The 111,253-nt window shown below is 28.7% G+C and overlaps 1 protein-coding gene across 1 annotated transcript; it reads right to left on the bottom strand.

Moving 5' to 3' along the window:
* Positions 1-17,240: 17,240 nt before the first annotated feature.
* Positions 17,241-86,887, bottom strand: Tob (Transducer of ERBB2). Its single transcript, XM_065507496.1, has 5 exons — positions 86,308-86,887; positions 21,872-22,588; positions 21,307-21,483; positions 20,878-21,233; positions 17,241-18,381 (listed from the first exon to the last, which is right to left on the bottom strand). Exons 2-5 carry the CDS (start codon positions 22,022-22,024, stop codon positions 17,430-17,432), a joined length of 1,638 nt encoding a protein of 545 aa, XP_065363568.1. The 5' UTR covers positions 22,025-22,588; positions 86,308-86,887; the 3' UTR covers positions 17,241-17,429.
* Positions 86,888-111,253: the final 24,366 nt, after the last annotated feature.

Here is a 111,253-nt window from a genome sequence, read left to right as displayed (position 1 = left end):
AAGCTAGTAGTGTTGCCAATACGCTTTGAATGATTTTGTTTTGAATTTTGGAGGTTATTTCTGACAGTTACTTGTTTGTGTTTTAAAAACAATTTATTGTTTTCTTATCTGAATTTATTGTTAAACATTGCAAATATTTAAAGTGTCCTGCACATTATAATATGATTTATTTTGTTATTGTATGTATATGAGTATAATTTTATAATTTTTTGTTTTTTTTTATACATTTAGATAAAACTGTTATAAAATTCTTTTTTGTTTTGTTTTTCTGTAATGTTGGTTTTAAATATTAAGCTTCTTTCTTCAGCATTATTATATAGTATTTGTAGTTATTAATAGTTTCTTTTGTTTTCCTCTAAATACTTCTATATGTATTTTGGTTTTTAAAGATTCGAATTTCTGTTTTCTTGCACTTTTTACAATTAAAAATCTAAATTACAATTACATTGAGATTTTGTTATAAAAAAATGTTTGGTAAAAAAGTTTTTTTTACGATTTTCTTTTTATTTTTTTTAAGTTTTTTTTTGTTTTGTTTTAATGTAATGTTATATAAATGTTAAAAAATGTTTTAAGCCAATGTTTTATTTGTTTATAAAAATAATTTTTTTATCGTGTGTTTTTTTTTCTGATTTGTTTTTAATAATAAGTAGAAAAACATTTATCATAAGTATGAAAAATTCGTTATTAAAAGTTATTAAAATAAATACTTTTGTTTTTTAATTTTTTTTTGTTTTATTTTAAATAGTTTATAGTTTAAGCATTTTTTAAGGTATAAATTTACAATATTTTTTTTTATTACTTTATTTGCTTTTTACCTTTTCTAATTTTTAGTTTTTTGTTATATTTTTTGCTCTAATTTAAATATTTATTGAAATTTTGTACAAAAATAAACATTTAATATTAATTTGATTTGTGTTTTGTTTTGTTTAAATACATTAAAGTAATTTTTTGTTTTGTTAAAATCACACTGAGAATAAATGAAAAATTTTTGTTGAATTTAAAGTGTAAAAATTAAGTCGAAAAAAGTTTAACTGTTTGGTTTTTGGTGTATAAGAACAGTTCACAGTTTAGTTTTAGATGTCATTGTAAGTTATAGTTTAAAAAAGACTAAACTTAACGATATAGTTTAGAACTTAAATAAAATGATTTTGAAAGGTATATTTACTCAAGAGGAATAATTTAGAGTATAAGTTCCAGCTTTGAGATTCACATAAAAAAATTCATAAAATTTATTTGTTTTGCTTTCTTGCCGCTATTTAAGGGGACTAAAAGGAAAGAGAATCGGCTCCGGGCCATATTAATATTCAGATATATAAAATATCTAAACATTTGACTACTCTATAGTACTTACAGATCTCAATTCGAAAATCTTGAGATTTTCAAATTGAAGTAAAAATCCACAAACATAATTTAAGGAAATTAATCTCCAATTTTTATATTTTCACTTAATTTAAATTACAACTTATAATAACTTATGTCGTAAGTGTGAACTGTCCTAATGTTTTCAACGCTATATAAATTCTTATATTTGTTTATCGAGTTTTTTGTAATTTAAGTATAATTTATGTATATATATATTTTGTCTATGTCACTTCAGTTTAATATTTTTCTATATATATGTATTTATAATTTTTAATTATGTTTTTTTTTGGTTATTTTCTATTTAATGTGTTTTTTTTTAATACCGTATATTTTCTTTTATTTTAAAATTGTTTTATTCAAGTACTATTTATAGTCTGTATTTACAATTAACAGTGTTTATTGATTTAAAATAATTTAGAATGATTTAATATTTTGTTAAATTTCAAAAGATATTAAACTTATTTATAAAATAAAAAATGGAATATAAAATTGTTATTACGGTTTGAAATTATGACGCGTCATGACGTTTACGTTAGGTAACAGTGCAAACTATGGAAAATTATTCAGTCATATCCCAATAAACACAAAATCCGTGAAAATTCAAGCACTTGACATTTTGTTGGAATTTAGATATTTTATTTGTAAATAAATAAGAACATGTGAGTAGGAGAAACTTGAAGAACTAACATTATTAAATGCTACCGGGCAAAGCCGGGGCGGTCAGTTAGTATTATATAAATATTTAAAATATGAGAATATGGGAAACTGAGAACAGGAATAACCCTGATTATAAAACTTCTAAAATACTGATCATATTTATATACAGCCTGAGAAATCAAAAGGGGAAGTTTTCAAAATATTGAAGGTATAGGACAAGTCACTGTGCCATTGATTTATTTTATTATTCATAATTAAATTTTCAAAATCAAATTAAATATTTCTTCTTAACAATTCCATTAAACCATTTAGCACTAAATTATTCGAAGTTTTAATTCTCTAATACTCCAAATGCATTGTATTCTTCTTTATAGAATTCATTCCTTATTAAATCATTCAAGTTTTCTTTAATTCAAATACATTACAAAGTAGGTAAAAGAATTTAATGAAAAAAAATTTTTTTTGGTGAAAAAAAAATTCGGGTTTAAAAAATATTTTTCCCGATTTTGACCCATTGTAGGTCCAACTTACTGTGGTCTTATATACATCGTTGCAATGGACTTTGAAATATCACCAGGTGAGGGCGGCATATCAACCGAAAATTTATAAAGCGAAAGGTTTCCAAAATAGTGGTTTAAAGGTACAATCGTATAGGGTGATGGTGATAATATTGAACAGTCGCTTGCGATCTCTGCGAATCATAATCGAACGCTCTCCTCTTTATCTGGTAAACGTAATGCTATATGAACAGTCCTAAGAAATAAATGTATACCCACGAAAGCTATTAACATAATTAAATGCCATGATCTAAGTCAGACACAATGGAAACAATAGTGAAGCATTTACCTCAAATGCTGGTGTGAAACTTTACTGCCTTTACTCTCCTGAAAAACATGTGAAATTCATGTTCCCATGAAATATCAGTTTCCCTCGAAGGGAAAATTGTTATCGTGATATTTTCCTGAACTTTTCATTCACAATAGTTGATTTTGTTCGCAACAGCTGTTCATTGTTTACAAAATTTCATCTAAAAATTTCACAATATGGGGAATTTTTTCATGTGAACAAAATTTATGAACGAAAAATGGGAAAAGGGAACACATTTCATGTGAAATATTGATTCGCGATAGAGGTGAATATAATGGTTGAGATTATCCAAAAAAGGAGAGGAATAGTTTTGAATCCGCACAATCATTAAGAGGATTTCGATTTCGCGGACGACATAAGTCTACTCTCCCACAAACACGGCGATATGCAAAGCAATTTGAATTATCTTACAGTTCTCTCCAAAGATCAATTTCAAATTCTCTCAAATTGAATTAATTAATTAATTCGAAGCTCTGCATATACCAAAATCTGTGAATAGGAGTAAACGAGAACAAAAATAGCCCTAATTATAAAACGTCTAAACTGCTGATCCACTTTTTATACAGTCCGACAAAAGTATATCCTTTCAAAATATTGAATATAAGGGACAAATCACTGTGTGCCAGATTACCTTATAACTTTTGTTTTAATTATAATGGTATCGTAATCTATATCGGTTTAAAAATGTTTAAGGTATTACAAGTTATGTTATTATATCATGAAAGTTTTAACAAATTCTAACTCTTTAACATTATTTAAAGGTAACACCTTTGAATATAGGTTATTTTCAAAAGGAATAGTATGAAATAACCGACGTCACAAAGTAGTTGCAACCTCCAGGGGAAGGAGTTGGAATTTTAAAAAATATTACAACCAATATTTTTACTGATGGAAAAAGATTATAAAAAAGGTTAAAAGGGCGTGTATCCTAATATCAGAAAGCATAAAATTTCTTAAACTGATTTCTGATGGTGTCTAAAATTCAGTCCGTCTGTCTGAGAATTTACCATCTGATACTGAGTATTTTCAGAAAAATCATTCTATAAATGGATTAGTTACAACCATAAACACGTAAGAGAAGCTATATAGTTACGGTTATGTCGAAATAGAAAGGAACGAGATTTTTGGAAATATGTTTGCCTATATCTAGTCTACTAGTTTTAGACATAAACAAGATATATATCAAATAAAAGGTATTTCAAATGCATTTCCAGCGACTTATACCACTAGAAATGTATATCGATAATGCGACGATTTCGAGAATAACTTTTTTAATCCGAATATACTTTTCAATATGATTTTAAATCCATTGACTGTGACAACCATCCTTACCTAACCCAGAAAACTGAAACATTCCACAAAAATATGTTCGTTTTACCTTTTCTAAAGAAGTCAGAAACTGGCAGAGCTCTATAGTCGACATTCTAAGAAATTCTAAACCTAAGTGGACCAACACTCAGGAGACTATTTAATGTATAAACTGGACATACAGAACCGAAGTCTCATCTGGTTCGCGTACCTAACGAGAATTAGAGACGAAAACTTACATATGGTTACTATATCAAACTTGGAATACATTTGGAATACAAGAACGACCGACATTCTAGAAGATTCTGAACCTAAATATATCAAAACTTAGTATTAACTGGACATACCGAGCTGAAGTCTCATCCGGCTCAAATGGGTATATCTAACGATAAAATATTAGAATTAGAGACGAACACTTTCATATGGATACTATGTTAAACTTGGAATACCTTAGGAACACATATAGGAAATCACTGAGGAACTATATCGAAGGGACTATGTTTGCAACCCAGCCGACTCCTAATTCTATTTCCTAAGAGCTAGCCTATCTAGAACTTTGACATTAACTTCAAATGTGATAAATTGTAGATAAGTCATGTTGTTTTGGTTGCATATAATTGATAATGCTTATAATAGATGCCTATCGAGTAATTTCAAATAGGAAATTGTCCATTATAGTTATTATATCTAATCTTATTATCGCTGGACAGTTTGTAGATGATTGGAAAGAAAATATTTAGGTCTACTGAGTAGTTAAATACGAAAATGTTAGAATTTTATACATTGAAATTTGGATAGACACCAGAGAGCTTCAAGGTCATTGAAAACTTCTGTTATTTGCTCTTAAACAAGATCTTTATTATAGGTTCTAGAAATCGGAGAGTGAGTTATTTGAAACTCGGATAGACATTCGAGAGGTCCAAGGTCTTTAAAAACTTCTGTTATTTGCTCTTAAATTAGATCTTTGTTATGGGTTTTCGAAAAATCTTGCCTAAATGGACACTCGGAGATGCAGTTATACTGTTTCTGGTGGCGCCTCCCATTATCAGATATGTCTCGAGACAAGTTGTAAGAACTAACACTCTCATGTCTGGCATGTCTTTGTTGGTGGTCTATTATATTAGAAAATTACTTTACGGATCCCAGTTAAGGACAAAGTTGGGCTCAAGCTGGCTGTTTATATAGGTGATTCCCCATATATATTCGGTTTCAATACGAATACCAAGAATCATCTTTGGTATATTTAAACTAGAGTTTCCAAAAAACCGAAGAATTTCAAAACCAAGGTTTAGGTTTTAAAAATATGAAAAACCGATCGGTTTTGGAAGAATTTATTAAATATTAAGATTATTCGATACATGAGATATTTGAAAATAACTAAACCAAAGTTTTTTTTTTTAAATTTTGCATTATTTTTAATTTAAAATTAAAGAAATAAACAGTCATAACTCAATTTGAAGTTTAATTGTAGGTAATCAATATTTTTAAATAGCTTAGTGCTGTTACCAAGGATTTTTAAAATCTTCGCTAATATTTCTGAAATTTAACAAAATTTCATTAATTTTTTTTTTATATTTTCTTTGATTTTGAAAAATAAAATAGTTTTAAGCGGCAATTAAAATTTTGCTTTTGTTGGAAATAAAAAGAATTTATTAGGTTTTTTGTTTTTGCTTTGTTTCAAACAATTTCAAATTTATTTTACAACAACAAAAATTTTATTAAATATTTTTTTTTATTTTCAATTTTTTAAATTTTATATTACACACACATATACATATAAAATGTAAAAAGTAAAAAAGAATTATTAATATATTTTCTATTATAAATATTTTTCTTGTTTGTTTTTTTCAATTTAATACCGATTATAGTTTTTGGTTTTTAGATTTTTAGTTTTAAAAAAAGTCCAATTTTAAAAAGTATGAGAATTGTATTTCATTTTGTTTTAAAGTTAATTTTGTTGTAGTTAACAGTGTATATAATTTTGTTTATAGATTTAGTTTTTTTTTTGTATCGAATATATTTTAATTATAATTATAATAAATTTTTTAAGTATAAATATTATTGTATCCATTGATATGCAAGTATGTTTTTTTTTCTTTCTTTTACTAATATTATTTGTTTTTTATTTCTAAGTAAAAAAGTATGAAATTATAAATTTCAAAACCATAAATTTTTTTTCAATATTTTTATTTTCAGTAATTTCTAAGTAAAAAAAATTATACAGACTAATAATAAAAACTCATGTCATGAAAGTAAATAATATTATTTAATAATCAGACTACTGTTTTGTAAATGTTTTGTTTTTTTATATTTTCAATAATTTATTTTTAATTCTTAAATTATTTACACCCAAAATTTATACAAAAAACTTAAAATTTTTAAATTATTTTGTAAAAAAATGTTTAATATGTTTATGTGTTTTTAGTTTTTATTTATTGTTTATAAAAATATAAATTCTAATATACAATATATTTATTTATATATATATATATTATATATTTTATGTTTTTTTGGTTAAAAATATATAATTTTTTTCAAATTGCTTATCAGGTTTGTTGGAAGTTTAATATACAATTTTTTTTATATATATTTTTTTTTATTAAATTTTTCTTTAGATAACTGGACTATTTATTTTAGCTTTAATAATATATCTTGTCTATTTTAATTTCCAACAGTATTTTGAAATATTTTTAAAGTTTTTGTTTTTCTTATTTTTTTTAACATAATTTATATTATTGTATGATTAGTTTTCTTCTTGTTTTCAAAACTACAAATTAATGAAGTATAAAAGTACAAAAATCTTTTGTTTTTTTTTAATTAATTAATAATTACTACATGATTTGTTTTTTTCTGCTTTAATAGTTATATAAATATATGTATATTTAAACGATTTTTGTTTTCGAAAGGTACATAAACTTTTTTTTAAAAGGGAGGGGAAATGTTTACTTCGGGATTTTCTAAAAGAAGTTAAAATTATTAAGAAATTCTTTAAAATGTAGAGAATTTTATTAATATTGTTAGGTTTTTACCTTTTAAAATGGTGGTTTATTAACCCGGATTCTCTTAATTGCAAATAAAAGCGATCAGTAGTTTAAAAATAAACTCTTTAATTATTTAAAGTAACCCAACAATTTAAATAGTCACTCTCTTTTAATTACACACACTTTGTAATTTACAAGAATACGATGATAATACAGTTTATGTTAACTGTAACAGCGCTTACGATATACTGAATGAATCAACTAGCTGTACTATTTATGTACACAGCGCCATCTTCTAGAAGTCTCATGAATAATCAAACGGAAAAAACTCGAATGTTCTATTTAAAAGCTGTTTTTTCATAGTTAAAGTTGTCATACTTATAAACAATGTTAATAACAGCGTGTTATCAACATACGATATACTGACTACTCTGTATCTCGCCGTTACTATTTATATACACAGTTTCTTCTTCTAGTTGTTTCATCAATTATCTAAGGGACAAAACTAGAAAGTTAAATTTCCACAATGATCACCTAGAGATTTTAACAGCTTTAACAGTTAATGTTGTCATACTTATAAACAATGTTAATAACAGTGTGTTATCAACATTGTTGATAAGTAGAACTGTTTATAAACATGATGAATGTTGCAAGCAGCCGTTACAGGCCATTTAATTCATATTGATAATGAAATTTCGTAACAATACCCTATAGAATTGCTGGGGGGTTACTTCCTAATTCGATTCGAAAGGAAACCTTTCAAATTACAATGTATTTAGCACACATTTTCGAATATTTTCGTTTTCGGATTGATTTACGCAGCTTTCAACGTATGAAAATGGTACACGCCCACTTTAAATGCCTTGTTAGACCTACTACACCCACATAAATTTAAAACTTTCTTTTAATCTTTTAAAACTTAGTAAATATTTAACTTTTAGTAAACATTTTATAGCCCCTTTACCCCCTTTTTTATTGACTTACTTAAATAAAAATTAATTAATAAAATTATTGAATTTTTTTGTTTTTGTTTTTCTATAATATATAAAAAACTTTTTTTGGTTTTGTTTTAAATTTAAGTATTTTGCATGCAGTATTTAAAGTTTCTTTTGTTTTAATTTATATGTATGTATATATTGTATTATTTTTAAGAATATTTACGATATTTTTTTTTCTTTTAACAATAGCACATTTGATTCATTTCTATTTAGATTTTTATTACTATAATTAAATCTAAATCTAATTTAAATATTATTAAATTAAAAATGAAACAGCTTATAGGAAAACAAAAACAATAAATACATAATAATAAAACAAACAAATTACTATAGAATATTTGAAGTAAAAAAGTTGAATGGTGGGTGGGTAGTTATTTAACTGCACTAAGTTTTCAATGTTATTTGTTTGTGTGGACAGCTTGAACAGTAGAAACTCGATAAAGTGTATATTAAGAGCCAATCATTAAGTGTTACAAATAGTCTAGAATACGTATTAGAAATAGTTAAATTATACACAGAATATAAATAAAAAAAAATATGAAAAAAAAATTTATAGGATTCAAAATAATGTTTTTTCAAAAAGATTACTTTGACTGCCAGTTCCTCGATAAAAGAAGAAGTAAGTGGAAAATTAAATGAAAATTACTTATACCATTATTTTTTTTTAAGGATGTGTTGCTTTTTTCTGTCCTTGATAAATTCTTTATCAAATTAAAGCCAGTTCCTCGATGTTAAAAGAAGAAAGGACTTAAACAATTTTATGAAAAATAAAGATGAACTTAGTGGAAAAGTGTAATTTATACCATTATTTTTTTTTTAAAAAATGTTGAATTTTTTCTGCCCTTGCTTACAAAAGTCATATTTTTCGCACTTTAAAGGATACCTATTGCAAACGCCTTTCCAATGCTATAAAATCATTACTGGAAATACATAAATATTTTTTGAGATAATCTAAATTCAAATATTTTGCTTTATTTATTATTTTTTCCAATTAATTTTGAAAATACATTTAATTAAATAACAAAATAGTCCACATTTGAGCTTTTTCGAAAAAAGGCAGAAACAGGCAACATTTTTTGCCATGAAAAGAAAACGTCGAACAGGTTTCATAAACTGTTTAAAACACACATTACTTTCGACAAGGGGAAAGTTCATTTTATGTAATTTAATCTTGATTCTTTAGAATTGATTATTGATTTAACAGTCTACGGGTTTTGTCCATTATATTGATTATATTATCAGCCCAATTATGAATAAAAAATTCCGCGGGAGTTTTTTCCCATTGAATTTGCATAGGAAAAATGAGAAAAGGGAGAAAATTCCGGGGGAATTTTTATTCATAATTGGGCTGTATATCTAATAATAATATATTAAGTTATTAAACAGATCTTAATGAAGGTGAAAAGTTTATAGGTGATACCGAAGAAACCTTTCGAAAATGTTAGAGTTTTATACATTGTAATTCCAAAAAACTTCAGAATGCTCCAAGGTTTTTAACACTTCAGTTATTTGCTCTTGCATAAATATCTGTTTAACCAAAGAATAATATTGTAAACAAACCGATTAAGATCCAAAATGATAATTGTACATTTTCGGCAATAAACTAGTTATAAATTCAGCGGTAAAGATTTAAAATCTTTATTGTTTTGAGTTAATTTAATTTTTTTTTTATTTTTTTACCCTGTGAAAGTTTAAACTAATTTTAAAATTACATTTGCCTTTGAATCTCAAAGTATTAAAATTCTACAAATACTATTTTAATGGGTTACTCATATTGTAGCAATATAATGCGTAAATATTTGAACTCTCGGAGAAATACTTTTTAAGACGAGTTAGAAAAACCACAACTTTTATTTCTGGTATATGATAATTTTATTTGTGTGACAGTCTATTATACTAAATATGACTCTAGGGATCCATAGTGATGGAAACAGTTCGGCTCAAGCTGGCTGTTTCTGTCGGTGACTGCCATATGTCAAAACGAACACTATGAATCATCTCTACCATTTCTGGTAGTTGTTTAATTACAGCTTTATCACCTCTGGAGACACGCTTCGAAGAATGATGATCACAAGCTGAAGTTTGACTTAAGCAAGTGATTTCGTATTAGAAATATCGAGTGGTACCGGGTAGTTATTATCGCAAAGCCGATATAAGTTCGCTGCAATGAGACGAAAGCTATAGTCATGATAAAATTTTAGGTACCTGAACCTGTTTTCGATCCATTTTTTATGGCAGGATATATCCACTTATGACAATGGCTTCCACCTTCCGGAGAGTGATATCCAAATAGTCACCGACGGATCAGGATAAGGTCGTAGTCTGGTTGTTTTTAAACTACTAGACTACATCCATATAATTCAAACCGAAGTAATGGCTATAAAAAATTCTGAATTATCAAATCGGGATATCCACATATTTACTGATAGCGAAGCGGACATTAAATACTTAGAAAGTGTGTACACGTCATAGAAAATAGTAAAAGAATGCCGGATGTCTCTAGAGGAGACACCAATGAAGGTAGTAATAGGGCAGATGCTCTTGCTAAAGCTGGCGCCAGGAATTAATTCAGACGTGATATTGTTATTCCTCTTCTGAGAGGAATAATTTAATCGTGATAATTCAAATTCTTTTAAATGCCAAGGAAATTTGGGAAAGAGAATCCATTTGAGAACTCAAGAGATCAGAAGAATCTCACATAATATGGGTATGATGACAATACAATTTGCGACAAATCTTTCTAGAAACCATCTAAGGAACCTAATATTAGTCAGGACACTGGCATAAATGATAAAGCTGCAATGACAAGGAAGAGGAGGAGGCTACTGAACATCTGCTATTTAACTTCCCTGCATTTGAGTTGTGAGTAAAATCAAAGTTTCAATTACCCTTTGTTCATATATATCGTGATAATGAAAAGATTTATGCCTCTGGAGTATGGCCAATATACTGCTTACAATGCGGCCGTTACTGCCAGTTTAAACACTGACGATCAATCGATAGAGGTTACTCAATTGAGCTAAGAGGAGAAATACTGATTCAGAGGACATCCACTATGATCCTATGATACCTAATCCTATACAATAATCGCAGAAATTCGCAGAATCTTCAGACATTCTGATAATATTAGGCCCTAATATATTTAATGAGAAACACACTTTATAACGTTTGACTTAAAAATGGAATGACGTTTTGAGGTCGATCGCTAAAAACATTAGACTTACTTTCAAAAGTTCTTGCCACATCTAACGGTTCAGTGGAAATTCCTGCTAAGCCAGAGGCATTTCATTTGAATAGTTTCCATTCATTGTTGATTTAATTCATAATAAAAATCATTCAAACTTGGAATGGTTCAATTTATTTTAATTCAAATTGAATGAAAATATTCAAACTCCATGTTAGATTTGCTTGCAGATAAGAACGATTTTGGCGAAACAAATAAAATCTTCAAAACGCTGTGTTCAACAGATTTATTTATCTTTTCCATCTCAAGTTTTATGGAATAAAAGTTTTTCCAGCTAACCAGCCGAATCGACATCAAAGCCAAATATCCATGGCGCTAAGGTAATGCTCTGTATTTTGTGGGAGCAAAAGCGTCCTATCTATTATAAGCTACACTGTTCCCAGTGCACCGAATGCAACTGATTCGTTTGAAGCGAGCATTGACCGAAAAACGTCCAAAATATAAGGCCAGAAATGAAACTGTAATATTCCATCGTGACAACACTCGGCCACATGTTGCAATACCGGTTAAAAAATATTTATAATAAAGTGGTTGGGACCTTTCCCCGTCGGACTACAATTTGTTTCGATCAATGCAAAACGCTATCTCTGGGATACGATTCACTTTAGAACAGAGTATCCGATATCGGCCTCAAAGTATGAGCAGTTTTATTGGCTTGTAATCCATATGCTGCCAGAAAGATGGAAGAAGGCCACAGTTAAAAATGGCCAATACTTTGAATAAATTTATACTGTACAAATGTTTCAAAATAAAAGCTAAAAATTTTAAAACATCCCGCATTTTTAAGTCATACACACAATTATACCAGAGAGTAACATAAAAAAGCTATATATTTCAGTTTACGCGTTTTAAATTATTATTTAATTTGAAAACAATCAATTAAAGCCCATAATTATGGAAAAAGAACTAAAATCGAAATGAAATAAAAAACTCATAAATAATTATAAATTGTTTTTATTGCAAAAATATAACAGTGAAAAGAAAATTTTGCATGATTTTTTTCTTTATTTGATTTTTTTTGTTGTTTTTTTTTGCTTTAATTTTATTTAAATATAAAAAAATAAACATTTGTTTTTCATTCTGCAATTCATTATTGATATAAGCATGTATAAAAAGTATAAAAATGTTCTACATAAAAAATGATTTTTTAATAATAATTAAAAAAATATTTAACAAATACAAAAATAATAATAATAATAATAATAATAGTAGTAATATTGTAATATAATAAACACAATTAATAAAAAAATCAATAAAAATTATTTTAAAATAAATGTGTGGTGTAAAAATTAGCATAAAAATTACAAAACTTTTAAAGTAAAAAAAGAAAATCATAATAATAATAATTATTAACAAAAAAACAATTGTAATTAAATACAAAAGAGCTTGTGTTACTATTTATTAATCGCATTTAGTTATTTAACTATTTATGTATGTAAAAAAAAATTAATAATAAAAAAAATAAAATTTGACTAATTGTTTCAAGTATTTAACAAAGAGATATGAACGAATTTTAACTATAGATAAGTAGTATGTAAATATTTAATAATAATTAATAATAATAAAAAAATTGTTTATTTATTTAGGGTTTGTTTTTTCATTTAAATTGTTTTAATAAAAAAATTCTACTAAAAAGCTAAATGGGGGGGAGATATAGATATATAACATCAATATAATATAAAAAATATTTAACAAGAGAAATAAAAGTAACAGTAAAAAAATATATGTTTATTTTATATATATAATTATTATTTATAGGATCGATTATATATAAAGGTATTTACTTAGGTAAGTATATATATGATGTATGTATAAAAAAAGAAAACCTTAATTCATTCATTCATTTAAATAGATTTTTGTTTAGAGATAATAATAAAATTACAATTACAAAGTAATCTGTTTAACGGGTTTTTTTTTGTTAATTTAACATAGATTTTTAATAAAAAAAAACTTAACAACAAAATTATTTTAAATTAGTTAGATTTTATAATTAGTTCGTTAAATTAGTTAAGGGGATTTTAGCTAAATAAAAAATATGGCGCTTAATATATTTGTATAAAGAATACCAGTCAAATTGAGAAGAACTGATGTTAAGTTAACCTCCATGTTTGACATTTTATTTTAATTATTAATTATAATAATGCGCTCTTAATTTTAGCCTTAAAGCAGGCAACATTTTAAAAAGTTCTAGTTTACATAAAATTAAAACGAAAGTTTAGCTAAACTTTTACAGAAAAACTCTTAACTTAGTTTAATGTTAAGCAGTTGAACTCTCAGTTTAAACTTGTTAAAATAGTATAAATTGAGAGTTAAAGTGTGAAAGAGAGAGATCTGAGAACTGAAGTTTCGTTAAACCACTTTTAGCCAACTAACACTTAGAGTTTAAACTGTAGTTAGTCTAGGGTTACACCTATCAATTTGTATTGCTAAACACAGGTCGGCAGAACAGCACACCGATTGCTTTAGGTGGAGAAAACGTAAAATTGCTTCGTCAGAAATACAAAGTTTTCAACGCGAGAAGCTGTAGGCGTATTTTGCTTTTATTTTGCGTTGAAGGATTTTTTACACTAATTTCTTTGTTGTTTTGTATGCATTAACCACATCGACTAATAGAAAAAAATTGACATTAAAGACAACAGATATGACAGCTTATTGCGTGGCAATAATTGTTTAATCAATCATTGGATTTCTATATATGACAATTGAGGTCTACACATCGCAAATTTTATGGATGCAATCAAATTTGACAATTGCGACAATAAATATTGATACGTAGAGACCTAGGTTTAAGTAGTTTTATATCTACTGAAATCTAAGACGTTTTCTTTACTAAAAATATATGTTTTGTATAATTTGAAGTATTATTTTAACTAGTAGTTGTGTTAGGAAAGAACATCCTTTGATTTGACCCAATTAGATTTATGGAGTTTTCCAAAGTCGCAAGTCTATCTATTAAGCCACAATCTAGCGATGCCCTCAAAGTTAATAAAACCCAGGACATAACTCTAATTCGGCTGAGTATTGTTGACAAAGTCGTTGTAAGTTAGACCTCTCGGATAAGTGCCACTGTACGGATGGATGTTGAGCAAACGATTTTGCACAATCCTAAATAAATCGTGTCACACAATTCCATTCCAATCGAAATTGAAATTTAATATCTAAACTCCGATATTTTGCTTGGGTATGAAACCAATTTCCAAATGGAATTAATATTTTTCTGACTTTTATTTTATTGTAAATCAAGAAAATTTTAAGTCTTTTGGGAATTAACAAAATCAAACGGAGTCTGAAGCAGCTAATCGATCGCCACTATGTATAACTAAAAAATTTAAACCATTCCGAATAAAGTGTGTAATAGGCCGGTATAATTTAGTATATTTTTCTTTCTTTAAAATGATTTTCAAAACTATTGATGCATGTAAACCTATTTGTCATTGTGTTCATATAAAAAACTGTATTCATTCACAATAACACTCATTCATGCACAATAATAATAATAATCAATCACATCCCATCTCGAATTTTATTGTGATTTTATCGCAATAAATTTTTAAATCTTTTGGAAAATAACAAAATCAAACATAGTCTGTAGAAGCTAAAACCAATCGATCGGAATTATAACTACGAACTTGAAACCAAAATATGTGATAGGCCAGTATAATTTAGTATGTTTTTCTTACTTTGAAATGATTTTCAAACTATTGATACATGTAAACTTTTTTGCCATTATGTTCATATAAAAAAACAGTATTCATTCACAATAACAATGATAATAATTCAAATCACATCCCATCTCGAATTTTAACGTTATTTTAACCCAATAAATTTTTAAATCTTTTGGGATTTAACAACATCAAACGGAGTCTGAAGAAGCTAAAACAAATTCCATCGGAATTATAACTACGAAATTTAAGCTATTACGAATAAAATATGTGATAGGTCGATATAATTTAGTATATTTTTCTTTCTTTGAAGTGATTTTCAAAACTATTGATGCATGTAAACCTATTTATCATTGTGTTCATATTAAAAAAAATGTATTCGATTCCATCTTGGAATTTTATAGTGTTTTTATCCCAATAAATTTTTCAATATTTTGGAAATTAACGAAGCCAAAGTCTGAATAAGCTAAAACAAAATCCATCGGAATTATAACTACGAAATTAAAACCATTCCGAATACAACGTGTGATAGGCCAGTATAATTTAGTATATTTTTCTTTCTTTGAAATGATTTTCAAACTATTGATGCATGTTAACCCATTTGTCATTGTGTTCATATAAAAAAAATCTGTAATCATTGACAATAACACTTATTAATGCACAATAATTCTAATAAAATACAATTTAACATCTTAAATTGACATCTTTTTCAATAATCAGCGATAAATTGACTAAAATTGATGAACAGTTTTTTAACTATTTATCGAATACTAGCTGGATCGCGTGTTCAAATTTGTTAGATATTATTTTGAGCATTTTATAGTAACTTTTTTTTCCATGTTCCTAAACTCTAACTTAAGTTGACCTTTATATAATCTGAAGAAGATTGTTGTGTAAGATTAATGTAAACTTTTCCCTAGTTTTGAAAGCTTTTTTTTCACAAAAGTTGTAATTTAAAATAAAGAACGCTTTAACAAAAAAAAATTGAATTAAGATTTCTTTTGTGGTTAGGCTGTTTCTATTTGGATCATAAGTTTAATGGATTATTTTGATAGGTATTGAATTGTCCCATATTTGAAAGTTGTATAGATCTTAGTTAGGAATTTTTTAAAAAAAATATTGAAAATAGTTATTCATTGTACCATTATACCAAATAGCGAATAGATGACTCAAACGATTTAATAACCTTTAAAGATTCTTTTAGATTGTAAGAGCTATTCTCTAAATATAATCTTAAAGAAAATGTCGCTTAAAATTCAGACTAATAAATAATAAAAAATAAAACTAATTAGCAAATTTTAATTTTAAAAATTTTGAAAACAAATTTCCAATAATTATATTAATTTTTGGGTAAGTTTTCCTTCGCACTATAATACAATAAATAAGCTATAGTTTTGGGCCTATAAAGGTTTAACTACCGTTTAACCCTGAGAGAGGATTTTGCATCGTTAAACATCCCATAAAGATTCCCCCTCTTTTAAAGCTTTAAAATATTTACTCTTTGAGAAGAGAGAAACTTAAACTTCGGTTAAACTCTATTTAAACTAGAACTTTTTAAATTTGCTCCTTCGAGGGTAATTGTGTTATGTAGTATGTATGTTTTTGTTGTTGTTAATGTTAGTATATTTTTAGTTTAGTTTAGATTATATTTCGGTTTTGTTTGTTTTTATTTCTTTTTAATATTTTGGTTTTTCGCCATTTTAATATTAAATAGTATTTAAAATGTGTATAAAAAATTAACAGTGAAAAAATATATACTTTTTGTTTTGTTTGGTTTGTTTTTTTTGTTTTTCTTGTATGACTTGTTTTCATTCTACTAATATTAATGATCTAAAAAGAAAATTACAACTAGTTACAAAATAAAAAAAATTTATGTATAAACGTAAAAATAAAAAAGAGTTATTCAAATATTTTGTAATAATGATTTGCACATCTTATACAAAGTTTTTAAATTAAGTCCTTGTTTAAACTAAGGTGTTTATCTTTTTCTTAATTTGTTTTAAATTTTAAGCGTTTAAAAAAATATATATGTATTGTATATTTATATTAAATGTACTTTAGTTTTTTTCTTTTGTTTTTAATTACTTGTAATTAATTATTATTAATAACTTTTTGTTTTGTTGTAAATTACATATACATATTATATTCTTTAGGTTTTTAGTTTTTGTATTATAGACTCTATTTGAGAGATATTTGGTTTAAAATAATTAATTACTTTTTACTTTTTTTTGTTTGTAGATCGTGAATTTTCAGTGTCATTTTTAATTTGAATTATTAATATTATTATTTTATGTTTTTTTGTTGTTTTGGTTTAAAGGACTCTTTGTTTTTGTGAGTGTAAAAGTGATTTTTAATTGGCAACTAATAATTGCTGATAGGAGCCAGTGTTATTGGAATAGAATGAATTGAGACCATCAATCAATTTCGAGTTGGATGCAGCAGCTGTAGCAGCATTGTTAGCTGAATCTTGAGAATTATTGCTATTAGCTGTGGAGGAAGAAGCAGCAGCTGCAACGGTAGCTGCTGCTACAGCAGCCACAGCATTAGCGGCACTTTGTCTTTCACTATTTGCAGCATTATTGGCAGCTGTGTTGGCGGCATTAGCAGCAGCAGCCGAGCCTGTTGAAGGTACAGGACTAACTCCGCCATTGCTGATGTCCGAGCCATTAACAGTGCCATTGGTCACAGTGACCGTTATATTGGCATTATTATTATTGTTGCCCGCATTCTCCTTGCCATTAACACTAGTATTACTTATATTTTCATTTGAATTTTTCATATTACCAGTAGCTGATGAGCCCACAGCAATTTGATGCTGTTGTTGCTGCTGCTGTTGACCATTCATGGCAATGGGAGATTGTGGTTGCGGCTGCTGATGTGGCATATGTTGATTGCCACCACCCATGCCATAGAAACCATGTGGTTCCAGATAGTTGTTAAATTTACCATGACCCACCCCATTATTACCATGACCATACAAACCATTGTTGTCAGCATGAAAATGTGTATCGAACAAATTGCGATGATGATTGTTGAACTGTGGATACATGCCCATAGCCATGTTGGGAAAATAGAAGGGATCTCCATTCGCTCCAGTGCCATTCTGTCCCAAACCCAGTGAGAGGGGATTTGGCGACAAAGATCGAGCTGGTGAGACGGGGCCGATGGGTCCAAAGTGATTACCAGGCTGTCCACTGCCACCATTGGGCGAGTGACCGTGTCCGTGATGAATTTGTTGCTGCTGCATGGCACGTTGTTTTATGTAGTTGGAGAATTCAGTGGGGGACATGCGATATGAAGTGCTGTTAGGAGGAGAAAAAAAAAATTTAATTTTAAGAAAAGATTAATAAAATTTTTGGAAAAATCTATTTCTTTTCTTTTATTTTAAAAATATGTATTATATGTAGTTAAAGATTAATAATTTTTAGAACCTGATGTAAAATTAGTAGTGCAAGAACGAGTATAATCCTAAGCTCTTCCTATTATTTAATAACATTTTTTAATAACTTGTGATATACCCTCCACTACTAGAACCCTTTCTGTGGAATAATATTGTGCTACAAAATTCTCTTAACAATTCCATAAAACCATTCAGCACGAATAAATACGTTGTCTTAATTCCTTAGTACTCCAAACCTATTGAATTCATTCCTTTAAGAATTCATTCATTATAGAACTAATTCCTTATTGAATTATTCAAGTTTTCATTAATTTAAATTCAATACATAATATCATTAAACGATGAATGGATTTATGGAATGAATGGCTGACATTCTTTAATTCCAGATCGATTTGAATGATTCTTTTAATACCTAACATTCAGAAAGTCTGAGAAACAATAAAAGTCCTTAACCCGTTTTTGGAACTTGTTTCATTCAGATAATTTCGAACAAAAACCAATGTTGAAAGAACTAGTTCTAGTAGCGTTTGAAGAAGTGATGTTTTATTTCATTGAAGTATCTGCATAACTAGTTCCGAGGATTCAATTGAAAATCATTGCTTAAAGAACTATTAGAGGTAATAAGTGTATGACTAAAATGCGGGATTTACAATAGATGGCTAATCTTTTGAACTCGGTTTTTGTTTTTAATAACTTATATGTAATTTTGAAAGGTAATATCTGTCATTTATTCTCACAAAGCTATTGAACATTATCAAAAATGTCGAACTTTCTGCCAACAAAGCGTCATATGCAGGAAGTTTTGCTTTACTTCTTTAATTTGAAACAAGTAAGAGAGCTATATTCGGATGTGCCGAATCTTATATACCCTTCACCAAATTATACTACAAAATACAAATTTTTAGGTAAACAAAATTTATTTTTTTCCAGTTGTTTTTTTTTAATTTTTTGGAAAAAAAAATTTCGAATTGTTTTTTTTTTCAATTTTAAAAAATATTTTTTTTTGTTTTTTTCATCATTTATTTTAAATAATTAGCAAAAAAAAATTTTAGTGGAAAAAAAATTCGGGTTAAAAAATATTTTTTACGATTTCGACCCATTGTAGGTACAACTTACTATGGTCGGTTCAACTTACTATGGTCTTCCCGAAGGTGAAGGGTATAAAAAGTCGCGCTGAAGCACACCGATTGCTCACCAAAGCTTATGGTTTCAACGTACGAGAGATGGTTTGTGCGGTTCAGAAGTGGGGTAGACAAAGATCGTCTAGGCCTGACATAAAAGTTTGAAGACCAAGAATTGGAGGCAATACTCCATGAAGATTGTTGTGAAAGTCAACAAGAGTTTGCAAAATCATTGAGAGCTACTCAATTTCAAAACGGTTGCGAGAGCAGGATTCATCCAAAAGCGTGGAATTGGGTACCATACGAATTGAAGCTGAGAGACCCTGAAAGACGATTTTGTATGTCTGTAATGCAGCTTGAATGCTATAAAAGAAAGCCAGTTTTGCATCGAATCATTACTTGCCATGAAAAATGGATCCATTACTATAACCCGAAGCGTAAGAGATCGTATGTGAAGTCCGACCAACCAGCCGAATCGACACCAAAGCCAAATATCCAAGGCGCTAAGATAATTATCTGTATTTTGTGGGAGCAGAAGTGTATTATTTATTATGAGTTGCTGAAATCTGACTGTACCGAACCCAAATGATTCATTGGAAGCAAGCATTGGTCGAAAAACTCCCAGAATATGAGGCCAGACATGAAACCGTATTTTCCATCATGACAACGCTCGGGCACATGTTGGAAAACCTGTTAAAAAGTAATTAGAAAGAAGTGGTTGGGAGGTTTTGCCTCACCCGCTTTATAGTCCACACTACTATTTGCTTCGATCGATGCAGAACGCTCTATCTATTCTACGCTTCACACACCCAATAAAAATTAGAATGCGAAATGACAAATTTTACTAGAACCGAAAAAACGTATTATTTTTATTCGACCATTTATTTGGATGATTCTTTCAATACCGACAATTCAGAAAGTATTTCTGACAGATTTTAGTGTTTTTAAGTCTATGCGTTATTGAGAGCTTCACAAAGTTAAGTTTTATGTTGGTTAAAAAATTGAGGTTGTCGCGGGCTTATACCTCAGATATATATGGGCCGATATTCTCATGTTATTTGATATCTCATGTAGGTCCTTAGATAATCTAGGATCTTTGGAAAACCTATTTCAACCAGACATATAGAAAAATCGACATCTGTTCAAGTTTTATCGGTTTTCCTACGTCCACATATAAATTTCATTTCTTTAAAATTTGTGTTTTTTTTATTCAAATTTCCTCTGTAAATCCCAATTTTTTTTTTCCAATACACAATAATAAATAAAAATCTACTTACTTATTAGTTCTTTTGGAGTTGGTTTTCAATTTGGTCGAACCAAATTTCGTTTGAGCAAAGGTGGCCGTGGTGAAGGTCAATGGCGCTTGCGAGCGCTGCAAAAACGTACCGCCAGTTAGCACAGCCGCTGCCACCGGATTAGGGCTACCCTTATAGGTAGGTGAATTCGAGGAAGCCGACAGTGGCGATGAGCCAGCCAGGGGCGAAGTCTTAGGACTTAAACTCAAATTATTCATGCTGGTGTTAACGGCATCGATGGGACGAAAGCACTGAGCCTCGGGATTAAATGTTTTGTTAACCTCACCATCGGCGGAGGAGTTATCTTCTTGATTGTCGCTATTCTCAGAATAGAGAATCTGGAAACAAAAATATAATATTAAAAACAGACATTCTATTGTATTTGGAAATGTGAGAGTTTTTAGTACATACCTTAACGCAGCCCTTTTCCCCAATGCGATAGGACACCTCACCGGGATCCACCCAAACAGATAGTTCATTTGGAAGATTTTCTAAAATATCTGAGATGGGAACACCACTCTCGCGTGCGGCACGCTCTAAAACGGAATCAATGGGATCGCCTGTTTTAAGGCAACGAAATGCAGAGCCCTGTAGTAAATTAGGAAGATAAATTAATAACAAGAAATTTTAATAAATCGTTAAATTTAACTATATATCACGAATTTAAGTTGCCTTTATAAAGATTGGCAGCCGTATTTATACAAAATATCACCATTTAATCGGAATTCAAACATTTGGTAACCACAATGAAATAATTCTGTTGATGAAACTAAACTCCTTGATTAACAATAATATTTAATAACACAATCCATATAATTGCTATGTTTGGAACATAATTATTTGTTGTGACCACTAATTTTAATATCATTGAAAGTTTGAACCAAATTTCTTAGTTGTTCTTACACAATTTTGGTACAGGCAACAAAAATTCGTAATTTTGTTGTGGAAAAAAATGTATGTTTCTTTTTAGACTTACCTTAAAGGGCTTTTCAGGATACCAATGTCCTTGGAATTTATCTCTCCATGCTTTTTCCAACTCTTCACCGAATATATTGACACGCCTCCTGGGCAGTTTATTGTACAAATATGAAATGACGAAATTTAATGCAACTTGTATTTCAATATGCATTTTTGTTGTGGTTTTGTCGTTGTTGCTGTTGTTGTTAATAAAATAATTATCACTCACTATCAAATGATGCTGAAGTATTTAGTTGTCGCAATTGATTTCTGTTCTAATTACATTAAATTCTCTATTAAAGATAGAGGGAGGGAGGGAGGGAGATTGGTGTAAGTTTAGTTTAGTGATGTAAAAATATTTATATTATTTTTAATATGACTGAATGACTGACTGACTGACTGCCGGTCTATCTGTTTGACAGTGTGACTATACAATTTATAAGCGTAGTATGTTGTAATAGTTTCGTAGATTTCTGATGTATTTTTTTCTTAAAATTTTTGTAAAATTCTGCTTGAATTTTTAAAATTTATTTTCTTTTTCTTGCAGTTGTTGTTGTTGTATGTAGTTTTGATGTTGATGTTTTATATTCTTTCTTTGGCAACGTTTTGTCTTTTCTGTTTCTGTTTTCTAGATTCTACTTGTGAGATGTTGATTTGGAATATTTTCTGCTTTTTTTGTTTTGTTTTGTGGGATAAAATATTATATTTTATACGTAGTTGTTGTATAATTAGTGATCTGTAAAGATAAAGACGAGAAAGCAAAATAACATTAGTTTCAAATTAAAATTTAAAATAATTTTTTTTATAAATGTCATAGTTCAAATTGTCTATAAGGATTTTTTATTTTGTATAGTTATGTTTTTATGAAATTTATGGCATTCGAATCCCGAGCCAAGAAATATTTGATTTAGTTTAATACAAAAACTTAATTTAGTTTAATACAGAAATATAAAATATCACAGAAACATTAATAACCCTTTGAATTCCTAAAATCGGTTGTTTTGTTAGTTGGAAAGAAACTTAAATCTATTCAAAATTATAGGAATTGAACTTCCAAAATTCAGTTAGACCAGGAAATATGTGTCCCAACAGGTCAAAGAGATAAAAGAACCTATGATTGATAAAATACAAAATTAATACTATACAAAATTTCGTCTAACAAAAATATACTCGTACTAATATTTTTGTTAATAATTCCCAAACAGTTTATGTGAATTTTAATATAAGATATATAACGAAAACATGAACAAAGCAAGCATGAATCGAAGGCCCCATCTAGTTATACTTTGCTCTCGGGTAACAAGAGCCCAATCATTTATCTCGTCGGATTGTTCTCATTAGCTAGTCATAGCCAATAAGTTGTAGTTAGCCGATGAAAGCTGAATAATTTATCTCCTCGGATTGCATCCATAAGCTATATTTACCAGCAATTAGTCGTAAGTCGACCGAGAACCGAAGCATCTGATTGTACTCTTTTGCTAGTCACAGCCAATAAGTTGTAGTTAGCCGACGGTAGCGGAAGAATTGATTTCCTCAGATCGCATCCATAGCTATATTTATCTATAATTGGTCGAGAGCGAAGCATTTATCTCGACGGATTGTATTAATTAGCTAGCCTTAGCTTATAGAGCCAACAAATTCATCTCCCCGGATAGCATCCTTTGCATTTATGTACCCATAATTAGTCTTAAGCCGACCGAGAGCGCAAGCGTTTATCTCGTCGAATCTTCTATTAGAAGCTTCGTTCATTGACAATTATATCCCTAAGATACAAAACAGCTCTGTGTTAAAAAAATCAAAGCCCAAAAATTTGAATAAACTTTGGAGGACTCAACTAAATATTTCTGGGTTTCATGTGCGAATAACTTGTGTATATACTTCGATTTAACGCTTAAATCAATCAATCAGAGCTTTAAATTTCAGGATATTTAGAAGTTGTAGGAAATAATTTTGGTGAAAAATATGCTTCATGTGTTATTGTCAACTAAACAGATTGAAAAACCGAGTCAATCGAGTTCTATTTCTCGTATCTAAGATATTTATGGATTGATTTTGTTGATATTCAATATCAAAGTTCTCCAACGTATGTTTAATACAAGATTTAGAACCGTGTGATATCTGGAGATTATGGAAATTTAATTTTAACCAATATATGGATAAATGAACATCAATATATCAACTTACATAGGGATCCAATCCCTCAATATCTTTTTTAGGTATGTAAAATTTTGATGCTTTAAATAGGGCTCAATATTTTGTTTGCGTCTGTTCAATAAGCTAAGCTTTTTTACACTAAAAATTTTCTTTAAATTAAATTTGTATCTAAGATAGCGCAATGTCTTATCACTTTCCTGGCCAAAATTGAACAGAGAATAAAACCAATCGGCTTAGAAACGGCTAATAGCCGAATAATTTTGTGGAAAAAATCTCTTTGGTTTCTGAACTAGTTCTACGAATATTATTAGGCTATGTAAAGTTTCCCTAGAACTTGTTCCGAAGATTACAATTTTGAACAAAAATCATGGATAAAAAAACGGTTTCAGAATCTTTATAATAATGGTAATAAAGCCGGCAATTTCACTCAAAACTCATAAGTTTTAATCTCAAACAAGAACGAGTACTGGCTATAAGTATACATTATATAATTAGTTGTGGAACTATTAAATTTATTTCCGAATAAATTCAGGAATCGATTATATAATCAAAGAAACAAATAAATTGTGTAAAATTGTTCTCGAAACGGACAAAAAACTTTGTTGAAAGAACTACTTCTAGAGTGGTTCTAAGGAAAGGAAAGTCAAAAATTTCAAGCAAAAACTTTTTGAAACTGAATTCTTTTTTTAACGACACTGTGAACAAGAGTAATAGAATCAAAGAAACAAAAAAATATACGCAAATAGTTCTCGAAATAAAATTATGAATTTGGCTTTGGTGTCGATTCGGCACGTTGGCCGGGCTTCACATACGATCTCTTACGTTTCGGGTTATCGTAATGTATCCATCTTTCATCGCAAGTATTGATTCGGTGCAAAAACTTATTTTTATATACTATAATGTTCAATAACTAAGTGATAATAAATGACAGATATGTTCCATTCAATATTACATACAAGTTATTAAAAACAAAAACCTCGTTCAAAAGATACGCCATTCCGGATTTTTAAGTCGTACACCCAATAATTTTATACATATATTAGTTTGTCATTCCGTTAGTAATTTCCACAATATAATTTTCCGACCACAATATAATGAATCCTTATAGATAGCGGAGGCGATTAAGCCATGTCCGTCTGTCTGTCTGTCTGTCTGTTGAAATCAATTTTCTGAAAACCAAATTTTCGGGATCCAAATCTTCAATAATTCTGTCAGATATGCTTTCGAGAAGTTTACTATTTAAAATCAGCAAAAAAAAAATTTAAAAAACCAAAAAAATTTTTTTTTTAATTAAAAAATAAATAAATTTAAAAAAAAATTAAAAAAAACTCTTTTGAAAAAAAATTTAAAATTTGTATTTTGAAGTATAATTTGGTGAAGGGTATATAAGATTCGGCACAGCCGAATATAGCTCTCTTACTTGTTTTTTTTTAATTTTATATATTTGGTATGTGAGAAAGGAATAGTAGATCAGTAGTCGCATTCATAGTGGTTGAACATGATCGTTTATCTACATTTCAAATGAAATTCATAAAAGTTATCAAATAAGAAATAAAAATCACAATCAATAGCTGGTCAGATTACAACAATGAAATAAAGTACATAACATGTTATTATAATCCATGTTTCATGTTCTCTTAATGCCGACCACTGCAGTAGATTTAAAATGTTGTAACAGCTGAAAGGAATATGTATCTACTATGAAACAAATTTGTATATTTCTTGTGCCTTGGAAACTTTGCTTGACATTTAAAGCATTTAAAATTGAAAAATAAAACTGATTTCAAATCCAAATAACTAGATTTAACAGTTATACTAGCGACTTTTCAAACCACGTAGGAGATATTTTGTCACGAACTTTTAGAGTCAAACACTCAATAAATTTCGAATTAAAATTTCTCAATCATTAGTTTTTCGACCTAGAATTCAAATTGTTTACTATAGAATTTCACATTTCTCTGAAAATCTATTTCTTTATAAAGTAAACAAATATTTACAAAATTTATATTATAGATTTCAAGTGTTTTTTTTAAAACGATTTATGGCATATTGTAAATTAATTAGTTTTGCAAAAAAAAAAATAAAAAAATGGCACAAAAATTCAATTTGAAACCTATATACACATAAACACACCTTTGGAAAAACTCTTACACTGACACACATATTTACTTAAACAAACATATTGACAGCAGCAGCACACGTTTTAAAATCAATTTACAAAACTTCCGCACGATCGAACACTAAATGTTGACTATAAAAGTTGGTAGGTAGCAAATAGTGTTTTGTAATAATTTTTGTTTACAACAACAATAACAAATTTTTGTTGGAAGCAATAACAACTACAAAAATTAACAAAGTTTTAGAACATGTCCAACAAATACCTAAACAACAACAAAAATAAAAATAACATCAAAATAGACATGACCAGGCAGGCATTTGAAAATGTTCAAACGTTTTTTTGTATATTTTTTTTTTGGTTAAACAATTTTCACTTTTCATGATTTCATTTCAATTCAATTTAATTTCAATTTCATTTAAACAAATAAAAGTAAAAAAGAATGATAAAAATACCATATTTTTTCTTGCCAAAAACACTTACATATTGTATGATGTAATATGGTAAAATGTTGGCTGAATTTTAAATACAAAACTAGAAAATCAAAGAAAGACAACAAAATTAGAAAAAAAACAAAACATTCACTTTCTTATGATTTGTTTGTTTGTTGTTTTGAAATAAAAACCTTAAAAAGAAACATTAACAATTATGTATTATAAATAACTAAATATTTAGCTAAACAATAAAACGTTGTTTAATTTTATTAAGAAATTTTTGGCATTGAACTCTGTCTGCATTTGATTTCATAAAACCAGAACTATTTTTTCATTTTGCATTTAAATTTATTTAAATAAATTTCGAATTTTTTTGCTGCATTTGGTTTAAAATCTATAGATTATATTGGCGCGCTTTTAAAATTAAAATAAAAATAGACATGAAATTTAAATTTTCCTACAATGTTGGCCACTCACCACTGTTCTTTGTTTATGAAACAGATCGTTGCCAGATTGTATACTTAAATGTAAGAATATTCATATATCAGATTGTGTAAAGGGAAATTTTGAAATTTTTGATAATAATAAATTTCACTCGGGAGTTAACGATTCGAGGACGGGTCAATAAGTCCGTGACTTTTTGAGTTTTAACTGAAATGTCAACACTGCATCTGTCAGTTGACTCCTGTCAAAATTTGAACAAGCTGTGTCATATAGTTTATGGTTGATAGCCAGACTTGAGAAGAAAATGTAAAAAAATTGATTTCGGAAAAAACCATCTCTCAAACCAAGGCTAAGCTTGATAAATACAATGGGAACTCTGCACCATCAATTTAAATGGTCGTACAAGCATGGAAGATGCCAAAAGTTCTGGATGCCCAGTTAAGTTCTCTACACCTGAAACAATTGAAACAATTCACGATATGATGTTGGCCGATCGTAGATTGATAGTCCGAGAGACTCAGTGGTTTCAATTTTGAATGATCACTTGGTTATGAGAAAGCTTTCCGCATGATGGTTGCCGCATTTCCTCACAATCGACCACAAACGCAATCGTGTGACAACTTCGCAGTAATGTTTCGTAACCGCGCACGAAACTTGGATCCAACACACCAGAGACCAAACAGCAGTCAAAACAGTGGGTTTCAGGGGGTGAATCGGAACCAAAGAAGGCCAAGGTGGGTTTGTCTGCCAATAAAGTCATGGCGACCGTTTTTTGGGATGACATCCTTCAAAAGGGTAAAACAATCAATGGCGAAATGAGGATTTTATAAAAAATCGACCACATCTGGCCATGAAAATACATTTTTTTTCACCAGGACAATGCAAGAGTGCACACATGTGCAGTTTGCATGGCAAAAATTCATGAATTAGGCTAAGAATTGCTCAATAATAAGCCGTATTCCCCGGAGTGACTATTTCTGGTTTCCCAAAGAAGCAATGGCACAAACAAATACCCATTTTGATGACAAATCTCATTTATTGAAAGGGATACAAAAATGTGACAAAGTGTAAGAGTTCAAAGGAGACTATGTTGAAACTCAAACCTTTCAAGAGATTGAAAGTTAAATATCTTTCAATTTGAAAATTTTTATTTTGACTTCATTCAGAATATATATGTTTAGATTAACATTTCAAAAACCCCAAGAGGACTATTATTACCGAGAATTTTAGTAGTTTCAATAACAAAATTCTTGAATGTATATCTGCTATATTGATATGGGTGCTTCAGATATCTGGGTCATTCGGAAATTTAAATTAAACAAACATCCGCTCATCGTTATATAAACTATAAGGATCCATAATATAATTATAAATTATATACATACATACATACATAGTTATATTCTTTCACAAATTTTAATTATAAATGATAGATGAATTTGAACATTAAATAATTCTGATTATTTTCTGAAGAACCAAAAGATAATGAATACACTAATTACAGTTTAAAATTAACTGGCATCTCTATGTTATATATTAAATGTGAGTCAGACATTTAGTAAATCAAGTGTCAAATGCATTTGCTGCAATTCTTTTACTCTGTTAACAACAAAAATAAATTAAAAATGAAATAATTAAAGCAATTTTTGTATTGTATAAATAAATAGGAATCTGCATATATATTTATGTATAAACGAGTATAAGTAAAATATTTATGGCATATTTGTGTCATAAATCACATGCTTATATATTTTTTTTCGTATTTTTATTATTATTTATAGTTTTTGTATGTCAAGTTTGAGAATTTATAAACTTAAAAAAATTAATGTAATTATTTTGATATGTCAAAATTAATTGTAAATGGCAGACTAATGATCCAAGGAAAATGTCAAATGTTTTGCTTCTTTCATGGAAAATGTACTTCTCATATTATCAAAAATAAGTACCAGAGATTCAAAATGTACCTTTGAATTTCAATAATTCAACAGTTTTTGTCTTAAAGTTTTCCCTATAGGATACCATGAGCCATATTTTAACTATCTGAGATATGACTTTGGTACACATATTTTAAAGACAAGTTTTCTTCTTAAAGTTACAGTATTATTTCTGTACCGATAAAACAGATTTATTATGATTTGTTGGCAATAGAATGATTCGACTATATCCATAGATTTTTCGCCTAACTATAAAAAGTCAGTCAGGATTTTTGTTATCCCAACTAAAATATTTCAGTTAAAACAGAAAAATTCGGCAATTTAGATCGATTATCAATTGATTCGGTTATAATAACCTAAACGGTAAATTGAAATTATAATTTCTTAAATGAACTATTAAGGTGATTAATATTATTAAAACTTCTAAGGATATTCAGATTTGGATAAAATTGTGACAATAATAGTGGTTAAAGTTTGTTCGTATCCCTTTTTATACCCTACACCACCATAGTGGGGAGGGTATAATGAGTTTGTGCAGATGTTTGTAACGCCCAAAAATATTAGTCTAACACCCACCTTAAAGTATAGAATCACTTTCGGAGTCGATTAAACGATGTCCGTCCGTCCGTCCGTCTAGTCGGCTGGCTGGCTGGCTGTCCATGTAAACCTTGTGCGCAGAGTACAGGTCGCAATTTTGAAGATATTTCGATAAAATTTGGTACATATCATTTTTTCGGCTCAAGGACCAACCCTATTGAAACTGGCTGAAATCGGTCCATTATTTCACCTAGCCCCCATACAAATGTCCCTCCGAAATTGGACTTTATCGGTCATAAATGTTTAATTTATATATGTATCTCCACAAATTCCGCTCCAAATAAGTTTTATATACACAAAATTCATGTCACCAAATTTTGTTACGATCGGTCCATAATTAGTCATAGCTCCCATATAGACCCGCTTCCGAAAATCACTTTAACGTGCATAATTCGCTTAAACATTTTGGTATACACACAAAATTCAACATAGTTAACTTTAATATAGACATAAATCACACTACCTAATTTCATGGTGATCGGTCCATAATTGGTCATAGCCCCCATATAGGCCCACTTCCGAAAATCACTCAAAAATATAAATTATTGAAATTTTAAAAGAAAAATGTTTTTGCTCTTTTACTTAGTGTAGGGTATTATATGTTCGGGCTTGACCGACCATACTTCCTTACTTGTTTTTTTTTTAAAACACTTACCTTGAAGCTAGCACTAACTATATATCTTAATATAGAACTAAAATTAAGTGTTAGAAAAAATAATGTGAATATTTTTATTCATTTTAAAACAGTATTTTGCTCTAATGACTTAACTGATTCCAATTTACATATTTTTTTTTAGCCATTTGACACTTAGGTGTCGTTTATAATACAAAAATGCATAAAAAAGCATAAGGCAATAGTCACTTTAGTGTCGACACTAATCTCCGATTATACTTAATTTAAACTTTAGAAAGTATTTTAAGCCATTCGACACGTATGTGTCCTTGGATAATTAAATATAAGTCCATTGGTTACTTTACATATCTCTGGTAATCAAGCTTCATGTCAATTGTCCCTTTTCAAAAGTAATCTTCTGACTGTACCCAGAAATTCCGCGTTGACTACCAGAGAAGACAATGCATGCCTTTTATGTAGTGTTTTTCACAGAGGGAAGTTAATTGGTTACTTTATATATCCCAGGTAATGTAGCGTGACATCAATTGACACTTTAGTGTCTTTAAGTCATCTATGGTTTGGTCACTTAGAACTTGTTTCTACTACCTTTGGGATGTAGTTATTTTAGCCACCAATAGAAGTAGTCTATTGGAGAGTCAATTACCACTAAGTGTCTTTTTGAAATGCGGAGGTTGGTCTCGGTAATATATCTGGGGTGGATTGACTTCTCTGTTGGTAATGATAGGTAAAGTTACTAGTTTGAGACTCTTAGCCAGCACTGCTAGGTAATCAGTTTAACCCTCTAACCGGCAATGCTGCCTTTAGGCGGGGTATGTTAAATGTATGTAATGCTGCTTTATTTACTTATTTCTCCCGTTATAACGGTAAATATGTGTAAAGAGACAAACAATTTACTTATTGTGATAAATATGAACGTGTACTTGTCTTTTGTTTTTTTTTTATTCCAACGTATTTTTTTTTTATTCAAACAATAATCTGGCATATTTTTTTACCTCAAAATAAAATTGGCCGGTTAGAGGGTTAAACTTGTTTTATATTTAGGAAGTAACTACTTATCAATATAAGTAATCCATTGCAGAGCCATTTCATCAGTAGTTAACTATCGCATAGTTAGATATAACTTAGTCTTCCTTTGCAATCTGCAACAAGGTATCATTATGTAGGCCTAAGATTTGAATTTTCGGTCATTTGTGCAGTAAAGTGTTGTGAATCCAAAAAACAGTTTGACAGCTGACAGTTCATAGTTAGTGAAAAAAAGGAACTACAAGAGACAAAAACGCGTTTTAATTGCTAAACAATAATGAAAGATGAACGATCACAGTTCGAAAATTTTCTACAAAACTGTGAAGAAAGTAATTAGAAAATTCATCAAGATAGGATTAATAGGTGATGCTAAACACACTGGTCGTCCAAAAACAAGCCGTTCGTGTACTATGTACAAATAGAGTCATTTGAATGGAATATTGAAGATTAACAAGTGGATGCTGATTTTTCGAGAAAAATCAAGGCTTAGGATAATTTTTTGACTTTGATGGATTTGGTTATCGACAATATTGTAGTATTTGGGTTTCGGAGAACCTACATGTGATTGTCAAAAACCAAATGCATCTACAACTGTTTGATGCCTATTTTGGGATGGAGTTACCATTGGACCATACTACTTCGAAAATGAGGCTGGTCAAGTAGTGACTGGTGCTCGATATCGCGACAATTCTTTCTAATATTAATGTGGTCGACATGTGGTTTCAACAAGACATTAAAACAATTTAATTACAACATGAGACATTTTCTGGTTGTGTACTCTGCCGTTTCGGTGATCGAATGATTTAACAGTTACTCCATGAAGACTGTTGTAAAATTCAACAAGAGCTTGAAAAATCATTGGGAGATACTCAAGCAGCAATTTCAAAACGTTTGAGAGAAGCGGGATTCATCCAAAAGCAGGGAAATTGGGTATCATACGAATTGAAGCCAAAAGACCTTGAAAGACTTGCACTGAATCATTACTTGCGATGAAAACTGAAACCATTACGATAAGCCGAAGTGGTTGGGTCCGAAGAAGTGGTTGGGTTCGGTCTATAAGGGGGTCTCCCCCGACTTATATTTGTTTCGATCGATGTAGAACGTTCTGTGGGATTTGCTTCACTTCAGAACAGAGTATCCGAAATTGGCTTGATTCATTCTTGGCCTCAAAAGATGAGCAGTTCTTTGGGTTCGGCATTCATATGTTGCCAGAATGATGGGAAACGATCATAGCTAACAATGGCCAATAGTTTGAATAGATTTACATTGTACAAATGTTTAAAAATAAAAGCTAAACATTTTAAAAAAATACGGCATTTTTAAGTCATACAGCAATAGATTTTGTTTTCTAGAACATATTTTTTAAAATTAAATATTTTATGGACATAAACACTTTTTTAGAGCAAATTTCCGGTTTCCCAGTTAATAAATCTTGGGTATACTTGCTATGATTAATCAATATTACTTATACGCTTCCATGGTTCATGGGAAAAATACCACTGTATCTGAGAAAAAATTTGTTAAAATGAATTCTTCACAATTTTTGTAAGAATTTGGTTCGAGTAATTTTCTGTTTATATTTTAATGAGTTACTTTAATAAATATGATTATAAAATAATTAAACTTATTTTATAATTTTTCCTTAAATGTTACTTGATATTAGCCTTGTGTCCCACATTGAAATTAACTTTAAAGACTGTTTGCCTATGAAACGAATTACTGAGGTTCGGGTACCATTCCCAGAACTGCTGGGAATTTCATAAGCTTGTATATATAATATAAATATGTAAGTTTCTTTAAATGCATTTCTATGTAAATGTAAGCACAACACAAATGCACTGTCAGCTGTTCTAGTTTATTCAATGTTTTTGGCTTTTGTTTTATTAGTTCTTTTCTTTCTTTTTTTTTGTTTTTGTTACAGTTCTTTTCTTTTTCTTCCTCTGCTTATTTTTCTTGCTCATTGTAAAAGTTATTAGCACTATTTAGTTGTGCTTTTTGTTTTTGTTGTTGCTCAGCCATTGTTATTGTTTTTTGTTGTTGTTGTTGCTGCATTATTATAACATTTTGTTGTCTTCTATAAATGAGTGTATGTATGTAGTACGAGTATGTGTGTTGTTTGTTTTCTTTTTTTTTGTTGTTGTTGTCAGTGGTCGCTGTTGCTGCTGTGTTTTAAAGGTTACCCCTTTTTTAACCTTGAATATAGTATGATCCAATTTGTAGCCATATTTATGCTGATTTAGGTATAAAAAAAGAACTAAAACAATTACTAAAGAGAACAAATACATTATATACAGTTTAATTATTGTCGTATTAGGTAAATGTAAGCCATAGAAATAACATGCTGATACATATGTTTATAACACGTGTGTGGCTTGTAGTTTTTAATTGTCGTTTAGGAAACGAAAATGTTGTGTTGGGGTTTTTTAAATTAAGCTTAATTTTGCCAATATGTAACTTAGGAAATAATGTAGTGTAAAGTTTTTTTTACTTTTGTTAATCAGTTTAAATGGGAAAAATTAATTAAAAAAAACAAAATGGCGTATAAATAATTTCTTTCAGAATTCAAAATTTTTCAAATTATCTTAAGGATTTAAAATTTTGAATAAGTAAGGAGCTAAAAAAACTTGGAATTTGTATAAAGAAGTCAAAATGTTGGCACAATTCATTTTATATTCAATAACTTATTTATCGTTTGCATAATTTTTCTATTGAGCCAAATGATTTTCTTTTGCAAACGTTCCCACTGTGTCACCTGACAGGAAAATCCTTGAACATTAATTGAAATTCTTTTCAAATGTACAATATGTACTATGTGTCATTGTGTTGAAAGGTGCTTATTTATTTAATAATACTATTAAATGTTTTAGATGATTTTGTAAACAAATACAAAAGACTTTAAAGTAATATTGAAAAACTGACATGTCAAAAATAATAAATTTTTAAATATTTTCAACATTTCTAAATAAATAAATATTTAAAAACATAGTAGTTTTCAATATGCCATTCATTATTTAGTTAAATATATATGTATGTGTTACTAATTGTTCTTATAAAATCGGAAACAAAGACAAAACAAATCATGCATGATAAAAATATATAAAAATAAACTGAAAGAAAAAAAAAACACAATTTATGCAAAAATATTTTGGCAGCAATTTAAATGTTCCTTTTTTTAATGCCAAAAATGAAAAAAAGAACAATAAAAATGATTTGAAATAATGACATTTAAGAGTAATTGAAACTTGTATACAAAAATAAAGAAAATATTTAAGATAAAAGTCACATGATTTTGAAAGAATAGCTAAAATAGAAATATTCTATGAAATTTTAGTTTTCCTTTAAATAACGATTTTTTTAAACATTATTTTATAATGATTAAGAGTTTAAAATCTCTTTAGTTTTAGTATAGTAGTAAAAATATCAATTTAGTGCAGAAAGTCTATAAAAATGGGGGAAAAAGGCAGGGAAACAAAACAACTTTAACTATTTAACTACTGCAATATATTGAGCTATATACACACTTTTATATAAACTGTTCGTTCTACTTCCTGTTGTTGTTAGTTTTTTGGTTGGGGAGTGTGTCAAAGTTTGTATGAACGAATGTATGTGTGAGTATTTCTGTTTAGTTTTGACATTTTAGTTTAGTAGTTGTGTTAATAACAGGGGTGGAAAAGTAGCTATGAGATATTTGTGTATCTTTACATATCCATCGTTTTTTAAATGATGTGAAACAAGTTTTTTTTAAACAAAAGTATTTAATTAAGGCCTCTGCTGAAAATATCCCATTTTTAAAATTTTTTTAACTTAACGAAACTTTATTTTAGGAAAAGGGTTTACTTGAAAATATATATTTTCATATTTGCTTTACTTAGAGTTTCAAATTAAAAAGAAATTTAAAATTTTTGGAAGTTTAAAAAAACTTAACGAAACTTTATCTGACAAACCAAAAACTTTTAAAAGAAGATTTTTTTCTATTCGTTAAGTACTATTAAGACTATGATTAAAACTGCCAAAATATTTTATTTTGGAGTATTTAGAAAACTTAACGAAACTTTATTTTTTAAACCGGACTGACTAGAAATAATTTTTTTTCATATTTGTTTAACTTAGATAACATAGTTGCTAATTCTAAAGAAATTTAAAATTTTTGGAACTTGAGAAAACTTAACGAAACTTTATCTGACAAACCAAAAGCATTTAAATGCAAATTTTACCATATTCGTTTAATGTAATTATGGTTATAACTAAAATTGGAAAAATTTCTTATTTTGAACAATTTAAAAAACTTAACGAAACTTTACTTTTTTAATCTGACTTACTAGAAATAAAAGTTGATCATATTTGTTTAAAATAATGTACATGGTTTCTAATTCTAAAGAAATTTAAAATTTTTGGAACTTTGAAAAACTTAACGAAACTTTATCTGACCAACCAAAAGCGTTTAAATTGAAATTTTGCCATATTCGTTTAGTGCAATTAAGGCTATAACCAAAATTGGAAACATTTTTTATTTTGGACAATTTAAAGAACTTAACGAAACTTTATCTTTCAAAACAAAAACACTAAAATTAAAATTTTAACATAAATTTCTTATTTTGGACAATTTAAAAAAACTTAACGAAAGTTTATTTTTTTAACCTGACTTACTATAAATAAAATTTTTCTATATTTGTTTAACATAGATAATATAGGTTCTAATTTTTAAGAAATTTAAAATTTTTGGAATTTTAAAAAACTTAACGAAACTTTATCTCACCAACCAAAAGCATTTAAACCGAAATTTTGTCATATTCGTTTGGTGTAATTACAGCTATAACTAAAACTGGAAAATTTTTTTATTTAGAACAATTTTAAAAACTTAACGAAACTTTATATTTCAAACCAAAAACATTTGAAGTAAAATTTTGATATATTTGTATATTGTAATTAATGTTCTAACCATAACCGGAAAAACTTCTTATTTTGGACCATTTAAAAAACTTAACGGGTCTTTATCTGACAAACCAATAGCATTTAGATGAAAATTTTGCAATATTCGTTTACTTTAATTCAGGCTTTAACAAAAACTGCAAAAGTTTCTTATTTTGAACAATTTAAAAAAACTTAACGAAACTTTATTTTTTGAACTGCACTCACTAAAAATATAATGGGTTCATAATTATTTAACTAAGCTATTGTTGTTTCCAATTAAGGAGAAATTTAACATTTTTGAAAATTTAAAAGAACTTAACGAAACACTATCTTCTTAACTAAAAGCTCTTAATCGGAGATTTGGTCATATTCGTTAAGTATGATTGAAACCATAACTAAAACAGGGATAATATCTTATTTTAGACAATTAAAAAACTTAAAGAAACTTTATTTTTCTAATTGAATTTGCCACAAAAAAAAATTCTTTGTAGATATTTAACTTAGATACAACTTTTCGGATTATAAAGAAAAATCGTATTTTTATGCTTTTAAAAAACTTAACGAAACTTTATCTTCTTAACTAAGAGTATTTAATCGAGTTTTTTGTCATATTCATTAAGTATGATTGAAACAATAACTAAAATAGGTAAAATATATTATTTTGGACTGAAAACTAATATTTATTTTAAGCCAAATGTATTAAAATTTCTAATATCTTACATATTTGCTAAATTTATTTATCACTATTTTTAATTCTAAAGGAATTTCCTAATTTCCTTTTTGTAATTTTTGTTATTTACATTCGCTACCAAAAACGGTTTAATAAAAGTACCATAGTATTAGATTTCCCATCCTTGGTTTATGTACTGTAAGTATGTACTACATGATGTTGTTAGTGTTTGGTTTTTGTTGTTATTACTTTTGTTACAAAAACAAAAATACTTGATATACAACAATTTTATTAAGCTTCAAAGTTTCAATGATTGTCATCATTTCTAGTTGTTGGCAATTTCCGTTATTGTTTTTCATCTTATTGATGTTGTTGTTGTTGTTATTCCTTCGCTCCTCCATCTTTGTTTTTCGCTATTGTTTATGTTTTTTTTTTCTTCTTTATTTTGCTAGTATGTACTTGCTTTCAAGCAATTGAATATGATTCGAGTGACTATGATTGCCATTAAAACAGTGGGGTGAAAAGGGAAAAAGTTCTATATAAAAATAAATCTTTCATAAAAAGAAAGTTGAAATAATCTTTAAGAGTAAAAAACCTCTGCTGTTATATATGTATTTAAGAATGTGTATTCCCCTTCCCATAGTGCATTTAACTGTTTATTTTTTTTCGTTTGTCTAGTTAAATGTCATGGTGAAAAGATAATAAGATAAAAACATTCCAAATCAAGCTACATAACTTAACAGCCAGCCAGCCAACCACCCCATTATCAACACAATGCCAAACGAGAATTCTCGGAATATAGCAGCAGCATCTTCAAACTTAAGAATATCATAAATGACATATAACAGTACTTTATTTTTGTTGTTGTTTCCACAATACCCGACATAAACACGGTTGACAACCTTTTCAATTACACTTAAAGCTTAACAAACGCTAACACATTTATTGTCAGTGCTGGAAATATATACATACAGACACACTTACTTTCACATGTATAGCTTACATACATACAATAATTTTCTAACTAACCGTTGTTAACCAGTTAACCACCCCCTTTTTATGCCGCTTATTAAACCATCCGTCTAACCGGAGCAGATAAAAAGTAAATAGAAGTTTTGCCTTGTTTTGGGTTAACAGTGGTAAAAAGACTTTGGAATTAGAAAGTTTGACGGCAAGAATAATAAAGGGTCTTCCTAATAGGGACTTCCGAACTTTGGCACTTGAAAGCGGTCGATTAGGCCAATTTCTGGATGAATGGGTACGTCAACAAACAAAATTGTCGAATTTGGGACGATACTAACCCACAAGAGATCCATGAGGGTCCAATGCATCCCAAAAAAGTCAATGTTTGGTGTGAATTTTGGGCTGGCGACGTCATGCGACCATATTTCTTTGAGAACGCAGTTGGCCAGGACATCAAAGTCAATGGCGAGCGCCAGACCAACTTATTTTGGCCTGAATTAATGACGGCGCTACGTCCCACACAGCTCATGTCATTCTGCACGAGCGATTAAGGGCATGGTCCAAGATTGTTAGACTTTTTGTTGTGGGGGTTTTCTTAAGTCGCAGGTCTATGCGAAAAAGCCACAAAGCCCAGCGGCTCTCAAAGCCAACATAGCCCATGCCATCGGTCAAATTCAGCCAGAGTCATGTAAAATTTAAAATTTCGGATAAGCGCTACCCAGCGAAGCCAGAACAAGTTGTTTAATTTATTTCATTCTAAAAAATGTTCTGCTTGGACTTGGTCGACCTTGTTACACTGCACAATGGGGCAGAATCAAGATGTTGTGGAAATAAATCTGCCATTTCTAACTGGCTGATCCCATTGACATGAAATTTCATCTATTCATAACAGAGCTATTCCAGTTTATATTTTGACGATGAACCATACAGTAGAACACTCATTAGCTGCACTGTATGGTCTCGAAATAGGGCACCTCAGACATGATAGATGGTGGTGATTTGAAACGAAAGGCAAAGATCGCCCAGACCAGCCAAAAACTTTGAAGACATGAAGATTGTTGTCAAACTCAACCAGAGCTTGCAAAAGCATTGGCAACTCAAGCAGCAATTTCAAAATGTTTGCGAACAGCAGGATTCATTCAAAAGCAGGGAAATTGGGTACCATATGAATTGAAGCCGACAGACCTTGAAAGACGATTTTGCATGTCCGAAATGAAGTTTGACGCTATAAAAAGAAAATCATTTTAGCACCAAATCATTAATTGCAATGGAAAATGGATCTATTTCGATAACCCGGAGCGTAAGAGATCGTATGTAAAGCCCGGCCAACCAGCCGAATCGACACCAAAGCCAAATATTCATGGCGCTCATGTAATTCTCTGTATTTGGTGAGAGCAAAAGGGTTCTATCTATTATGAGCTGCTGAAATCTGACCAGATTATCACAAAGAACCTGTACCAAACTGAATGGTTCGAAGAGAGCATTAGCGGAAAAACTCCCAGAATATGCGTCCAGACATAAAACCGTAATATTCCATCATGACAACCGATCGTGTATTCTCTCGTTTTGGTGATCAGAATTGTATTCCAAAGATCGTGTGATTGGCTCGTGTGGCAGCAAATCTCAGTATAACTATATTTTTCGTGTAGCCATCACAAAAGTCTTCCTGATTAATACAAATTTATCTTTAACAGCCTGTATCTACTTACTATTTATTATGTATCACTATCTTTGTTTTCATCTCTACAGATAATAAAACAAATAGAATTTATGATACTTATTTTATCAACGCCAGAGCTGTAGGAAAATAAAAACTGAAGAAAAAACAACATCTTAATAAATACAATGAGCAAATAATAGGGTTGCACCAACCAACCAACCAACCTACCATCCAACAAAGCCATCAAACCAGCCAACCAAACTAAATAAACCAAACTTAAACTGGTGGGATTTCATTTAGTTTCATTTAACATTGACATGAATATAGAAATGAAAAAATACTCATTGTATAGAAACAATATTTAGAAAAAGGAAATGAAAAAAACAAAAAAAAAGACAAGATTTTTCCTGGTTATTTCTATTTTTATACATAAAAGCAAAGGAAGGGGGTTGTAAGCTATTTATGTTTATGTAGCTAGTAGAAGGGGAAGGTGGAACAAAAAAAGTATATAATCGTAATCTGCCTTCTGGGTACCATGATAATTTGATAAGAATTTTTATTTGGTTACTTTTACTTCCCCAAACCTCCCCACCCCCTCTAACCATAGAACACTGTGATGGAGAGTACTAAAAATAAATTGTGTTGAAAAAGAAATTAAGTGGTTTCATCATCATCATCATAGTCGTCAGTCATCATCAAACAATGATAATGCTAATAATGATATCCATCCACTCAAACCGTTACTTGGCTGAAATTAGGTCAAGGGTATTTTAAGAAGACATCTGGTGATAGAGGTGTGAGCTTGCTCATTGATTGATACATTTAGCTGGGTTTTATTTTAATTCATTAAAATGGATTAACATATTATTGATAAGAATTTTTTATTAGACTTTGAATTGAAAATTTGTTCTTATTACTATGTGTTTTGTTGGTTCATATATTTATTTGGTGGTAAGAGTAATTGAATTTGTTCGTTTGAACAGATTTAGGTTGCTGCTGAAAAGTAAAGTAATCTTTGTTTTATTACCCAAAGTTTGATATTTAACGAAGTAGAAATCAGATTGAAAATTTTGTTTGTTTAAATTGATTTTTTCTGTTTTCCTTAAGTCTGTTACTTATTAAAAATAAAACAATTTTGTGTCAAATAATGCAAATGTTATGATGGAGACATTTGCATTTAAGCTAAATGAAATAAAAGGATAAAAAATACTCTAATGGAAAAAGAACTTTATTAAAAAAAAGTATGTTCTATGGGAACTTTCGTGAAACTTCTTGTAAAATTTCTATAAAAACTATTAATTTAGGAAAAAAAATTACCATGTAAGAAAAACAATTAAATAAAAAAGAATTTTTTATAAATGTTTCGTTAAATTTTTTTAAAAAAATAATAGTTATAAAAAGTACTTTTTTTGCAAAAGTAATTTTTGTTAAAAAGTTCTATTTGGAAAAAAGTACTTTTATATCGTACTAAGTAATTGGAAAAATATTTTGTTCCATAAAGATGAATTACAAATTTTGCAAATTTTCTATAAAAATCATTAATATTAGAAAAAAGTACCATTATAAAAAGGACTTATTAAAAAGTCCCTTTGGTTATAGAATCTGTTAAAATCTCTTTAAAAATAGCAACTCTATTGTAACTAAAAAAATCTAATTCATTTTGAATTATATTTTCTACGAAAAATTTTGGGTGTATGACTTAAAAATTCTGGATTTACAATAGATGGCGTATCTTTTGAACGCGGTTATTGTTTTTAATAACTTATATGTCATTTTTAAGGGTACATATCTGTCATTTATTCTCACTTAGTTATTGAACATTTTAGTGTAAATAACTTTTTTTGCTTCGAAAATGTCGAATTTTGTAGCAACAAAGTGTCATATGCGGGAAGTTTTGCTGTATTTCTTTAATTTGAATAAAACGTGCCACGGAAACACACCGATTGCTCATTGGTTTCAATGTACGAGAGATGGTTTGTGCGATTCAGAAGTGGTGATTTTGACACAGAAGACAAATATCGTCTAGGCCAGCCAAAAAAGGTTAAAGTCTAATAATTGGAGGCATTACTTCTTGAAGCTTGTTGTCAAACTCAACAAGACTTTGCAAAATCATTGGGAGCTACTCAAGCAGCAATTTCAAAACGTTTGCGGGCATGCTGCAGAATACTGCTGCAGCAGTATTCATCCAAAAGCAGGGAAATTGGGTAGCATACGAATTGAAGCCGAGAGACCTTGAAAGACGATTTTGTTTGTCTGAAATGCTGCTTTAAAGCTATAAAAGAAAATCATTTTAGCACCGAATCATTGCAATGGAAAATGGATCCATTTCGATAACCCGAAGCGTAAGCGATCGTATGTGAAGCCCGGCCGACCAGCTGAATCGACACCAAAGCCAAATAATTATGGCGCTCAAGTAATTCTCTGTATTTGGTGGGAGCAAAAGGGTCCTTTCTATTAGGAGCTGCTGACAAGACTATCACAGGAAACCTGTACGAAATGCAACTAATTGGTTTGAAGCGAGCATTGGCGGAAAAAACGCCCAGAATATGGGGCCAGACATGAAACCGTAATATTACATCATGACAACGCTCGTTGCAATACCTCTTAAAAACTATTGAGAATAAAGAGCTTGAAGGGTTTTACCTCACCCGCTTTATAGTCCAGACCTTGCCCTGTCCGACTAATATTTGTTTCGATCGATACATAACGCTCTCTCTGATGTACGCTTCACTTTGGAACAGATTTTAAGATATTGGCTAGATTCGTTCAAGGCCTCAAAAGATGAGCAGTTCTTTTGACTCTAAATCCATATGTTGTCAGATGGGAAAAGGTCATAGCTAACAATGGTCAGTATTTTGAATTGTACAAAAGTTTCAAAATAAAAACTGAAAATTTGAAAAAATCCCGAATTTTAAGTGTTTCTTTATTGCTTCTTGAGCAATAAAGAAATAATTAGAAAATCTTCCATCAAACAGTCCTGATTTGCAACATAATGTACATATTTTTTATATCCAAAACTACAGTAACACTGCGTTTACATGATAATTTTTACAACGTTGCTTTTGCAACGTCTCTTTTTGTTTGTTGGCGAGCGGTGTAGAGAAGCTTGGGGGGTAAACAAATAGGCTCGATTTGTGTTTTTCGTGTCTTTTTTCAGATTTCTCTTTATACTAATTTCATTTCTTCTTGTTCCGTTTTATTCTTTTCCTCATTTTGAAGTTTAATAAAGAAGATTAACCGATTAAACAATAAAAATCAACCCTGGCTGCAAAAAAAGACATGAAACCAAAATTCATCGTATAAACGCAACATGATTTTGGAAGCAACTTCAAAAGGGAATTAAGAAAAAACGACGTTGTGAAAATCATGGTGTAAACCTAGCCTAAGAGTTATTCAAGTACAAAGAATTTCAAATTAAATGATTGTATATTTCCGCATATGCCATTAGATCAATGTAGAATCTGTCTTTAGAGAAATAAGCTCAAGATATAACTGCAATGTGAGATCTCACAGATCGGCATAAAGAAGAGATTTCTTGAATCTTCCATCATCCGGGTTTGATTTGCTAAGTGGTAGCTTTTTTATTTCCAGATCATTGAAATAAATGGCGGATTATATGATTTTCGATCTCTGAAGAAACTGGGAGCGGACAAAGTGCTTTAAAATTTAAATTTAAACACAGGCAAAATGGGAACATTAATCCTGCACAGTATTTTGAAAACAATAAAGTCATTTTCGATGAGTTCTTCAGTTGCAGTTACAAAAATTCTATTGGATTATTTTAAAGAAATAACAGAATAATAAAGAAAAATTTGCATTTAAAAAATATTTAAAAATTTCATCAAAAAAACACTGGCCCACTGAAAACTTTTTAATGAAAATTTATAGTATTAACATGTGCTAAAAATACATACATAATAAAATAGATATTTTGCAATGAAAAAACAAAAAAAAACTTTCTGTGTACAATGTATGTAGTTTTCTATTCCTATTCTAGTTCATTATGAAAGACGAAGGTTAAATATACAATTTGCCAGCCAAAGTGTCTGGGTATTACATAAATTCTTACGACTTTTTCCATTCATTGCGAGAAATAAAGAAAGAATGACAAAATAAAAAAAACAACTAAACAAATGTAGTAAATTTGTTTTTATTTCATTATTGAATTTTTCTGTACTTTTCTATATTTGTGGTTTTTATTTTATATACGTTATTTATATACATATACTACTTGTATTTATTTAAATGGCAATTGTTTTCAGTTTGAAATTAACCTTTAAAATAAGGAAAAAAGTATTATATGGAGTAAATATGAAAATAGTTGGAATTAGTAAAAGAAAATAATTAATTTGATTTACTTAATTCAAACTAAAAGAGAACATGTTCAAGAAACCGCTAAAATAAGGCATTACCTATATTTCTATCCACTGGTAATGTATGTGGTGGTGCATTGGTTAAACTAAGCAATTCTTTGTGTTGCCGTGATATCCTTATGTGGAAAATTTATTCAAAGTATTGGCCATTGCACAGTGGTTTAGAAACTTTATTTTTTGGAAATAATTCGGTATCATGGGAAATATTGGAGATATTGCTCGGGTCTCAATTTTTTTTTTTAAATCGCCAAAAATCCATTTATGATCCGAATGAGCTGAAATTTTGAATATAAATAGTCCTTGAAGATCTATAAAATACGCTTACAAGTGTAGGTTATCTCTATTAGTTGAAGAGATATTCAGGTTTATTGATTTATTTTTTTAATTTTGCTCGATCTTTTTATGGTTTTTTTAGATATGGTGGGCCTACGGAGGGTCGAAATTTATTTTTAAAATATCAGCTATATTGGCGATAAAATTCTAAATTAAATAAAATTAGAGTTAAACGCATCCAAAGTTGGAACTTGTAAAAAGGGCCGTATTTTTTAAGTTTTTTCCCAAAAAAGCCAATATATTTTTTCTTTTGTAGAAAAAAAATTTCTTAGGGACTATATAGAATTTTTATATGATCAGGAGAGGTGACTTAATGCAAAAGCGTGTAAAGAAATTTTGGCTCACTTAAGCGGACATACCACACCCAGTCCTATCCAAACTTGGCCCATTTTAAAAAAAAATTTCGGTTTGAGTAAAAAATTCTAAAAAGGCAAAGCTCCGATCTACGAAAAAGCTCCATATTTGTATAACCCCCATATGTTTCTTAAATACCTACTAAGTATTTTTATTATCACACGGTAAATAACGTCATAGTAGTGTTTATTGTAGATCTTCTCAAGGACTTTTTATAATCAAAATTTCAGCTCATTCGGATCAAAAATGGATTTTTGACGATTTTTTTAAAAAATTTGAGACCCGAGGTAACCAACTTTGAGGGGCTACGTACTTGCCCCCATTATCGCTAGGAAGCTGAACAAACGAAAATCAACTCGAAAACACCTCAGCTCAAACCATGTGAGCAATATCTCCAATAGTTCCCATGATACCGAATTATTTCCAAAAAAAAAAGTTTCTAAACCACTGAGCATTGTTAGCTATGACCTTTTCCCATCTTTCTGGAAACACATGGATTCCAAGCCAAAAAAACTGCTCATCTTTTGAGTTTAAGAACGAATCAAGCCAATATCGGATACTCTGTTCCAAAGTGTAGCGTATCCTAGAGAGAGCGATCTGCATCGACAAATAAGAGTCGGAAGGGGCACGGTCTGGACTATAAAGAGGGTGAGACAAAACTTCACAACCACTTCATTCTAAATACTTTTTAACAGGTATTGCATAATGTGGCCGAGCGTTGTCATGATGGAATATTACAGTTACATGACTGGCCGCATATTCTAATCGTTATTGCGGCCAATGCTACCTTCAAAGTCCCCATCCATACTATGAAAGGGGAAAGAGGAATGGAAAGGGGTACTCTGTTTCATGTACATGAAGTTTTTTTTATTCGTTCTGTACAGAAATGTCAAAAACTGAAAAGCAAAAACTTCGCTGTGTGGACACGAATGCAGTTTCAAAGGAGAATTTCAAAATGTTTTGCAGCAAATATTTCACAGTGTGGACCGGGACAAACGAATCAGTGGTATTCGGTACAGGTTCCCTATGATGGTCTGACTAGATTTCAGCACCTCACAATAGATATGACCCTTTTGTTCCCACCAAATACAGAGCATTGCCTAAGCGCCATGAATATTAGGCTTTGGAGTCGATACGGCTGATTGGCCGGGCTTGATATACGATCAATTACATTTTGTGTTATCGTAATGGATCCATTTTCCATCGCAAGTAATGATTCAGTGCAAAAATGATTTTATTTTATAGCGTTCAAACATTATTTCGGACATGTAAAATCGTCTTTCAAGGTATCTCGGCTTCAATTTGTATGGTACCCCATTTCTCTGATTTTGGATAAATGCTGCTGTTCGCAAACGTTTTGAAATTGCTGCTCGAGTAGATCTTAATGATTTTGCAAGCACTTGTTGAGTTTGACAACACTCATCATGGAATAATGCCTTTAATTCTAGGTCTTCCAACTTTTTTGGGTGATCTGGGCGATCTTTGTCTTCCTTGTCAAAATCACCACTTCTGATATGCACAGACCATCTTTCGCAAGTTGAAACCGAAGCTTTGGTGAGGAATCGGTGTACTTCAGCTGTACTTTTTTCGAATTAAAGAAGTAAAGCAAAACTTCCCGCATATAACGCTTTGTTGGTACTAAATTTAACATTTTCGAAGCAAAAAAAAACTTTGTTCAAAATTACATATTTGTTATTAAAAACAATGATCGTTTGCGTTTAAAAGATACACCATTTGTTGTAAATCCCTGATTTTCAAGTCATATACCCAATAATTGTAAAAATTCATAGGAATGTTAAAGAACTCTTGATATTTCACTATACATTCCAAATGATTAGGTAATAGTAATGTAGAAAGTATCAAGAGAATGCTGTGTATGACAGTCCTTATTCAATATTCCACTCAAAATTATGTTGAATAAATTATTTTGAACTATCCACTGGTAATGTATGTAGTGGTCTATTGGTTCAACTTAATGTGGATCAATGTATTTGAAAACGTTTTACCAGAAGTGTTTGATAAAATAAGATTGAAATTACAAAGAATTTTTCATAAATATTGGTATTTCACTATACCTGCGAAATGATTGGCGAATAGTAATGCAGAAAGTGACTTGTGCCTTTGACATTCTCTAATTAAATGTTCCATTCAAACCAATTTTTTAATAAATTAAGTGTTTCGCGATTTTGTCATTGCAGAACTAGTTCTGCTAACAGCTGGTAACTTATGCAAGCATATAGAAAGAGCTTAGTTCTAGTTCTAGTAATTATAATAGTGTCATTTGAGGTTTAATTAAATTAAAGTAAATTTTCCACATGTGTTTTTTTACTATCTAAATTTTTTAATAAATTAAGTGTTTCGCGATTTCGTCATTGCTAAACTAGTTCCGCTAGCAGCTGGGAACTTATGCAATAGTTTAGTTCTAGTTCTAGTAAATAATAATAGTGCCATTTGAGGTTTAATTAAATTAAAGTAAATTTTCCACATGTGTTTTTTCTATCTAAATTAGCGTCTATACATTTTGATGCAATAAGATGAATTCTTTTTTGTTTTTTTTTTTGTCTATTTCATTTAATTTTGTTAAACAAATAGAACGAACAACTACTGTCTGTTGAGTTACACTACATGAAAATTTCTCCTCGAATTGTTTATTTTGTACAATATATAGTAGAGGAAATTTATTTACGAAAGCAAAAAAAAAAATAACATCAACAAAATGTAATTTCTAATTGAACATTGTTGTTCAATAATACAGGGGGAAAATATTTGAATTCATTAGCAGATCTACTCCCCCATCTCCAATAAAACAACTGCACTATCAAGCACCTGCCTTTAGCGCGCATTTAAGTACATGTATAGTGTAGTGTAGTCTAGTGTAGTGCAGTGCAGTGTATTCAAAAGTCTGTTAAGTAAATTAAAGATAAACAATACATGAATGAATGAATAAATGACAGACCAGAAAAAAAAACAAACTAAAAACTAATGATAGATAAAAACAACCGACCGCAATAAAAACTATTAGCGTTAGCAGCAGATACCTCAGCATCTGCATCATCATTGACAACATCGTTTGTTGTTGTATCTAAATATCAGTACAAGTAAATAGTAACAATAAAAAGCAATCGACAACAATTGTTAGCAATTGTTATGCACTTTTCGTTTTATATTTATTCTATTTTGAAAATAGTTTGTGTGATAAACAGAAATTCACAGCACAGCGGCTCATATACTAAGGGACACTTATTTTGTGGAACAGTTTTGTATGATCATGGTGATTTTTACTTCTTTAAATTGAAAAAAAGTGCCGCTGAAGCAAACAGATTGCTCACCAAAGCTTATGGTGAATGTGTTTCAGAAGTGTTGATTTTGATACGGAAGACAAATATCGCCCAGGTTAGCCAAAAAAGTTTGAAGACCAAGAATTGGAGGCATTACTCCATGAAGATTGTTGTAAAACACAACGAGAGCTTGCAAAATCATTGGGAGCTACTCAAGCAGCAATTTCAAAACGTTTGCGAGCAGCAGGATTCATCCAAAAGCTGGAAAACTGGGTGCCATACGAATTGAAGCCGAGAGACCTTGAAATGTCCGTAATGATTTTTGAACGTTATAAAAGAAAATCAGTTTTGCACCGAATCATTACTAGCGATGAATATTGGATCTATGACGATAACCCGAAGTGTAAGAGATCGTATGTGAAGGCCGGCCAACCAAGCGAATTGACACCAAAGTCGAATATCCATAGCGCTAAGGTAATTCTCTGTATTTGGTGGGATCAAAAGGGTTCTTTCTGCCCAGAGCTGCTGAATTCTGCCCAGAGCATCACAGGGACACAACTGATTCGTTTAAAGTGAGGGTTGGCTGAAAAACGCCCAGAATATGCGGTCAGACATGAAATTGTAATATTTCATCATGACAATACTCGGCCACATGTTGCCATACCTGTTAAAATGTATTTAGAATGATGTGGTTGGGAAATTTTGTCTCTATCATCCAGATCTTCCCCGTCCGACTACTTTTTGTTTAGATCGATGCTGAACGCTCTCTCGGGGATAGATACGTTCACTATGGAATGGAGTATCCAATATTGGCATGATTCGGTCTTGGCCTCAAAATAAGTTTTGCTTCAACCGCTTTATAGTCCAGATCGAAGCAGAACGCTTTCTCTGAGATACGCTTCACTTTGGAGCAGAGTACCCGATATTGCCTTGATTCGTTATTAGCCTCAAAAGTTGATATGTTCTCCTGGCTCGGAATCAAAATGTTGCCAGAAAGATGGGAAAAGGTCATAGCTAACAATGGCAAAATACTTTGAATAAATGTCTAACATACAAATGTTTTAAATTAAAAGTTAAAATTTTTAAAAATCCCGCATTTTTAAGTCATACACCCAAGAGAAGATCCTTCGAAATCGTTTATTGTCCTAGAAAATGTCGATGCTGTGCGGGAATTGCTATGAGAAGATCAAAATGTGACTTATTTTTGGAATACTTCCTTTCCCATTTGATAGTCAATCCAAAAAGACATCCATATTTCATGAATTAATAGATATGAGTCCGAAGCTAAAAATGAGTCGACTGTGTGGATCATAAAAGATGAGCCAAATCAAAACAAACCTTTTTACTAGATCATCATATGATTTGTCTTGGAATTGGGACATGATTGGATACCATATAGTTTGATTAGAAAAATACTCATCCTACACAGAGAAAACAGATTCGTGATAGCAACCGAATTTGTTGCCAATCGAATGATTCGGTTGCATACATAGAATTTTTCGGTTCTATCAACAGAAAGTCAGTTGATAAAGAAGAATTTCGGTTGAAGCAACCAATCTTTTGTTACCCCTTTTAAAATTTTGTAGCCACAACTGTAAAATTCGGTTACTAATATAGAATCATTCGATTGGCAACAAATTCGGTTGCTATCACGAATCTGTTTTCTCTGTGTAAGCAATTATTAAAGACCTTCATCGAGAAGCTTCAAAATATGTAGACAAACAAACCATGAATTAATAGATCTTTCAGGACTAGTAAAATCAAAATTACTCTTTTACATGATCATGTGACTTATTTTGATTCTACTTTCAACCATTCGACATTTATTCGCGTGAAATTCCAAAGATCTCGATCCCGACTCTTCCAAACACATCGACGAAACATGAATTAATGCATTAAGTCTGATACTAAACAGCAATTTATAAAATTGTCCTGTCACATCCATGAACAATGGTGCTAAAAAAACAATTTATTCTCTTTAATTTGGTAATCGTGCAATATCTCGCTGCTTTTACGTGATCGTCATGAGACTTATCTTAAAGATGAACATTAATTCCACTCTCATATATTAGATATTCCATAACCATTATTTGTGCGACCAAATAATTTATTCGCATTAATTTGATGATGATGAAATTCTGAAGGATATCAATTCATGTACATAATTCAGAAACAAAGGAATTGTGGATTGTATGGATCAAATTTGATAACACTTTTACATGATCGCCATAGGAGTTATCTTGTAGATGATCATAAATTCCGCTACCAAGCAATGGAAATTCCATGAAAATTTGGGAGACAAAACAATCGTTTTGTTTATTTGTGAAAATAAACCCAACAAAATTTGTTTATGCTTTAACATGATCGTCATCAAGACTTATCTTGATGATGAGCATTAATTCCACCTTCAATCATTCCATTAACAAGTTTATTTCCATTAATTTGATAATCGTGAAAGAGCTTGATCTCGGAACTTCAAAAGTTGTCGAGAATTCATGAATTCAGCTCTATGGATCTTTAAATACGATCTAAATCCAGTAAAAAATTATCAAGAACGAATCTATTTAAAGCAAATGCTGGTCTATTTCACAACATGCAATTAGATGCAGGTAAAATGGTACATTACCAAGTACTTCAAAAAGTCGCCAAAAAAAAGTATCATTCTTAGCTATAACGATTGCATCAATTAAAAATTAAATGAATTGGAAATTCCAATAGGAACAGGACTCTTATATATATATATATATGGGCCGACCATGAAATTTTTGAAGAATTCATTTCCGAGTCGCTCATGTTGACGATTTGTAGTGGCAGCAAGATCACCCAAAATCAAAAAAAATTGGGTGATCTTGCTGCCACTGCGTTCAATTCCTCTTGGAACCACATGTCGTTCAGATCGACTATCAACGCAGAATCGCAAAATGGCAGTGAGAACTGCTCCAAGAAGTCTTTAAAGAAGTAAGAAAAAACAATCCCCAAACAGGGATAATTTTCAGCCACATCAATGCATGATCTCGCAGGTCGGCTCAAACAATTAACTTTTTCTGGACTTAAAACTGATGAACATATGGTTCCAATAGGAATTGCACCCATATCTGAGCCGACAATAGACTTTATGAAGGATACATTTCAGAGTCACTCATATTGTCTTTGTTGGTGATTTTTAAATCAAGAGAAACTCTGAAAGCTCTCAAAGAGAATATTCGAAAAGAGTGCGAAAGGTTATAAAAAGAAGTCTAAATGGTTGTTGTTGTTGTTGTACCAGCATGAAGAATTTTACAATAATCAATATGGTTGTTCTGGGAGATCTGCATGTTGTTCAAGTCCAAGAAATTGAGCTACTTCAACACGATGATTCCATAAATCCATAGGACTGAGTGAAGTAGGGTTGGCTGAACAGTTAAATATGTGGAAGGTGTCATGAGGACCCTAACCACATGCTGGGCATAAGTAAAGGACGGCACGGTCTATGTGGGACCAAAAGACATTAAGTCTGTTGCTCCATCCTGATCTAAGTTGTGGCAGAACGACTCTTGTTCCATGCGGCAGAATCTTCTAGGCGATCTCCATTCGCACAACAGTTTTACGTACCGGAATGTCCCGAAGATTTTCGGCCAAGGGCCGTCAACCCAGCAACAACAACTTTACAAAGTCTAAATGGTTATGAATAATGGCGATGACTAAAAAGTACACTTTTTGACTTTGCCGTTTTATAAATAACACGGTTTTCGACTTCTGGTGATTTTTTTCAAGGTTTGTATCTCTAAAAGAAAAATCGGATCTTTTACGAATTTTGTTTTGATAACCAGTGGTCGGTTTTAGAGAGCATCGTAGTAGATCGGCTCTACGAAGTCCAGATTGTGATTGACTCTGCGAAGAGATGTCTTTTAAGTGGGTTCGGTTACATTTGTAGTAGTTTTAGGATCTATTTTGCATGGAATTTTCGGATCATTTACTAATGGTATTTCCAAGTCATCTCCATCTCATGGTGCATCCATCATGGTCCTAAGAATTTTCGATTGGGTCCTAATTGGATTCAATATGACTAAAATGGTTTTAAAACGGCTTCATAAAGGATGACTTTATAGTCACAGCTTGATTTTGATGGGTCACTTGAGGCCCAAAGTTTCATGTGAAGTATCTTGTTTTCTTTATGAAGATGCCAATTCAATGCCAGCATAATCGGATTGATCTTAAAATCATTGAGATGACATTTGAGAGCAAACGTAGACCACCCTGCTATCAGTTTATGTCTCAGTTGTAATCAGATTTTTATTTTTAATTTGATAATTTTTATGAACTTGGTTAAAATTCGTTTACAGTTAAATAACTGATCTAGTTCGTTCCCTGATGGCTATGACTGTCAATCACTTTACATTAGCAGTTAAATTTTAAGCTTTCTATGAAAAACAGCTTTTTTATAGAAGCTTTGTGAGAAATGTTCTGTTGGAAACTTTTCGTTAATTTTTTCATCGAAAACTTTTTGAGTAATTTTTTGTGTTCCTAAATTTATGACCAGAACTATGTATTAAATGCATTCAAATATAAGTAAATGTGTTTGAATGCAAGTGTATTTTTCAATAAGTACATGCATGCTCATTTATTCCGTTCTCATTTAATTTGGGGAATAAATGAAATATTCTACAAACGCAAATGCCAACTCTAGTTTGCTGCTGTAGTAAATGTCATTTCTAATATTTATTGAGGGAGAAAATTAAATAGGGAAATTCATTATAAATATACTGGGGTTCATAAAATCATCATCATGTACATAAAAATAAATATTAAGAGACATATATAGCTATAGGTACTAACTGGCAAGTGCATCTAGGAATAAATATAAGGGTAGAGATTTATTATTATTTTTATATCACTTACTGTATTATTGTGTTTATAAATATTTTGATTGTGACTAACTTAAATGACATTTTAATTTAGTTTTGTTTGTTTTTTTTTTCTTCTTTTTTTTATATGTCGTAATTAGTTTAATAAGTAAATTCCCTCTTTATAGATTTATGTGCATTTTATTTTTAAATTAATTTTTTTTTTTATTAAATGTTTCATAAATGGGGTTATTTCCCGTTTTATTAGTTTAAGATAATAAATAAGTTGTTAATGTTTTTAGATTAAACTAAAAGATGGGAATTCCCTTAGCGTTTAAGGAAATTGAAATATTAGGGGTTAATAAATCAATTAAGATTTAAATGAAAATTTTGTTTAATTGAAATTTTCAAGGCATTTGAAACCAATAAAGTTTTAAATGTTGATTTTGGTTAATTTAAATTTAAAGGTAGTTTAAACTTAGGTTGGCTAGAAAATTAACAGTGAGAGGTTTAATTGTGGTTAACCTAAAACATTTGCAAGGTTTAGGTTAAACAATAATTTAGTAATCTTAAGCAATTCTAAATAAAATAGCAGCAAGAGAGAGAGAGGAAAAAATCTTAAAAATACAGATACATTTCATTCGATTAACTGTTTAACTGTTTATTGATTATGAAAATTACAGTTTTAAACTTTCTTTAAACCAAAAATGTAAATAATATACCAGAGTTTAAACTCTGGTTTTATAAAACGTTTAGGTTAAAGCACAGTTTATATATTAAAATTGTTAACTCATACAGATTTTTGCTGAAGTTTAACACTCAGTTTGGGTTAAGCTGGTTTAACTCTCTAAGAAAATTCAGGTTTAAAGTTTAAATTAAAATTTTGCCTATAAATATATTCTGCTTAGTTTTTTTTGATATAAACTTTCACGATTACTTTACATACCACGTGTTTTCAAATTATATTTCTTCAGAATTTGTTATTTTAGAATTTACCTAAAAAGAAAAGGAAAGATACAAATATTTTAGTATTTAGAAATTCAAATGTAGGTATATCTATCTATATATATATATAAATGAAATGGTCCATGTATGTAATGGCATCACGTGAAAACGGCTGGATCGATTTGGCTGATTTTTTTTTGTTTGTTTCGAAAATTTCAGGAGATGGTAAAACTCGGAAAATTTTTTTTAGTCCAGTTAATAAAAAAGCTCCCTAAAGTATGCAGTACAAATTTATATATTTTATTTGCAAATAAATAAGAACAGGCAGGAGTATGTGGGTTGGAAAAACTTGAAGAACTAACATTAGTAAATGCTACCGGGCGAAGCCGGGGCGGTCAACTAGTAATGTTATAAATATTAATATAAACATATTGTAAGTGTAAAAACTAATATAAAATTAGTTATTGCAGTATATTTTTTAAAATAATTTTAAAAATTCGCTTACTTGAAAAAGGTATTAAATCTACTACATTTTTAAAATATTAGCAAAAATTTAAAAAGTTTTTGTTTTTAGTTTATCTGAGTCTATGGTAGACATTTGTGACACACATTTCATAAATTTGTTCATATAAAAATAGTAGCAAATCTACTACTTTTTTAAATAATGGTAAAAACTGCAGAATTCTTATATTTTTAGTTTTTATAAGACAATTGTTGCAATTTATGGCAGAAAATTTTAGAAATTCCCTTATTTGAAAAAGGTATTAAATCTACTACTTTTTTTAATTATGACCAAAACTGCAGAATTCTGATATTTTTTGTGTATTTAAGACTGTTGTTATAAATTACTGATGTAATTTTAAAAGTTCCTCTTTTCTCAAAAAGGTAGTTAATCTACTACATATTAAAAATATTAGCAAAAATTAAAACATTGTATATTTACAATTTATCTAAGCCAATTGTAATTATTTGTGACAAAAAAGTATAAATTTTTTACCTATAAAAAAAGTAGCAAATCTACTACTTTTTCAAATTATGGAAAATTTTAATATTTTTAGTTTATATAACACAATTGTTGCAATTTATGGTTGCAATTTTAAAAATTCCCTTTCATGAAAAAGGTATTAAATCTACTACACTTTAAAAATATTAGCAAATATTTAAAAAGTTTATGTTTTTAGTTTATCTGAGTCTATGGTAGACATTAGTTACAAATATTTTATAAATTAGTTCATTTAAAAATAGTAGCAAATCTACTACTTTTTTAAATAATTGCAAAAGCTTCTGAATTCTGATATTTTTTAGTTTTTATAAGACAATTGTTGCAATTTATGGCAAAAATTTTTAGAAATTCCCTTATTTGAAAAAGGTATTAAATCTACTACTTTATTTATTTATGACCAAAACTGCAGAATTCTGATATTTTTTGTGTATTTAAGACTATTTTTACAAATTACTGATGTAATCTTAAAAGTTCCACTTTTCTAAAAAGTGTAGTTTATCTACTACTTTTTGAAAATATTAGAAAAAATTAAAATATTGTATATTTACAATTTATCTAAGCCAATTGCAATAATTTGTGACATAAAATTTATAAATTTTTACTTATAAAAAAGTAGCAAATCTACTACTTTTTTGAATTATGGAAAAACTGCAAAATGTTGATATTTTTTATTTAAATATTTATGTCTATTTCTTAAATATAATTTAAATAAGGCCTTAAATAAAGTAGTATACTACTTTTTTATATAAATTTTTTTTTTAAATATTTTAAAAACTGTATAATTTTGATATTTTTAGTTTATTTAAAACTCTTGTTGCAATAAATTGCTATAATTTTATTAGTTTTCTTAAACAGAAAAGGTAGTTTATCTACTACTTTTTGCTAATATTAGCAAACATTTAAAAAGACTACAGTTATTTGTGACAACAATTTAAATGTTTTTTTATATAAAAAAGTACCAAATCTACTACTTTTTTAAAATGTTGGAAAAACTGAAGAATTTAAAAACTGTGTATCTCTAGTTTATTTATGCCTATTGCAGTTATTTTTGACAACAATTTCAAACTTTTATTCATACAAAAAAAGTATCAAATCTACTACTTTTTTTAAAATGTGGGAAAAATTGCAGAATTTTACTTTTTAAGTTAATTTAAAGACTTTTGTTACAAATTATTGATAACATTTCCAAAGTTTCCTTATTTGTAAAAGGTAATAAATCTACTACATTTTTAAAATATTAGCAAAAATTTAAAAATTTTATGTTTCTAATTTCAGTGAGCTTATTTCAGTTAATTGTGCAAAAAATTAAAAAAAAAAATTTTAAAAAGTATCAAATCTACTACTTTTTTATTGTACAATGTAAAAATTGTATGTTTCTAATTTATGCGAGCCAATTTCAGTTAAATGTGCTAAAAATTAAAAAAAAAATTGTTCATATAAAAAAGTATCAAATCTGCTACTTTTTTTAACTGTGGGAAAAGTATCAAATCTGCTACTTTTTTAAATGTGGGAAAAATTACACAATTTTGATATTTTTAGTTTGTTTAAGATTATTTTTAAAATTTTTTTGTATATAATTTCAAATTTTAAGTTATTCGAAAACAGTAGTAAATCTACTACTTTCTTAAAATATTAGTAAAAATTCTAAAATAATAGATTTTAAATTTAAATAGGCTTACATTACAACAGAGGTATCAAACTATTTTTGCTCCCACATAAATCCCAGCTTATATACAAAACTATTATTTTTAAATTTTCCAAAATATTATTTGAAAACTTTAACTCAATAATGGAACTCAGGCTTTCTATTATTGCTGTTAATGTTCACTGTGTTGTTTGTATAAAACCCAAATTTGTTATAAATTGTTTCTTATCATAAATATTTCTAGCAAACCCCCTCTTAATAAATTTGATGATTAATATGTCCAACAATTTTTGTTTTTATTTTCATATATATGAAATTATTTATGTCAAATCATGGAATTTCATGATGTTGCATTTAATTTATTATTATTTAACTATATTAGCTTTATGGGCGACACATTTGTTTTAAGCCAAATGAAAGAAGAATAAATATAAAATGTTTATTTGCATTTATTTCATTTCATTTGTACTTTATACGCATTAAAATGTTTTTAAGAAAATCTTTTGGATTACATAAATAGATTATTTTAAAATTAAAATTATTTAAAACAAAACGACCACCTACACATTTTGCATTATTGCTTTTTTTTATCTTTTTTTCGATTTTGGATTTTAAAGAACATTTAAAAATAATAAAACAAATATTTGGGGTAGAGTATGATTGTAAAGAAAAGTGTATGTAGGTATGTGTGTTTATATATAAAACGCCTACTTTTTGTTGAAAAATTTGAAATATACTTGGTTAGAAATAAACAAATAATGTTATTGTTAAAGAGAAGGTAGAATTATTTGGGGTACTTTACTCAAAATTACTGTTTAGTACTAAGGTTTGGTACTAATATTTTGTACTGATATTTGGTACTAATGTTTAGTTTAATTTGGTACTAAATATTAGTAAAATTTATTGATTTAATTTTAAATTAAACAATTTTGAATGTATACTGTTTAATAATGAACTATAGCGTATTCGAGCCTAATACATTTCAAGGAATTTTTTATTTTAGGCTAGTTTTTGTTTTAAGTGCAAAAAAATTTGATGCTTGACAAATTTATGCCACCACCACAACCTTGAACTTAAACTTGAAAATCTAAATACAAAATCAATTAAAAGTAAATAAAAATTTCCACATCAACAATGAATAAATAAATAAATTTTACACATGATGTGTTTAAAGAAGAAAGATAGCCAGAAAAAAAACTCATAAATAAACATTATCTAAAAGCAAATAAATTTTGTAAAATTCAAATAAAAAAAAATGTAACGTTTAATTTATTAAGAGTTTAAGCAAATAATTTCGTTAATTTTCACATCAAATTCTGTTTCAATTCAACAAAACTAATGTTTAAGTATATAAAACTGCAAATATAAATAAACTCAAAAGCCCACTCACACTCAATTGAAATATAATTTACACATTTCGTTAAACATACAAAAATAAATAAAGACGAATAACCAAAAAAATATTATTTATTTTCAATAAAGTGTATTGAAATGTACAGCAACAACAATAATATAGTTTAATTTAAACAACTTGTCATATGATTTATATATTATTTTGTGGTATTTTCCTTTCAGATTTCATTTGATTTTTATTTTGAAATGTTTTTGTTTGCTAATACATACGTACTACATACATATTTATTATACAAATAATGTTTTAGAAAATTGAAAAAAATAGTTTTGAAATTAATTAATGATTTGTGTGGGGGCAAGAAATAGTTTAATACCTTTGTTGTGATATAAGAAATATGCTGCTTATTTAAATTTGAAATATAAAATTTTTTTAAATTTTTTACTATGTAATATAAAAAAGTAGTAGATTTACTACTTTTTTAAAAATAAAGAAATTCATATAAATTTTTCCTCAAACAACAGCAATAGCCATTTATGCAATAGAAATATGAAAATATTGGAATTTGTTAACATTTTAAAAAAGTAGTAGATTTGCTAACTTTTTTTTATTAAAAAAACTTATAAAACTATATCAATAAATTCCATTCAAATTGGAGATAAACCAAAAATATAAAAATTTTACAATTTCGCTAATATTTAAAAAAGTAGTATTTTCACTACTATTTTTAAAAATAAAAAAATCTTATATTTTTTCCTTAAACATTAGCACATACTGTAAATATACGGGAAATACAAGAAATTTTAACATTTTAAAAAAGTAGTAGATATCCTCCTTTTTTTAAATAAGAAAACCTTGTGAAATTGTAATCATAAATTGCTAAAATAATCTTAAATAAACTAAAAATATCAAAGTTGTGCAGAGTTTTCAACATTTTTAAAAAGTAGTAGATTTGATACTTTTTTGCTATGAACTTTTTTTTTGAAATTTTTAGCACACATAACTGATATAGGCTTAGATAAACCAGAAACATAAAATTTTTACATTTTCACAAACTTTCTAAAAATGTAGTAGATTTACTACCTTTTTCAAATAAGTGATCTTTTGAAATTATATCAATAATTTGTAACAATAGTCTTAAATAAACTAATAACATTAAAATTTTGTAGTTTTTTCACTATATTAAAAAAGTAGTAGATTTCCTACTTTTTTTGTAAGAACAAATTTATATAATTTTTAACACAAATAACTGTAATGGTCTCAGATAAACAAGAAATAAACAATTTTTAAATTTAGATAATATTTTAAAATAGTAGTATATTTACTACCTTTTTCAAATAACGGAACTTTGGAAATTTTTATCAATTATTTGTAATAATGGTCTATAAATAAACTAAAAATATCAAAATTGTGCAGCTTTTCCCACATTTAAAAAAAGTAGTAGATATGCTACTATCTTCATATAAACAAATTTTTTAAATTTTTAGCACAAAAAACTGTAATACGACCATAAAAAATAAAAAATAACATTTCTTAAATTTATGCCAATATTTTAAAAATGTTGTAGATTTACTACCTTTTTCAAATAAGGAAACTTAAAATTATATCAATTATTTGTGACAATAATGTCAATTAAAAGTAAAAGTTATAAAATTGTGCAGTTTTTCTCACATTTTAAAAAAAGTAGTGGATCTGCTACTTTTTTTATATGAAAAATATATGAAATTTTCAGCCTAGAAATATTCATTTATTAAATTTTTGCTAATATTTTGAAAATGTAGTAGATTTACTACCTTTTGTAAATAAAGAAACTTTTGAAATTATACAAATTATTTGTAACAATAGTCTTAAATAAATTATAAATATCAAAATTATGCAGTTTTTTCGTTATTTTAAAAAAGTAGTAGATATGCTACTTTTTTAGAATGAATAAATATTTAGCACAAATAATTGTAATAGGCTCTGATATACTACAAATATAGTCGTTTGAAGATTTGCTAATATTTTAAAAAAGTAGTAGATTTACTACCTTTTTTTTGATATTGGAACTTAAATAAATATAGAAATTTATTGCAATAAAAATATAAAAATTCAAAATATTTGCCACATTTTTAAAAAGTAGTAGATTTACGTTATTTTCTAGGAATGGAAAAATTAGACTTAAAGCTGTTTCCTATTCAAGCTTTAAGTAGATTACTGTACGCTACTTATTTAAACACCACTGTGTTAAACATACAAAGTATTTGAATATAATTTGTTTTAAAAGTTTTTCTATTTAAGTCTTTTAATTGTTGCAAAATGAGCACAAAGAAATGAAAACATAAAGTATTTCTATTTCAATTAATTTTGATTTTTAACCCTGGCATTTAAATTAAAAATAATTGAAACAAAAAAGCATAATAAAAATAATAAAGATACATAATTTTAAATACATAATAGCAAAGGTAGAACTAATATGTATTTAGATGGATGGGCGGTAACATTTGCATAAATACATGAACATATCTAGCTATAAAATATGTTTGAGTACTTTTAGTATTAAATATTTACAAATGTAGCTATGAATTAGTTGTGCCTTGTTTTATTTGTATTAAATATTTAACGCTAATTTTAATTTTAACGCATCTCTCTCAACCATTTGCGCAAATAATCACCAGCAATATATTTGTTCATTTGTTTTGTTTATTTGTATTTATATTTAAATATTTTTAAATTTATTAATAAAACAGACAGACAGTATTTTAATTTAAATATTTCTTTATATTTGTTACCCTAAAATATTTTCATATTTAATAATATTTTATCGGACTTATTTTTTTGCTACACCTCACCAAGAAAAATTATCACAACATTTGAGTTTTTTATTTTAAAACATATTTCAAATAATCACAAATTGCGGACAGAGGGGGTGATCTTTGTTCAATGTTTTAGCGTTTGTCTTGTAAAATTTGTTTATGATTTATTTTTGTAAATTTGTGTATATGTTTATTTTGTACATTTTACAAATAAGAGATAATTTTCCTTTGCGCTCTGAATGATTTAGATAGTGAAAATATTTTGTTCATTAATTTTGTCATTTGATTTGTGTTTCTTGATTTATGTTTTCATCTGCAGCAGCCAGTTATTTACGTGTAAATATTAGTTTTTATTATTTTTGCATTTTAATTAATTTTGACAAATTTTTAATTAGTTAAGACAACATAAGGTTTGTGCTTTATTTTTTTATTTTCTTTCATCGAACAAAATATGTTGACATTTTTGAAAATTGTGTAATTTGCTAGCAAATGCAATGTAATGAATCACAGAAATTATTGTAGTTTGTACTATTAACATAATTTGGAAGACATTTTAAAATATATTTGAAAGTAATATATAAATTTTCAAGTTTTTTTTCCTAAAATGAAATTTTTTTGTTAATTTTTGAAAAAAGTAGTAGATTTACTACTTTTTAAAAATAATGAAATTCATATAATTTGTTTCTCAAACAACAGCAATAGCCATAGTAGTAGATTTGCTACTTTATGTTTTGCTCAAATATCTACAATAATTTTAAATAAACTTAAAATATAAAAATGCTGCAGTTTCTCCACCATTTTAAAAAAGTAGTAGATTTACTACTATTTTTATATATAAAAAAATTTTATATTTCTTCCTTAAACAAAAGCACTAGCTGCAAAAATATACTGGAAATACAAACATTTTGCAATTTTGTTAACATTTTAAAAAAGTAGTAGATTTACTACCTTTCAAAATAAGAAAACTTATGATAATATACACATAAATTGCTACAATAATCTTAAATAAAATTAAAATATCAAATTTTTCCAACATTTTAAAAAAGTAGTAGATTTGCTAAATACCTACAATAATTTTAAATAAACTTAAAATATCAAAATATCATTTTAAAAAAGTAGTAGATTTTTAAAAAAACTTTTAAAAAAATACAAAATTTATATCACAAAAGACAGCAACAAGATTAAATTTTTTAACATTTTCAAAAAGTAATAGATACCTTTCCTGTTTAAGAAAACTAAAAAAATTATATCAATAATATTAAACAGCAGTCTGAATTAAACTAAAACTAGCACAATACAGTACTTTTTCTATTATTTTAAAAGAGTAGTAGATTTGCTACTATTTTCAAATAAGAATAAATTTATAATTTTTCTTCACAAATTTCTGCAATATGCTTAGATAAATAAGAAATACACATATTTTTATAATTTTTGCAATTAGTTATAAAAAGTAGTAGATTTACTACCTTTTCTCAATAAGTAAACTTATAAAATTATAGGAATTTATTGTAAGAATAGACTTAAATAATCCAGATATATAAAAATTTTGTCATTTCCCAACATTTTAAAAAAGTAGTAGATTTGCTACTTTTTTTAAGAAAGGGAAACAATTTTGCAATTTTTTGAAACATTTCAAAAAAGTAGTAATAAAATAAAATTTTTGTCACAAATAATTGCAATAGGCTTAATAAATGGGAAATTTAATATTTTTTTAATTTTTATTAATATTTTCAAAAGGTAGTAGATTCACTACAATTTTTAAATAAGGAACTTTATAAAATTTTAGCAATACATTGAAAAAAAATTAATAAATAATCCAGATATATAAAAATGTTACAGTTTTTCAACATTTTTAAAAAGTATTAGTAGATTTACTACCTTTTTTTAAGAAAGGGAAGTTATAAAATTATAGCCGTTAATTGCTAGAATAGACTTTAAGAAACTATAAATGTAAAAATTTGTCAATTTTTTTAACATTCCAAAAAAGTAGTAGATTTGCTACTTTTTTATAAGAAAAAATTTATAAAATTTTTGTAACAAATAGGCTTAGATATAGTTGAATCATATTTTTTTTTAATTTTTATTAATATTTTCAAAAAGTAGTAGATTTACTACCTTTTCTAAATAAGGAACTTTATAAAATTTTAGCAATAAATTGTAAAAAAAGACTTAATTAATCCAGAAATATAAAAATTAGGCAGTTTTTTGTCATTATTTTCGAAAAAGTAGTAGATTTACTACCTTTTCTAAGAATGGAAACTTATACAATTATAGCCATAAATTCCAAGAAAAGACTTAAATAAACATTTTTTAATTTAATTTTTTCAAAAAGTAGTAGGTTTACTACTTTTTCTAAATATGGAACTTTATAAAATTTTACCAATAAATTGAAAGAAAAGTCATAAATAATCCTGAAATATAAAAATTTTGCAGTTTTCCAATATTTTCTAAAAGTAGTAGTAGATTTACTACCTTTTCTAAGAAAGGAAAGTTAACAAATTACAGTCATTGATTGCAAGAAAAGACTTAATTAAATAAATTAAAAATGTAAATATATTTTAACATTTTTAAAAAGTACCTTATTTTTATAATTTTCAGTAGTAAAAGTAGGAGATTTACTACCTTTTTTTAAGAAAGGAAACTTATAAAATTATAGCCATAAATTGCAAACTAAAAACGTAAATATATTGTAACATTTTAAGAAAGTAGTAGATTTGCTACCTTTTTTGTAAATAAACCAATTTAAGAACTTTTAGTTAAAAATTAAAGCATATTCTTTGAAAATATGTCAAATATTGCTAAATATTTCTTTGTTTCCTTGGTGGTATTAAAAATATTTTTAGATATAAAGACTTTGGGGAATATTCATGTTTATATATTTATAATTTCCTTGTAGATTATCAGAGTAATAAAGAAATTTTCTATTTAATACTAAACAAATTAAAATTCTTTTAATAATCTAGGGATTTCTTAGTGTCTAGGGTATATTTCTTAAATATTTAAGTTTGCAGCTAAAACTTAAAACTGTCATATAGATTTTTTTGTTGGAATATAGAAAACTTATTTTATATACAAACTTTTGCATACCATATTAACATAAATAAATATTTGATTTTTTTTTTTAGCAGAACAAAATTCTTAATGTAAAATTATCATTGTTACCCAAAGCTCTAGGATAATGGTCTCCAGATTTTTTTTGCTAAATATGAAAACGTATTTGTTTGCTTTGAAAAAAAAAATTAAATCATTTATAATGAGTTATACTAGGTTTGAGTAGGAAAAAAGTGGGTTTCTATATTGGCACGCGACCAAAAACTTTGCATACATGTAGTTGTTTAAGTTTAAGTATATATAACTTGGCTTATATACTGCAATATATAACTTTAATTCTATATACAGATACATATGTATATATATATATTTGCAGTGACCTATTTATGTGAAAAATCATAGTTGTATTTGCTGGCATATATAGGTAAATAGGAAACTCCTTTATATATATGCAAAAAAATAAAAAAAAACTATATTCCACTTCATATTTATAGCATGTATACAAATATTTATCGATATTTTGTTATTTATAGATATGTACATGTGAATGAATGTTAATATTAGGTATATAATAGAAAAACTAGAACAACTCCACCTCTAATTTTTACAAAATAAATGAAACTAAAAACAAAACATTATAAAAGCAAATTAACATGATTATCATACACTTACTAGCCATTCAATTTAATAAATAAATAAATTATTATGTGAGAATTGAGTTGCACACTCAAAAATTACGTGTATGTCAGTCAGTTCAACCATCAACAACAAGAACGAACACCCAGCAATGTCAAATGTATACAAATAAACAAACAGAAAATAAAGAATGACAGAAAACAAAACATAATGAAAAGAAAACAGCTAAACAAGTGGCAACTCCCTATAGAATACATAAAAGTCACACGCAATGTCAGCTGTTTTATTAATAAACCATAAAATATATTATTAATACCTACCTACCGACAGCCATACAAAACTATGTGTATAATAAACTAAATTATATTAGAAAGAAATAAAAAGAAAAAAAACTAAAGATGAAAAGTGCCAAAGAACATAAAATTAAATATGTGCAAGTGAAATGTAAAGTGGCATCGTACAAGGTGTTATTAATGTGTTACCAGTTTGGAACATAAATTCCTGAGACAAGTCCCCTAAATTAAGCAAAAAGCAGCCAAAATGCCAGAAGTCCTATTGAGTTTTCAAAGAATTTCGGCCAGCCATCATCACGTAAATGGCGTAAACATATGACAACAACATTGTCCATAAAATAACACCAAAAATTAAATTAGGTTACGAACCACATTTTGAGTATGCGAAAAGCACAACACAAACAACAAGGATTATTACGACGAGTGAGCATTTCGTGTATTTGGGGGTGTTTCTATATTTCTACTTTTGCCATTGTTGTTATTATTTTTACTACATATACTCGCCTTTACCTACTCTTTCTTTAAAGTATATTTTTATTTCTCTTTTATTTTATTGTTTGTTTTTATTTTTATCCATTTCTAAGCGCATTTGTATAACAAAAAAAAAAGAAAAAAGAAATACAAAAATTCCTTTACACAATTTATGTGTATTTTTAAAAAATTTTTTGTACAACCACAACAAAAATAAATGTCAATGCAGTCAGTGAATTACAGTGGGTGGCAGTAAATAGGCCACAGATATTTAGTATTGAAAAAATATGGTTCAATATCATGTAACAATTAAAAATGTAATAAATATGAAATTTCAAGACTACTGATCTGATTAAAATTTTGCAGAAACGTGTAATAACCTTGATAGAATAATGATTGAGCTACAGGATGTCAAACATTATAAATTTGAGCTATGATTTCCAATATTTTCATTTCAAAATCTTCCAAAACCCACACAAAATAATTCAATTTGAAAAAATTTTTGTTTAAAATCTGTATTATCCCATCTCGTCATTTTCGAAACTAATTTCATCTACAAAATCAGAATTGTCAGATTTGATTAGTCATCAATATAAGTTTCGCTTTACTTCTTTAATTTGAAAAAAGTGTCGCTGAAGTACACCGATTGCCCACAGAAGCTTTTGGTGAATGTGTTGATTTTGACACGGAAGACAAAGATCGAGGCATTACTCCATGAAGATTGTTGTCAAACTCAACAAGAGCTTCCAAAATCTTTGGGAGGAACTTAAACAGCAATTTAAAAATGTCAGCGAGCAGCAGCATTCATCCAAAAGCTCGGAAATTTGGTAACATGCGAATTGAAGTCGAGAGACCTTGAAATACGATCTTACATGTCCGAAATGATGCTTGAACGCTATAAAAGAAAATCATTTTTGCAACAAATCATTGCATGCGATTAAAAATGAATCCGTTATGATAACCGGAAGAGTAAGATATTGTATGTGAAGCTCGGCCAACCTGCCGAAGCGACATCAAAGCCAAATATCCATGGGGCTAAGGTAATTCTCTGTATTTGTTGGGAGCATAAGTGCCCTATCTAGTATGACCTATTGAAAAATGACCAGACCAAGGAATCTATACCGAACGCAACTGATTCGTTGGAAGCGGCCATTGGCCGAAAAACGACCAGACATGAAACCGTAATATTCCATCATGACCCGATTTACAGTCCAAATCGTGCAGAGTGCTCTCTCTGGGATACGCTTCACTATGGAACAGAGTATCCAATGTTGGCTTGATTCGCTCTTGGCCTTAAAAGATGAGAGATGGATATAGGACTTAAGATAGAGTTGGGAACAGTGGTCTTCATAGATGAGATACTCGGATATCATGTAGACTTCCCGACGAATGCTGTATCTTCTAGGCTTTGATCTTGACGATCTTGAAAACCTCAGAAACAAAGTGACAATTTATGTAAACAGTCATGACTTTGAGTAGCCTGGCCAGGGAAATAGAGGTGAAATAATGCTTTCATTTATGATGTACCAACCAACCCTGGGAGAACAGAACGGACTATTAAGTGTAAAAGTTACCAGATTGCAGTTAGGGTTAGAAAGAGGTAGTTCGAGGAACTTTGTGGTGGTGATTAAAAGTTACAGCTCAATAAGTGCTAGAATTAGCAAAATCGATATTAACAAACAAGGGGCCCTTATATTTTGGCGGCATTTGTCAAATCTGTTGTTTGTTATTCAACTTTTGCCAGCACTTACAAATGATTCCAAAGCAATTTGAACCCAATAGTTGCCGAAAACTAATTCTTGGACGAATGGCTATGTTGACATGCAAAATTGCCGGAAATAGGTTGTGAAAACCCACACGAGATTCCACAGGTTAAAATGCATCCATAAAATGTTCCTGCTTGGTGTGGATTTTGGTCGGCGGTATCATTGGTTAGTACTTTTTCGCATATAATGTTACTTAGAGCATCATCGTCAACGACAAGTACTACAGATCAATTATCACCAATTTCTGTTGGTTCAAATTGAACGATATTGATTTGAATGGCATGTGGTTCACATAGCGACCAATGGACATTCACCATAAACGATTAAAGAAATAAGATTTAGTGTTAAAATGTCGATATTTTTTTTTTATAAATTGGAATAAGAAAGCAATTCCATTTGCTACCAGACTAAAATAAGATCAAATTCACTATTGAAATTCAATTTTAATAATTTTTAAAATGATATTCTATGAAATTATGCCAAACAATTAGAATTTTATCAACAACTGTTTAAAAAACGTTGCAGAAATAAGTTCTCGCATACATTAAGATTAGGATGGATTAAGAAAGTTTCAACAAATTGCATGAAATGTTTAAATTTTATAGAAAATCGGAACATATTGGTAATTAACACAAACTTCAAAAGTTTTTACATATTAAAATTGGCCAACTTTGTTTTCATGTAGATCTTACTGCTTGATTATTATGAAAAGTTAAGGAGTTTTTACTTTAAACTAAATTATTTTATCTACACCATTTCCAATTGTATTTCAGAAGTTTCTAATTGTATTTCAGAAATTTCCAATTGAATTTCAGAAATTTCTAATTATATTTCAGAAAATTCCAATTCAATTTCAGAAATTTCCATTTATATTTCAGAAATTTCCATTTATATTTCAGAAATTTCCAATTATATTTCAGAAATTTCCAATTATATTTCAGAATTTTCTAATTATATTTCAGAATATTCCAATTATATTTCAGAACTTTCTAATTGTATTTCAGAATTTTCTAATTGTATTTCAGAATTTTCCAATTGTATTTCTGAAATTTCCATTTGTATTTCAGAATTTTTAATTTATATTTAAAATGTTTCTAATTGTATTTCAGAATTTTCCAATTGTATTTCAGAATTTTCTATTTGTATTTCAGAAATATCCATTGGTATTGCTATTAGAATTTTCTGAAATACAAATGGATATTTCTGAAATACAATTGGAAAATTCTGAAATACAATTGGAAACTTTTTAAGTATAAAATAAAAATTCTGAAATACAAATGGAAATTTCTGAAATACAATTGGAAAATTCTGAAATACAATTGGAAATTTCTGAAATACAATTAGAAATTTCTGAAATATAAATGGAAATTTCTGAAATATAATTAGAAAATTCTGAAATATAATTAGAAATTTCTGAAATATAATTGGAAATTTCTGAAATATAAATGGAAATTTCTGAAATATAAATGGAAATTTCTGAAATTGAATTGGAATTTTCTGAAATATAATTAGAAATTTCTGAAATTCAATTGGAAATTTCTGAAATACAATTAGAAACTTCTGAAATACAATTGGAAATGGTGTAGATTAAAAAATTATATCAATGACCCACTTAATTTTTCAGCAACCCTCGTATGACCTTTACTTGTATAATTAAGTAATACAATATGAAAATCCAATACATATAAATAATATTAAAAAAAGCAATCTCCCAGCATTAAACTTTAATAAAGCAATTTATTTTTCACGCACTGTATACTATATACACACAGCGAAAATAAAACATTTGAAGATGTTTTTGTTGTTGCTGCTGCTGCTGCTGCTGCTACGGTTATTTTTGTATTTTCATTTATATGTAAAATATTTATGTACTGTGGATGAATGTATGTATAGTGTATGGGTTAGTATGTTAGTGGAGTAAGTTGAGTGTAAAAGTAGGATAAATGCATTCCAAATTTACAATGAATTTTTACTCACTCATCATACATAGTACATACTACATACAGCTCACTTACATACATACAGATTGGTTATTGGTGGCGTATGCGCAATAAAATCCCATAAATTTACACTCACTTTTACTCACATTTACTTTAGTAACTCATAAAACTCTAACTAAAATACACATGTTGTTGTTGTTATTGTTGTTCATTATTATGTTATTATAATTCCTTTGGCAACCAACAAACAAACAAACATACTCTCACTCTCAGCTAAAGAAATTCAAGAAGAACAAGAGCATAACAAATGTATGTATGTACATTCATTTTCACTTTCTTTTTGGGAGAGTTTTATGCTGTTGTCGTGTGTGTGTCTGAGCTTTAACAGTGTTTTACTAAAATTGCATTACTTAATGTTAAGGATTTTCTTGATGCTGTTAAGTTACTTTAACATTTAGTTGTTAGTTATTACTAGGGAAATGTTACTTTGTTTATGAACGAATTCCCTTTTTTTGTATGAATGTCAGTCAGCCAGCGTGTGAGTGAGTGTGTTTTAACAGAACTTTATAAAGTTGTCCCAGATTTTATTGATTTTCTAGACGTTGATTCTGTTGATTTTTTGTTGCCTTATTTCTTTTGATAATAAATAATACTGCTTTTATATGCCATAAACGTAATAAATTTTTTAACTCCCACACTAAAAAAAAGTCAGCAAATAACAAACAATAATAATAAGATGCAGCTGCAGCTGCAGCAGCAGAAGGAGAATATTTAATATTGTAGATTTAAATTTAAATGTCAAAACTATAAATGAATTGGTACTCTGCTGTTTTATTGTGAGAATGTGTATAAATGTTTGAGTATGCATTTAATGACGAAAGAGTTTTTAATTCATATATTTATGTAAATTGAAATTTGTGTTCTTTGTAGAGCAAGAGTCTGGGTTGTGGCACAGTGGGAGTTAAGGCAAAATAAAGGAGTCTCCTCTGAACTATGAGTTCAATTAAACGAAATTATAGCGAAGTACCAAAATTGTTCAATAATTGAAATTGTTCATAGTGGATGCTAAAATTTAGAGTAGGGCTTGTAACTTCTACTACTAACAAAATAGCTTTCAATAAACAAATTTCATTTACTTTATATTTTTAATATTTTTTAGTGAAGATGTTTTACATGGCTGTCTTAGAAAAACGTTGAGCTCAGATATTAAATGATTAACATGTCTTTAAAATGTCAAAATCGTATATTAGCAATCCAAAGAAACAATCTGAAATTAAATAAAAAAAATCTAAATTTCCTGCAAATTCGCCAATTCAATCAAAAATAAATTTGAATTTTTTGAAATTTTATTTAAAAAAGATTTTAATATTTTTTTGAAATATTCAGATTTGTTAGCATTTAAACCCACTGTGCCTTTAATTACCCTAAAAAGCAGGTGTTTTTTTAAATGCAGTGGTGGTTGTGGTTATTTTTTCATTTTTTTTTATATTAATGTGTGTTCTAGTTTTGTTATTTGATTGTATAAAGTTATAAAAACATTTTCAAAACTTTTCAACCAAAATCCTTATTTTGTATTTTTGTTTAAAATTAGTTTGTTTATATAGTAAGTATCAAAAAAAAAAAAAACAAAAAACACACATCCATCCACTCAAATAATCATATCCTTTTAGCTCTCATTTTCTCTTTTATAGTACTATTTCTCATGTTTGTATTTGTATTAGTGAGCACATATTTAGTATTAAAGTTTAGTCGTTCGTTTTTAACCTTTTTCAATGTTGTTCATTGACGTAAGAGCGCCAGCTCCTCATTATGAACCACACAGCAACATACATACCTACATGAGGATATGGAGGGCTTCATTAAATAAAAGAAAACACAGACTTTTTTAGTAGGCCTAAACCTCAATACAGGCATACATACATCCATATAAATACCATTATGCATGTGTAAATCTAGCTATTTTGGTTTTTTTCTGTCTTCTTTTTGGTTTTTTGCAATCTACGTAATTGTTTGCTTTATCTAGAAAAAGAAATAACTACAATAATAGTTATAATAATAGTTTTTTTAAGGGGTTCTGAAAATTGTGTCTATCCTTTGCACGCTATATATAAGAGATATTTTCAATTTGGAAATAAACATTTTGTAGCCTGGCTTTCGATTTATAGATTTTTAAATCAAGCAAATAAATATATTACCTTAGTTCGAATTTTTGAACTTAATTTTACAACTAATATCTTAGATTTGATTTTCCAATTTAACAACCAATATCTTAGATTTGAAATCCTAAAATTTAAGATTTTAGAATTTTTTAACTTAATTTTGCAACTTTGAAATTCATAAAGTTGCCATTAATATCTTAATATCCCAGATTTTATTTTTACAGAATTTTGTAAAATATTCAAATTTTCGAAAATCCTAATTTGTTTATGAAAAGTTATTAAAATAAATATTTAATGTATATATTATTGATTGTTTTACATATAGATTACAAATAAAGCATTTTTAATAACTTGCGAATCTTCGAAATTAATTTCGAATTTTTGAAAATCTTAAAATTTTTAGAATTTTGAGCTCTTCAATTGTAAAATATTAAAAAAAACTTAGTTTCTGTCTTCTAGAATAAAATTTGTATGGGATTTTGTTAAATTCGAAATTAATTTCGAATTTTCGAAAATCTAAAATTTTTATGAATTTTCTGCTTTTCAACTTAAAATATTGTAATAAAACTTAGTTTCTGCCTTCTAAAATAAAATTTGTATGTATTGGATTTTGAATTTTCGAACATTTTTTTAATTTTTAATAACTTGCGATTCTTCGAATCATAATTAGGAATTTTCGAAAATCTAAAAATTTTATGAATTTTCTGCTTTTCAACTTAAAAGTTTTTGCTATCTATAAACCATTTTCAATAACTTGCGAATCTTCGAAATTAATTTGGAATTTTTGAAAATCTTAAAATTTTTAGAATTTTGAGCTCTTCAATTGTAAAATATTAAAAAAAACTTAGTTTCTGTACAAATAAAATTTGTATGGGATTTTCGAATTTTCGAACTTTTTTATTAAATTTTTAAAAACTTCGAAATTAATTTCGAAGATCTAAAAATTTTCTGCTTTTCAACTTAAAACATGTAAAATATTGATATAAAACTTAGTTTTTGCCTTCTAAAATAAAATTTGTATGTATTGGATTTCGAATTTTCGAACCTTTAATAACTTGCGATTCTTCGAATAATAATTTGGAATTTTCGAAAATCTAAAAATTTTATGAATTTTCTGCTTTTCAACTTAAAAGTTCTTGCTATCTATAAACCATTTTCAATAACTTGCGAATCTTCGAAATTAATTTTGAATTTTCGAAAATCTTGAAATTTTTAGAATTTCGAGCTTTTCAATTGTAAAATTTAAAAAAAACTTCTAAAATAAAATTTGTATAGAATTTTCGAATTTTCGAACTTATTTTTAAATTTTTAATAACTTCGAAATTAATTTCGAATATTCGAAGATCTAAAAATTTTCTGCTTTTCAACTTAAAACATGTAAAATATTGATATAAAACTTAGTTTTTGCCTTCTAAAATAAAATTTATATGGGATTTTCGAATTTCAAACTTTTTTTTTAAATTTTTAATAACTTTTTCGAAAATCTAAAAATTTTATGAATTTTCTGCTTTTCAACTTAAAACATGTAAAATATTGTAATAAAACTTAGTTTTTGCCTTCTAAAATAAAATTTGTATGTATTGGATTTCGAATTTTCGAACCTTTTTTTAATTTTTAATAACTTGCGATTCTTCGAATCTTAATTTGGAATTTTCATAAAAATTTTATGAATTTTCTGCTTTTCAACTTAAAAGATCTTGCTGTCTAAAATAAAATTTGTTTTGGAATTCGAATTTTCGAACATTGTTTTTAATTTAAAATTGTAATTTTTGTAAAAATAAAAATTCTAAAATATCGAATTAAACAATTTTAGCTATTTTTCAAAATTTCAAAATTGAATTTTTATTAAACATGGAATTTTCGATTTTATTTATAGTTAAATTTTAAATATTATAAAATTCGAACTCTTTTAATAATGGAATTATTACCTTATAAAGCCTTGAAATAATTTGTAATTTATTTATTTCGGAATTTTTAGCTTCAATAATCAAAAATTTTACAGAATTTAATAAATTTTCAAAAGTCAAAAAATAGTTCGAATTTTCGAAATTCCTATAATTCTATAAATTTTTAATAATTTAAGCAAATAAATTCGGAAATATTAATTAATAAAGGGTTTTAAGCTCGAAACTAGAATTTTCGAACATAATTTCTAATTTTCGAAAATCTTTTCTGTTAATTTTTGATTATTGAATCCAAAAATTCCGAAATAAAGAAGTCGAAAATGATTTCAAGGCATTTTAATGTTGTATAACAAAGTAATTTTTATAGAAGTAGTAGCTAAAGCAAACATTTTTTAAAATTAAAAAGGAATTTTAGCTGAAAATTTTTCGAATTTCGAACTTAATTTAAAATTTTTAAAATGTTTGAAATAAATTCCAAAATAAACAAGTTCAAAATGTAATTTTAGCTAAAAATTACTAATTGGGGTATTCGAAAATTCGAACATAATTTCTAATTTTCGAAAATTGAAATCTAAAATTCCAAAGTTAAGGCTTTTAAAGGTAATAATTGCCTTGTTAAAGGAGTACTCCAAAATAAAGAAGTTAAAAAATGGAATTTTAGCTTAAAAATATTTTTTCAAAAGATTTCGAAATTTTGAAATTAAGAAAATTCTAATAATTTTTAATAATTTAAGCAAAAAATTAGGAGATATCGATTTATGAAATATTAAGCTCAAATTCTAAACATTTTTAATTATTTAAGCAAAAAGTATAGAATTAAAAAAATAATTTCATGGCTTTTTAAACTCAAAATTTCATTTTTATTACATTTCAAGGCTTTTTAAGAACAAAATGCCACTCCTTAAGCAGTGAGCAGAAATTTTAGCTCGAAATTATTTTCGAACTTAATTTCAAATTTTTGAATTGAAGCCAAAAATTTCAAACTAAAGAAGAGTTTTTAAGGTAATAATTGCAGTCCTTAAGCAGTGAGCAGGAATTTTAGCTCGAAATTATTTTTTTGGGGAGTTCGAATTTTCGAAATTAATTTCTAATTTATTTGAATTGAAGCCAAAAATTCCAAACTAAAGTAGTCTTTCAAGACTTTTTAAGGTAATAATTGCAGTGTTAAAGGAGTTCGAATTTTGAGTTTTAATAATTCTAAACATTTTTAATTAATGAAGCAAATAATATAGAATTTCAAATCAAAATTGCATTTTTTTAGGATTTTGAATTTTTGGAATTCCTAAAATTATATGGAATTTCGGAAATTTATAAAATTGTGTAGATTTTTATTAATGAATTATATTAACGAATTTTCAAAAATTATATCTACAAACATATACCTAAAAATAATTAGTTTAAACTAAAATAATATGTTAGAACATTATGACAGTGCGACCTAATAGCAAACCGTTTGAATACCCTAAATTTATATTTCACCATATCAATTTCCGATAATTAAATTTTGCAATTTTAATTCATTTGTCATGTTTATTATTACGATAAGACCCACTGTTTGTTTGTAATTCGAAATTAGAATGTAGGGAACTACCCTATTGTGAATCGCATTATATTTAAGGCACATTTAAGCACATGATTCTAATTATTTAACCTTATTGAAGTACTACACTTTCAGTGAATAACAACACGATTTCAATTAAATAAAATTCGAACATTTTCATTAAAAATTGTTGTATAAATCCAGAAAAAATGTTGGGCGAAGAAACTTCCACACATTATTACTCTAAACAAGACGATATTAACATCGTATTATCTTCAATAACTCATCGTCGCGAAATATGTCAACGGGACTTCCTAGGCCGTTCTCTTCTACACATGGCCATATTATACGAGAATCAATTAGCTATACTAATATATCAATATTTCCTGGAGGAGCAATGTGATTGTGTAAATACTGATGAAAATTTAGTCGAAAACTTCAAAAAACTATTTAAAATTTACGATTATGACGGCGACACTGTGCTACATAAAGCAGTCAAGTATAATTTGGTACAATTCGTAAAAGTGATTTTAAAGTTTTATGAAAAATTCCACCTGAATGTGGCGGACTATGAAAAACTGGGTTCTGGTGATAACATTTTGCATTTGGCAATTAGAGGAAATCTTTTGGAAATGACAAAAGCAATTATTGAAATGAAACCATCACTGTTGCAGGTAACAAATTATGGCGGTGAATTGCCACAGGATGTGCCAGATCAAACATTGGAAATGCGTATGTTGTTTTTGAAAATAATGAAGCGAGATAAGAAGTTGGAAGACTACGAAATGAAAAAAAAATTAAATATGTTACATATTAAAAAACAAATAAAATAAATAAAATTTTTGATTTTTTTCTTAAGATGAAATTAGCGGGCTTCTGAGAACAGTAGCGGATTCAGGGACCCAACATTTTTTAATATAAAAATGTATAAATAAATTCTTATTTGTTTTTAAGAAATAATTAAGCAACATTTTTATTATTAAAATATTAGAAATTCTTTTATTATTGAGATAAATTAAACGGAAAAAAAATAAAATTTTAATTCCTTGTAAGCTCAAATATTGAATTTTAGTATAATTTCATGATAAAGCTACAAAAATTACAAATTTTATGGAGCTAGAATTTTCGAAATTTATTTCGAATTTTCAAAATTATAAAATTAAATTAATTTTGAATTATTCGAATAGACTAATCGAAAATAATAAATAAAATTAAAATTTCATTTCGAATTTTCAATTAATTTAAAATTTTGAAGCAATTAATTTTCGAATATATAAAAATTTTGTGTATTTTTTTTTCAAAAATCCTGAATTTCTAAAATATTTAATTTTTATATTATTGCATAAATTGAATTTTCGAACTCTATTTCGAATTTTTAAATAATTAAAATAAATTTTAGAAAATACTAAAATTCTGTATATTTTTATTATTATTATTTCATGATTTCTTAAGCTGAATAATATAAATTTTTGGGACGTAGAATTTTCAAAATTTATTTCGAATTTTCAAAAAATTATGAAATTAAATTAGATTTTAATTATTGAAGCAATAAATTTTCGAAAATAAACTGCAGATTTTTATTATTGAAATAAACAAATTTAAAATAATGATAAAAAAATATAATTCCATGGTTTAAAATTTAGGAAGTTAGAATTTTCTAATTTCAAAAGTCCAAAAATAGTTCGAATTTTCGAAATTCCTATAATTCTATAAATTTTTAATAATTTAAGCAACAAATTCGGAAATATTAATTAATAATGGGTTTTAAGATCGAAACTAGAATTTTCGAACATAATTTCTAATTTTCGAAAATCTTTTCTGTTAATTTTTGGTTATTGAAGCCAAAAATTCCGAAATAAAGAAGTTGAAAATGATGTCAAGGCATTTTAATGTTCTATAAAAATTTAATTTTTATAGAAGTAGTAGCTAAAGCAAACACTTTTTAAAATGTAAAAGGAATTTTAGCTGAAAATTAAGTTTTTTAGAGTTCGAATTTCCGAACTTAATTTCAAATTTTTGAAAATGTTTGAAAAAAATTCCAAAATAAAATCATAAACAATGACTTCAAAAAATATAATTGCTTAGAAAAATAGCAATATATGCCAATAAACAACTATGTTTTCAAGACTATGGAAAAGGTGGTTAGTAAAGTGACCACCCAACCGCAAACAGCTAAAGGCATTTATTTACTTAGTTCAAAACTACAATATAAACATTCTCTATCTTCGCATTATAATGTCATTCAAATATTAGAGTAATTTTGTTGGCCTCTTCACTAATATTTCAGTTGAATCATTATATTGCCACCACCTTAGTTAGATAATAAAACCAAACTAAACAAACTAAACAATTTAGTTTTTCTTATTTATTTTTGGGAGTAGTTTTATCTAAACATTTTACTACAACAAATAATGAGATATGTACCTGTATGTTTTATTTGATTGTTGATATTGTTCATAAACTAATATTTTTATAGCATTTATGTACTTCTAAAGGGCCTCCAAAAGATATAAAAAATAATTTGAACGTAATTGTGAAAACAAACATTTAAACAACAATTTGATATAAACGACTACACATTTACGTTTATTTAAACATTTATTTTCCTCAATTTAATTTCAGATATTTTTTACATATTCACGTTAGTGAGTGACTGATTGGATGAGTAAGTGAGTGAGTGTAGGTTTAAGTACATACTTTTTGCTTTACGTATTTAAGTTCTTTTTGTGAATATCATTTTTGTTATACTATTTTCCATATACATATTTATATTATTTTTAGTTTCTAAGTAGTTTAACATTAGTTTTTCTATTTTTCTATTTTTGTGTTTTTGTCATTAGTATTTGAAATGCAGATATCATTCATAATATATTTTGTTGTTTTTCAGCTAAGGTTGAAGGCTAAATGCGTTAATACTTTGGTATACCTAGAGTATTAGCTAGTAGTTCTTTTTCTGCTGTGTCTAAAGTCGATTTGACAAAATGTGGTTGAGTATTATTTATGATAAATTACCCACCAAATGATTTTTATACTCATATGTTTAACAAAAATGACTAAGAGTTGTCAAACGACCATACCTTAATTTTTCTACAATATTGTTCTATATAAAAAGGGTGCTATTAGAAACAATAGCCAATAAATTGGTCTAGAATAAAAAAGTCAAAAATTTCCATTCTCTTTATACCAAAAATGTTTCATCATTAGAGCAAAACATTGTCTCTTGATCTCTTTATGCCGACCACTGAATTAAACTGTAAAAGAACTCAACAAAAACCTTGGTAATTACTTGTTATAACTGATTAAAAAAAAACATTACTTAGAACTAGTCTAATAATGACTTATTTATCTGATATATACGAACTTAATTACTAGAAATTTTCATTGACCTGAATAGAAATAAACTAATCGAAAATAATGAACAATTTATAAATTTAAGGCTCAAAATTTAAGAAGTTCGAATTTTCGAAAACCCTGAATTTCTAAAATATTTAATTTTAATCGAAAATAATGAACAATTTATAAATTTATGGCTCAAAATTTAACAAGTTCGAATTTTCGAAAACCCTGAATTTCTAAAATATTTAATTTTTCTATTATTTTATGAATTCTTATGCAGTAAAATACAAATTTTAGGAAATTAGAATTTTCAAATTTTCAAATAATTATGAAATTAAATTATTTTTTAATTATTACTTACTTTTTGAAAATACAAAAAATTCTGTAGATTTTTATTATTGAATTTATTCAAAATTTAGGGAGTTTGAATTTTCGAAAATCCTGAAATTCTAAAATTTTGAATTTTTCTATTATTTCGTGAATACTTAAGCAGAAAAATAAAAATTGTAGGGAATTAGAATTTTCGAAATTAATTTCGAATTTTCAAAAAATTAAAAATTTTTTGAAATTAAATTATTTTTTAATTATTGAAGTAATAAATTTTCGAAAATATGTTGTAGATTTTAATTATTGAAATAATCTAATTTAAAATAACGAACAAATATAATTTCATGTATCAAAATTTAGGGAGTTCGAATTTTCGAAAATTCTAAAATTCGGTAATATTGAATTTTTGTATTATTTTATGAATTCTTATGCAGAAAAATACAAATTTTAGGGAATTAGAATTTTCGAAATTAATTTCGAATTTTCAAAAAATTATGAAATGAAATTATTTTTTAATTATTGAAGTAATAAATTTTCGAAAATATGTTGTAGATTTTAATTATTGAAATAAACTAATTTAAAATAAAGAAAAAAATATAATTTCATGTATCAAAATTTTGGGAGTTCGAATTTTCGAAAATTCTAAAATTCGGAAATATTGAATTTTTGTATTATTTTATGAATTCTTATGCAGAAAAATACAAATTTTAGGGAATTGGAATTTTCGAAATTAATTTCGAATTTTCAAAAAATTATGAAATCAAATTATTTTTTAATTATTGAAGTTATAAATTTTCGAAAATATGCTGTCGATTTTAATTATAGAAATAAACTAATTTAAAATAAAGAAAAAAATATAATTTCATGTATCAAAATTTAGGGAGTTCGAATTTTCGAAAATTCGGAAATATTGAATTTTTGTATTATTTTATGAATTCTTATGCAGAAAAATACAAATTTTAGGGAATTAGAATTTTCGAAATTAATTTCGAATTTTCAAAAAGTTATGAAATGAAATTATTTTTTAATTATTGAAGTAATAACTTTTCGAAAATATGTTGTAGATTTTAATTATAGAAATAAACTAATTTAAAATAAAGAAAAAAATATAATTTCATATATCAAAATTTAGGGAGTTCGAATTCTTAAGCTGAAAAATACGAATTTTGGGAACTAGAATTTTCGAACTTTATTTAGAATTTTCAAAAATTATAAAATTAAATTAATTTTGAATTATAAAAAAAAAAATTCATAAAATTCAAAAATTATTATATTTTTACAATTTTCTAAACAAAAATTTTTTAAAAAATTTTAAAAACTTAGAGATTCAGATTAACAAATGAATTAACTAAAAGAACAATTTTTATGAATTGAACTGATTTTTTTAAAACATTTAAATACTTTAACGAATAATTCTACATGACATACAAAAAATCAATATAATTCTCATTTAGTTAACGGTATATTACGGATAAGTAATTCTGTTTTTGCCCAAAATGCCATCATTTAAACCCTTTTATTATTCATATTATATCGTACCCTAGTAAAACTATTTTTATAATAAATTATTTTTATAGCTCAATCATAAGTCGTCTATAATCTTTTACTATCTAACTATCTCCCTGTTTTTTAGCTTTCAATGACAAATCGTTTTAACTAATTTTAATGATAATAAAACTGACATGACAATTACATTAGTTAAATATACACTTTAAATATGAAAATGAAGATTCAATGCAATAGTTAAATAAAATTAAATATTATTACTGTTTTTTTCAGTTTATTGTATTGTGTTTTGTTTTAGTAATTTGATATTATCGTTGTTGCACTATAATGTAAATAGAAAAATTATGAAACATTATTTAAATTAATGTAATTGTTTCATTTGTTTACTATAGAAAAATAGAAAAACAATTTATTCGAAAATAAAAACGTCAATTGGAAGTTTTAATGGATAAACAAATGTATATTTCGTCTTAGTAAATGATAACTTCTTCTTATTATCGCCACTGCAGATATATAAATAAGCTGAAAACTGAAAATATAAGACCGTTTTCCGATTTTTAATACAATTTATGACTTAAAAGTAAGGGATTTAGAATAAATGGCGTATCTTTTGAACGCAGTTTCTGTTTTAAATAACTTTTATGATATTTTGAAGGATACATAGCTGTCATTTATTCTCACTTAGTTATTGAACATAATAGTGTAAACAACAACGTTTTTTTTTTGCTTTGAAAGTGTGGAATTTTCTATCAACGTCATATGCGGGAAGTTTTGCTTTACTTCTTTAATTTGAAAAAAGTGCCACTGAAGCACTTCGATTGCTCATCAAAGCTTATGGTGAAGGTGTTCCATCAGTTTCAACATTTGAGAGTTAGTTTGTTCAGTTCATAAGTTGTGATTTTGTTACGGAAGACAAATATTTCCCAGGCTTGCCAAAAAAAGTTTGAAAACCAAGAATTGGAGGCATTAGTTGTTTTCAAACTCAATAAGATTTTGCAAACTCATTGTAGCAATTCCAAAACGTTTACGAGCAGCAGAATTCAGCTAAAAGAAGAGAAATTGGGTACAATACGAATTGAAGCTGAAAGACTTGAACGCTATCATGAAAAATGGATGCATTACGAAATCGCCAACCGTAAGCGATCGTATGTAAAGCCCGTCCAACCAGCCGAATCGACAACAAAGCCAAATATCCACGGTGCTAAGGTAATTCTCAGTATTTGGTGGGTGCAGGGAACCTGTATTGAACGCAACTGATTCGTTTAAAGCGAGCATTGACCGAAAAATGCCCAGAATATGCGGCAAGACAAGAAAACGTAATATTCCATTATGACTACGTTCGGCCACATGTTGCAATAACTGTTAAAAAGTATTTAGAATGAAGTGGTTGGCAAGTTCTGCCTCACCCGTCTTATAGTCCAGACATTGTCCAGCCCGACTACTATTTGTTTCGATCGATGTAGAACGCTCTCTCTGGGATACGCATCACTTCAGAGCAGAGTATCCGATATTGGCTTGATTCGTGCTTGGTTTTAAAAGATGAGCAGTTCTTTTGCCTCGGAATCCATATGTTGACAGAAAGATGTTAGCTATGACCAATACTTTGCAAAAATTTATGTTGTACAAATGTTTCAAAATAAAATCTAAAAATTTAAAAAAAACCCTGCCCCACTGTGCATATTTTATTAAATTCATCTTTGTATATTTGAGCTGACTTCTGATAGTCTAATGAGAGCCAATTTCAAAAAGAAATTTCAATTATTCAAATGTGAAATGCAAGCAAACGCCAAACGACTAACTCTTTAGCTTCATTCAAAGACTTTTAATTGAATAGAATTCATTCTTTATTGAATTAATTCATAAATGAATTAAGAATAATATTCATTAAACCTTTTAACTCAAGTCTAATCCAAATTGAAATAATAGCTCTGTTCAATAACTAAAAGTTGTTACTAGTTAGTAACAATTGTTACTGGAAACGCATTCATTAACTCAAAAAACTTGCAAGTAGAGAAAAAATCAAGAGCGTATAAATTTTAGAGAGTGTTCTCTCGTTGCAAACTATTACAAGTTCTATTTGGAACTCGTAATAGTTAGCAGCTTATATTTAAAATGTTTTGTATTATTGTTTATTTATTTACAATTTTATTTTTGTGGTGAAAAAATGTCAAAAAAAGAATTATCAATAAAATTGAATAAAATGTGAGTATTTATACATTTTAAAGGGAATAAAATAAGAAAATTGTGTGTATAAAACAATTGTTACTGATAAAACGTGCATTTACTTTTTACTATTATTGAGAATTTAAGAGAGTAATTTTGTAAATTTTGATTTTATTCTCTCGTAGGAAATATTTACTGGGAAAGTAAATGAAAGCTTTTAATTACATATTTACAAAATGAATTGAATCAAATATTCTAAAGTCTATTTGTAAGAGATTTGAATTTAAGAAAATTTAAATTATTCTATAAATATTGTTAACCTTCGTAAGATATTTATGTCAAATTTGAAATATTGGGAACAAAAATATCACTTTTCCATATGGATAAAATTTGACCCGAAGATCGTTAACGTCAGACCTTATGAAGGTTAAGCTATTTTGTAACGAATTTGAATTAAAGAAAATTTTAGATTTAATAAGGAGTTAATTCTGTAAGGAATGAATTCATTACATTTGAAGTTCTTAGGAATTAAGTCTATGAATTAATTCGTAATGAATTCTTTAATGTAATGGTTTAATATGATTTTGAAAATTTAATTATTTGAAAATATTGGAAATTATTATTGAAAATGTAACCAATTTTTGTTTAACCTTGTAAATTTTATTTACAAAATTATTTCAAAATATTTTGAATTCATAAATCAATGAAATCTATTAAATTCAATTACGATCAAAAATTGCTCAATGTATTTAAAAACAAGAACTAATAGACCAACTTCATGAGCCCATAAAAAAATTCGAATCAACTTTACAAAATCCTTGAGGGATTTTGTTTATTACTTAGTGCTCTTTTATTTCGAGTAGGAATCATTGAGGCTTCAGAATACATATACACCGAAATTTGTCATAGATATCATAACTTTTGTTTTAAAATCACAAATTACACTAGTTTACAAATCAAACATTTTTGTTTGCTCATGGAATGAAACTTATATTTTTGAGAATAGCTAAGGACGCTAGTCAAAATTTTGAGATATATGGGTTTTTATTTTTCACCTGTCCTGAGTTTAGGATAAGATTTGAATACTTATTTGTAAATTACTAAAATGAAAGATTCAATAAAGAAAAAAATACTGAAAAAAAACATGTCCTGAGTACACAGAAAAAATTATATTTCAATTCAAACATTTATCCCATATTGAACTGGTTTCAATTATTTCATAATTAAATCAAGTATTCATTGAATTTTGAGTTTTGAATTTGATTATTTTGCCAATTGAATATACAATTTTCGTTATTGGTTGAATTTCAAATACAAAAATTATTGAATAGATAATTTTCGTAATTGAAACACAAAAAATAACAAAAATGTGTTTTCAATTACGAAAATTATCTATTCAATAATTTTTGTATTTGAAATTCAACCAATAACGAAAATTGTATATCTTTCTGAGGCTAAATTAAAAGAAGGGATATTTGTGGGTCCTCAAATAAGAAAAATTTTGGGTGATACCAAATTTGAGTGTCTATTAAACTTGTTGTTCAAGAATTTTTGGGGAATAAGAAAGTCAAAATTACAGAGATATTGTTGCGAATTTATTACAGAATTTTGAACTGATTGGTGTAAATATGTCCCTCCAAATTAAATTTTTACATTCTCATGTGGATTTTTCCCCTGAAAACCTCGGACACATGAGTGACGAACATAGAGAGCGTTTCCATCAAGATTTGAAGTTTTTCGAGAGGAATTATCAAGGTTTTTGGGATCAGCATATGCTAGGAGACTACTGTGCTGAGTGTAGTGAGGGAGACAAATGAAAATAATTATAAAAAAAGTACTAAAACACTTCACTTCTAATTTTTTTGCCCTAATTTAATGTACATTTTTATATGTTTCGTTTTTATTAAATATCTCAAAAGTTTGACGTTCAGGATTTTTTTTTTATATATTTTTTCCGAAGTTAGACGACCTAATTACACAAATCCCCATATGTTTCAATTCATGAGCAAAAACCTTGTAAACTAGTGTTATCAGTCAGTTACTCAGTAGCGAATGAAAAGAAAGTAGAACAAATTTGTGTGAAAACCATTCAAAGAAAATTTTAAATTCCAACCAACTTTAGAAAATCCTTATTTGTCCACTAGTATTATTTTATTGTATTTTGTATCACAACTAGGGTTTTTATCCCGGCAATTCCCGGTACAAATTTCACGGGAATTTTTCCAATTTTTCACTACCCGATTCCCGGGATTTTTTGTCGGGAATCCCGGGAATTAAAAACTGACGAAAATACATGGAAAACAAGTTAGAACTCTATTTTTTTTAACAAAAAAACAGTGAAAAGTTTTTTACAGTTTTTTGCTGATATCTCGGCAATAATAGACCGCTTATTTATTTTGGGTTTTTCTTATGAAAATTTAAAAAGCGAATTCATTATTTATAGAATTTATTTCATATTGAATCATTCTAATTTCTTCTTCAAATCCATAACAAAATAGCTTCAAAAATTTATTAAATTATTAAATTGTTCTTCAATTCAGATCTATTACAAAAAGGCTTAAGACAATTTTTTCGATTAATTTTATAAATGATTTGATTTAACAAAAATTGAATCATTAATAGTTTGAATAAATTCTGTTATTATAACTTTAAAATTAATTCAGTTTAAACAAAGGCTTTGGAATGAATCTAAAAAATTAAATATTAGGAATGGATTTATGGAATGAAAGGCTGATATTCTTTAATTAAGATTTTAGTGAATTAGGCACAAATTTTATTAATTAATTCGAAGCTCTGATATTTACTAAGTTTTCATATGAAATTTGGCTATAATATTTCTAATTTACAATATTATCATATATTTTTTTTGGAATAGCCGCGTACCCGGGAATGTAGAAAAAAAATTCCCGATTCCCGGGAATCAAAAAAGGTCGGGAAATTAAAAACCCTAATCACAACTAGAAATTTCAATTACAGTTCCTTTGTAATTATATATTTTATAGTTTAAAATCAAAAATTAACAGTAGGTTCTATCATGGAAATATATCTGAATCCTCCTAACTGCTGATCCGATTGATAAATTATGTATGAACGGCTTTAAGAAATTAAATTTCTGATTAAAAGGTGTCAAAGTCTGTACAGAAGATACAGATATTCCTGTTTATTTCCCCAAGTTATCTCTAATAGTTTAAAAGATATTTAAGTTTAATTTTTTTTTGAATTATCGTTTTTTATCTTGACTTTATTTTGTTTTTCTCAAATATCCGAATATTTTATTAAAATTATTCTCTTAATTCTAATAAATTCCAAAACAATACGTAATTACTAGTCGTGGAAAATAATCAAAATCAAAATTTTAAAATGAGATTGAAAAATGGAGCATATTTTTTTTTTAATATTTCTCAGAGTTTTTAAAAAAATTTGCAATATTTTTACATATTTCATAAGAACTGGCTTCAAAAATTACCAATAAGAAATTTTTACTTCAGGCAATGTTCGAAAATATTGAATTTTTTTTTTAAAAATTCTAAGAAATTTTTACTTCAGGCAATTTTCGAAAATATTGAATTTTTTTTTTTTAAATTCTAAGTTTATCTTAAAAAAAATGTAAAATCTAGTTTTGAATTTTACTTCTAAATTATAATTGTGACCCGCCCGCAGGAGCTTAGATTTGCTAAAACTAGTCAAAATTTCAATAGCATTTTATTCAACTGCATAAAAATTACACTAAAATAAATTTTTTTGAAAATATTTTTTCAATTACAAACATAACAATTTTTTAAATTTTTAAACACTTTTTTTATGAACTTTTTATTTGAAAGACTTTAAAAAACTGATCCCCTTATTTTGTAAAATACTTTACCTAAATTTGAAAATATTTAAAAAAAAAATTTTAAAACCAAAAATTTCTGGCAGTAAAATGAGTTATTAAAATATTTCTTAAACAAACAAGATTTTCATTACTCAAAATATTTAATTGGTAAGAAACCAAGAAACCAAAACTTTATTAAATGTTAGCCAGCTTATTAAGTGTAAGGTTATCAGGTTCGATTCCTGAACCAGTTAAATTATGCATACATATTCACTGCACTGATCACTAAATATTTGAAAATGTTAATTCAGTCTTAAGAACTTTAAGTTGTAGACACTTTTAATTGTTTAACTTGTATTTTATTTTATTTATTTAAATTGTTTTCTTTTTTCATTAAAACCCTAAATGAGTTCACACTTGTTCTAAATTTAAAAACGTTTTTTTTTTGTTTTGTCAAGCACTTATTGTATTTTATTTTATTATTTATTTGTTTATTTTTCTTTTATTTGTTATTATTATTGTTTTTAATTTAATTAACTGGCTACAATAAATGTTTAAGTTTTTTTTTTCATTATACAACCAGATTTTGTTCTGTATTTTTTTTTTTTTTGTAAATAAATATTGAAATTTTTTCCGTGTTTTGATGGCAACTGACAGTTATTTACTGTAGACTTTTGAGAGATAAAAAACGAAAAATGTTAAATAAATATTGGAACAAGAAATTACACAAGCACTTTAGTAAAATGTAAATTATGTAATTATTTAATTAGAGTAGAATCTTTTTTTTTCGAAATATTTTTTATTATACATTAAAATTGTTGAAACTTTAAAAAAGAGATTTATAAGGGGTATATAAAAGTGATTGATTTTTATGGTTAAATAAATTGGAATCAGTTTTATAGGGTTAATAAACCAATTTTGGAATTAATATTAATTTTTAATATTTCTTTTATGATTTATAATAATTTGATTTTACGTAATTGTTTATTCTCACTTAATTTTACACTAACGCACACTAAAACACACTCATACACACACACTTAACAGAAATTTAAAAATTTAAATAGAAAAACATTAAAGAAATTAAATAAAATATTCTTTTAAACACAAACCTTTTTTATTATATTTTGCTTTCTTTGGTTGCTTTACGTTTGGTTTTTTTGTAGTTTTTCTACATGTGGGACCTCAAGACGTATGAGTGATTTCTTGTTGTTTAAAGGAATTTTTGTTTTATTTTGTTTTTCTTGTTGTTTTATTGCAGTTGTTGTTGGTTGTTATGTATGACACTTTCTGTTGTTGTTATTTTATTATTATCAATTTTTCTGTTATACTAAACACCAGTTAATAACGTTTCCAACAACGTTATTTTTGTTGTTATTATTCAAAAAAAAACTAAATTATATTTGTTTTACATTTTTTAGATTTTCTTATAAAAAAAAAATAAAAGAATTGATTTTATTTTTGTTTCAGGTATAAAAAAGAATTATAAACTCGAACAGCTGACTTTTGTATTTATATCTATTTTTGTTAGAATTTCAATGCTTTAAAAATTTAAGCTTTTTTCTTTTGCTTCTTTGACACTACTAAACAATACAAAAATTTTTGTGTGTGTTTTTTTTTATTATTTTACTCCTCTTCACCGTAAATTCACATGTGATGATGAGCAACGTACCACGACAACTGTTAACTACGACAGACGACAGCAGAATACTATGCCAGAGTAGAGCAATTGCTAAGTAGAGCAACTACGACGACTACGACTACAACGACGAAGACTACAAACAGACACAACTAACACACTTTCATACTCTTACACATACACACACAACATTTTAATGATTGTTTTGCTCACACCAACAACAAACAGCTTTTTTTCCATTTAAATTTTTTCATTTCACTGCTAAACTCGTGAATGGTAAATGATTTGTTGTCGTTGTTGTTGCTGTTTTTCTTTCTTTTTGTTTATTTTTTTTTGTTGAGTGTAAGTGCACGAGTAAAAAAAACTATATATATGTAAATAAAAATAACAACAAACATTGAGAAAAAAATAGAAGAAGAATTAAACTCTCAATGATGGCCCACTGGCAAAAACACAACGGCAACTACAGTGACGAAGGCAAACAATAATAACAACAACAACAACAACAAAACGTTAGCAATACTGTTATTTAGTCAAATACTAAATGTTACAACAAACATACGGACACACAAATACACTTGAGAAAAAAGAAAAATACGTTGTTGTTATACTCTTCTACACACAGTTCTTCAAAATAATGAGTATTTACAAATGTTGGAAATTAAGGGAGAGAGCGAGAGAAGAAGAAGAAGAGTTAATGGCAGAAAGAAAAACAAAATGTGCGCGCAGAAAGAATATCACTAGTAAACAGTGTGGCCATTTTGTGTAAATTTTCCACCGTTACTTTCGAGTGTTGTTACATTTCGAAATATTTATCAATGTGGGCCGAATGGTGACTATTTGTAAAACATTCAAGATATAAAGGAACAAGTTTAAGTTCAAAAATCAAACTTTTCGACTTTGTTTGTGAATAAATAGTCTTCTAAAAGTAGTTTTACATGAAAAATAAAACATTCAAGATAGAAAATGAGGAAATCAGAAAGGACATTGTATTTTCTTTTAATTTTTTTGTGTATATTATATGGTCTTTCGGAATCCTTTATTTACATTTCTGAATTCTGGAAATATCTCAAATGTTAAGCGAAAAAAATGAGTATTAAATTATTGGAAAAAATTTAAAAAAAACTGAGGGTTTTCGAGGTACTGGAAATTGAAGAATATTTTTTTTTTGGTGAGAAATTCCAAGAAAATTTAGAGAGATGTACAAATTTACAGGTTTGCCAACTTATCAGTGTAATGTATCAGTGTAATGTTTCAAAAAATAAACTTTTTGTTACTACCTAAGGTACTTTAAGTTGTTGAGCAGAATTAATATAGAACAAGTGGGTTTGAGGTTCACTTAAGAATGTCATTGATACTATCTGACTCCTAAACTCGCTATAGCAAAGGCAAGCTTGAGGAGATTGCGCTTTAATCATTCGTGAATTAAATTCACAATAACAGCTTGGGATGGGTTTAATATAGACAGGTCTATTCTAGCTTCCATTGTCCACAAACGAAAATAAAATGTATTAAAATTATTAGACAAATTTAAAAAAATTTAAGAAGATATTTCGTTAATATGATTTTTTTTTGTAGAGAAATTTCAAGCAGAATTTAGAAATATGCATAAATTTAATGTTTTGCTAAACCGAAAAAAAGTCACACACAAAATTTCACATCACTCACAAAACTTCTGACAGAACAAAAACTGAAAGTCAGAATGCATTTCTACCTTCGAGAAAAATGTTAACAAATCTGTAACTAAAGTCACCGTTAAATTTAAAAAAAAAACTATAATTACTTTTTGAGATAATTGATGTTTTTAATGCATGCCTTGAAGCGCTGTTGCGGGTTCCTGCCCGATTCTATCTAGTTGATAGGTAATTAATATATAGCGTATCTTTTGAACGCCGTTTTTGTTTTGAATAACTTATATGTAATTTTGAAGGGTACATATCTGTCATTTATTCTAACTTTGTTATTGAATATTATAGTGTAAACAACAAAGTTTTTTTTTTCTTCGAAAATGTCGAATTGTGTATCGACGATTCGTCATATGCGGGAAGTTTTGCTTTACTCTTTAATTTGAAAAAAAGTGGCGCTGAAGTACACCGATTGCTCACCGAAGCTTACAGTGAATGTGTTTCGTCGGTTTCAACGAAATAGTGATTTTGACTCAGAAGACAAAGGTCGCCCAGGACAGTCAAACAAGTTTGAAGACCAAGAATTGGAGGAATTACTCGAGGAAGATTGTTGTCAAACTCCACAAGAGCTTGCAAAATCAATGGGAGCTAAACAATCATCAATTTTAAAACGTTTGCGAGCAGTAGGATTTATCCAAAAGCAGGGAAATTGGGTAATATACGAATTGAGACCGAAAAACCTTGAAAGACGATTTTGCATAACCGAAATGATGCTTGAATGCTATAAAAGAAATGATGAACATGGATCCACTACGATAATTCGAAGGGTAAGAGATCGTATGTGAAGACCGGCCAACCAGCCCAATCGACACCAAAGTCAAATATCCATGGTGTTAAGGTAATGGTCTGTATTTGGTGGGAGCAAAGAAGACCCATCTATTATGAGCTGCTGAAATCTGACCAGACAAGGAACCTGTACCGAACGCAACATATTCGTTTGAAGCGAGTATTTTCAGAAAAATGTCCAGAATATGAAGCCAGACATGAAACCGTTATATGCCGTCATGACAACGCTCGGCTATATGTTGCAATACCTGTTAAAAAAGTATTTGGAATGAAGTGGTTGGGACGTTTTGCCTCCCAACCACAATGCACAACGCTCTCTCTGGGATACGCTTCGGAGTAGCCGATATTGGCCTAATTCGTTCTTGATCTCCAAGGATGAGCAGTTCTTTTGGCTCGGAATCCATATGTTGTTTAAAAGATGGGAAAAGGACATAGCTAACAATGGCCAATAATTTTAATAAATTTATATAAATGCATCAAAAAAAAACGCAATTTTAAGTCATACACCCAATAGAAAAAGTGTATTTGATGATTACTTGAGAATGTTGATTAATACTATCTAACTCCCAACCTCGATATAGCAAAGGCAAGAGAACTTTGAGGTCCTTTCCAATCATTATAAGATTTAATGGATGTTTTTTAGGACTTGTACACTTATAATTGCGTGCACACTTTACACTTTTTTGCAATGACGCATTGGACTTAAATCGATCTCCTGGCTATTGGATAAACATTGAACTCTGTCATTTAACTTGACGCAATAGAACATGGGATTAGTGACGATCTGGACAAGCTGCAGAATTGTTTAAGAGAGTTTCATCAACATGAAATTTCGAGTATCAATGTGGGTTGTCTCGTCATCCTAGGGTTGCTTTGAGGTCTTTCTTATGGTTTAAAGTGTAGTTTAGTGCTCTTCCGGCTGAGTTATTAGGCATAAAACAGTCTAAAGATGGAAATACGTAAGGAATATTCGAATCTACCGATCGTCGGGACATTATTCAATCTATTTCGCGAATAACTGTGGAACTTGGTCACCAATGTGTATCTGGCAACTGTAATACGGCATTATTGACTAGGATAGGAACTCTAATATCTGATGAAATCCAGATCTGTTTTAGAGACTACATGGTTATCGGTGAGAGTATTGCGGCCTAAATAGAACTTTCAGCGTTTAATCAATATCGAATAAAGCTGAATATTTTACAATTTTAATAAAGTATGTGTGAACTTTTGTTGTGCAGCAACAGTTTAGTTCTTCAAAGGTTCTGAAAAATATATTAAACTTAACTACAATACAATATTACTTATCCATTAAAGATCATCCTATAGTGCATGAGACTACTATGCTGGATATCTAAAACGCATGAGCTCTCATAGATCTTTTACATGTTTCCTTTGCTCTTAATTTGTATAGGTTGTTCAAAAATCTTTTTCCGGAATGAAATGGATATGATACTACTCTACCGATGGTTCTAAGATGGTCAGTAGTGTAGGATCTGGTATCTTCTGTGATTAACTGGGATTAAAGTTCTCAATAAATCATCTAGATAAAGCTAGTATCTTCAAGGCCGAGATATTAGCAATCAGGGAGTCATGATAAATTTTATGATATTCGGACACCTGAATATCATAGGTTGTATCTAGTATCTTTTCATTCATTGATCTTTTTTTCATTGATCTACTTGATTGCTTGTAAGCAGCGAGCTACCGACCATCAAACATGTTTAAACATTTAGGTATTAGTAAAAGTGTTATTTACCGTCTCGATGTGAGTTCTCTCGAATAGAGCTGAGAAGTTCTTATTCCTTTAAAAGTTAAAGTATGATAGTTATATGATCAACTGTGGCGTAGGATCTGGTGTCTTCCTCGGTAAAAGTTCTCAATACAATTTCCAATAAAGCTTGTGGCTTTCCTGCCATGATTATTAAGTTAACTATGCTGTTTATTCTTTTAGGCGGGTGAACAATTCCGTTCTCCAAACCATTTTCAATATCGAGATATAACTCGCCTTGTATGGTTATGTACAATAATACAATTTTTTATTTACTAAAAAAAATTTACTTAAAGTAATCCCTGGCAACACTAATGTAAACAAGATATTTAATTTTTATTTGATTTTCCCAGCAACAACAACTACATAATAATACAACAACAGCTACCATATGACAAAAAGAGAGTATCTAACTCAAACAAATATTGACAATGTACGTACGTAGATACATGTGTAGTACCAGTACTTTAGGCCAAACATCAAATGACTGTCGCCGTAATAGCATCTAGAGACTCGTGAACAAAAATCAACAACAATAAAAAAGAAGAAGACAAATAAAAACAACAACAACGTCAATAAGAAACAAATTTACGTTTTTGTTATTTTATTGTACACCAACAACAACAAAACATGTGATGTTGTTTTATTATGGCTCTCACAGAGTAATGTTTAATGAGTACGTATAATTTACAAATGTTAGGGATTTAGTACTGAACTCATGAAAATATCTCTGGCTAAGCACAAAAGTATTAGTAAAATGTGATATATATTTTGTATACAGTTATTTTATTTTAATAATTTGTTTTTCTCTTCCCTCTCTGTGTTATTGTTGTCAATTTAGTGGAAAATTGTCATTTAAATTTTGTTATTTTGTTTTATTTCTATTATTTTGTTGTTGTTATTTATAAGTTTTTTTTTTTAACTATACACTTGTGTTTGTGTGTTTAGTCAAGGGTTAGTTCTTAATTGGGGGAGGTATGTTTGCTTTGTTTGTTTATTTTAATAATATATATATTTTTTTTCTTTTGCCATGGATCGATAATTTTATAAATTCTTTAAATAATAGATAAGCCAACCAAGAATAACTATGTTCATATGTACAATGCATGTATGTAGTAATTTGTTAAATGGCTTTGGTTTTATCATTGAACTAACGTTTGCGGTAATGATAATGATATTGACCTAGACCCACACTTTGTGGTTTAGTGATCGTTTGCGAAAGCCGGCTTGAGGGATAAGTAAAAAGTGGGCGGAAAATATTTAAAACATTCATGATTTTTCGATGGTTATTTATAAATTATTGATTAAACTTTTGATATGGTTTTTTTAAATGTAGGTTATTTTGATAATACAAGTTTAAACTGAATATAATCAGTTGGAAAATAGACACTCAGTTAAGTTTGAATTTCAAAATGTTAATTTTTGTCATAATTTGGTGGAAACTTTTCAATTATCGTAATTCTGCTAGTTGTAAAAATTCTTAAATTCAATATTTTATACAAAACTAGAAGAAGATCTGTCACTTTAACATGTAGTTGTTATTGGTGGTTGTAAATTGTCACCATTAATATACTCTTTGTCAGGTCTCAAATCGGTTCTTAATGAACTTGTTCAGTGTTGATCATTTTAATTCTGGTTCTATAAAGATCTCGAAAAACTTAAATTTTTTAACTTGAATATTATGTGATGTGTAATTTTTACAATTAAAATTTTTGACCTTGACTTAATTTTGATCATTTCAAATAACGTCTGTAGTTGTAAATTAAACTCTTTGTAATATATTTGGTGGAAATTTACTATTCAAGACAACCTAGTAACAGCAAATTGCATATTTTATTAAATTGTGACAATAATAATGGTACGGTTTGTATTAACTATATTTGTGATAAATATGATCCTGACACCAGCATTTAAACCGCGTCAAAGTGATTCTTGGAAGAGTTCCTTAACTTTTATGAAAGTGGGCGTGATAAAAATTAAATATTTTTTGAAAGTGCTCTAAATACATTTTTAGTATAAATTGAGTATCAATTTACAAGTTCTTTTACATTTTTCCACGCCCACTTTGTAAAATTTCAAAAGTGGACGTAATAAAAATTTAAAAATTTATAGTTTTTAAGCATAAGCTGGTTATAAATACGATTTTAGTTTTGAGTAAAGATTTAATCGAATTTTTAATATTTTTAAAAAAATTTGTTTTAAATTTTTCAAGAATTGTTTTTGCTCCAAAATTTTTTTTATATTTCTGTAATAATGAAATGGTTCTTAATTTATTTTAAACACAAATTGATTTATAATTTTTTTATGATTTATGAAAATTTTAGCCAAAAAAAAATTTTAAATTTATATTTTTTTTAACCTAATTTGCTTTCAATTACGTTATTCATTCGGTTTCAGCTATGATTTGTTTTTACATCGATTATACTATAAAATGTCCCTTTACAGAATAAAAAATCACAACTTTGATATTTGACCCATGTCATAGTTTTTTAAAATATGTCAGGCTTTCTAGTCATACAAATTTTGAAAATTAAAAAAATTAATTACCATTCATACAAAATAATTCCACAACTTTGATATTTGTGCCACAATTTAAAATGAAAAAAATATAAATTTCCCTCCATAGAAAATATTCCACTACTTTGACCAACAATTTAAATGATAGACAGTTTGTTTTGTTCAGAATAAGCCAGGATGTAGCCTTGATTGAAATCCTGGCTTATTCTGAACAAAACAAACTGTCTATCATTCAAATTGTTGGTCAAAGTAGTGGAATATTTTCTATGAAGGGAAATTTATATTTTTTTCATATAAATTAATTGTCGCTAAAGTTTTGAAACAATTTAAATTTCCATTCATAAAAAATGTACCATAACTTTGATATATGACCTGAAATGTATATGAATGATAGCCTATTTTATTTATACCAAATCAGGTTTTCTATTAATATATTTAATTATTACACATTTCAAACATTATTTTCAAAATAATTTTCGCAAAAGTTAAAAAAAAAATTTTCCCTCATAGAAAAATTACCACAATTTTAACACTTGACTACCCAATTGAAATGAAAGGTCACATAATATATTTAGAATAGGCTAGTGTTTCCAAAACTGTATTAATATTTTACTCATTTCAAATTAAATTTTCAAACTAATTGCCGTTAAAGTTCAACAAGTTTGGTATACAATATTAGAATTTCTCTTCATAGAAAATGTATCACAACTTTGACGTTTAACCAGCAATTAATGATGGCTTATTTTATTGGGTGTATGACTTAAAAATGCGAGATTTATTTTGACTATAAGGAGGGTTAGGTAAAACTTCCCAACCACTTCATTCTAAATAGTTTTTAACAATTATTGCATAATGTGGCCGAGCGTTGTCATGACGGAATATTACGGTTTCATATCTGGCCGCATATTCTAGGTGTTTTTCGGTTAATGCTCGCTTTAAAGGAATCAGTTGCGTTGATGGTCTGGTCAGATTTCAACAGCTCATAATGGATAGGACCCAAATATAGAGCATTGCCTTGCCGCCATGGATATTTGGCTTTGGTGTCGATTAGGCTGGGTGGCCGGGCTTCACATTCTATCTCTTACACTTCGGGTTTTTGTAATGGATCCATTTTTCATTCATTATTTTCGTTTTTAGCGTTCAAGCATTATTTCGGACATGAAAAATAGTACCCAATTTCCCTGCTTTGGATGAATCCCGCTGCTTGCAAGCATTTTAAAATGGCTGCTTGAGTAGGTCTCAATAATTATGCAAGCTCTTGTTGAATTTTACAACAATATTAATGGAGTAATGCCTTCAATGCCGTGGTCTTCAAATTTGTTTGGCTGAACTGGGCGATATTTATCTTCCGTGAACCGCACAAACCATCTCTCGCAGCTTGAAACCGATGGAAAACATTCACCATAAGCTTTGTTGAGCAATCGTTGTGCTTCAGCGGCACTTGTTTTCAAATTAAAGAAATAAAGCAAAACTTCCCGCATATGGCGCTTTGTTGGCAGAAAATTCGACGAAAAAAAAAAACTATGTTGTTTACCCTATAATATTCAATTACTAAGTCAGAATAAATGACAGATATGTACCCTTCCAAATGTCATATAAATTATTAAAAACAAAAATTGCTTTCAAATGATACTCCATCTATTGTAAATCCCGCATTTTTACGGCATTCACCCTATAATTGCCACCAAAGTTGCACAAGTTTGGGAAAAAATATATGAAAATCTCCCTTCATACAAAAAATATCAAAACTTTGTCATTTCACCATTACAATTAAAGTGTATTTTATTCAGAATAAGTCAGGCTTTTAACAGTTTATTCATATTTTCAAATTAATTGCCGCAAAAAGGAAAGCTGACGGCACCTGGGCTCGCAGCACGGAGGAAAAGGCTAAAATATTTGCCGATCACTTAAGTACAGTCTTTCAACCAAACTCGCCAACTACTGTTTTTGAACTTGTAGAGCCACCTGTGTCAACATTATCTAATGATGACATATTAGATATAAGCCCAGAAGACATTAACGAAGTAATCAAGGATAATATAATATTAAAAAAATCACCTGGAAATGATTCTGTTACACCTACTATGATTAAAAACCTACCGAGTGTGGCAATAATTGTGCTGTCTACAATATTTAATGCGATCTTTAAACATGGAGTTTTTCCGACAAATTGGAAAACTTCTCAGATAATAATGATACCAAAGCCAGGTAAGGACTTGACCGTACCATCCTCCTATAGACCAATAAGCTTGCTTCCTTGCTTATCGAAACTGTTCGAAAAAGTGTTCCAAAAGAAAATCATACCATTATTACATGAGAAAAATATAATCCCAGTTCATCAATTTGGTTTCCGGGAACGCCACGGAACAATAGAACAAGTTAATCGTATAACCGGAGAGATAAGAAAATCCTTTGAATTAAAGAAATATTGTTCAGCTATATTTTTGGATGTCGCTCAAGCCTTCGACAAAGTATGGCACAAAGGACTGGTATATAAAATAAAATGTTTGCTGCCACCATCTACTCATAAACTATTGGAATCTTATCTATCGGACCGTATATTTACAGTTAAGTACAATGATTACGTGACAAGAGAATATAGGATTGGAGCAGGAGTACCACAAGGAAGTGTTCTTGGACCTACCCTCTATTTGATTTACACCTCTGATTTGCCTACGAGCGATGAATTGACTATTTCTACATTTGCTGATGACACCGCAATTATTAGCTCGCATGAAAACCCATATATAGCATCTAGTGTACTAGATGGCTACTTAAGATGTGTTGAAACATGGTTAAACAAATGGAGAATACGTGTAAATGAGTTAAAAAGCAAACATGTTACGTTCACACTGAGGAGGGGATGCTGTCCACCTGTCACACTTAACAATGTTAATATACCTCAGTCCGATTATGTTACATACCTTGGTATTCACTTAGATAGAAGACTTACATGGCGCCGTCATATAGAAACCAAGAGACTTCACATGAAGTTAAAAGCATCTAGCCTTCACTGGTTAATAAGTGACCAATCAAAGTTAAGCCTGGACTATAAAGTCACCCTGTATAAAATCATTTTAAAACCAATTTGGACATATGGAATCCAATTGTGGGGAACGGCCAGTAATTCCAGTATTGAGCTTATACAGAGGGCCCAGTCGAAAATTCTTAGGACCATGACGGGTGCACCATGGTACATAAGAAATGAAAACATCCACAGGGACTTGGAAGTGCCACTAGTGAAGGATGAGTTTAAGAAAGTCCGCGATAAATATATACTGAAACTGCAATCACACCCAAATCCGCTTGCTCGGCTTCTCGCACAGAGCCAAACCAGATCAAGGCTTTGTAGAGGAGATCTACCACCCCGCTAAGATGTGGTCCATCCATCAAACAATGCTCTCTTTAGAGAGCAATTAGTTTTAATTTTAGTTATAAGATTTAATCACTTATTGTTAGGCCTAATGATATAGGCAGATTCAATAAATAAATAAAAAGTTAAAAAAAAAAAAAAAAATTGCCGCAAAAATAAAACAAGTTTGAAAAATAATTGGTCGATTTTTATGGTATCCTATCATTTCATATTGTCATAATTTCCCTTCATAAAAAAAATATACATTTGACCATAGATTTATGTAAAAAACCTTATTTTATTAAAATAGATTTAGGATTGCTAAAAGTTTATTCAAATTTTACACATTTTGAAAAAAAATTTCAATTAGAAGATTTTAAAACAAAAATTAAGTTTATTCATACATTATACAATATGGATAGCCTTTTTATAACCTTTTTAAAATTTGGAATCATTTTAGAAATGAGAGTCTTGGAATTCGTTAAATCTAAGGTATCTTCTAGAGCCAAAACATCTAATTAGACTTAAAAATGCGGTAATTACCATAGATGGCGTATCTTTGGAACTCGGTTTTTGCTTTTGATAGCTTATATGTCATTTTGGAGGCTACATATCTGTCATTTATTTTCACTTAGTTATTGAAAATTACAGTGTAAACAACAAAGTTTTTTTGCTTCGAAAATTTCGAATTTTGTGCAAACAAAGCGGGAAGTTTTACTTTACTTCTTTAATTTGAAAAAATGTCGCTGAAGCACACCGATTCCTCATCAAAGTTTATGGTGAGTGTGTTCCATCGGTGTCAACGTGCGTGAGATAGTACGTGCGGTTCAGAAGTGGTGATTTTGATATGGAAGACAAAGATTGCTCAGGAATGCCAAAAAGTTTGAAGACCAAGAATTGGATGCATTACTGCATGAAAAGAGCTTGGAAAATCATTGGGAGCTACACAAACACAACTTTCAAAATGTTTGCGAGCAGCAGGATTCATCCAAAAATCAAAACCAGAAAGACGATTTTGAATGTTCGAAATGATGCTTGAAAGCTATAAAAGAAAATCAGGTTTGAACCGAATCATTACTTACGAGAAAAATGGATCCATTACGATAACCCGAAGTGTAAGAGATCGTACTTGAAGCCCGGCCAATCAGCCGAGTAGACACCAAAACCAAATATCCAAGGCGTTAAGGCAATTTTCTGTATTTTGTGGGAGCAAAAGTGTCTTATCTATTATGAGCTGCTAAAATCTGGCCAGGCCATCACAACTGATTCATTTTAAGCGACCATAGCCAAAAAAACGCCCAAAATAGGCGGCCAAACATGAAACCGTAATATTCAATCATGACAATGCTCGGCTATATTATGAAATACCTGTTAAAAACTATTTAGAATGAAGTGGTTGGGAAGTTTTGCCTCATCCGTCCGAAGGATCTTTCTGGGATACGCTTCACTTCGGAACAGAGTATCCAATATTGGCTGGTTTCGTTTTTTTTTTTTGGCTCGGAATCCACATGTTGCCAGAAAGATGGGAAAAGATAGCTAGTAATGGCCATTACTTTGAATAAATTTATATTCTACAAATGTTTCAAAATAAAAAATCTCTTTTTTTTTAATTTTTAAGTCATACATACACCCAATATTTGAAAACAAATTATTATAAACATTGTAGATAATTGAAATTTTATTTTTTTTTTTTTTAAATAATTAATAAAAATAAAAGTTTTCTTCCCAAAACTATAAGCATTAAGGCTACGAATACAAACATATTTGCAATTTTTTACTTATTTGTTAAACTTTGCTTATTTTTTAAAAACATTTACTAATATTTACTAACAAATAAATTGTTGACTGTGGCTTTTGCCGTTTTACTTTGCTTACGAAATATTTTCAATTTTTATCATTTGGTTTTTAAACACGTTCTTTGTATATTTTTATATAATGTGAAAAACAAAACTAAATAATATAATACTTAATATACTATTAACTGAATTCTTTTTTAATTAACTTAATATGCCTACTTTAAGAATTTCCCTTTTCTCTTTATACGCCTGGTTTCTGGTTGGTGATAAATTTCTCACTTGTTTGTTTGTTTTTGTTTCTTTTATCACACGTACAACTTGAAGTTGTGTACTTTTTGTTTTCAGTATAAAAATTACACTCTCTTTGGTTTTGTTTTTGTTTTATTTCATATGTATGTATTTTTTTTTTTGTTGTTAAAGAATTATTTTCAAATTTTAAAATATTTTTTACCCGTAACAGTTTCAACCGTAATTCAATGTGTGTGAAGTTTTCAAAGGCGTACAAGTAACTGACTTTTAAAGCTGAAAAATTTTGCCAAAAATGGCAAAACAGCAAAAACAATATCTTCTTATACATAGCAATCTCACTTTAAGCTAAAAAAGCATTAAAATCATCACATCATGTAGTTGATAGTTGTTGTTGCTCTTCTATAGCTTAAAACAGCAGCAGCATACAATCTGGTAGCAATAGTAGTCGTCATTGCTGGCAAATATACAAAAATATTCAAACTAAAATGTATGTCGTCGTTGCATTGTTGTTATTGCTGCTGTCGAACACTACTAACACATTGTTTTTGTTAAAAAAAAAATATAATTTTTATCCTTAAAGCACACAGCCGTAAAACGAAATTCTATAGAAAATGGTCAACACAAAAAACAAAACAAGAAAAAAGCTTTTCTCTACTCGTAAAAGCTCTGTTTTTTTAAGTTGTAGCAAGAGTAAGCTGTGAGTGTTTGTTGGCTGTGTTCTATAAAAATGAAAATGCATTTGTTGTTGCTGTTGTTTGGCTTTAAAAATAGCACAGTAAAAACAACACAGCACATGAAAATCATAACAACAAAAACAACAAAATTCTACACACCATTACACAAAAACTTATTATCCTTGTTCGGCTTCTACTGCGAGTACGAAAACGACATCGACAACAACGACGACGACGACGAGTATGAGCCACATTTTTGTTTTTTGTGTCTGTGGCTCAATGTGTTAGTAGCACAAGTGGTTTTACGCTACGTCTATTGTTGTTGTCGTTGTTATTATTATTGCTGTTGCTGCTATTGCTATTGAATACACTTGCACTATTTGTTTAACACACGTACAAACACACTATCACCCAGCAGAGAGTGAGAGTGTTTTAGTTTTACAACAAACTACAATATATTTTTACCATTTTCTACTTTATTTTGTTGGTATGAGAGCCAACGAGTGAGTGTTGGAGTGTTGGCAGCTTAAATCGAGAGAGCATTATCACTGCTAAAAAGTTAAAATGTCAAATAGTGCTTATTATGCTCTCCTGCTTTTACTCTCTGTGCCTCTTTTAATTTCTCTATTTCGTGTATTTTTATTATACATATATCACTGTGAGTGTTAATCTTTTGTTATTTTGTGTTGAAAGTTTATATTTATGGTGTGGGTGGGTTGTAAAGTCTCAATCTGTGTAGGTTTGTTTTCAAACAGAATACGTATGTTTTTTCTTTCTTTTTTCTTAAATAAGAGGGTAGTTTCAAAAAGTATGCTTCACTTTATAAGTAGTCTCATTTAATCCTGATATTTATTCAGGTTTTTAGTACATTGTTGGACAGTACTTTGTTGGAGGACATGTTCGATTCAGATTTGTAAGATCTAAAGGTGCTCTCCAACAAGAGAGCCTTCATGGGCAATTGGCACTCATATTAGCGGGGTGGTAGAACTGCTCTACGGAGCCATGATCGGGTTTGATGGAGTTTGGATGATTTTGTTGTTTTACAATATATTTCTCACGGACTTCCTTAAACTCTTCCTTTACCAATGGCACTTCCAAGTTCCTGTGGATGTTTTTATTTCTTAGTTGACTATTTCTTTAATTCAAAAGATTTTCTAATCTCTCCAGTTAAACGATTGACCAAATCGGTGTACTGGAATAATGTTTCCATCATTCAAAAAAGATCTGATGTTGCAACTCTCTTCTGAGTCTTGTCTTTTCGAGAAGAAGTCTTTCAATATAAAATAAAATAAAATCATATTCAGCAAATCTAGGGAATCCGATGGATATATTAATGAAAAGTAGAAGGATTTGCAATAATACAACAGTCTGACTTTCTAGATTAACAACCAGATACCAGACATACATTTCGACTACGACCAATATTTAGAATCATGAATCATAAAACGAAATAACAGAATTTGGGATGGATCATGTACTTAACAGCAATGATATTATTTGGGGGGTTATATGATAGTCAAATATATGAATGGGTTCGAAATTTATTTCATGGCTAAAGTAATTCTAAATTTAATGGCTCATTAAATGGTTTAAGCAGAAAACTCAACCTGACAAGATAGTAAACAGCGTATAAATTGTTAGTTGAAAACTAACAAATAACATAAATAAGTCTCCTATACCAGCACTGGTCTTGAAGCAGTGTTCTTCGACGCTAGCTCGTCCATTAGCTAACCTTTTCAGCACTTATACCGTGCGGGCAAATTTCCAGTATGTTGGAAGGTTGCTAATGTAACGCCAATTCCTAAAAAGGGAGAGGCTAACAACCCTGAAAATTATCGCCCAATAGCAATTTGTTCTGCACTTTCCAAAGTTATGGAGAGTATGGTTAACTACCATCTTGTGAAATATTTAGAGTCCAACAATTTACTCAGCGACCGGCAGTATGGCTTTCGTAGAGGACGCTCTACGGGAGACTTGCCAGCCTTCCTATCGGAAAAATGGTGTCGTTCTATACACCGTTTTGACGAAAGTAAAGTGGTGGCTCTAGATATATCTAAAGCCATGGTAGGCGTTCATATTGTTCAGGTTACGATGATTTTCGTCATACAACCCGAATGTGAACAATAGAGCGTAAAAATACACACAATTCATTCAGTTTCTTGATGTTGTTGTGAATATTTTATTTTTTACCCAAAAGAGCACACAAATTAAATTCCTCTTTTTGCCTACCAATGATCTAAAGCGTTTGACAGAGTATGGCATGGTGCGCTTTTAGCAAAACTTATTGCTTTTGGTGTCGATAATAACTTCTATCGATTTATATCGAGCTTTCTAAGAGATCGCACTATACGACTTGTTATAGATGGAATTTCATCAAACAAGTTCAAGACCGCAAGGGTCCGTCATTTCTCCTACTCTATTTCTTATCTTTATAAACGACCTTCTACGTCAAACTTCCAACCCTATCTACTATTTTGCAGATGACAGCAACATTTGCCATTCATATGCATTCAATTATAGACCAATCCTGTTGGAGATTGGGGCAATGAGGCAATGAAACGCTCAACCAAGATCTTGTGACAATCTCTGAATTGATGCGCGCGAATAGAGTCGATTTCAATGCACGCAATACTCAATGTTGTATGTTAACTCACAAACGCACAACAGATCATGTTGCTCTCATGTGTGGGCCGGTGCTTTGAAGTCTATTTTGGAGTTACTCGACCGCGTACAGGAGAGGGCGAAAATGCTTATTGGTGACAGTAGGGTATCCAGCTCTATTGACTCACTGGAACATCGTCGCAATGAGGGTTGCGTTTCACTGTTCTACCGATACTACAATGGTATGTGCTCTGCTGAAATTAGGGAACTTGTTCCCGAAACCCTTAGTTTTGTACGCAACACACGCTCTTCGGCAAGGGCACATCAATTCGTTGTCGACTGGACAATGGATCGCACAACACATTACAGGGAAAATTCGATCTTTAGCCGTACTGTCCGTATGTGGAATAAGCTTCCTCCTGAAGTCTTTCCTGTCACTTTCAATATAGGAAAATTCAAATCAAATGTCCACAAAACACTACTCCCTCTATCCTCCCTCCCATAACCTATTTTCCTAGCTCCAACACAATGCTTTGCATGAGTAGGGGTCATCCCCTGAGTGCTGGTCCAAGAAAAAAAAAACTAGGAAAATATAGAGAACTAAAGCTTCCACAGTCATAAAGCCACCTGATTCCTCTATTGAACCATATCATATAATCTGGTTCATCACAGACTTATCTGTCCAGACATTTAATCCAATGTCATTGTAAAAATGACATATTATATTTTCCATCGTCTCAATCTCCTCCGCGTCCTCGTAATCAGAATCAACCCCACAAAAGTTCATAAACTACCCTTATTGAATCATATCCTCTAGTTCGTACCTGTTATGTTTAGCTTGGGTTATATGACCCTTGGCATCCTAAAGTCCTCTGTTCCTCCAGTTTGTTTATATTCAATACATTTCAGATATTATCCTGTAATAGTGACAAATTATATGTTTAACGTCCCCGCCCTTCACCACAGAATCCAGAATCTTTCATAACATATTGCAGAATACTTCTAAAATTCATAATAGACTTCGAGCCAAATTTCGATTTTGGGGAAAAACTATTTTTTTCAATTCAAAAAATGTCGCTCAAAATCACCGATTTAGCAGCATATATGCAGGTGAAGGAGTTGGAATTTTAACAAAATAATTACATCAATGTGATCACAGATACAAAAACAGTCTAAAATGTATGATAAACATACAATTCAGCAATGTGTATCACTTCTTTCCTATGACAACCAAATTTATCACGACCTTGAATTTGTGTACATATTGTGAACTAATTCTACAAGATGTATGTATGTATTTATAAGAGATTCTTGTGGGAATCTATGGTTAATACGTCACTGAGATCACAAAATATACAGAGGTGCCACGACACAGAAGCCAATCCAGATTTATATTTCGCTCTTTCTTTTAGAACTGCATTTTGTTTACTAATTATTGTATCTTTCGCTTACAAAAAAATTCGATATTCAAAAGGAAGGTTGCGAGGAAGACATTCTCATTTTATCTGATACTAAATTTCCGTTTCTCACTATTAATAAATCGTTATAAACGATTTGCGTCCTTTTTCAGAAAAGAGGACATGAAGTGTATGATTCCACGGGTATTAGTAAAATATACGAAGGATCGGAAAGATCGAAAAATAACTATTCTTGTGAAAGCTGTCGGATGATAAATCAATCTCTGAGGTGTCCTCAAGAATCAACGATAATGGTTTTGTATATTATACATATAACTGTGTGATCCTATTGGGCATATGACTTAAAAATGCGGAATTTTTTAAAATATTTAGCTTGTATTTTGAAACCTTTGTACAATATAAATTTCTTCAAAGTATTGGCCATTGTTAGCTGTGCTCGGGCAACATATGAATTCCGAGCCAAAAGAACTGCTCAGCTTTTGAGGCCAAGAATGAAATAAGCCAATTTCGGATACTCTGTTCTTAAGTGAAGCATATCTCAGAGAACGTACTGTATAGATCCACACAAATAGTAATCGGACGAGGCACGTTCTGAACTATAAAGTAGGTGAGGCAAAACTTCCCAACCACTTTAGTCTAAATGCCTTTTAACATGTGGCCGACTGTTGTCATGAAGGAATATTACGGCTTCATGTCCGGCCGCATATTCTGGGCGTTTTTCGGCTAATGCTCGCTTCACACGAATCAGTTGCTTTCGGCACAGGTTAACTGTGATGGTCTGGTCATTTTCACCAGCTAATAATAGATTGGACGATTTTGCATCCACCAAATACAGAGCATTATCTTAGGATATTTGACTTTGGTGTCGATTCGCGCCATCGTAATGGATCCATTTTTCATCGCAAGTAATGGTTCTGTGCAAAAATGAGTTTCTCTTTAGTATTCAAGCATCATTTCGGACATGCAAAATCGTCTTTCATGGTCTCTCGGCTTCAATTCGTATGGTACCCAATTTCTCTGCTTTTGGATGAATCCTGCTGCTTGCAGACGTTTTGAAATTGCTGCTTCAATAGTTCCCAATGATTTTGTAAGCTTTTGTTGATTTTTACAATAATTTTCATGGTCTCCAACATTTTTCGGCTGGCCTGGGCGATCTTTGTCTTTCGTGTCAAAATCACCACTTCTGAACAGCACAAAGTTTGTGCTACAAACCAACTCTCGCAAGTTGAAATCGATGAGAGACGTTCACCATGAGCTTCAGTGAACAATCGGTGTACAAAACTTCCCACATATGATACTTTGTTGGTACTAAATTCGACATTTTCGAAGCAAAAAAGTAGGATAGAACTCGGCTTTGTATTGAATTGATAAGGTCTAGTATAGAACATGTTTTGCTACCGATTGTTTGCTACCGGCCCTTTCGTCTGTAGTAGTGAGAAATTCTCAAACATGAGATTTTGAAATAGATCTTTAAAAAATTGGAATTTTGGTGATATTTCACTATGTTTAACTCATACCTTCTGTATACACGGTTTTTCTTCTCTGACTAGCAGCTTTTTCAAGCAATTTAAGGCTTCCTCTTTTGGCAGTTCCCCCTCGTATACACTCACAAATTGTTTTTGTATTTATCATCTGTTTATTTTATCCTATTTATTCGTATATGTATGTATGCGTATGCTTTCTTGATACCCCATATTTTTTTCTGTTGCTGGCAAGAATCCTGTGCAAAGCACACACTTAAAAATATTAAAATTCAATGAAGACACAAATCACTGCTCTATATATGTATGTACAAAGCATACAACTGTGCACGTTTGTTTGTTTGTTTGTTTGTATGCTATTGTGTTTGTGTATTAAATTTATTTTCCAAATAACCTTATTCTTTTCACATTCCATTTTTAAGTGTGTCTCCCTGATTTTAAAGCTTAAAGTAGTGGCGGATAAATATAATATTTTTGAAGCTTAATGTAAGTATTTTTATATCCAGGACTTTAGGCAGGCAGGCAGGCGTTTAATAATTTTTGAAAATAATAAGTAAAGCTAAATAATGGTGAGAGAGATTTTCAAGAATATAGTATGTAGTAGTTGTAGAATGTACTTAAATGTATATATGTTTGTATGTACTTAAAGGTTAACTTACATATAGAAATTGTGAGGGGTAAATTACACAGATATGCAGTGATTTTCTTTGGTACGAATTTCTGAATCACATTATCAGGAACTATTAGAGATATCCTTACGAAATTTCACATGGTTGGAGGTGTTTTCGAGTTGATTTACAGTTGTTCAGCTTTCAAATTTGATCACCTCGGGTCTCAAATTTTAAAAAAAAATTCCAAAAATCCATTTATGATCCGAATGACCTGAAATTTAAAATATAAATAGTCCTTGAGAAGATCTACTAAAAATAACTGAGACTTCAAGCTTTAATTTGATATAAGTCTCGGGCTAGATATCGTTGGAGATCAATAGATACAAGCCATAGAGGTTGTAGAAAATGAATGTCTCTGGACAAAAAAGTAATAAAGATATGGTACATGATGGATTGTTTATTACAAAGTACACAGAAAAAATTGTATTTCCTTTCAAACATTTATCACATATTGAACTGGTTTCAATTATTGCATAATTAAATCAAGTATTCATTTGCTCAAAAACAAAATTTTCTTATATTTTCTATTGAATTTTGAGTTTTGAATTTGATAATTTTGACAATTGAAAATACAATTTTCGTTATTGGTTGAATTTTAAATACAAAAATTATTGAATAGATAATTTTCGTAATTGAAAACACATTTTTGTTATTTTTTGTGTTTCAATTACGAAAATTATGTATTCAATAATTTTTGTATTTGAAATTCAACCAATACCGAAAATTGTATATTCAATTGTCAAAATAATCAAATTCAGAACTCAAAATTCAATAGAAAATACCAAGAAATTTTGTTTTTGAGCAAATGAATACTTGATTTAATTATGAAATAATTGGAACCAGTTCAATATGTGATAAACAGGGAAACCGGAAATATGCTAAAAAAAAAGCATTTTAGGCGCTTTAAATATGCAGTAAAAACTTTAAAATATGCTCTTAAAATTTAAAAAATATGCTCTTAAAAAAACAAACTTTTACATAATTTTTAACCAAAAAAAATTTACTTAAATTTTCAAATAAAAATCGTTGTATATTGGATATGAAAACATTTTTATACATAGAAAATGTTCTTTCGACATCAACTGATGTTACTGGAGCAAATTTAAAAGACAATATTTCTTTAACACTTAGAACGGTTAAGTTTGAATTAGAACTAAAATTTGATATTTAGATGGAGCTATTATTAAAATAGTGCTTATTTTTTATTAAAACAAGTAAGAGAGCTATATTCGGCTGTGCCGAATATTATATACCCTTCACCTAATTATACTTCAAAATAACAAATTTAAATATTTTTAGGTGAAAAATAGTTTTTCAGTTTTTTAATTTTTTGGAAAAAAAAATTTTTTTTTTAGGTGAACATTTTTTTTCAGTTTTTTCATTTTTTGGATACAAAATTTTTTCGAATTGTTATTTTAAATTTTTAAAAAAAATATCTGTTTTTTAAATTTTTTTTTGGTGAAAAGCCATCTATTTTTCAATTTTGAATTTTAAACAAAGGAAGTAAAAACCTGTAACACAACAGCGAAAAATAAGTAAGACAAAATTTGTTTTTGATAAACTCAAAATATGCTATTAAACAGTAAAATATGCTCTAAAAACGCAAAATATGTCATAAATATGCTCTTAAAACAAATATATGCAAAAATATGTATTTAAGGGTAAAATATGCAAAAATATGCACTAACAAATCGATGCCAAAATTCTTAAATAGTTCTGAAACGTGTAAATATCTTATCAATGTGCTCATTAGACTCACCAGAAAAAACATGCATTTGCATATTTTGGTTTCCCTGGTGATAAATGTTTGAATTGAAATATTATTTTTTCTGGGTATTGAAGAATCGGGTATATCAGAAGACATGAAAAAGACGAATTAATGCCGCTATTAACCAATGTGCGAGGTTGCTGTATTAATATCTGGTAAATTTTTAGATACAATATATAGTTGTATGGAATCTTCATTAAGTGTACTGGTGGGTAGAGTGTTTCGACTGGACTTAGAGTGAACCACCAAACAGGGCCTAAGTGGCCATATATTCTGGCAAGGGTATTAATTGGATCTCTAAAGTAGTTGTTAAACCCGTTTTGTTTTATGGAGTATTGGTCTGGTGCCATGCCGTTGAACGAGTTCTAAGGACTATTGCGATACTGATAACAGGCGCTGTTACAAATTGGTTACCAGTTGATTTGATGGTGATACAAATGGCTTTCAACTCTGATGTGAGGCTGAATGCTGGCTGATTGTTGTCTGGTAAAAATCTTGGGCACTCTAAGATACTGAACTACTATGGGTACATTCATAGCAATGTCGATTACTGCATCGCAAAACCATTTTATGTCATTAAGGTATATACTGACAGCTCTAAAAGGGGTAATAATGTCGGTGGAGGTTTTTTTTTATCGAGAACTATGGGATAAAATCCTACTTCAGGTTACCTAAAATATTTACAGTTCTTCGGATGGAAATTACTGCTATAAAACGTGCATCCAACTGGCTGAGGTAGCGACACATTCTAGGATAACGCTTATATGGGTTCCTGTACATGATGGAAATCAATGTAATTGTATAGCAGACAAATTGGCCAAAAGGGGTGCAATGATGGTTGATGAGGTGGTTGATCCTTTTTATCGTATTTCCCTTGGTAATGTAAGATTGTACAACCATATGAGACTACACAGAACATGTGAAATAATGAATCCACCTGTGTTATCGCGTGGTCGACCTGGTCCATTTACGATGCCGGCAGGTAGAATATACTTATAAAATTCCATCGTGAGCAAATAAGGCTAATTTTTTCTCTTATCAAAGGATACTGCATAACTGGAACACCTGCTAGAGGAATGGGCCTACGGTCTAACGATTACTGTAGAAGCTGTCGAAACGAAGAAGTGTATGAGACGAAACGAAGAGTGGATTCTGCCAATGTCCAGCTCAGACAAAGTTGAGTGAACGTATTCTTGGAATCATTTTCCACTCTTGTTTCGATGAGTTATCAATGATGAATCTGAAACACATCCATGCATTCAGCAGAGTATCTGGTTGGTTCACCAGACGGATGTGGTATAAATATCCAGCTGTTTACTCCCAGTGAGCTTGTTGATGAGTGGCTGTTAGGGTTTTTATCCCGGGAATTCCCGGTACAAATTTCCCGGGAATTTTGCCAATTTTTCACTACCCGATTCCCGGGATTTTTAGTCGGGAATCCCGGGAATTAAAAACTGACGAAAATACATAGCAAACAAGTTAGAACTCTATTTCTTTCACCAAAAAACAGTGGAAAGTTTTTACAGTTTATTGCTTATATCTTGGCAATAATAGACCGCTTATTATTATTATTATTTATTTGGAGTTTTTCGTAAAAAAAATTAAAAAGTAAATTCATTATTTATAGAATTTATTTCTTATTGAATCAATCTAATTTCTTTAAATTTCTTCTTCAAATCCATAACAAAATAGCTTCATAAATTTATTAAATTTTTCTTCAATTCAAATCTAGTACAAAAAGGCTTAAGACAATTTTTTCAATTGATTTTGTAAATGATTTGATTTAACAAAAATTTAATCATTCAAAGTTTGAATAAATTAATTCAGTTTAAACAAAGGCTTTGGATATGAATCTAAAAAATTAAATATTAGGAATGGATTTAAGGAATAAAAGGCTGACAGTCTTTAATTACGGATTAAGATTTTAGTGAATTAAGCTCAAATTATATTAATTAATTCGAAGCTCTGATATTTAATAAATTATAACACTAAGTTTTTATATGAAATTTAGCTATAATATTCCTAATATATAGTATCATCAAATATTTCGGGAATAGCCGGGTACCCGGGAATGTAGAAAAAAATTTCCAGATTCCCGGGAATCAAAAAAGGTCGGGAAATTAAAAACCCTAGTGGCTGTCCATGAAATATAACCTAATCTATACCGATCGACTCAGAATAACTTTCTGTGTCGATTTAATGATTAAGATATTTCGATAAAATCTGGCCCAAGGATGAATCTTATTGAAACTAGTCAATATTGGTCCATTATTTCACCTCGCCTCCTTACAGATGTCCTCCGAAATATAGACTTTTTGACATAAATGTATAATTTATATAGATATCCTCATAAATGCCTCCACAAATAAGTTCTATACAAAAATAAATCAAATACAAGGCTAAATTCCGAAAACCACTTCATCGAGCAAAAATCTCTTAAAACTGTTGATATCCACATACAATTCTACAGATATAAGTTTTATATAGAAATAATTCACCCGACATAATTTGCTATATCGGTCATAATTGGTATAGCTCCCATATAAGATCCACTTCCGAAAGTCAATTTATACAAATGTTGGAATCTAAATAAAATTTAACAGAAATAAGTTTCGTATAGAGTAAAAAATCACGTGACCTAACATGGAGATCAGTCCATAATTGGTCATAGCTCTCATATAAGGGCCACTTCCAAAAATTATTCATGAGAAAAAATTTTTTAAATTTTAAAAGAAAAATTATTTGCTCATATACTTAGTGTGGGGTATTGTAAAGTAGGCCTTGATTGACTATTCTTATTTGTTTTTCTCTAGGTGTATGGTTTTTAAAAAAATTTTAAAATTCATATTTTTTTAATAAAGTTACTTTAAATTTAAAATATTGCTTGTTGTATGCAGGCGAAAACTTGTGCGTTTTCTCTACTTTTCTTTATTTTATTTAAATTTTTTAAAGTTAAATAAATTATACTCATAATTAATTTATTTTCATATGTATGGGTTTTCTGTTCACACACATACCCACTAATATTTTAGCACACATAAACTCATAAATATCTTTAGAATCCTTCTACAGGCTGATAAAAAAAAATTACAATTGTTGGTTTATAAATTATGAAAAACTCAACAGATACAACATCATTAAAACAGGAATTTGACAAATGGCAGGTGATGAATAAAAGAGTTAATGCTTCAAGGCGAACGCATACCTAAATATTAGGGTGACTCTTATTTAGGACTTTTTCGATTTTCGATACTCAAAAGATCTAAAATTGTTCTACGTCATGTTAAAATTCAATGCTCAAAACATTAGCAAAATCGAGTAACGTTTAGAGGCTGCACATTTTCATTGAAGTTTAGACATTTGTAGTAGCAATATTTTCAATTAAATTGTAAAAAAAAGATTGCCTAAAAATATAAATACATATTTACTAGAGTATCCAAAACTGTAGCTGCAGTAATTGCTGAGTTGACAGCCCTTGGCCGAGTGAACTCGGGTCTAGGGTTTTTATCCCGGGAATTTCCTGTACAAATTTCCCGGGAATTTTGCCAATTTTTCACTACCCGATTCCCGGGATTTTTTGTTCATGAACAACCCAACTCTAGTTTTTCGTATGAAAATTTAAAAAGAGAATTGATTATTTATAGAATTTA

This window comes from Calliphora vicina, chromosome 4, assembly GCF_958450345.1.
Source record: "Calliphora vicina chromosome 4, idCalVici1.1, whole genome shotgun sequence".
In the NCBI taxonomy this organism is placed as follows: domain Eukaryota; kingdom Metazoa; phylum Arthropoda; class Insecta; order Diptera; family Calliphoridae; genus Calliphora; species Calliphora vicina.
Note: the sequence above shows the minus strand (reverse complement) of the source record. Positions and strands in the feature narration are given on the sequence as shown.

What these genes read in the sequence shown, in the direction of transcription:
- Tob (XM_065507496.1), bottom strand. Translation starts at nt 22,024, where the DNA reads ATGCATATTGAAATACAAGTTGCATTAAATTTCGTCATTTCATATTTG. An exon ending in ATCCTGAAAAGCCCTTTAAG is followed by an intron (nt 21,484 to 21,871) that starts GTAAGTCTAAAA and finishes AATTTACTACAG; the next exon opens with GGCTCTGCATTTCGTTGCCT. An exon ending in GGGAAAAGGGCTGCGTTAAG is followed by an intron (nt 21,234 to 21,306) that starts GTATGTACTAAA and finishes TTTTGTTTCCAG; the next exon opens with ATTCTCTATTCTGAGAATAG.